Source organism: Anomaloglossus baeobatrachus, chromosome 11 (genome assembly GCF_048569485.1).
Source record: "Anomaloglossus baeobatrachus isolate aAnoBae1 chromosome 11, aAnoBae1.hap1, whole genome shotgun sequence".
Lineage (NCBI taxonomy): Eukaryota > Metazoa > Chordata > Amphibia > Anura > Aromobatidae > Anomaloglossus > Anomaloglossus baeobatrachus.
In genome coordinates this window covers 24,956,871-25,101,049 of record NC_134363.1, presented here as the reverse complement: position 1 = coordinate 25,101,049, position 144,179 = coordinate 24,956,871, and the positions used below count along the sequence as shown (strand labels likewise).

The 144,179-nt window shown below is 45.3% G+C and overlaps 1 protein-coding gene across 2 annotated transcripts; it reads left to right on the top strand.

Annotated features, from left to right (window-relative positions):
* Window positions 1–28,650: 28,650 nt before the first annotated feature.
* On the top strand, window positions 28,651–142,890 carry LOC142256011 (formyl peptide receptor 2-like). 2 transcript variants are annotated; one of them, XM_075327497.1, is made up of 4 exons: window positions 28,651–28,712; window positions 28,943–29,013; window positions 29,780–29,851; window positions 64,194–65,673. In XM_075327497.1, exons 3-4 carry the CDS (start codon window positions 29,793–29,795, stop codon window positions 65,170–65,172), a joined length of 1,038 nt encoding a protein of 345 aa, XP_075183612.1. In that variant the 5' UTR covers window positions 28,651–28,712; window positions 28,943–29,013; window positions 29,780–29,792; the 3' UTR covers window positions 65,173–65,673. The 2 variants fall into 2 exon arrangements, with proteins under 2 accessions (XP_075183612.1, XP_075183613.1); XM_075327498.1 differs by lacking the exons at window positions 28,651–28,712; window positions 28,943–29,013; window positions 64,194–65,673 and adding exons at window positions 106,415–106,456; window positions 141,241–142,890 and having other exon boundaries at window positions 29,779–29,851.
* The last annotated feature ends 1,289 nt before the right edge of the window (window positions 142,891–144,179 follow it).

Sequence of the window (144,179 nt, the reverse complement as noted above, 5' to 3'; positions counted from 1 at the left end):
ATAAAATGGAATTTACAAAATCAGTCACTATAAATATCATTTTTTTTAATTAGTAATAAAGCATTGTAATATTTTATTGAGTGGCATATCCCACACTATATGGTATAACACATAAACTGATTCTGGCCACAGACACTACTATACATTTTCTGTAATTGAGGGGTTTGATAACAGTATAATTCAGTGTTTATAAGAAGCTTTCAAACTCGGTGGGAAAAAGTACAGTGACTGGTGAGAACCCATAACTATCAAAAACTACTGCCTTCTTATCTTCACAGAGTATCACTAATATCCAATGGCGACCACTGTGACTGGCGGTGTCTGTATTCACGATGTGTGCAGCAGGTCTTTGAGTCCCTCTATATGATGATAGAACATCACAAAGAAATAGTTTTGTCACCACAGGAGTCGGCTCCAGCGACATCTACTCTGATAGCCAGGTGACGCCTTGTTCCTGCCGTGGATAGTGCTGGCGATGGGAGAGGATTCGACGCCAGCGGCACCGATGGGTGCAGGCTCCGCTCATCCACTGGGCTGGGTTTCCTTGGGATCTACAGTACCACTGGCTGACTGTAGGTGGCGTATGTCTTCCAGCTGAAGTTACCATCATTCAGCTACCACCAATGGGAAGACACCAAACCCTTCTGAATTCCCCTCCTGTCTGCTGACCACTGCCAGAGATAGTTCTGAAATTCTGGCTCCTGTCCCGCTCTGTTCTGTTTTGTGATTCTGGTGTTCTGACTTCTGCTTGTTTCCTGACTATGTCTCCTGCCTGATATTTTTGTACCTCATTGCCTGATCCGGATTTGACCTCTGCTTTGTTTTCTGATTACATCCTTGCCTGCTGATTCTGTCCCTGTTCTGCAATTCCTGGTTTGACCCTGCCTGACTACTACTCTCTCGTACTGCAGCCTTCCACAGGTAGTGATCACCTTAGGCCCTGTGTAATTCCAAATCCCTGTATAGGGGTTAAAGGGTTTCAGGGTTCTAGGGGTCTTGCTTGGTGAGTGGCTTCCCTCTACTCTGTCCATTACAGCCCATCTGAGTCTGTGGATCCAGGCAGGCGTTACAGAAATACACCAGCAAATATGTGTTCTGTATAGTGATTGAACTTAAACAGGTTTGTGAATTACAGGGTTTCCATAATAAGATTAAATCAAATAATACTTCTCTTCTGTGATTGATTTCATGTATAGTTGACTTCAGGGCATATACGATCATATTTACAGTGTGTGGCATAGGTTACGCAAGCTGCACTTCAACATGCAGGTTACCTGTTTTAACGAGCGAGAATTGGCTTCTAGGCTCTTGATTGGGGGATAAATCAAATGCAAATATTGTTACTTCATCCATAAATCATCAAACTTTTGCTTCCAAGATAATTAGGAACGAGCCATATACTCTCTGACAGCTAAATCAACATTGAAATTAGGTTGGTATGGCCGCACTGGTATCTGCTAACTAGAGATGAGTGAACCTTTGGAGGTTTGTTTGCCAGTAACCTTCAAATTTTAGATAAGGTTTGGTTTGTGACCCGGACTTGAACAGAACCTCAATGGAAGTCAGTAATTAGGCAGTTTGTGTTTCCACCAACATGGGAGCCATTAAAACACTGCAGGCAGCTTGCTGAGCATAACTCATACCCAAGCACAGCGCTGCTCGCTTCAGTGGATTGCACTCGTAACTCACTCGAACTTCATACCCAAACCTTGATTCTTTGGAAGTCGGTTTCCGAATCCGAACCTCTAACCATGAACCTCTGGTTCGCTCATCTCTACTGCTGACCATCCAGGTAAAGAACTGGGTGGTTTACATTATAATGATTAAAGCACAAAGGATTTTTATTATATAAAACATCAAATGATTCATTATCTACAAAGCCTAATAGAACTGTTGCTTGACTTTGGCATAAGAAGAGGTTCTCGTGGTTTGTAATTCGCGTAGCAGCCAATATGCTGTACACTTTCATGCAGGCCCTATCAATAGTGCATTTGGATGTTGCGGATAGTAGGGCCTGACTGTGACCTGTTCAGACTGCTGGAGAAACTTGCACTCTCTTTGCATAGCGAGATGCTTGTAAGATCTGTACTTTATATATATCTGCATCACTTGATAGCAAACAGAAAGTATCCCTATTTCTCGACAACTTGATCTTAAAGTCAAGTCCATTCAGTATGAGCTTTGGCTGATTAAAAATATATCTCCAAAAATTGGGCACAAAAGATCTACAGGCTTAGAGTGAGCAGTTATATGGGTTCTTTGGACAAACCCACCATTTTTGCCATCCAAGATCGGTTCATTATGATGACCCGCACTGTCTTTATAGAACAATCCAGCAGTAAATTATGTTAATAGTGTTTACAAACTGTAATTTGAAAGAGTTTTAATGTATGCTCTATAGCTGTAGAGTCTATTCGATTGTGAGATTAGACAATCTCCCAAAGTGATATTGACCTGGTTAAAATGAGTCGCTAGAGGTTAGTTTATAAGGGCCACACGCGCCCCATCAGTGATAGCTGCATTATCTTGTTTGAGGATACAGCAATATATGTACAGTCATCTGTTGTTCAGATAATAATAATATTCATCATTTCCCGATATGAAAAATTCCGGTGGTGCATTGTCTGACACATCTGCAATAGGTTGAACTTCTAGAAAAAGTGATTTCTCAATAATTGTTTGTGTTGAAGGGAGGTCAAAAATATCCAGTTCAGATTTTACCACATTACAGAAGCATCGTGTATGAAAGCCATGATAAATGATTAGAAGATGTTGTCCACAGAGAGTGTTACTATTTTCTGATGCGTTTATCTCTTGGTAGTAATTTTATTCATGAGCATACAGTCATATGTTAAACTTTTAGCACCCCTATTAATGTTAACCTTTTATCTTTATAACAATTTGGGATTTTGCAACAGCTATTTCAGTTTCATATATCTAATAAATGATGGACTCAGTAATATTTCTGGATTGAAATGAGGTTTTTTGTACTAAAAGAAAATGTGCACCTCAACATAAAAGTGACATTAATATTTTGTAGATCCTCCTTTTGCAAAAATCACAGCCTCTAGTCGCTTTCTGCATCATTTTTTAATAAACAATATGATGTAATCGTACATTAATAACACAAATATGGAGCTGTCCTACAAAGTATAACACCTTTAGGTGCATTGATATTTTACCTGACCTGGTGTATACAGTGCCTACAAGTATTATTCAACCCCCTGCAGATTTAGCAGGTTTACACATTCGGAATTAACTTGGCATTGTGACATTTGGACTGTAGATCAGCCCGGAAGTGTGAAATGCAGCAAAAAAGAATGTTATTTCTTTTTTATTTTTTTTTTTAAATTGAGAAAAGTTTATTCAGAGGATCATTTATTATTCAACCCCTCAAACCACCAGAATTCTTTTTGGTTCCCCTAAAGTATTAAGAAGTATTTCAGGCACAAAGAACAATGAGCTTCACATGTTTGGATTAATTATCTCTTTTTCCAGCCTTTTCTGACTAATTAAGACCCTCCCCAAACTTGTGAACAGCACTCATACATGGTCAACATGGGAAAGACAAAGGAGCATTCCAAGGCCATCAGAGACAAGATCATGGAGGGTCACAAGGCTGGTAAAGGGTACAAACTTCTTTCCAAGGAGTTGGGCCTACCTGTCTCCACTGTTTGGATCATCATCCGGAAGTGGAAGGCTTATGGAACTACTGTTAGCCTTCCACGACCTGCACAGCCTTTGAAAGTTTCCTCCCGTGTCGAGGCCAGGCTTGTCCAAAGAGTCAAGGCTAACCTAAGGACAACAAGGAAGGAGCTCCGGGAAGATCTCATGGCAGTGGGGACATTGGTTTCAGTCAATACCATAAGTAACGTACTCCACCGCAATGGTCTCCGTTCCAGACGAGCCCGTAAGGTACCTTTACTTTCAAAGCATCATGTCAAGGCTCGTCTACAGTTTGCTCATGATCCCTTGGAGGACTCTGAGACAGACTGGTTCAAGGTTCTCTGGTCTGATGAGACCAAGATCGAGATCTTTGGTGCCAACCACACACGTGACGTTTGGAGACTGGATGGCACTGCATACGACCCCAAGAATACCATCCCTACAGTCAAGCATGGTGGTGGCAGCATCATGCTGTGGAGCTGTTTCTCAGCCAAGGGGCCTGGCCATCTGGTCCGCATCCATGGGAAGATGGATAGCACGGCCTACCTGGAAATTTTTGGCCAAGAACCTCCACTCCTCCATCAAGGATCTTAAGATGGGTCATCATTTCATCTTCCAACAAGACAACGACCCAAAGCACACAGCCAAGAAAACCAAGGCCTGGTTCAAGAGGGAAAAAATCAAGGTGTTGCAGTGGCCTAGTCAGTCTCCTGACCTTAACCCAATTGAAAACTTGTGGAAGGAGCTCAAGATTAAAGTCCACATGAGACACCCAAATAACCTAGATAACTTGGAGAAGATCTGCATGGAGGAGTGGGCCAAGATAACTCCAGAGACCTGTGCCGGCCTGATCAGGTCTTATAAAAGACGATTATTAGCTGTAATTGCAAACAAGGGTTATTCCACAAAATATTAAACCTAGGGGTTGCATAATAATTGATCCACACTTTTATGTTGAAAATTTACTAAAATTTATTAAAATTTAACTAAGCAACATAACTTGTTGGTTTGTAAGATTTATGCATCTGTTAATAAATCCTGCTCTTGTTTGAAGTTTGCAGGCTCCAACTTATTTGCATCTTATCAAACCTGCTAAATCTGCAGGGGGTTGAAGACTACTTGTAGGCACTGTAGCTACAACTATACTTATCACATTACAATCCAGTGTAGACCCGTTAATGTGACAAAACATAACTCGCTACAAATCTGGAGAAATATTTTACCGTTCTGGTATCACTGCTAAGTCTATTAAACCTTCTTTAAAAATTGGTGATCATGTGAGAGTGCCACGATATAAACAAATTTTTGCTAAGGGGTATGAATAAACGTATACGAATCAGATATTTGTAATTACATCTATCAACACCAAAATTTCAAAAACCTGTATAAACTGCTGATTTGAGCAGAGAAGATGTACAGGGGTCGCTTTATAAAGAAGACCTTGAAAAAAAATTCTGTGGATGAGAATTGCATCTATAGAGTTGAAAAATATTTTAGACAAAAATGTGTCAGCGGTGAGACAGTGTGCTATGTCAAATGGCGCGAATACCCGTCAAAATTGAATAGGTAAATTAAAGAAAATCACTCAACAGACGTACAAATCAAGGAGGAGGGATCATTTTATATAACATTACCGTACAATGAATCTTCTAAAATATACCCTTTTGATGCATAAAAAAGGACTCTACCGATACTACAATCAATGTGGCTCAGTATGTAACTTCTCTAAATTATTATGCAATTTTTTTTATATTATTCTGTATTAATTGTAAATTAGTTTTAATGCTCTAAATTATTATGCAATCACTGAAATGTATATGTGTATATTATTACATTCAGTTTGTTGTATATAGTTGTAATACTTTTATATTGTTTTGTAATATTTGTTAATTAAAAAAATAATTCATTTTTTGTCTAAAATGTAATTGATTTTTGGTCTCAATAAACGTTTTAAAACTTATAATGAGGCTTTCATTTATACAAACAATATAAAACATAGACTTTATACTCGGGAGTTATAAAAGAGGATTAACAACAGGGCAGTGGGTAATAGTATATTTTGCCATATGTATAATATACCCAATCAAAATCAAATTATTGAAATCATTGGCCATATACATAATATGCCCAAACAAAATCAATCGTGCTGTGTGAATAATATTATATTTTAATCATATTTTTATATTACGATTAGGATTAAATGCAGATATCAAAAGGCAAAAAAAGATATCAAAACTTAATGAAAAAGAACACTCTTTTTACACTTTGATATATAGGTGGTGTGGCACATGACTGTTTGATACACTTTGATGGGGGCGTGACACCTGTTAGATTACATTTCATGGATCATGTTGCTCCCACACTTCTTATGGATATGATTATTGGTGATTCTACGCTATACCCAAAGGCTAATACTGGATTCATGTAAGGTAAAGAAGACTCGGTGGCATTTTTCACCAACTGCAGCTAGCAAGATGAATTACAAATCATTAGTACCATATCTTTGGAAGGAAAAATTACAAACTTGGTCGAAAAAGAGGACAGGTTATTCTGCACTACAAATGCATTAAAATCACACATAGAGAGCAATTGGTTTTACTGGTTTTAGATTTTTGAAAATATTTCTTAATTCCCTGATGACAAGAAATTATCTGCATCATGGGAAAAAAAATTCATCACGAATACGCAAATAATTTGGTTAAGATGATCTTAGAACGAAATGAAAAAGAACATATGAAAGTGAATTTAAACCTGTAAAAAGTTACAATTTCATTATTAACAAGCGTAACTGGGCCGACAAGAGACAGCATTTCTCAATAAACTGGACAAAAAAGTAATTTCTTTAAAAATTGAAAAATTCTTGAGAGACAAAAAAGATACTATGAAATGGGACAAGTGTTTAATTTGAATAATAATAATAATAATAATAATATAATCATGGAAATATTAAATGCAGAGGAATAGAAGAAATATTACAGACCACAGGCTCAGATTCGAGTGTCTCTGAGGAACGCACTAGACCTTCAGCATTGAGGATTATTAAGGATTTGTCTAGGGATCCCATCTTTTTAGAAGATGGATTAGGAAGGGCATAAGGAAGAATAAATACAATAAGAGGAAGAAAACAGAAGCAAATCACGTGGAGAAATTAACTTGGGAATCAGCAAATATAATTGATAAGTATTTTTACTGCACACAAGTTGGATGATGGCGTAATTCAGGTCTAAAAAATGGACTTAACTTTTGTATAGAAGAAGACTGTGACTTTGTCGATTTCAGGATCAACATTTTCAAAGCCACACACAAAATGTATTTATGTAGAATCGTTCAAAGTAAACTAATGAGAGTAAAACAGTTGATTTACAGGATGCGTTTGTAACATCTTGTAAGACGATAGAGTCCAATAATACTAATGAAAAGGTAAATGTTAATTTTATAGGAGATTAGGATTATTTTGAGTTTTCTGAAATTATTTTCATAAATGATGAGAATTATTTCAACATACCTAAAATTAGTTTAATTAAAGACTAGAACCATCTCAATATACTTCAAATTAGTCTGCAAAAGGAAACCATATTTTGAGACTAAGAACATTCGAAGCTACCCGGAATCAGTCTCAGGGAATCCATGGTGACCCCAAATAGCAAAGACATGTCATATAGTATAATGACTTCATGTACATCAATGGATATAGTGAGGGGTAAAATTAGCACAAAGGCCTTAAAAATCATTTATTTCCCAAAATATCTGTGACTAATTGTAGTGAATGAAAAACTCAGGACATGGAGGCTCTATAATAGAGAGACACAGGAACCCAAGGACGTAAGGCTCCGGAAACTGAGAGCAAGAAAACTGTTGTGAGATCAGCTATGGATATAAGTGTGAGGGAAGGATGGTGAGCATGACAATAAAAAGGTAGTGGCAGGGGAGAGAAAGGCAAGAGAAAGAGGAACTGGAGAAGGAAAGAAAAACACAAAAACTGCTGTTACTGAGAGGATGAGGACAAGGATAGGTGGAAAAGAATATAGGAAAGCCCAAAGAGAGACAAGTGTTCCTCTAGATTTCCATCTTTCCTAAGTCAGATGCACTCTCATTTTTGCCCAAGAATTTTACCTCAGTTTGTTTGTGACAGAGTAGTTTAGTGTTATCAACTGTTATTAATAAAGTCAGATAAATGACAAAACATGAAGCTAGAAGGAAAAATAAACTAACATGTACAAAAAATATACAATAATGTTATATTGTGGTTACCATGAAAATCAGAAACCGCTCCTGTCCTCATGTTAGGCACAAAATGAAGTCACTTACTGCTTCTGTACAATGGTGGAAGATCATACAGCAAATATCTGTACTGACTCCAGGTATGCTTTTGGAGGGGCACATGACCTTTCCGGAAGAGCAGGTATTTCATTGGATACTCAGATAAGTCCATATGCCAGTGGTCATTAACATTTCTTACATCAACAGCCACATTATAATATGAGACATGGTCACGTGCCATATAAAGACAAGGAACCTAAAGAAGTGACACTCATAGTAAAACATTATAGGTATGATGACAGCCAAATCATTCCCCACAGTAAGTACACTGAGATCTTGTGTCTATACTGTATAGGCAGGATAATGAAATCCAATTGTTCCAACTTTAATCTGATTTGGTATTCTTCAAGTGTCCCTCTAACAGTATCATTCTATTTTTATTCTTCTATTTTTTTTTCTCTCCCTCATACCTTCTGTAAGTATATGCACATCCATATTTTCTATTCTATGAGGGGCTACTCTTAAAAGTCACCATGTGGAGACCTTCTCTTCATATTTGGTTGCTAGACCAAGTGCTAATGCACCAAGCTTTCAGATTGTTGTGTCACATATATTGGGCTCACAAGTCCCATGTGGCTCCTGCTCTATGCAATGATGAAAGGGCTCAGACAATAGTTCAGAGCACTAAAGCTTCCCAAAAAAGTTACCTTCATTAATGTCCAAGCTCTAATGAAGGAAAAGGCAAGGGAATCCCAGATATGCCGATAAGGCAGCCACCATCCTACCACTACCAGAGAACTACATAACTAGTGAGCAACTGGAGACAACTGTGGACTGCAGACATAGAAAGGAAAGAACGTAAGTGGAATGGAGCAACATGAGAGTGATGTGCGGAGTTTGGGTGAGAGGTGTTGATTTTCCAGATTATGGTCTACAAAGGTGACCCATTTGTTACATGGTTTAACTTGTAAGGCTGAAGAAGAAATAGTAAATATGGGGAATCAATGACTAATGACTAACCGGCTCTCACCTGTATTAGACGTTCATATTTTTTTACATGGAGGATTGTGTCAATAGACCGAGCTTGCTGCCACTATATAGACTCATCTGGAGATATGTAGGTAAGGTATAATGTAGAGCAAGAAAGGAAACAGAAAAAGTAGTTTGATAATTAACGAAAAACATTCCCTCAAACTAGGATTTTTTGTTTGTTTTGATGCCATATTAGAAATTCTCATCAAGGCAGAGAAATACAAAATACATTTCCAAGTATTCACTCTGATACTCCAATATCTATAGATTTTACAACTGTCCAGTTGTAGTATTTGAGACGAGACGCTGCACAGACTGAATTCAGCACAATGTACTTCTCCATACCGGCAGAAATAAGGAAAAAATCCTGACAAGACAAATAAAAATGTATACAGTCAGAAAACATTTAAAACACTACCAAGTTCTCAGGTATATACACTGGAGGTCAAGATTAGAGATGAGCGAACCGGTCCCGGTTCGGCTCGAGGCCGGTTCGCCGAACGGAGGTCCCGTTCGAGTTCGGCTCGTCGAACGTTCGACGAACCGAACTCGAGCCAATAGGAAACAATGGCAGGCAATCACAAACACAGAAAAACACCTAGAAAACACCCTCAAAGGTGTCCAAAAGGTGACAAACAATTCACAACACATGGGAAAGTGACAAGGACATATACTAATGCAAAAACAAAAGAGCTGGACAAAGAAAAAGAGGAGGAGACACAGATATAGGCATGGCACGCCTTTCTAAAGTCATGTAAAACACCGCAAGGCCTCCCTTTTTTCCAAAAATTGGGCCCCACACACACCCACCCCTTCAGTGGCAGCAGTTGTGCCCCAGTTGTACACTTCACAGCTAGATTTGCATCAAGCACATTCAAAAATACGACATAATTAACCGTCCCCAGGATGACACCGGGGTAGGTAGTAAAGTCTTTCCTGATCCCAGCTCTGTTCATCTTGGCTTCTTTTAAAAACACAGCAAGCAAGGGTTACTCCAAGCGGAGTCTCCCTTTTTTTCCAAAAATTGTGCCCCACACACACCCACCCATTCAGTGGCAGCACTTGTGCCCTAGTTGTACACTTCACAGCTAGATTTGCATCAAGCACATTCAAAAATACGCCATAATTAACCGTCCCCAGGATGACACCGGGGTAGGTAGCAAAGTCTTTCCTGATCCCAGCTCTGTTCATCTTGGCTTCTTTTAAAAACACAGCAAGCAAGGGTTACTCCAAGCGGAGTCTCCCTTTTTTCCAAAAATTGGGCCCCACACACACCCACCCCTTCAGTGGCAGCAGTTGTGCCCCAGTTGTACAATTCACAGCTAGATTTGCATCAAGCACATTCAAAAATACTCCATAATTAACCATCCCCAGGATGACACCGGGGTAGGTAGCAAAGTCTTTCCTGATCCCAGCTCTGTTCATCTTGGCTTCTTTTAAAAACACAGCAAGCAAGGGTTACTCCAAGCGGAGTCTCCCTTTTTTCCAAAAATTGGGCCCCACACACACCCACCCCTTCAGTGGCAGCAGTTGTGCCCCAGTTGTACACTTCACAGCTAGATTTGCATCAAGCACATTCAAAAATACGCCATACTTAACCGTCCCCAGGATGACACCGGGGTAGGTAGCAAAGTCTTTGCTGAACCATGACTTGTTCATCTTGGCTCCTTTTAAAAAACACAGCAAGCAAGGGTTACTCCAAGCGGAGTCTCCCTTTTTTCCAAAAATTGGGCCCCACACACACCCACCCCTTCAGTGGCAGCAGTTGTGCCCCAGTTGTACACTTCACAGCTAGATTTGCATCAAGCACATTCAAAAATACGCCATAATTAACCGTCCCCAGGATGACACCGGGGTAGGTAGCAAATTCTTTCCTGATCCCAGCTCTGTTCATCTTGGCTTCTTTTAAAAACACAGCAAGCAAGGGTTACTCCAAGCGGAGTCTCCCTTTTTTCCAAAAATTGGGCCCCACACACACCCACCCCTTCAGTGGCAGCAGTTGTGCCCCAGTTGTACACTTCACAGCTAGATTTGCATCAAGCACATTCAAAAATACGCCATACTTAACCGTCCCCAGGATGACACCGGGGTAGGTAGCAAAGTCTTTGCTGAACCATGACTTGTTCATCTTGGCTCCTTTTAAAAAACACAGCAAGCAAGGGTTACTCCAAGCGGAGTCTCCCTTTTTTCCAAAAATTGGGCCCCACACACACACACCCCTTCAGTGGCAGCAGTTGTGCCCCAGTTGTACACTTCACAGCTAGATTTGCATCAAGCACATTCAAAAATACGCCATAATTAACCGTCCCCAGGATGACACCGGGGTAGGTAGCAAAGTCTTTCCTGATCCCAGCTCTGTTCATCTTGGCTTCTTTTAAAAACACAGCAAGCAAGGGTTACTCCAAGCGGAGTCTCCCTTTTTTCCAAAAATTGGGCCCCACACACACCCACCCCTTCAGTGGCAGCAGTTGTGCCCCAGTTGTACACTTCACAGCTAGATTTGCATCAAGCACATTCAAAAATACGCCATAATTAACCGTCCCCAGGATGACACCGGGGTAGGTAGCAAAGTTTTTCCTGATCCCAGCTCTGTTCATCTTGGCTTCTTTTAAAAACACAGCAAGCAAGGGTTACTCCAAGCGGAGTCTCCCTTTTTTTCCAAAAATTGGGCCCCACACACACCCACCCCTTCAGTGGCAGCAGTTGTGCCCCAGTTGTACACTTCACAGCTAGATTTGCATCAAGCACATTCAAAAATACGCCATACTTAACCGTCCCCAGGATGACACCGGGGTAGGTAGCAAAGTCTTTGCTGAACCATGACTTGTTCATCTTGGCTCCTTTTAAAAAACACAGCAAGCAAGGGTTACTCCAAGCGGAGTCTCCCTTTTTTTCCAAAAATTGTGCCCCACACACACCCACCCATTCAGTGGCAGCACTTGTGCCCTAGTTGTACACTTCACAGCTAGATTTGCATCAAGCACATTCAAAAATACGCCATAATTAACCGTCCCCAGGATGACACCGGGGTAGGTAGCAAAGTCTTTCCTGATCCCAGCTCTGTTCATCTTGGCTTCTTTTAAAAACACAGCAAGCAAGGGTTACTCCAAGCGGAGTCTCCCTTTTTTCCAAAAATTGGGCCCCACACACACCCACCCCTTCAGTGGCAGCAGTTGTGCCCCAGTTGTACAATTCACAGCTAGATTTGCATCAAGCACATTCAAAAATACGCCATAATTAACCGTCCCCAGGATGACACCGGGGTAGGTAGCAAAGTCTTTCCTGATTCCAGCTCTGTTCATCTTGGCTTCTTTTAAAAACACAGCAAGCAAGGGTTACTCCAAGCGGAGTCTCCCTTTTTTCCAAAAATTGGGCCCCACACACACCCACCCCTTCAGTGGCAGCAGTTGTGCCCCAGTTGTACAATTCACAGCTAGATTTGCATCAAGCACATTCAAAAATACTCCATAATTAACCATCCCCAGGATGACACCGGGGTAGGTAGCAAAGTCTTTCCTGATCCCAGCTCTGTTCATCTTGGCTTCTTTTAAAAACACAGCAAGCAAGGGTTACTCCAAGCGGAGTCTCCCTTTTTTCCAAAAATTGGGCCCCACACACACCCACCCCTTCAGTGGCAGCAGTTGTGCCCCAGTTGTACACTTCACAGCTAGATTTGCATCAAGCACATTCAAAAATACGCCATACTTAACCGTCCCCAGGATGACACCGGGGTAGGTAGCAAAGTCTTTGCTGAACCATGACTTGTTCATCTTGGCTCCTTTTAAAAAACACAGCAAGCAAGGGTTACTCCAAGCGGAGTCTCCCTTTTTTCCAAAAATTGGGCCCCACACACACCCACCCCTTCAGTGGCAGCAGTTGTGCCCCAGTTGTACACTTCACAGCTAGATTTGCATCAAGCACATTCAAAAATACGCCATAATTAACCGTCCCCAGGATGACACCGGGGTAGGTAGCAAATTCTTTCCTGATCCCAGCTCTGTTCATCTTGGCTTCTTTTAAAAACACAGCAAGCAAGGGTTACTCCAAGCGGAGTCTCCCTTTTTTCCAAAAATTGGGCCCCACACACACACACCCCTTCAGTGGCAGCAGTTGTGCCCCAGATGTACACTTCACAGCTAGATTTGCATCAAGCACATTCAAAAATACGCCATAATTAACCGTCCCCAGGATGACACCGGGGTAGGTAGCAAAGTCTTTCCTGATCCCAGCTCTGTTCATCTTGGCTTCTTTTAAAAACACAGCAAGCAAGGGTTACTCCAAGCGGAGTCTCCCTTTTTTCCAAAAATTGGGCCCCACACACACCCACCCCTTCAGTGGCAGCAGTTGTGCCCCAGTTGTACACTTCACAGCTAGATTTGCATCAAGCACATTCAAAAATACGCCATAATTAACCGTCCCCAGGATGACACCGGGGTAGGTAGCAAAGTTTTTCCTGATCCCAGCTCTGTTCATCTTGGCTTCTTTTAAAAACACAGCAAGCAAGGGTTACTCCAAGCGGAGTCTCCCTTTTTTTCCAAAAATTGGGCCCCACACACACCCACCCCTTCAGTGGCAGCAGTTGTGCCCCAGTTGTACACTTCACAGCTAGATTTGCATCAAGCACATTCAAAAATACGCCATACTTAACCGTCCCCAGGATGACACCGGGGTAGGTAGCAAAGTCTTTGCTGAACCATGACTTGTTCATCTTGGCTCCTTTTAAAAAACACAGCAAGCAAGGGTTACTCCAAGCGGAGTCTCCCTTTTTTTCCAAAAATTGTGCCCCACACAAACCCACCCATTCAGTGGCAGCACTTGTGCCCTAGTTGTACACTTCACAGCTAGATTTGCATCAAGCACATTCAAAAATACGCCATAATTAACCGTCCCCAGGATGACACCGGGGTAGGTAGCAAAGTCTTTCCTGATCCCAGCTCTGTTCATCTTGGCTTCTTTTAAAAACACAGCAAGCAAGGGTTACTCCAAGCGGAGTCTCCCTTTTTTCCAAAAATTGGGCCCCACACACACCCACCCCTTCAGTGGCAGCAGTTGTGCCCCAGTTGTACACTTCACAGCTAGATTTGCATCAAGCACATTCAAAAATACGCCATAATTAACCGTCCCCAGGATGACACCGGGGTAGGTAGCAAATTCTTTCCTGATCCCAGCTCTGTTCATCTTGGCTTCTTTTAAAAACACAGCAAGCAAGGGTTACTCCAAGCGGAGTCTCCCTTTTTTCCAAAAATTGGGCCCCACACACACACACCCCTTCAGTGGCAGCAGTTGTGCCCCAGATGTACACTTCACAGCTAGATTTGCATCAAGCACATTCAAAAATACGCCATAATTAACCGTCCCCAGGATGACACCGGGGTAGGTAGCAAAGTCTTTCCTGATCCCAGCTCTGTTCATCTTGGCTTCTTTTAAAAACACAGCAAGCAAGGGTTACTCCAAGCGGAGTCTCCCTTTTTTCCAAAAATTGGGCCCCACACACACCCACCCCTTCAGTGGCAGCAGTTGTGCCCCAGTTGTACACTTCACAGCTAGATTTGCATCAAGCACATTCAAAAATACGCCATAATTAACCGTCCCCAGGATGACACCGGGGTAGGTAGCAAAGTTTTTCCTGATCCCAGCTCTGTTCATCTTGGCTTCTTTTAAAAACACAGCAAGCAAGGGTTACTCCAAGCGGAGTCTCCCTTTTTTTCCAAAAATTGGGCCCCACACACACCCACCCCTTCAGTGGCAGCAGTTGTGCCCCAGTTGTACACTTCACAGCTAGATTTGCATCAAGCACATTCAAAAATACGCCATACTTAACCGTCCCCAGGATGACACCGGGGTAGGTAGCAAAGTCTTTGCTGAACCATGACTTGTTCATCTTGGCTCCTTTTAAAAAACACAGCAAGCAAGGGTTACTCCAAGCGGAGTCTCCCTTTTTTTCCAAAAATTGTGCCCCACACAAACCCACCCATTCAGTGGCAGCACTTGTGCCCTAGTTGTACACTTCACAGCTAGATTTGCATCAAGCACATTCAAAAATACGCCATAATTAACCGTCCCCAGGATGACACCGGGGTAGGTAGCAAAGTCTTTCCTGATCCCAGCTCTGTTCATCTTGGCTTCTTTTAAAAACACAGCAAGCAAGGGTTACTCCAAGCGGAGTCTCCCTTTTTTCCAAAAATTGGGCCCCACACACACCCACCCCTTCAGTGGCAGCAGTTGTGCCCCAGTTGTACAATTCACAGCTAGATTTTCATCAAGCACATTCAAAAATACGCCATAATTAACCGTCCCCAGGATGACACCGGGGTAGGTAGCAAAGTCTTTCCTGATCCCAGCTCTGTTCATCTTGGCTTCTTTTAAAAACACAGCAAGCAAGGGTTACTCCAAGCGGAGTCTCCCTTTTTTTCCAAAAATTGTGCCCCACACACACCCACCCATTCAGTGGCAGCACTTGTGCCCTAGTTGTACACTTCACAGCTAGATTTGCATCAAGCACATTCAAAAATACGCCATAATTAACCGTCCCCAGGATGACACCGGGGTAGGTAGCAAAGTCTTTCCTGATCCCTGCTCTGTTCATCTTGGCTTCTTTTAAAAACACAGCAAGCAAGGGTTACTCCAAGCGGAGTCTCCCTTTTTTCCAAAAATTGGGCCCCACACACACCCACCCCTTCAGTGGCAGCAGTTGTGCCCCAGTTGTACAATTCACAGCTAGATTTGCATCAAGCACATTCAAAAATACGCCATAATTAACCGTCCCCAGGATGACACCGGGGTAGGTAGCAAAGTCTTTCCTGATCCCAGCTCTGTTCTTCTTGGCTTCTTTTAAAAACACAGCAAGCAAGGGTTACTCCAAGCGGAGTCTCCCTTTTTTCCAAAAATTGGGCCCCATACACATCCACCCCTTCAGTGGCAGCAGTTGTGCCCCATTTGTACAATTCACAGCTAGATTTGCATCAAGCACATTCAAAAATATGCCATAATTAACCGTCCCCAGGATGACACCGGGGTAGGTAGCAAAGTCTTTCCTGATCCCAGCTCTGTTCATCTTGGCTTCTTTTAAAAACACAGCAAGCAAGGGTTACTCCAAGCGGAGTCTCCCTTTTTTTCCAAAAATTGTGCCCCACACACACCCACCCATTCAGTGGCAGCACTTGTGCCCTAGTTGTACACTTCACAGCTAGATTTGCATCAAGCACATTCAAAAATACGCCATAATTAACCGTCCCAAGGATGACACCGGGGTAGGTAGCAAAGTCTTTCCTGATCCCAGCTCTGTTCATCTTGGCTTCTTTTAAAAACACAGCAAGCAAGGGTTACTCCAAGCGGAGTCTCCCTTTTTTCCAAAAATTGGGCCCCACACACACCCACCTATTCAGTGGCACCACTTGTGCCCTAGTTGTACACTTCACAGCTACATTTGCATCAAGCACATTCAAAAATACGCCATAATTAACCGTCCCCAGGATGACACCGGGGTAGGTAGCAAAGTCTTTCCTGATCCCAGCTCTGTTCATCTTGGCTTCTTTTAAAAACACAGCAAGCAAGGGTTACTCCAAGCGGTGTCTCCCTTTTTTTCCAAAAATTGTGCCCCACACACACCCACCCATTCAGTGGCAGCACTTGTGCCCTAGTTGTACACTTCACAGCTAGATTTGCATCAAGCACATTCCAAATCCACAAGCATTTACTCTCCCCAGGATGACACAGGGGTTGTAAATTCCTTCTGGATCCATGACTTGTTCATTTTGATGAACGTCAGTCTGTCCACATTGTCACTGGACAGACGCGTGCGCTTATCTGTCAGCACACACCCAGCAGCACTGAAGACACGTTCAGAGACAACGCTGGCAGCTGGACACGACAAAATCTCCAAGGCGTAAGTTGCCAGCTCTGGCCATTTTTCTAGGTTTGAAGCCCAAAAGGAGCAAGGCTCCATTTGCACAGTCATGGCATCGATGTTCATTTGGAGATACTCCTGTATCATCCTCTCCAGCCGTTGACTACGTGTCAGACTTGTTGTCTCTGGTGGCCTTGCAAAGGAGGGTCTAAAAAAATTATGAAAAGATTCCATAAAATTGCTGTTACCAGCACCAGATACGGTTCTACTGGTACGTGTAGACTGTTGAAGATGACGAGACCGTCCCATGTTTGTCAAGTTACAACTGGGAGATTCACTCACTGCACCTGCACGGTTGTTTGGTGGAAAAGCGGATCTAAGATCGAGTAACAGCTTCTGCTGATACTCCTGCATACGTGCGTCCCTTTCTATGGCTGGAATTATGTCACAAAATTTGGACTTGTACCGGGGATCTAATATTGTGGCAAGCCAGTAGTCATCATCACTTCTAATTTTGACAATACGAGGGTCATGTTGGAGTTAGTGCAACAAGAAGGCACTCATGTGTCTTGCGCAGCCATGCGGACCAAGGCCACGCTGTGTTTGTGGCATAGAGGTGCTAACCGTTCTTTCTTCCTCTGACATCTCCCCCCAACCTCTTTCAACTGAAATTTGACCAAGGTCTCCCTCATCTGCTGAGTCTTCCATGTCCATGGACAGTTCGTCCCCCATTTCTTCATGTCCTCCTGCACCTTCCTTAACATTTCGCCTGCTACCATGCGCCCTTGTTGATCCCTGTCCCCCATGCTCCCATGCCTGGCGCCTTGGTGATGATGAACGTCTGGACCTTGGTGATGTTGTTGTGTCTTGCGCATATGAATCCTCCTGTAGTTCATCCACTTCCTGTTGTCCCACCCCCTGACTCCGAATAGTGTTTAGCGTGTGTTCCAGCATGTAAATGACTGGAATTGTCATGCTGATAATGGCATTGTCAGCGCTAAACATATTCGTCGCCATGTCGAAACTGTGCAGAAGGGTGCATAGGTCCTTGATCTGAGACCACTCCATCAGGGTGATCTGCCCCACCTCTGCATCTCGTTGGCCCAGGCTATACATCATGACGTATTGCACCAGGGCACGGCGGTGCTGCCACAGTCGCTGTAACATGTGGAGAGTTGAATTCCAGCGTGTCGCCACATCGCATTTCAGGCGATGAACCGGCAGGCCGAAAGACTTCTGGAGCGATGCAAGTCGCTCAGCTGCGGTGCTTGAACGGCGGAAGTGAGCAGACAGTTTTCGTGCCCTGTTCAGAAGGCCATCTAGGCCGGGATACTGTGTTAAAAATTGCTGCACGACAAGGTTCAACACGTGAGCCATACAAGGTACGTGTGTCACCTTGCCCAGGCGAAGGGCCGCACCCAGGTTTGCAGCATTGTCGCACACGGCCTTACCAGGCTGAAGGTTGAGTGGAGACAACCATTTATTAAACTCGGACCGCAGAGCTGACCACAACTCCTCAGCTGTGTGACTCTTATTCCCAAGACATGTCAAGCTAAAGACCGCCTGATGCCGTTGCGCTCTGCTGCCAGCATAGTAATGAGGGGTGCGTGATTCCTTCTGCGCAGTGAGAACGCTGGTGGCCTGACCAGGCAGGCTTGGGGCGGAGGTGGAGGACCCAGATGAGGTGGATGATGCAGAAGCAGTGGCGGAACTTGGACAGACAGAGGATTGACACACAAGTCGTGGGGACGACAAGACTTGTGCAGCAGATCCTTCACCATCTATCACCATAGTTACCCAGTGCCCAGTCAGCGACATGTAACGTCCCTGTCCATGCTTACTGGTCCAAGTATCGGTGGTGAAATGCACCCGTTCACACACAGAGTTTCTCAAGGAAGCGGTGATGTTGTGTGCGACATGCTGGTGTAGCGCGGGCACACCTTTCTTAGAGAAGTAGTGGCGTCTAGGCATCTGGTACTGGGGCACAGCGACAGACATAAGGTCTCTAAAATCCTGTGTGTCCACTAGGCAGAAAGGCAGCATTTCGGTAGCCAACAGCTTACAGAGGGATAGAGTCAACCTCTTAGCTTTGTCATGGGTCGCAGGAAATCACCTTTTATTTGTCCACATCTGAGGGACAGAGATCTGGCTGCTGTGTGTAGACGGTGTTGAGTAGGGTGTCCCTGGAAAAATGCAGGTTTGTGAGGAAAGTGCAGGCGGAGACATGATGTTGCCTTCATCCAACGTTGGTGCTATCGATGTCTGAGAGAGCTGTACACACTCACTTGTTTCCCCTTCCAAAACAACTGACGACCTACCAAGCAAACTGCCTGTTGCGGTTACAGTGGTGGAAGTTGTGGGTGGAAAAACAGGTGTGACAGCTGTCCCCACAGTCCTAGAAGATGACGAGCGCGCGGATGCACTGGAAGGGGCAGGCGGTGGATGGTTCGCTCCGCTAGGCCGCATTGCAGCACGGTGAGCTTCCCACCGGGCCATATGATATTTATTCATGTGACGATTCATGGAAGAAGTTGTCAAACTGCTGAGGTTTTGACCTCTACTAAGAGAACCATGACAAATTTTACAGATCACATAATTTGGGCGATCTTTTTGTATGTCAAAAAAGGACCAGGCTAGGCAAGGCTTAGAGGCCATGCGACCTGATGATCCACCCCGAATAATGCTCAGAGGCAGAGTGGTGGCTGAGGATGCAGTTGTAGACGTGCTACCAGTACTCCGACTGTGTCCAGGAAGGCGCAAGGTAACTTCGTCATCAGTTGCATCCTCCTCCACCACCTCTGTTGACCTCCTCGAGTGCCTGACTGTGGGTTGACAGTAGGTGGGATCTAGAACTTCATCATCAATTGTTGTGTTTGCACTCCCCTCCCCCTCTGACCGAGCCTCTTCTTGCCCTGACCGAATATTTAAGTTGTCATCCCAATCGGGTATCTGAGTCTCATCTTCATCAGTATGTTCCTCATTGTCTATAACCACAGGTGTTACAGTTTGTGACAAAGGGTCAACATTATGCTCAGAAACTTGGTCCTCACGGCCTGAATCAGAGTCACAAAGGTTCTGGGCATCACTGCAGACCATTTCCTGTTCTGTACTCACTGTAGCTTGGGAGCAGACCTCTGATTCCCAGGCTATAGTGTGACTGAACAGCTCTGCAGACTCAGCCATCTCAGTTCCACCATACTGTGCAGGGCTGATGGAGACTTCAGAGCTGGGAGAAATCAAGTTTGATTGGGATGACAACTCAGAGGACTGGTGTTTTTTGGATGCGGTACTTGAAATGGCTGAGAGGGCACTTGTTGGACCACTTGAGATCCATTCAAGCATTTTCCTTTTTTGCCCATCATCTACCTTTCTTCCTGTTGTTCGTGTCCGTAAAAAAGGGAGCACATCGGATTGTCCACGGTAAGTAGTAGACATCTTACTTTTGCTGGTAGATGGTCTATCTTCAGCAGATGATAATGGAGCTTTGCCACCTTCCCCACGGACAAACCCTTTTTTTCCTTTTCCACCACGCCTCTTCCCCTTTTCACCAGCATCTGTCATTTTGCCACTCATGTTAATTGCGACAAGATTGTGGACTGAAAATGTGGTAGTAAAAATTGAGAGGTGGTGTAGATTGCAGTGGTGGTCTAGCTTTATAAACAGCAGAATAATAAAGAATAAATATCCCTGACAATGCAACTACGGCCCTTAAACTGGCAGCAAAAATTGCTAGTATAATGGCTTAGTTATAATGAGTTGGAGTGTGCAATGCAGGCAGACGCGCTCTGCAAATGTCTTTGCACTAGTGGGACTATAGCAAAGTCCAATAGCCACGTATAGGATGCCACTAGGTACACTGAGTGTTTGCTAGTATAATGGCTTAGTTATAATGAGTTGGAGTGTGCAATGCAGGCAGACGCGCTCTGCAAATGTCTTTGCACTAGTGGGACTATAGCAAAGTCCAATAGCCACGTATAGGATGCCACTAGGTACACTGGGTGTTTGCTAGTATAATGGCTTAGTTATAATGAGTTGGAGTGTGCAATGCAGGCAGACGCGCTCTGCAAATGTCTTTGCACTAGTGGGACTATAGCAAAGTCCAATAGCCACGTATAGGATGCCACTAGGTACACTGAGTGTTTGCTAGTATAATGGCTTAGTTATAATGAGTTGGCGTGTGCAATGCAGGCAGATGCGCTCTGCAAATGTCTTTGCACTAGTGGGACTATAGCAAAGTCCAATAGCCACGTATAGGATGCCACTAGGTACACTGGGTGTTTGCTAGTATAATGGCTTAGTTATAATGAGTTGGAGTGTGCAATGCAGGCAGACGCGCTCTGCAAATGTCTTTGCACTAGTGGGACTATAGCAAAGTCCAATAGCCACGTATAGGATGCCACTAGGTACACTGGGTGTTTGCTAGTATAATTGCTTAGTTATAATGAGTTGGAGTGTGCAATGCAGGCAGACGCGCTCTGCAAATGTCTTTGCACTAGTGGGACTATAGCAAAGTCCAATAGCCACATATAGGATGCCACTAGGTACACTGAGTGTTTGCTAGTATAATGGCTTAGTTATAATGAGTTGGAGTGTGCAATGCAGGCAGACGCGCTCTGTAAATGCCTTTGCACTAGTAGGACTATAGCAAAGTCCAATAGCCACGTATAGGATGCCACTAGGTACACTGAGTGTTTGCTAGTATAATGGCTTAGTTATAATGAGTTGGCGTGTGCAATGCAGGCAGACGCGCTCTGCAAATGTCTTTGCACTAGTGGGACTATAGCAAAGGCCAATAGCCACGTATAGGATGCCACTAGGTACACTGGGCGTTTGCTAGTATAATGGCTTAGTTACAATGAGTTGGAGTGTGCAATGCAGGCAGACGCGCTCTGCAAATGTCTTTGCACTAGTGGGACTATAGCAAAGTCCAATAGCCACGTATAGGATGCCACTAGGTACACTGAGTGTTTGCTAGTATAATGGCTTAGTTATAATGAGTTGGAGTGTGCAATGCAGGCAGACGCACTCTGCAAATGTCTTTGCACTAGTGGGACTATAGCAAAGTCCAATAGCCACGTATAGGATGCCACTAGGTACACTGAGTGTTTGCTAGTATAATGGCTTAGTTATAATGAGTTGGCGTGTGCAATGCAGGCAGACGCGCTCTGCAAATGTCTTTGCACTAGTGGGCCTATAGCAAAGTCCAATAGCCATGTATAGGATGCCACTAGGTACACTGAGTGTTTGCTAGTATAATGGCTTAGTTATAATGAGTTGGAGTGTGCAATGCAGGCAGACGCGCTCTGCAAATGTCTTTGCACTAGTGGGACTATAGCAAAGTCCAATAGCCACGTATAGGATGCCACTAGGTACACTGAGTGTTTGCTAGTATAATGGCTTAGTTATAATGAGTTGGAGTGTGCAATGCAGGCAGACGCGCTCTGCAAATGTCTTTGCACTAGTGGGACTATAGCAAAGTCCAATAGCCACGTATAGGATGCCACTAGGTACACTGGGTGTTTGCTAATATAATGGCTTAGTTATAATGAGTTGGAGTGTGCAATGCAGGCAGACGCGCTCTGCAAATGTCTTTGCACTAGTGGGACTATAGCAAAGTCCAATAGCCACGTATAGGATGCCACTAGGTACACTGGGTGTTTGCTAGTATAATGGCTTAGTTATAATGAGTTGGAGTGTGCAATGCAGGCAGATGTGCTCTGCAAATGTCTTTGCACTAGTGGAACTATAGCAAAGTCCAATAGCCACGTATAGGATGCCACTAGGTACACTGGGTGTTTGCTAGTATAATGGCTTAGTTATAATGAGTTGGAGTGTGCAATGCAGGCAGACACGCTCTGCAAATGTCTTTGCACTAGTGGGACTATAGCAAAGTCCAATAGCCACGTATAGGATGCCACTAGGTACACTGAGTGTTTGCTAGTATAATGGCTTAGTTATAATGAGTTGGCGTGTGCAATGCAGGCAGACGCGCTCTGCAAATGTCTTTGCACTAGTGGGACTATAGCAAAGTCCAATAGCCACGTATAGGATGCCACTAGGTACACTGAGTGTTTGCTAGTATAATGGCTTAGTTATAATGAGTTGGAGTGTGCAATGCAGGCAGACGCGCTCTGCAAATGTCTTTGCACTAGTGGGACTATAGCAAAGTCCAATAGCCACGTATAGGATGCCACTATGTACACTGAGTGTTTGCTAGTATAATGGCTTAGTTATAATGAGTTGGAGTGTGCAATGCAGGCAGACGCGCTCTGCAAATGTCTTTGCACTAGTGGGACTATAGCAAAGTCCAATAGCCACGTATAGGATGCCACTAGGTACACTGGGTGTTTGCTAGTATAATGGCTTAGTTATAATGAGTTGGCGTGTGCAATGCAGGCAGACGCGCTCTGCAAATGTCTTTGCACTAGTGGGACTATAGCAAAGTCCAATTGCCACGTATAGGATGCCACTAGGCACAGTGAGTGTTTGCTAGTATAATGGCTTAGTTATAATGAGTTGGAGTGTGCAATGCAGGCAGACGCGCTCTGCAAATATCTTTGCACTAGTGGGACTATAGCAAAGTCCAATAGCCACGTATAGGATGCCACTAGGTACACTGAGTGTTTGCTAGTATAATGGCTTAGTTATAATGAGTTGGAGTGTGCAATGCAGGCAGACACGCTCTGCAAATGTCTTTGCACTAGTGGGACTATAGCAAAGTCCAATAGCCACGTATAGGATGCCACTAGGTACACTGGGTGTTTGCTAATATAATGGCTTAGTTATAATGAGTTGGAGTGTGCAATGCAGGCAGACGCGCTCTGCAAATGTCTTTGCACTAGTGGGACTATAGCAAAGTCCAATAGCCACGTATAGGATGCCACTAGGTACACTGGGTGTTTGCTAGTATAATGGCTTAGTTATAATGAGTTGGAGTGTGCAATGCAGGCAGATGTGCTCTGCAAATGTCTTTGCACTAGTGGAACTATAGCAAAGTCCAATAGCCACGTATAGGATGCCACTAGGTACACTGGGTGTTTGCTAGTATAATGGCTTAGTTATAATGAGTTGGAGTGTGCAATGCAGGCAGACGCGCTCTGCAAATGTCTTTGCACTAGTGGGACTATAGCAAAGTCCAATAGCCACGTATAGGATGCCACTAGGTACACTGAGTGTTTGCTAGTATAATGGCTTAGTTATAATGAGTTGGCGTGTGCAATGCAGGCAGACGCACTCTGCAAATGTCTTTGCACTAGTGGGACTATAGCAAAGTCCAATAGCCACGTATAGGATGCCACTAGGTACACTGAGTGTTTGCTAGTATAATGGCTTAGTTATAATGAGTTGGAGTGTGCAATGCAGGCAGACGCGCTCTGCAAATGTCTTTGCACTAGTGGGACTATAGCAAAGTCCAATAGCCACGTATAGGATGCCACTATGTACACTGAGTGTTTGCTAGTATAATGGCTTAGTTATAATGAGTTGGAGTGTGCAATGCAGGCAGACGCGCTCTGCAAATGTCTTTGCACTAGTGGGACTATAGCAAAGTCCAATAGCCACGTATAGGATGCCACTAGGTACACTGGGTGTTTGCTAGTATAATGGCTTAGTTATAATGAGTTGGCGTGTGCAATGCAGGCAGACGCGCTCTGCAAATGTCTTTGCACTAGTGGGACTATAGCAAAGTCCAATTGCCACGTATAGGATGCCACTAGGTACACTGAGTGTTTGCTAGTATAATGGCTTAGTTATAATGAGTTGGAGTGTGCAATGCAGGCAGACGCGCTCTGCAAATATCTTTGCACTAGTGGGCCTATAGCAAAGTCCAATAGCCACGTATAGGATGCCACTAGGTACACTGAGTGTTTGCTAGTATAATGGCTTAGTTATAATGAGTTGGAGTGTGCAATGCAGGCAGACACGCTCTGCAAATGTCTTTGCACTAGTGGGACTATAGCAAAGTCCAATTGCCACGTATAGGATGCCACTAGGTACACTGAGTGTTTGCTAGTATAATGGCTTAGTTATAATGAGTTGGAGTGTGCAATGCAGGCAGACGTGCTCTGCAAATGTCTTTGCACTAGTGGAACTATAGCAAAGTCCAATAGCCACGTATAGGATGCCACTAGGTACACTGAGTGTTTGCTAGTATAATGGCTTAGTTATAATGAGTTGGAGTGTGCAATGCAGGCAGACGCGCTCTGCAAATGTCTTTGCACTAGTGGGACTATAGCAAAGTCCAATATCCACGTATAGGATGCCACTAGGTACACTGAGTGTTTGCTAGTATAATGGCTTAGTTATAATGAGTTGGCGTGTGCAATGCAGGCAGACGCGCTCTGCAAATGTCTTTGCACTAGTGGGACTATAGCAAAGTCCAATAGCCACGTATAGGATGCCACTAGGTACACTGAGTGTTTGCTAGTATAATGGCTTAGTTATAATGAGTTGGAGTGTGCAATGCAGGCAGACGCGCTCTGCAAATGTCTTTGCACTAGTGGGACTATAGCAAAGTCCAATAGCCACGTATAGGATGCCACTAGGTACACTGAGTGTTTGCTAGTATAATGGCTTAGTTATAATGAGTTGGCGTGTGCAATGCAGGCAGACACGCTCTGCAAATGTCTTTGCACTAGTGGGACTACAGCAAAGTCCAATAGCCACGTATAGGATGCCACTAGGTACACTGAGTGTTTGCTAGTATAATGGCTTAGTTATAATGAGTTGGAGTGTGCAATGCAGGCAGACGCGCTCTGCAAATGTCTTTGCACTAGTGGGACTATAGCAAAGTCCAATAGCCACGTATAGGATGCCACTAGGTACACTGAGTGTTTGCTAGTATAATGGCTTAGTTATAATGAGTTGGAGTGTGCAATGCAGGCAGACGCGCTCTGCAAATGTCTTTGCACTAGTGTGACTATAGCAAAGTCCAATAGCCACGTATAGGATGCCACTAGGTACATTGAGTGTTTGCTAGTATAATGGCTTAGTTATAATGAGTTGGAGTGTGCAATGCAGGCAGACGCGCTCTGCAAATGTCTGTGCACTAGTGGGACTATAGCAAAGTCCAATAGCCACATTTAGGATGCCACTAGGTACACTGAGTGTTTGCTAGTATAATGGCTTAGTTATAATGAGTTGGAGTGTGTAGAGGACAGGAGGGTACAGTGCCAGGATTTTGGGGCTCTGGGTAGAGGAATGGAAGCCTGCCTTTCTATTCCCTCCTAATAGGGAAATGCAGTGAAGAAATCCCTGACCTTGGCTACACAGACGCTGTCACTGTTTTCAGGACCTGTCACCTTAACTCTGACCCTGCCGGTTTGAGCCATTAAAAGGACTGCTAGAAAGTGCTCTCCCTAAGCTGTCTAACGCTGTGTATGCAGCGCATACAGCTGTATCGGCGATAGGATTCAGGAGGACGGAGCTGCGACACTGATGTCTGACACCAAAGACGCAGAAGGCAGATAATGGCGTCCTGGAGGAAAATGTCCGGTTTTATAATGCAGGGACATGTGACATGGACATCCTATCACACATGCCGTTGCTTCTCTGGCTAAAAGTCCACTTAGCTGTGTGTGTGTCTGGGATTGGCTGACATGCTGGCCCGCCCCACTACACGCGCGCTTAAAGAAGGAAGACAAGGAAAAAAAAAAAAAAATGGCGATCGCCATTATAGAAACAGCAGTGATCTGAAGGCGCTGTTCACGCACACTATACACTGAAATGTCATAATAGTGTGATTCACAGAGTGACTTACACTATTACAGCAGAAACCAAGCTAGGATTTAGCTGGTTTTTTGCTGCTAGAACCGTTCTTGAACGTTTCTAGACCTATCGAGCTTTTGCAAAAAGCTCGAGTTCTAGTTCGATCTAGAACAGGCCCCAAAATCACTCGAGCCTAGAACTGGAGAACCTCGAACCACGAACCGCGCTCAACTCTAGTCAAGATTAGAGAACAATGTACTGTATGATCCCTTGATTTTTTTCAGAAATAATGTAATCTACATTGATCAACATTTGAAGATTTTTTTTTTTTGTAAGGGGTGCACTATGTTACTAGAACAGGGTTTTACAACAGATCTAAAGGTTTATCAACATAAAACCTGTATTTTGCCCAAAAGGTGCTGATGATAATTAGAGAACAACAATGACTGTAGCACAGAGGAAGAATATCAGTAAATATTCTGCAGGTGACAAGTCACCAATCAGTAGGACGTGCACCAGCCATCGCTGTGAATGACTTCAGCACATCTGCAGCCACAGGACATCACTAGTCTCTCACACTGCTCTGGTGGGATTTAGGTCCATTCTTCTTCCAGGCTCTTCCACACTTCTATGACTGTTGTGAGTTTCTTAGCCCTAACTTTGTCACCAAGGATGTTCCAGAGGTTTTCAATTGGGTTTAGATCAGGACTTTGGGCTGTGGCCATTTCATTGATTTAATCTTTTTTTGTTTCAAGTAAATGCTTTACCTGTTTTGCTGTGTGACAGGGGACATTGTCCTGCATGAAACTTGCTGCTGATTGAATGCAAGTGAGGAACCATGTGTTGTGAAGAAGGTTCTGATCCAAACTTGCATTCACTGTATGAGAGGTCTAACTCCTGCTGCAGAAAACATTCTCCAAACCATGACACTTCCTCCACTGCCTCTCACTGACTTGTTAACACATTTTGGGTCCAGTCTTTCCACAGTTTATTGACGAACATAATGTTTCCCATCAGACCCAAATAAGTTAAACTTCTTTCATCACTAAAATGAACTGTAGACACTTCTCCTCTTTCCACACAACATGCTCCTCACCATAGGTGAGACAAGCCTTTTGATTCTTTCTGCTAATGAGAAATTTGGTCACTGCAGAGAGGGCTTTTAGTCCCAATGCCCTTAAACATTGTGACACTGTATGACAAGACAGATCCTTACCCTGTTCAGTGCTGAACTGCTGAGCAATTCTAGCTACAGTGTTGAAATGATTACCCATGGAGATTCTCCACATTATCCTGTCCTCGCTTGCATTTGTCTTTCAAGGGAGACCAGACTTCTTGGGGGACTAGAAAGCATTTGTGATGTTATAACGATTAATATTCTCGAAATCACAGATTTTATCTTGCTATTGCTGATAGGGTCACCCCTTTGGTCTTCATCTAGACAACCTGCTGGCTGCTGAAGGGTTTCAGTCACTTTGGAATGGCACACTATTTTTGCAAAGTAAGTGTAAACTGGAAAGTTAGTAGCCAGTTACATAGGGTTTGTCAGATAACTAAAGAATTAGCACCAAGAGCCAGATTAACACCAATAACTTGGAGATATCTGAAAGTATTCTCTAATTTTGATAAGTGTCTTTTTCATTTATCTGATTTACATTTATATTATGGGCTTTATAATAAATTCAATTTATGAAATAAGCATAAAATCCTGCAAGTTTTCTCATCTTAAGATATAATCACATAGGACGACACAATGACCGCAACATTTAGGCTATAGTGTGTTGTTTTCTCATTTTCATCTTCAGTGTATGTCTAGTACCTAACTAAATGCATTAATATTTACATGATTTTATCACTAAATTCAACAGGAACAAACACTTTTGTATTGAAGTTTTCTCATAATGGACTCAAAGCGCAGATAATTATATGAGTCAAGAAAAACCATTAAAAATGATATATATATAAAATATGTATCAACCAAAACATCCAAATATTTCAATAACAACTAAATAAATAATATAATGAACAATTATTTTCTACTTTGATAATTATTTGCACTTAGTGGAAGTGTCTGATAGATTGGGGGGCCGAGGAGCGAATATATATATATATATATATATACAGGAGCAATGCTGGTTATAGACAAAGGATCCGCAGCTCTCACTGACCAAAGAGAAGGGAACCTGGAGGAGAAGGAAGGAAGGTAATGATATCTATCTATCTATCCCCCTATCTATCTATCTATCCCGCTATCTATCTATCTATCTATCTATCAATATATCTATCTATTTATCTATCTATCGATCCCTCTGTCTGTCTATTTATCTTTCGATTTATCATTGATTTTTCTTATTAGATCTCTATTTATTACAGAACAGCAAGATATTATATTGATATTATTACGGTCATGTTTTGTCTATTTATTATTTTCAGAGAGGGACAGGACCCTATAATCAGTGTGTGGAGAGGATTGTGCGGACAGATTCCCTTTCGGGCGTCTCCAGGTAGATATTGAGCTGATGGGTTTGGGTGTTATGTCTCGTGTGATGAGTGATAATGATATAACTGTAGTAAGTCATTCCACAGCAGAACATGACGTCTTTATCAGCGGTGGATCCAACTCTCCTTGGAGACATATTTGCATCTCATAATATAGGTAGATTTGTGGCCATTGTCCTTGCACTGCCATATAAAATAATAAAAAAATAATATAATTCTCTATATTTTCCTTATTGTGCTCAATGCTAATATTTCTAGATGCTGTCACCAAGAACTATACAGCGCGCCGCTCATCTTCTTCCAGCCGCCTTTATAATTTCCCCATAATACTGTGTAAGATGGAGATAAATGTGATTAATGTATTACAATGCTTACCAGTCGTCATCCTCTGCCGTTTCCAGCGCTGCTCCAGTCTACTCCACCATCATGTGACCGCAGTTCTGTCCTGCCGGATCACTCAGCGTCTTCTGTGTGGAGCAGAGGGCACTTTTCAGTGTCTGTCAATGAGACTCGGAACAGGGCAAGGAAAGTTGGAAACAGCAAAAGATAAAGACTGGAATGTAATGTAATATAATCTCTGCACACATTACTGATTGCTGACAGAGGGGACAGTAAAATTAAAAAAAATGGCAGCAATACGGCAGTGATCGTTAATAAAATTCCACAACTGCTGCTGCTCAGAGACGATGATCACATGACAGTCTGTATTATTATTATTATTATTATTATTATTATTACTACTGTTATTATTATCATTTACTTTTCTTGTAGGTGAATCCTCAGAATGGATCCTGATGATGATAATCTGACCGCATATAATACAACTCAGGAATACTATAACCGGTAAGTTTATTTTCCTAATTCTTCATTTCTGTGAGATATCAGTGCAGACTCCATTCACATCTATATCCGAGCTTCGGCCCCGATTACATCTATATTCATAGGGATAAATCAGCTCCACCTGCAGCACCATTATTCCTAGCATAACCCACCAAAGCCCTCTACACATTAGTGTCGTCCATCAGGCGTCAGTGGCGTCTGTGGAGCAGAGGATTCGGCTCTGTATTGTGGCTCCTGTATAATAACACAGATGGGACCGGAGCCGGACATCGACTTTCTCTCTGCATTCATTTATTGGGAAGAGACACAAGTACAGAGCAGGTTTTATTCAATTTTATTTTTTCGTTTAGCAAAAATAATGTATAGAAAGCAGCAGACACTCCCAGATCTGTTAAACCCACATCTAATCAAGTCTCTCTCATCTGAATATGTACTTACTAACATCAGTTAGATCTTCTCTTTATTGAGGGTTATCTGTTTAAAATAAAAATAGGGGAGACCTGTCAATCACCAGTAGCAGCTTTGGGAACAGCTGGTGGGAGGCAGCACTGGACTAATCTCGTCTCCATCTTTGATCTTGTATCTCTACTTTCTCTCAAATGCCGGAGAGTATCAGAGCAATATAGATATCTGTAATCACACAGCCGGCTGTTCCCTTCTGCTCATGGTTTATGCAGCATGAATCCTCAGACAGGTTCCCTTGATGACCATAGAATACTTACATTTTGGGGAAAGTTAAGGATGGAAATATCTATGAGTACGAGCCATTGTGTATCACCCTGATTTCTGGATATACGGCATCTCACTTAAGACATAAATTCAACAATCATCACAGATAAAGAATCACCATTACCAACTCAAGACCAGATTACCAATGCACTACAGCTCCCCATGATAAAGGCAGAGGCAGCAAAATACTGATGAGACACCTACTCACAACCATCAATTCTTGGAGGAGGGGCCTGCTGGTATCACCAACGCCGCAACTGCCATTGCCACCGCACATTACGCTTCCCCTTGGCATCCGCTGCAGGAGCTTCCTTCTACCTTGTTCCACTTTCACACCACCACTCTGACTATATTCTGCAAAATGTGAAGACCCTTGTCAAAACTTTCTGAGACGGTCGTCAATGTGACCCGCACAATCTGATATTTTTGCGTAACACAACTACCTTGAAAAAGGCGTAAAAGCCGAAACGTTGGTGTTGCTCTGCTAAAGGTCCGCTTTTTGCAGTCTGTTAATAAATTCACTTGCATCAAACCAATCTTTGCCCTTATTTACTCTGAGTGCTTGGAAATATCTGTGAATTCGAGCCATTGTGTATCACTCTGATTTCTGGATATATGGCATCTCACGTAAGACATAAATTCAAAAATCATCACAGACAAAGAAGCCGCCATTACCAACTCAAGACCAGATTACCAATTCACTACATGATGCAGATCCCCATGATAAAGGCGGGGCAGCAAAATACTGATGAGACACCTACTCACAGCCATCAATTCATGGAGGAGGTGGCTTCTGGTATTACACATGCACACAGATGAAGTTTGCATACAACACCAGTTACACAGGTATATGTGATGCATGGTGTCCAGATTACAGCCTATTGATGACACCTATACTATTAGGTCAGGCGAGTTGCCTAGCACTATATAAGTACACCCCACAAGGGCATACACCCCAATTCACCCAAACAATAATAGCATCCTGCACAAAGATGAAAGCTAAAGTGTTGTATGTCCTGTGTGGTGCAATTATATAGCGCAGGGCAGCTGCCCAATCTAATAGTATTGGCGTCATCAATAGGCTGTGGCCCAGACATTGTGCACCACACATACCTGTGTGACTGGTGTCCTACACAAACTTCCCCTGTGTGCATGACTAATAGCAGCAGCCACCTCCTCCATGAATTTACAGGTTGTGAGTTGTTGTTCCATCAGTATTTTGCTGTCCCCACCGTTATTATGGGTCAGCTGCATCTTGTAGTGCATTTCTAATCCGGTCTTGTGTTAGCAATGGCGGCTTCTATATCTGTGATGTTCTCTGGATATTAAGTTATAGGAATTGCAATTTCATCCATAAACATGGCTGTGGTCACACTAAGGGTATGTGCCATCAAGACTCGCTGTGTCCTAAATGCAGTGGGTCCTGACCTTCGGGGCCACGAGTCTCCTCCGCAGGAGACCGCAGCTGCTCGTACACATGATCAGAGTTCAGTACGCTGCAGTCTCTTGCTTGAGTTCTCCCTACGGGGGACGCATTAGAATCCGCAGCAAAGAATTGACATGCTGCAGTCTGGAAAAAAACAAGAAATCCTGTCCACTGTGCTTGTACTGTACATTGCAGCGTCTTGGAAGCAGCTGAAGCATGCTACATTCAAAACGCTGCAAACACTGATCGTGGGCACGCAGCCTAAAGCGGGCTTTACACGCTACGATATATCTAACGAGATGTCGGCGGGGTCACATTGTAAGTGACGCACATTCGGCATCGTAGGTTATATCGTAGCGTGTGACAGCTATGAACGAGCAGAAATACTCACCTTCTCGTTCATCACTGACACGTCGCTCATTTTCTAAAAATCGCACGCCCTGTTGTTCATCGTACCCGGGGCAGCACACATCGCTCCGTGTGACACCCCGGGAATGATGAACTGCAGCTTACCTGCAGCCGCCGGCAATGCTGAAGGAAGGAGGTGGGCGGGATGTTTACGTCCCGCTCATCTCCGCCCCTCCGCTTCCATTGGCCATCTGCTGTGTGACGTCGCTGTGACGCCGAACGTCCCTCCCCCTTCAGGAAGTGGATGTTCGCACCCACAGCGAGGTCGTTTGGAAGGTAAGTGCATGTGACGGGGGTTTACAACATTGTGCGACACGGGCAACAAATTGCCCGTGCCACACAAACGATGGGGGCGGGTGCGATCGCACGAGAAATTGTAAGGTGTAAAGCAGCCTTTATGCTGCCCTATTCACCAATAAAAAACACTTCAAAGATATATCATTTTTTAAGAAATGAGATGAGGTGAAAGTTTATTACGACTTGAGGTCCATAGAATACACAATTATTTTCTAAAGAAAGGGAATGTCATAAAATAAAATTGTACTGTGTATATTTATACCTGAATGGTGATTCCGCTGCTGCTCCGGTGCCGGCACTTTGTTGCTCTTCGTCGGCCTCATTCACACATCAGTATTTAAACTCGTACATGAAAAATGTTACCGGTGTCATCAGTGAGTCCATTTTTATCATCAATATGTCATAAATGTTTTTTGCAGATGATAAATAAGCAAATAAATAAATAAATAAATTACAAAGCTTCTTCAATACCTTGTAATGTTAAGCTGGAGAGCACACGAACCGTACACTGATGTCATCCGTGTCCTGTACGTGTTTTTTCAAAGACCTATCCATCCTGCCCGAAAAACACAGACATGTGAACAGCAGTATAGAATACCATGTATGTGTTGTATCTGTGAAAAAAACAGATATAACACATCCGGGTCACACGAAAGTGTGAATGAGGCCTTAGGCTGTGTGCACACAATGAGTTTTTGATAAGTTTTTAATACTGCATATTTCTCTGCATCAAAAGCAAAACATGGTACAGTTCTGGAGTTTGTTTTATATTCAGCATAAACTGACCTGCGTTGCGAGATTCCAAACCAAAACATGAGAATTTCTCTTGTGTGTTATGTGCTAAATTCACAATTAAAAAAACCCATATATTGAAACACACCAAAACACATGTAAACTGCACATGATAATATCAATAAAGTTTTGTCAAAGTGAAATGCCAGGAAGAATCAAAAACAAGGCAGCCTGACACCCCAAAAAGACAAAAAACACAGCATCAAAAACATGATAAAAACGCTCATAAACTAATTTAAATATTGGTTGGAGTTAAAAAATTTGCAAAATCAAAAACTTACCAAAAGCTCATTATGAGGAAGTAGCTTTAAGGTCTTATGAATTGAGACACTGATTGGTTGGAGAATTTATGTGAAGTGAGGCGCATCACCACTAGTGATGAGCGAGTGTAATCGTTACTATTTGTATTTGCACGGATAGTACGGTGTTCAAGTTACTCGTTACATTGCGAGTTTTTGTATATTGTATTAAAATGTCTTGCCCAGAAGGTTTGGCACCTGATTTGCAGCCACTAAACATGCTGAGCTTCTTAACCAATCACAGTAATGTTGCAGTCATCTTGGTGGTGGCATTACCGTGATTGGCTGGCCATGCAGCATCATAGGGTCACTCACATTGTTCCAGGATAAATTAATTCTCTCTCTCTGTCCTTCTGTCTCTGCCTCTCTCTCAGCGCTTCATACTCACCGATCACCGGCGTGGCACGGCTGTCACACTGCTTCTGCAGCCTCTCATTCTTCTTCCCTGCCCGATTTTTGGGGTGTTTGTGTTTATTTACTTTCACTGACAGATTAATGAAGGGCATGTCTCATAGATGCCTGCCATGAATAATCTAGGATTTAGTAGCTTCTCTGGGCTGCCATTAACTCCCTAATTACCCCGAATGCCACTGCACCAGGGCAATCGGGAAGAGCTGGGTAAAGTGTCGGGACTGTCACATCTAATGGATGCAGAAAATCCAGGCAGCTGCTGGCTGAGAATACCAGCCCGCAGCTGTGGGACTATATATTGGCTGGGTATCAAAATTGGGGGAGACCGCATGCTGTTTTTTCATTATTTATTTATTTTTTTTACTGTATGATATAGACCCTCCCACTGGTGTCTGTGATTGGTTCCAGTGAGACAGATGTTACTCAGCGTGGGGGCGGGTCTGACTGCAATCAACGACACCAGTGGTCAGGAGAAGCAGTGAACATGTATGAGAATAATGAGTGTGTGCAGTGAATATGTATGAGCCTATTGAGTGGGTAGGGAAGAAAAATGAGAGGCCGCAGGAGCAGTGTGACAGCCGCACCATGCAGGGGATCGATGAGTATGAACCACTGGGAGAGATTGAGGTAGAGAGAGAGAGAATAAGTAGCATAATACTGTGACATCCTTATTCCCAGAAATCATATATGAGTCAGAAATGCATGCATGCATATCCTCTAGACTCTCCCCATTCAGTTTTATCACTTTCCCATCCATTTCAGCCTTTTCCTCAAGCCCCAGACCTCTTTGTTGGGTCCAGCAGAAAATTACTCGCATTTCCCATTGACTTGCATTGCACTCGCTATTTGGAACGAATACACTAACTATGAGTGAAAAAAATGTTTTTGTGTTATCATTCATATTCTCTGAAAAAAGGCCAAGAAATAAAAAAAATGTATGTAAACTTTTGAGCACTTAGTCATTTAGCTTTCTCACTTTCCTGGCAAAGCTGAACCTATAAAAAATTTAGAAAAATTAAGTAATTCTTGAGTATATCACTCAATGGAACTCATAAGCATGAAATCAGCTGTATGTCATAGCATATTTATGGATGTCATAGCATGTTTATATAGATACAGTAGCACTTAATATATACAGGTGCATCTCAATATATTAGAATATCATCAAAAGTTGATTTATTTTGGTAATTCAATACAAAAAGGAAATGCATATAATATATAGTCATTACACACAGAGTGACATGTGTCAAGTGTTTATTTCTGTTAATATTGTGTATTATGGTTTACAGCCAATGAAAACTCAAAAGTCATTATTTCATAAAATTAGAATAATTACCACAAAACCCCTGTAAATGCTTCCTAAGCATTTAAAATGGTCCCTTAGTCTGGTTCAGTAGGCTACTCAATCATGGGGAAGACTGCTGACTTAACAGATGTCCAGAATGCAGTCACTGACACACTCCACAAGGAGGGTAAGCCACAAAAGGTCATTGCCAAAGAAGCTGGCTGTTCACAGAATGCTGTATCCAAGCATTAGAGATGAGCGAACCAGACGCGTTTCGGTTCGCCGAACGGAGGTCTGGTTTGAGTTCGGTTCGGTGAACCGGTTCGGCGAACCACTCGAACCCCATAGGAAACAATGGGAGGCAATCACAAACACATAAAAAAGCATTATAAATGTACACATACAGTTAATAAACATTGCCATAAAACTTACCTGTCCCCGGGATGCGTCCTGCACTCTGTCTCCTGCCGCTATTCCTCCCGATAATCGCTGCGTCCTCCTGTTAACCAGCAGTGATGCAGGACCTACGTGACATCATCAAAATAGCATGTGACCAGTCACGTGTCTGTTATCTCATTGGCTACAGACTGATCACATGACTATGGCGCCTCATGCTAGGACCTGTCATGGCATCTCTCTGTTACACGGTGCACGTTTGTGTATCGCCGTGTACCAGCGACATGCTCTAGCACACGGTCGACTCCCCGCTCTGCTTCCCCGTTCCCTTAAGGTACCGTCACACTAAGCGACGCTCCAGCGATCCCACCAGCAACCTGACCTGGCAGAGATCGCTGGAGCATCACTACTAGAGATGAGCGAACCGGTCGCGGTTCGGCTCGCCGAACGGACGTCTCGTTCGAGTTCGGTTCGGCGAACGTTCGACGAACCGAACTCGAACCGCATAGGAAACAATGGCAGGTAATCACAAACACATAAAAACACCTAGAAAACACCCTCAAAGGTGTCCAAAAGGTGACAAACAACTCACAACACAACACAAACACATGGGAAAGTGACAAGGACATATACTCATGCGAAAACAAAAGAGCAGGACAAGAAAAAAGAGGAAGAGACACAGATATGAGTATATGCAAGGGAACGTCGATGCCATTACTGTGCAACTTGAGCCCTGCTCATTTTAGGCTTCCAATCTGGATAAAATGCCTGAGCTCACCACGTACGCCTTGGGGATCTTGTTGTGTCACGCAGCAAGCGTTTTCTCGGAACGTGTCCTCAGTGCAGCTGGGGGTGTGCTGACAGCTAAGCACACGCATCTGTCCACTGACAATGTGGACAGACTAACGTTCACCAAGATGAACAAGTCATGGCTCTCAGAGGACTTTTCTTCCCCTGGCTCAGCCAGGGGAGGCGAAAGGCACGCGTATTTTTGAGAGTGCTTCATGCAAAGCATCTTTTTCATCTTGAAAATGGAGGTCAACTGATGCCAGTCAAGTGAGGTGTGTGTGGCCCAATTAGTGGAAACGAGGGAGACTGTGGTTGGAGTCCCCTCGCTTTTGAAAAAAGAACCAAGATGAACAAATCATGGCTCTCAGAGGACTTTTCTTCCCCTGGCTCAGCCAGGGGAGGCGAAAGGCACGCGTATTTTTGAGAGTGCTTCATGCAAAGCATCTTTTTCATCTTGAAAATGGGGGTCAACTGATTCCAGTCAAGTGGGGTGTGTGTGGCCCAATTAGTGGAAACGAGGGAGACTGTGGTTGGAGTCCCCTTGCTGTGTTTTACATGCTTTTAGAAGGGAATGACATGGCTTAGAGCTTGACTTTCAGCATCTGCAAACTGTTGGCTACCAAACTGCTTCCTTTCCAACCTTTTTAACTGATGATTTTCGAGACCTTATGCCCATCGCAGTGCCCCAAGAGCCGATGCCCAGGCGCCACTCCTTCTCCAACAAAGGCGTGCACGCGCTACACCAGCATGTCGCACCAAACATCACCGCTTCTTTGAGAAACTGTGTGACAGGGTGCATTTCACCACAGATACTTGGCCCAGTAAGCATGGACAGGGGCGTTACATGTCGCTGACTGGGCAATGGGTTACTATGGGGAGAGATGGAGGAGGGTCTGCTGTACAAGTCTTGCTGTCCCCAGGAGTTGTATCAATCCTTCCTCTGTATGTAGAAGTTAATACATTGCTTCTGCCTCCTCAACCTCGTGTGGGTCCTTCACCTCGGGCCAAACCCTGTGTGGTCAGGGCACCCTTCCTTGTAACTGCGCACAAGGAAAACCACACACCTCCTCCTTACTATGCTGGCAGCAGAGCTCAATGCCATCATGCGGTCAAATGTTTACTTTGAAATGTATGGGAAATGTGAGTCACACCGCTGAGAAGTTGTGGACGGTTAGCTCTGGAGACCAAGTTTCATCAATGGTTGTCTCCACTCAACCAGCAGACAGGGAAGGCCGGTGTGACAATGATGCAAATATGGGTGCGGCCCTTCGCCGTGACAGTGTGACACACGTGCCTTGTGTGGCTCACGTGTTGAATCTAATTCTCCAGCAATTTTTAAAACACCATCCCGGCCTACATGGCCTTGTGCAGCGGGTACGCTCGTTATGTGCTCACTTCCATTGTTCGCACACAGCAGCTCAATAACTTTCGTCGCTCCAGAAGTCTTTATGTCTGGTGGTTAAACGCCTTAAATGCGATGTGCCGACACGCAGGAATTTGAATTTGCACATGTTGCAACGTTTGTGGCAGCACCGCCGAACCCTGCTGCAATACGTTATGACATATAGCCTGGCCTAACTTGATCCAGAGGTGGTGCAGATCACGCTGCTGTAGTGGTGTCAGATCAAGGACCTATGCACCCTTCTACACAGTTTACAAATGTCAACGAAGATGTTTAGCACTGGCAATTAGAGTTGAGCGCGGTTCGCGGTTCTCCAGTTCCCGGTTCGAGTGATTTTGGGGACTGTTCTAGATCGAACTAGAACTCGAGCATTTTGCTAAAGTTCGATAGTTCTAGTTACGTTCGAGAACGGTTCTAGCAGCAAAAAGCAGGGCTTTTTACAGCTACAGTGTGCAGGAGCCATCGCTGGCAGCCTGCCAGAAGCTGGTAACCAAGATAAACATTGGGTATCAAAGCAAAGCACTTTGGTTAGTAACCCGATATTTATCCTAGTTACGTGTACAGGGAGCCGACACTTCCCCGCTCAGCTCGCTCCGCCCCCTCCTGCACGCGGCATGTACACATACATACACACACACACACACACACTCACACTCACCTGTCCCCAGCCATGCAGTCCACAACACTGATGTCCTCAGCGCCACATGACCCCGCTAGGCTCCAACCACTTTGCACTCCGCCGCCAGCACACATGGCTCCGCCCACCTGGCACTCTGCACACATGGTCCCGCTAGGCTCTGCCCACCTGACACTCTGCACTTATGGTCCTGCTAGGCTCCGCCCACCTGTCACTCTGCACACATTACCCCGCTAGGCTCCGCCCACCTGGCACTCTGCACACATGGTCCCGCTAGGCTCCACCCACCTGGCACTCTGCACACATTACACAGCTAGGCTCAGCCCACCTGGCCCTCTGCACACATGGTCCCGCTAGGATCCACCCACCTAGCACTCTGCACACATTACCTTGCTAGGCTCTGCCCACCTGGCACTCTGCACACATAGTCCCGCTAGGCTCCGCCCACCTGGCACTCTGCACACATTACCCCGCTAGGCTCCGCCCACCTGGCACTCTGCACACATTACCCCGCTAGGCTCCGCCCACCTGGCACTCTGCACACATAGTCCCGCTAGGCTCCGCCCACCTGGCACTCTGCACACATTACCCAGCTAGGCTCCGCCCACCTGGCACTCTGCACACATGGTCCCGCTAGGCTTCGCCCACCTGGCACTCTGCACACATGGTCCCGCTAGGCTCCGCCCACCTGGCACTCTGCACACCTGGCACTCAGCACACATTACCCCACTAGGCTCCGCCCACCTGGCACTCTGCACACATTACCCCGCTAGGCTCCGCCCACCTGGCACTCTGCACACATTACCCCGCTAGGCTCCGCCCACCTGGCACTCTGCACACATGATCTCGCTCGGCTTACCTGCGGTGATGAAGTCCCGACCTCAGCGCTGTCACTGTCCTCCATGGCCGCCGCTTGTCACATCACCTTCTCTCGCTTCCGACCTGAGACTGACTAGCGGTGACGTCACGGGCCTGTCGCGATACTTGACTGTGAAGGTGATTGAACTCAGTGACAGGTGCTGTCAGCAGTGCAGAAGAGCAGCGCAGGTAATGTACCTCGCTGACAGCAGCACTTGTCATCCCCTGCAGTGACCTGGGCTGACCTATTGATGTTAGCTCAGGTCACTGCATTGCTCTCCCAGCCAAATGGGGAACATCCTGCTCTTCATTAACTGGGACAGTGTGGATCGTCATGGGAACCCCTTGGATTACACCAGACCTAGATTTGTTTTTCTTTCTAATAAATTGGTTAAAGAGGGAATGTATTGGGGAGTGTTTTTTCAAATAAAAATGTGTTTGTCGTCTATTTTTTTTATTACTGACTGGGTTGGTGATGTCGGGTATCTGATAGACGCCTGACCTCACCAACCCCAGGGCTTGATGACAGGTGACATTACACATCTGGTATTAACCCCATATATTACCCCGTTTGCCACCGCACCAGGGCATGAAATGAGCTGGGGCGAAGCACCAGGATTGGCGCATCTAATGGATGCACCACTTCTGGGGCGGCTGCGGCCTGCTATTTTTAGGCTGGGGGGAGTCCAATAACCATGGACCTCCCTAGTCTGAGAATATCAGACCCCAGCTGTCTGCTTTAGCTTGGCTGGTGATCCAATTTTGGGGGGACCCCTACGTGTTTTTTTTTTATTATTATTTATTTAATTTAAAATAACAGCGTGGGGTGCCCTCAGTTTTGGATTAAAAGCCAAGGTGAAGCTGCCAGCTGTGGTCTGCAGGCTGCAGCCGTCTGCTTTATCCCTAGCTGACTACAAAATAGGGGGAACCCTACGTCATTTTTTTTTTCATTTTTTTTGGCTAAATACAAAGCTAAGCACCCCTTAGTGCCACATGAAAGGCACCAAAGGGTGCAAAATTACAAAATGCAGGAGAGTGGGACATTATGTGTCTTTCTGCCATTATAATGACAGAAAAGACTGATATGAAGTGTACAAGCATAGGACAATCACCAGAGCGCTCTACGCTGTGAAAAGCAGTAGAAAATGGCACTGGAGTGAACATGTGACCGCCTCATGTAGGTTGAAGCTATGGATCCTGGGTAAATTTATGTATTTTCCCTCCTTCAGTTTTTTTGCTGTACACAAAAATAACGGAAGGCACACGGATGACAAACAGATGACATACGGACCGTCTACGGAACGGAAACGGATGCCACACGGATGCACCCGTGAAAAAAACGGACTGTTTATTGCAGACCGCAGAAACGGATCGCTCGTGTGAATGTAGCCTTATTCTGATCTGCTATTTATAAACAGCAGGCAGAAATAAGTGAATAACGCCCCCCGGCGTCAGAAAATCTCCGGGGTTTCAGGGCTAGCTGAGACCCTGGAGATCATGATTCAGGACGGTTTTTCCGGTCCCCGCTCACGTGATCACAGGTATACACCGTACACCGATGATCACGTTACAGTAAATGACAGCACCGGTAAAAAATTATTTATCTCCCATCTGGCATGAACAAACATGATAACTCTCCTCCCCGCTCCCCTCCGGTCCCCCGGTGTCGCCAAAGTGCCCCCCCTGATGCCCTCCCAGAAATCCAAGATGGCCGCGCGCACAGCAGCGCGCTGGCCGCATTCACCCTACTCCTCTGAAGTCTGTCGCATGTGCCATGACACATGCGACAGAAAACTCCTCCCCAGGCCCTGCCAGGTCACCCCCTATAACCCCACCGGTGTTCCCCCGTGTTCCACGGTACCTGTGCAGCGTTGATCCCCCCACGGCCCTCTCCTTCACAATAAACGATGCCGCATGCACAGAGCGGCTGTCAGCTCAAGTTCCTGTGTTCAGACACAGTGAGTGGTGGTTATGCATCTGTAAGCTAAATGGGCGGCACGGTGGCTCAGTGGTTAGCACTGCAGTCTTGCAGCGCTGAGGTCCTGGGTTCAATTCCCACCAAGGACACCATCTGCAAGGAGTTTGTATGTTCTCCCCGTGTTTGCGTGGGTTTCCTCCGGGTACTCTGGTTTCCTCCCACACTCCAAAGACATACAGCGCTATGGAATTAATAACGCTATATAATCGAATAAAATATTATTATTACTGCAATGCCCTGCTCATGAGGTAAGGAACATAATTGATCAGGAGAGCTATATACTACATTTCCAAATGGAGGGATTTGCTTTTATAGTTTCCCTGCTGAACGACTACCAAACATGAGAGTCCGTTATACGCCACAAGAAAACACATCTAAATAGCGAGCTCTGTTGTTAAGTATTCATTCAGCTGGATAACTGGACTTAAAGGGGTATTCCATCTCCAAGATCCTATCCCCAATATATAGTAGGTGGAATAGCAATAATATCAGCAAATACCAATATTTGGAAATGTAGAATAGTTCTCCTGATTAGGCATGCCCTTACCTCATGAGCAGGGCACTGCAGCTTTGGTAGCAACCATTACGACATGGACTCTGCTGCTGTGGACCCGGGGAGAGTGAGTGCAGATTCATTGCACCCACACTCCTCACATGAAGGGTCTGCTCTCCTAGAAAATGGGGGATACGTTCCCTGAGTGTCTCCCCCCATATTCTAGACAGTCCAGAGTCGTCGTGGGACCCTTTTATTTTTTTTCTTACAATAAATTGGTGAAAGAAGGAGTGTTTGGGGACTGTTTTTTCAAATAAATTTCTTTTGTCGATTTTTTTTGTTAGTACTGACAGTTTATGATGTTGGGTATCTAATAGACGCCATGACATCACAAACTGCTGGGCTTGATCTCAGGTGACTTTACAGCTAGTATCAACCCGATTTATTACCCCGTTTGCCACTGCAACAGGGCACGGGATGAGCTGGGGTGAAGTGCCAGGATTGGCGCATCTAGTGGATGCGCCACGTCTGGGGTGCCTGCGGCCTGCTATTTTTAGGCTGTGAAGGCCTAATAACTATGGACCTTCCCACCCTGAGAATACCAGACCACCACTGTCTGCTTTACCTTGGCTGGTGATCCAATTTGGGGGGGACCCTACTTTTTTTGTGTAATTATTAATATTTATAAAATAATTATAAAAAAAGAGCCTGGGGGGACCTCCACATCGGATCCCCAACCACGGTAAAGCTGCCAGCTGTAGTTTTCAGGCTACAGCCATCTGCTTTACCCTAGCTGGCTATCAAAAATGGGGGGGACCCAACGTCATTTTTTTTAACTATTTTTTAAATAGAAAAAATTAATGGGCTTCCCTGTATTTTGATTGCCAACCAAGGTAACGGCAGGCAGATGTGGGTGGCAACCCATAGCTGTCTGCTTTATCTGCGCTGAGAATCAAAAATACCGCGGAGCGCTACGTCATTTTTTTTAAAGATTTATTTTTACAGCACTGTGATGTCCAGCAATCAAAATACAGGGAAGCCCATTTTGTTTTTAGTTATTTAAATAAATAATTAAAAAAAATATATATGGGCTCTCGCTGCATTTTTTGTATTGCTAGCTAAGGGTAATCCAAGCAGCTACTGGCTGCTAACCCCCACTGCTTGGTGTTACCTTCACTGGCAATGGAAAATCCAGGGAAGCATTTTTTATTTTTTTTGCCAAAAAACTACAAAAAAAGGACGTGAGCTTCGCCATATTTTTGTATGCTAGCCAGGTATAGCAGCCAGGTGCTGGAAGAGTTGGATACAGCGCCAGAAGATGGCGCTTCTATGGAAGTGCCATTTTCTGAGGCGGCTGCAGACTGCAATTCGCAGCAGTGGGGCCCAGAAAGCTCAGGCCAACCTGTGCTGCGGATTCCAATCCCCAGCTGCCTAGTTGTACCTGGCTGGACACAAAAATGGGGCGAAGCCTACGTCATTTGTTTTCTAATTATTTCATGAAATTCATGAAACTTGTTCCCAGCCGGGTACAAATAGGCAACTGGGGGTTGGGGGCAGCCGTACCTGCCTGCTGTACCTGGCTAGCATACAAAAATATGGCGAAGCCCACATAATTTTTTCAGGGGGCAAAAAACTTCTGCATACAGTCCTGGATGGAGTATGCTGAGCCTTGTAGTTCTGCAGCTGCTGTCTGTCTGTATGGAGAAGAGCAGGACTGTATGCAGAAGTTTTTTGCCCACCAAAAAAATGACGTGGGCTTCGCCATATTTTTGTGTGCTAGCCAGGTACAGCAGGCAGCCACGGGCTGCCTCCAACCCCCAGTTGCCTATTTGTACCCGGCTGGGAACCAAAAATATAGGGAAGCCCGTTTTTTTTAATTATTTCACTTATTTCATGAAATAATTAAAAAACAAATGACGTGGGCTTCACCCCATATTTGTGTCCAGCCAGGTACAACTAGGCAGCTGGGGATTGGAATCCGCAGCACAGGTTAGCCCCAGGTTTCTTGCCGCCTCTGCTGCGAATTGCAGTCTGCAGCCGCCCCAGAAAATGGCGCTTTCATAGAAGCGCCATCATCTGGCGCTGTATCCAACTCTTCCAACAGCCCACAAGCCGGGTGGCTTGCTGGGTAATAATGAATTAATACTAGCTTTGTTTTACTAGCTAGTATTAAGCCAGAGATTCTTAATGTCAGGCACGTTTGACCCAGCCATTAAGAATCTCCAATAAAGGGTTAAAAAAAAGACACCACACAGAGAAAAAATACTTTCATAGAAATAAATACACAGACACATTAGAGACTCCATCTTTATTACCCCCTGTCAGCCCTCCACGATCCATGGTCTTCTGTCTTTCTCGTTCAACAAATGCAGCTCTGCTCCATCACTGCTGCATGGGGGAAGACGCTGCTTCCCGTGCAGCCTTCACTCCGTGAAGGCTGCACGGGAAGAAGCGTGCAGCCTTCACTCCGTGAGAGATCAGTGCTGCTGGCTGTTAGCGGTAACAGCGGTAACGCTGACAGACGCGTTACCATAGCAACGGTGCTCCGATCATGTGATTCCCGGAGCCGCGGTTAGCGGTGACGTCACCGCTAACTACGTTGCTATGGTAACGGTGATCTCCAATAATGACCGGCTGTGTCAGTCTGTCCCTTACGGAACGGGGAGTCGACCGTGTGCTAGAGCATGTCGCCGGTACACGGCGATACACAAATGTGCACCGTGTACCGGAGAGTGCAATGACAGGACCTAGGACAGGACATGACGTCAAAGCCATGTGACCAGTCTGTAGCCAATGAGCCAATAGCCACGTGACTGGTCACATGGCTATTTTGACGACGTCACGGAAGGTCCTGTCAGTTCTGGTTATCGGGAGGACGCAGCGATCATCGGAAGGAATAGTGACAGGAGACAGAGTGCAGAACGCATCGCGGGAACCGGTAAGTGTTATGGCAATGTTTATTAACTGTATGTGTACATTTATAATGCGTTTTTATGTGTTTGTGATTGCCTCCCATTCTTTCCTATTGGTTCGAGTTCGGTTCGTCGAACGTTCGCCGAACCGAACTTGAACGGGACCTCGGTTTGGTGAACCGAGCTCGAGCTGAACCGCGGCTGGTTCGCTCATCTCTACTGGCAATGCATTTCTCAGCGTGACAATTTTGGTCATCTACATGATGGAACGCACTGTAAGCGTTATTCGGAGTCAGGTATTGGGACAAGAGGAAGGGGAGGAAGTACAGGAGGAGTCATATGCGGAAGGGATAACCCGATCTACGAGGTCCAGATGGTCAGCGGCACCTAGGCGGCAGTCATGGTGGGGGAGAGGGATTAACAAGGGCACATAGTATCAGCAAAAAGTGTTGAGGAAGGTGCAGGAGCCCATGAAGAAATGGAGGACGAACTGGCGATGGGCATGGAAGACTCAGCAGATGAGTGAGAGCTTGCTCACATTTCGGTTGTGCGAGGTTGTGGGGAGAGGGCAGAGGAAGGAGGCACGATTCTCACCTCTCTGCCACCAACACACCAAGGACTTGGTCCTCCTGAATGCTCAAGACACATGAGCACCTTCTTGCTGCACTACCTACAACATGACCCTCGGATTGTACGAATTCGAAGTAATGCTAACTACTGGGTTGCCACACTGTTAGATCCCCGGTACAAGACAAAATTTGGCGAAATAATTCCTGCCATAGAAAGGGACGCACGTATACAGGAGTATCTGCAGAAGGTGGTACGCAATCTTAGATCTGCTTTTACACTAAACACCAGTGCTGCACAGAGTGAATCTCAACGCTTTGTCATGGATAGGATTTAATGGTCTTTTACTTGTCCACATCTGAGGGACCGAGGGCTGGCTCCTGTGCTGAGATGGCATTGAGTACGGTGTCCCTGCAGAGTTGCACTTTTGGTCATATACAAAATGAGTTGAAAAAGGACAGATGCTGGTGGAAAGGGGAACAGGTGTGTTGGAAAGGGGAAAAAAGTTTTTGTCCGTGGGTTTGGTGGTTAAGCAAAAGTAACATTTGCTGAAGAAACACCATCTGTTACGGTGGGACTGGCAGATTTGAATAAGGTGGTATATACTATGTTACCGCTATATAACGAAAATTAATAAGAAAAGAAAGAGAAAGGTATATATCCCCATCAGCAGTCAGTGTCCACCGTGCTCCCAGTTGGAAAAGGAGAGGTTGGCAACTGGAAGGTTAGGTGGAGAAAACAGAGCTGTGTGGCTATGAAACTAATAGTAGCCTGAACTGAGTTAGACGCCACTCGGATCTGGAGACTGGGAGCCCTGTTAGCGTCACAGGGTCCACACGCCCACCCAGCCCAGGAACTCCCTGTTAACATCACAGAGGCCATTGAGTATGCTGACCGTGTGCATTGGGGCCACACCTGTGGACAGCAGGCGCATCAGCAGTAGCAGGCCTGTTAATGCCACTGGGCTGCACAAGCAGGACTGGTAGGACAGGAGCTGGTCTTAACCGTTCTGCGTTACCAACTGTGGTGGCGGCCTGCATCGACGCCCTATCCCTGCCTACATCTGGCCTAAAGCCGCTATGGGTTCAACACATGGAGGTGTGCTCTTTCGGAGCATAATAGAAGACTGTGCACCTCCTTGTTGGCTCCAGCCCGTTTTATAACCTGGGTCCGCCCCAAACCAGGGTGGACCACATTGCACCTCCTGGAGACAAAAGCAGAGTGACACGTCATGAGTGGCATAACTAGCGTCCTATTTGGAACCGCAACTTCAATAATGACCTCATGGCTGCCACGACACAAACACCTCACCAGTCATCGTCTGACCATTAATAATGGGGTGACAAGTCATAGGGGTAGGCCTCTGCAAGCCATTTGGGAGTGGCCTGGCCACATCGTCAGGACACCTGATGCCCTGTGGTCTATATGGGGCCCCCCACATCAGGGGCAGGGCCAAAGAGTTCATTACCGGACCTAGTCTCTGATGTAGAAAGTGCCTGAGCATGCTCAGTAGCATGAAATACAGTCTCTGAAAAAAGACTATCAGCTTTAGCATGGTGTCTAGGCACAAAACAGGACTTAGACCCGGCACGGAATGCAAGTACCTGTGCAAAGAGGCTTTTCGCACTAAGTGTGGGAGCATGCACTGTATCCTGAAATGAAGACTTAGCCTCAGGAATGGCACAGTCAGGCTGAGCATACTCACTAGGCGAAACACTGTAGTTAGGCTGCGGCTGGGGTAAATCGGCACACGCATGCGCACTAGCTGCCTCTCCACACTTAGACGTGGAGGAGAAATTGCTCTTCGGGTGTGGACTTGGAGATGCTGTCTATGAACAGAAGGAAAAGCTAAAGGTGTGTGATACAGCAAGGAGCCACCACGGAAACACTTCGTTCAATTGTGAGGGGAGACATTTTGTAGTTTGTTGAGGAGTACCGTAACGCCAGTGAGCAGCATCCTGTGCCACAGACCAACATTCTTACGGTGCTGTCTATACTGCTTACCGTGAGAGGAGCGTATAGTCTGTATTTCTGGCAACTGGACATCACAGTACCCGGGTACGGTAGGCTGTGCCCAGACAAGACAGGGCACGCAACACTTTGTTTTATTAGCAAAACACATATCTGTTCTGGGTAGGCCGACTATTTATAGACAATAAGACTTGCTGCCTCTGCACTGTCAAATTGTCACGTACAGTTTAAATTATAGAGGGACAGCGACACATGTTTGCATTGACTGTTGATTTTCAAGATTTCCATGACTGTGTTGCAGAGCTGTGTGGTTTGCATTCACACTGTTATCATCTGCCTTATCTGTGAGGCTTCAGCTAACAAGGGTATTCAGGGGGGGTAATGTGTTTTTTTTATGTTTACGTAGATAACTGGGAAGCTCTTGTGATGCGCCACTGGTAAGTCGTGTTCGCACACACACACACACACACACACACACACACACACACACACACACACACATACACGCACAAACACACAATTACTGCTATGCAGAGGGATTAGCAGGTAGTAGGCAACAGAATAGATTGTTCAATTATTTAAATTGTATCCATGGTTCTTATTTTTGCTTTGGTAAAGTTAAACAATCATTTATCAACCCAATTGACTAGAGTCCTTTTCCTGTTGCCTGGTTTTGCTGCATACTGGGGTGCCCACCCTGTACACAACTTAAAATGAAGCATAAGTCGCAATGTGAATTTCACTGTGCTACAATGCCGCCTAGCATGCCTGTGCAACCACTGCCTGCCCCATCAAGTGCATCTGTGTGCTCTTCATCCTCTGTGACTGTGGGAACAGCAGTCTCACATGGTTTTTCACACTGAACTTCCACCCCTTTACACGCAACAGGGAGTGTGATTGGCAGGTCATCACTTGTTTTGGAAGTGGAAACAGAAGGTATTGTTGAGCTGTCAGACATCGAGAAAACTAACATTGGATGCAGGCTACATTATATCCACACCTGCACCTTCGTCACAGATTGCCTGGACTACCTGCAGTTAATAATTGCAATCCAGAAATGGAAAGGAGTGTAGAATGCACATGTGTTGTACCTTGCTTGGCAGCAAAGGAACACTAACTTAGTATTCCAGACAATTTTAGGAAGGCAGAAAAAGAGTCAGCTCTTTGGGCAAATTAAATAGCGTGGCAAAAGTGGACAGGTGGGTACAGTGGCCGTGTTCTGTGGGTACCAGGACAGTAAAGGAAGCCTCACTTTCTATCCCTCCGAATGATCAAATGCAGCAAGGAAATCCCTGAGTTTGCTATAAAATTAGCGTAGCAAAATGTGCATGAGGGTGTCATGCAGAGGTGCTGCAAATAGATTTGTACCAGTGGGACACTAATGGAAGTCCAACAGTCACTTCTTGTATGCCACTAAATGGCAGCATTTTTTGCTATTATTATAGCTTATTAAAAACAGAGCAGGAGGGTGTCATGCAAAGGTGTTAGAAATAGCTTGGCACCAGTGGGACAATAATGGAGTACAACAGCCACTTCTTGTATGCCACTAAATGGCAGTATTTTTTGCTGTTATTATAGCTTATTAAAAACAGAGCAGGCGGGTGTCATGCAGAGGTGCTAGAAAAAGCTTTGCACCAGTGGGACACTAATGGAGTACAACAGCCACTTCTTGTATGCCACTAAATGGCAGCATTTTTTGCTATCGTTATAGCTTATTAAAAAAAGAGCAGGAGGGTGTCATGCAGAGGTGCTAGAAATAGCTTTGCACCAGTGGGACAATAATGGAGTACAACAGCCAGTTCTTGTATGCCACTAAATGGCAGCATTTTTTGCTATTATTATGGCTTATTAAAAACAGAGCAGGAGGGTGTCATGCAGAGGAGCTAGAAATAGCTTTGCACCAGTGGGACACTAATGGAAGTCCAACAGCCACTTCTTGTATGCCACTAAATGGCAGCATTTTTTGCTATCATTATAGCTTATTAAAAACAGAGCAGGAGGGTGTCATGCAGAGGAGCTAGAAATAGCTTGGCACCAGTGGGACAATAATGGAGTACAACAGCCAGTTCTTGTATGCCACTAAATGGCAGCATTTTTTGCTATTATTATGGCTTATTAAAAACAGAGCAGGAGGGTGTCATGCAGAGGTGCTAGAAATAGCTTTGCACCAGTGGGACACTAATGGAAGTCCAACAGCCACTTCTTGTATGCCACTAAATGGCAGCATTTTTTGCTATCATTATAGCTTATTAAAAACAGAGCAGGAGGGTGTCATGCAGAGGAGCTAGAAATAGCTTGGCACCAGTGGGACAATAATGGAGTACAACAGCCAGTTCTTGTATGCCACTAAATGGCAGCATTTTTTGCTATTATTATGGCTTATTAAAAACAGAGCAGGAGGGTGTCATGCAGAGGTGCTAGAAATAGCTTTGCACCAGTGGGACACTAATGGAAGTCCAACAGCCACTTCTTGTATGCCACTAAATGGCAGCATTTTTTGCTATCATTATAGCTTATTAAAAACAGAGCAGGAGGGTGTCATGCAGAGGAGCTAGAAATAGCTTGGCACCAGTGGGACAATAATGGAGTACAACAGCCAGTTCTGGTATGCCACTAAATGGCAGCATTTTTTGCTATCATTATAGCTTATTAAAAACAGAGCAGGAGGGTGTCATACAGAGGTGCTAGAAATAGCTTGGCACCAGTGGGACAATAAGGAAGTCCAACAGTCACTTCTTGTATGCCACTAAATGGCAGCATTCTTTGCTATTATTATAGCTTATTAAAAACAGAGCAGGAGGGTGTCATGCAGAGGTGCTAGAAATAGCTTGGCACCAGTGGGACAATAATGGAGTACAACAGCCAGTTCTTGTATGCCACTAAATGGCAGCATTTTTTGCTATTATTATAGCTTATTAAAAACAGAGCAGGAGGGTGTCATGCAGAGGTGCTAGAAATAGCTTGGCACCAGTGGGACACTAATGGAGTACAACAGCTACTTCTTGTATGCCACTAAATGGCAGCATTTTTTGCTATTATTATAACTTATTAAAAACAGAGCAGAAGGGTGTCATGCAGAGGTGCTAGAAATAGCTTTGCATCGGTGGGACAATAATGAAGTCCAACAGTCACTTCTTGTATGCCACTAAATGGCAGCATTTTTTGCTATCATTATAGCTTATTAAAAACAGAGCAGGAGGGTGTCATGCAGAGGTGCTAGAAATAGCTTGGCACCAGTGGGACAATAATGGAGTACAACAGCCAGTTCTTGTATGCCACTAAATGGCAGCAATTTTTGCTATTATTATAGCTTATTAAAAACAGAGCAGGAGGGTGTCATGCAGAGGTGCTAGAAATAGCTTGGCACCAGTGGGACAATAAGGAAGTCCAACAGTCACTTCTTGTATGCCACTAAATGGCAGCATTCTTTGCTATTATTATAGCTTATTAAAAACAGAGCAGGAGGGTGTCATGCAGAGGTGCTAGAAATAGCTTGGCACCAGTGGGACAATAATGGAGTACAACAGCCAGTTCTTGTATGCCACTAAATGGCAGCATTTTTTGCTATTATTATAGCTTATTAAAAACAGAGCAGGAGGGTGTCATGCAGAGGTGCTAGAAATAGCTTGGCACAAGTGGGACACTAATGGAGTACAACAGCTACTTCTTGTATGCCACTAAATGGCAGCATTTTTTGCTATTATTATAACTTATTAAAAGCAGAGCAGGAGGGTGTCATGCAGAGGTGCTAGAAAGAGCTTGGCACCAATGGGACAATAATGGAGTACAACAGCCACTTCTTGTATGCCACTAAATGGCAGCATTTTTTGCTATTATTATAGCTTATTAAAAACAGAGCAGGAGGGTGTCATGCAGAGGTGCTAGAAATAGCTTGGCACCAGTGGGACAATAAGGAACTCCAACAGCCACATTTAGGATGCCACTAAATGGCAGCATTTTTTGCTATCATTATAGCTTATTAAAAACAGAGCAGGAGGGTGTCATGCAGAGGTGCTAGAAATAGCTTGGCACCAGTGGGACAATAATGGAGTACAACAGCCAGTTCTTGTATGCCACTAAATGGCAGCATTTTTTGCTATTATTATAGCTTATTAAAAACAGAGCAGGAGGGTGTCATGCAGAGGTGCTAGAAATTGCTTTGCACCAGTGGGACAATAATGAAGTCCAACAGTCACTTCTTGCATGCCACTAAATGGCAGCATTTTTTGCTATTATTATAGCTTATTAAAAACAGAGCAGGAGGGTGTCATGCAGAGGTGCTAGAAAGAGCTTGGCACCAATGGGACAATAATGGAGTACAATAGCCACTTCTTGTATGCCACTAAATGGCAGCATTTTTTGCTAATATTATAGCTTATTAAAAACAGAGCAGGAGGGTGTCATGCAGAGGTGCAAGAAATAGCTTTGCACCGGTGGGACAATAATGAAGTCCAACAGTCACTTCTTGTATGCCACTAAATGGCAGCATTTTCTGCTATCATTATAGCTTATTAAAAACAGAGCAGGAGGGTGTCATGCAAAGGTGTTAGTAATAGCTTGGCACCAGTGGGACAATAATGGAGTACAACAGCCACTTCTTGTATGCCACTAAATGGCAGTATTTTTTGCTATTATTATAGCTTATTAAAAACAGAGCAGGAGGGTGTCATGCAGAGGTGCTAGAAATAGCTTTGCACCAGTGGGACACTAATGGAGTACAACAGCCACTTCTTGTATGCCACTAAATGGCAGCATTTTTTGCTATCATTATAGCTTATTAAAAACAGAGCAGGAGGGTGTCATGCAGAAGTGCTAGAAATAGCTTGGCACCAGTGGGACAATAATGGAGTACAACAGCCAGTTCTTGTATGCCACTAAATGGCAGCATTTTTTGCTATTATTATAGCTTATTAAAAACAGAGCAGGAGGGTGTCATGCAGAGGTGCTAGAAATAGCTTTGCACCAGTGGGACACTAATGGAAGTCCAACAGCCACGTCTTGTATGCCACTAAATGGCAGCATTTTTTGCTATCATTATAGCTTATTAAAAACAGAGCAGGAGGGTGTCATGCAGAGGTGCTAGAAATAGCTTGGCACCAGTGGGACAATAATGGAGTACAACAGCCAGTTCTTGTATGCCACTAAATGCAGCATTTTTTGCTATTATTATAGCTTATTAAAAACAGAGCAGGAGGGTGTCATGCAGAGGTGCTAGAAATAGCTTGGCACCAGTGGGACACTAATGGAGTACAACAGCTACTTCTTGTATGTCACTAAATGGCAGCATTTTTTGCTATTATTATAGCTTATTAAAAACAGAGCAGGAGGGTGTCATGCAGAGGTGCTAGAAATAGCTTGGCACCAGTGGGACAATAATGGAGTACAACAGCCAGTTCTTGTATGCCACTAAATGGCAGCATTTTTTGCTATTATCATAGCTTATTAAAAACAGAGCAGGAAGGTGTCTTGCAGAGGTGCTAAAAATAGCTTGGCACCAGTAAGACACTAATGGAGTACAACATCCAGTTCCATGATGCCATTAAATGGCAGCATTTTTTGCTATCATTATAGCTTATTAAAAACAGAGCAGGAGGGTGTCATGCAGAGGTGCTAGAAATAGCTTTGCACCAGTGGGACACTAATGGAAGTCCAACAGCCACTTCTTGTATGCCACTAAATGGCAGAATTTTTTGCTATCATTATAGCTTATTAAAAACAAAGCAGGAGGGTGTCATGCAGAGGTGCTAGAAATAGCTTGGCACCAGTGGGACAATAATGGAGTACAACAGCCAGTTCTTGTATGCCACTAAATGGCAGCATTTTTTGCTAATATTATAGCTTATTAAAAACAGAGCAGGAGGGTGTCATGCAGAGGTGCTAGAAATAGCTTGACACCAGTGGGACAATATTGAAGTCCAACAGCCACATTTAGGATGCCACTAAATGGCAGCATTTTTTGCTATCATTATACCTTATTAAAAACAGAGCAGGAGGGTGTCATGCAATGGAGCTAGAATTAGCTTGGCACCAGTGGGACAATAATGGAGTACAACAGCCAGTTCTTGTATGCCACTAAATGGCAGCATTTTTTGCTATTATTATAGCTTATTAAAAACAGAGCAGGAGGGTGTCATGCAGAGGTGCTAGAAATAGCTTGGCACCAGTGGGACACTAATGGAGTACAACAGCTACTTCTTGTATGCCACTAAATGGCAGCATTTTTTGCTATTATTATAACTTATTAAAAACAGAGCAGGAGGGTGTCATGCAGAGGTGCTAGAAATAGCTTTGCACCAGTGGGACAATAATGAAGTCCAACAGTCACATTTAGGATGCCACTAAATGGCAGCATTTTTTGCTATCATTATACCTTATTAAAAACAGAGCAGGAGGGTGTCATGCAATGGAGCTAGAATTAGCTTGGCACCAGTGGGACAATAATGGAGTACTACAGCCAGTTCTTGTATGCCACTAAATTGCAGCATTTTTTGCTATTATTATAGCTTATTAAAAACAGAGCAGGAGGGTGTCATGCAGAGGTGCAAGAAATAGCTTGACACCAGTGGGACACTAATGGAGTACAACAGCTACTTCTTGTATGCCACTAAATGGCAGCATTTTTTGCTATTATTATAACTTATTAAAAACAGAGCAGGAGGGTGTCATGCAGAGGTGCTAGAAATAGCTTGGCACCAGTGGGACACTAATGGAGTACAACAGCTACTTCTTGTATGCCACTAAATGGCAGCATTTTTTGCTATTATTATAACTTATTAAAAACAGAGCAGGAGGGTGTCATGCAGAGGTGCTAGAAATAGCTTTGCACCGGTGGGACAATAATGAAGTCCAACAGCTACTTCTTGTATGCCACTAAATGGCAGCATTTTTTGCTATTATTATAGCTTATTAAAAACAGAGCAGGAGGGTGTCATGCAGAGGTGCTAGAAATAGCTTGGCACCAGTGGGACAATAATGGAGTACAACAGCCAGTTCTTGTATGCCACTAAATGGCAGCAATTTTTGCTATTATTATAGCTTATTAAAAACAGAGCAGGAGGGTGTCATGCAGAGGTGCTAGAAATAGCTTGGCACCAGTGGGACAATAAGGAAGTCCAACAGTCACTTCTTGTATGCCACTAAATGGCAGCATTCTTTGCTATTATTATAGCTTATTAAAAACAGAGCAGGAGGGTGTCATGCAGAGGTGCTAGAAATAGCTTGGCACCAGTGGGACAATAATGGAGTACAACAGCCAGTTCTTGTATTGCACTAAATGGCAGGATTTTTTGCTATTATTATAGCTTATTAAAAACAGAGCAGGAGGGTGTCATGCAGAGGTGCTAGAAATAGCTTGGCACCAGTGGGACACTAATGGAGTACAACAGCTACTTCTTGTATGCCACTAAATGGCAGCATTTGTTGCTATTATTATAACTTATTAAAAACAGAGCAGGAGGGTGTCATGCAGAGGTGCTAGAAATAGCTTTGCACCGGTGGGACAATAATGAAGTCCAACAGTCACTTCTTGTATGCCACTAAATGGCAGCATTTTTTGCTATCATTATAGCTTATTAAAAACAGAGCAGGAGGGTGTCATGCAGAGGTGCTAGAAATAGCTTGGCACCAGTGGGACAATAATGAAATTCAACAGCCAGTTCTTGTATGCCACTAAATGGCAGCAATTTTTGCTATTATTATAGCTTATTAAAAACAGAGCAGGAGGGTGTCATGCAGAGGTGCTAGAAATAGCTTGGCACCAGTGTGACAATAAGGAAGTCCAACAGTCACTTCTTGTATGCCACTAAATGGCAGCATTCTTTGCTATTATTATAGCTTATTAAAAACAGAGCAGGAGGGTGTCATGCAGAGGTGCTAGAAATAGCTTGGCACCAGTGGGACAATAATGGAGTACAACAGCCAGTTCTTGTATGCCACTAAATGGCAGCATTTTTTGCTATTATTATAGCTTATTAAAAACAGAGCAGGAGGGTGTCATGCAGAGGTGCTAGAAATAGCTTGGCACCAGTGGGACACTAATGGAGTACAACAGCTACTTCTTGTATGCCACTAAATGGCAGCATTTTTTGCTATTATTATAACTTATTAAAAGCAGAGCAGGAGGGTGTCATGCAGAGGTGCTAGAAAGAGCTTGACACCAATGGGACAATAATGGAGTACAACAGCCACTTCTTGTATGCCACTAAATGGCAGCATTTTTTGCTATTATTATAGCTTATTAAAAACAGAGCAGGAGGGTGTCATGCAGAGGTGCTAGAAATAGCTTGGCACCAGTGGGACAATAAGGAACTCCAAGAGCCACATTTAGGATGCCACTAAATGGCAGCATTTTTTGCTATCATTATAGCTTATTAAAAACAGAGCAGGAGGGTGTCATGCAGAGGTGCTAGAAATAGCTTGGCACCAGTGGGACAATAATGGAGTACAACAGCCAGTTCTTGTATGCCACTAAATGGCAGCATTTTTTGCTATTATTATAGCTTATTAAAAACAGAGCAGGAGGATGTCATGCAGAGGTGCTAGAAATAGCTTTGCACCAGTGGGACAATAATGAAGTCCAACAGTCACTTCTTGCATGCCACTAAATGGCAGCATTTTTTGCTATTATTATAGCTTATTAAAAACAGAGCAGGAGGGTGTCATGCAGAGGTGCTAGAAAGAGCTTGGCACCAATGGGACAATAATGGAGTACAATAGCCACTTCTTGTATGCCACTAAATGCAGCATTTTTTGCTATTATTATAGCTTATTAAAAACAGAGCAGGAGGGTGTCATGCAAAGGTGTTAGTAATAGCTTGGCACCAGTGGGACAATAATGGAGTACAACAGCCACTTCTTGTATGCCACTAAATGGCAGTATTTTTTGCTATTATTATAGCTTATTAAAAACAGAGCAGGAGGGTGTCATGCAGAGGTGCTAGAAATAGCTTTGCACCAGTGGGACACTAATGGAGTACAACAGCCACTTCTTGTATGCCACTAAATGGCAGCATTTTTTGCTATCATTATAGCTTATTAAAAACAGAGCAGGAGGGTGTCATGCAGAAGTGCTAGAAATAGCTTGGCACCAGTGGGACAATAATGGAGTACAACAGCCAGTTCTTGTATGCCACTAAATGGCAGCATTTTTTGCTATTATTATAGCTTATTAAAAACAGAGCAGGAGGGTGTCATGCAGAGGTGCTAGAAATAGCTTTGCACCAGTGGGACACTAATTGAAGTCCAACAGCCACGTCTTGTATGCCACTAAATGGCAGCATTTTTTGCTATCATTATAGCTTATTAAAAACAGAGCAGGAGGGTGTCATGCAGAGGTGCTAGAAATAGCTTGGCACCAGTGGGACAATAATGGAGTACAACAGCCAGTTCTTGTATGCCACTAAATGGCAGCATTTTTTGCTATTATTATAGCTTATTAAAAACAGAGCAGGAGGGTGTCATGCAGAGGTGCTAGAAATAGCTTGGCACCAGTGGGACACTAATGGAGTTCAACAGCTACTTCTTGTATGTCACTAAATGGCAGCATTTTTTGCTATTATTATAGCTTATTAAAAACAGAGCAGGAGGGTGTCATGCAGAGGTGCTAGAAATAGCTTGGCACCAGTGGGACAATAATGGAGTACAACAGCCAGTTCTTGTATGCCACTAAATGGCAGCATTTTTTGCTATTATCATAGCTTATTAAAAACAGAGCAGGAGGGTGTCTTGCAGAGGTGCTAAAAATAGCTTGGCACCAGTGAGACACTAATGGAGTACAACATCCAGTTCCATGATGCCATTAAATGGCAGCATTTTTTGCTATCATTATAGCTTATTAAAAACAGAGCAGGAGGGTGTCATGCAGAGGTGCTAGAAATAGCTTTGCACCAGTGGGACACTAATGGAAGTCCAACAGCCACTTCTTGTATGCCACTAAATGGCAGCATTTTTTGCTATCATTATACCTTATTAAAAACAGAGCAGGAGGGTGTCATGCAATGGAGCTAGAATTAGCTTGGCACCAGTGGGACAATAATGGAGTACAACAGCCAGTTCTTGTATGCCACTAAATGGCAGCATTTTTTGCTATTATTATAGCTTATTAAAAACAGAGCAGGAGGGTGTCATGCAGAGGTGCTAGAAATAGCTTTGCACCAGTGGGACAATAATGAAGTCCAACAGTCACTTCTTCTATGCCACTAAATGGCAGCATTTTTTGCTATTATTATAGCTTATTAAAAACAGAGCAGGAGGGTGTCATGCAGAGGTGCTAGAAATAGCTTTGCACCAGTGGGACAATAATGAAGTCCAACAGTCACTTCTTGTATGCCACTAAATGGCAGCATTTTTTGCTATTATTATAGCTTATTAAAAACAGAGCAGGAGGGTGTCATGCAGAGGTGCTAGAAATAGCTTGGCACCAGTGGGACAATAATGGAGTACAACAGCCAGTTCTTGTATGCCACTAAATGGCAGCATTTTTTGCTATTATTATGGCTTATTAAAAACAGAGCAGGAGGGTGTCATGCAGAGGTGCTAGAAATAGCTTGGCACCAGTGGGACACTAATGGAGTACAACAGCTACTTCTTGTATGTCAATAAATGGCAGCATTTTTTGCTATTATTATAGCTTATTAAAAACAGAGCAGGAGGGTGTCATGCAGAGGTGCTAGAAATAGCTTCGCACTAGTGGGACAATAATGGAGTACTACAGCCAGTTCTTGTATGCCACTAAATGGCAGCATTTTTTGCTATTATTATAGCTTATTAAAAACAGAGCAGGAGGGTGTCATGCAGAGGTGCTAGAAATAGCTTTGCACCGGTGGGACAATAATGAAGTCCAACAGTCACTTCTTGTATGCCACTAAATGGCAGCATTTTTTGCTATTATTATAGCTTATTAAAAACAGAGCAGGAGGGTGTCATGCAGAGGTGCTAGAAATAGCTTGGCACCAGTGAGACAATAATGGAGTACAACAGCCAGTTCTTGTATGCCACAAAATGGCAGCATTTTTTGCTATTATTATGGCTTATTAAAAACAGAGCAGGAGGGTGTCATGCAGAGGTGCTAGAAATAGCTTGGCACCAGTGGGACACTAATGGAGTACAACAGCTACTTCTTGTATGTCACTAAATGGCAGCATTTTTTGCTATTATTATAGCTTATTAAAAACAGAGCAGGAGGGTGTCATGCAGAGGTGCTAGAAATAGCTTGGCACCAGTGGGACAATAATGGAGTACAACAGCCAGTTCTTGTATGCCACTAAATGGCAGCATTTTTTGCTATTATTATAGCCTATTAAAAACAGAGCAGGAGGGTGTCATGCAGAGGTGCTAGAAATAGCTTCGCACTAGTGGGACAATAATGGAGTACTACAGCCAGTTCTTGTATGCCACTAAATGGCAGCATTTTTTGCTATTATTATAGCTTATTAAAAACAGAGCAGGAGTGTGTCATGCAGAGGTGCAAGAAATAGCTTGGCACCAGTGGGACACTAATGTAGTACAACAGCTACTTCTTGTATGCCACTAAATGGCAGCATTTTTTGCTAGTATTATAACCTATTAAAAACAGAGCAGGAGGGTGTCATGCAGAGGTGCTAGAAATAGCTTTGCACCAGTGGGACAATAATGAAGTCCAACAGTCACTTCTTGTATGCCACTAAATGGCAGCATTTTTTGCTATTATTATGGCTTATTAAAAACAGAGCAGGAGGGTGTCATGCAGAGGTGCTAGAAATAGCTTGGCACCAGTGGGACACTAATGGAGTACAACAGCTCCTTCTTGTATGTCACTAAATGGCAGCATTTTTTGCTATTATTATAGCTTATTAAAAACAGAGCAGGAGGGTGTCATGTAGAGGTGCAAGAAATAGCTTGGCACCAGTGGGACAATAATGGAGTACAACAGCCAGTTCTTGTATGCCACTAAATGGCAGCATTTTTTGCTATTATTATAGCCTATTAAAAACAAAGCAGGAGGGTGTCATGCAGAGGTGCTAGAAATAGCTTTGCACCAGTGGGACAATAATGAAGTCCAACAGTCACTTCTTGTATGCCACTAAATGGCAGCATTTTTTGCTATTATTATGGCTTATTAAAAACAGAGCATGAGGGTGTCATGCAGAGGTGCTAGAAATAGCTTGGCACCAGTGGGACACTAATGGAGTACAACAGCTACTTCTTGTATGTCACTAAATGGCAGCATTTTTTGCTATTATTATAGCTTATTAAAAACAGAGCAGGAGGGTGTCATGCAGAGGTGCTAGAAATAGCTTGGCACCAGTGGGACAATAATGGAGTACAACAGCCAGTTCTTATATGCCACTAAATGGCAGCATTTTTTGCTATTATTATAGCCTATTAAAAACAAAGCAGGAGGGTGTCATGCAGAGGTGCTAGAAATAGCTTCGCACTAGTGGGACAATAATGGAGTACTACAGCCAGTTCTTGTATGCCACTAAATGGCAGCATTTTTTGCTATTATTATAGCTTATTAAAAACAGAGCAGGAGGGTGTCATGCAGAGGTGCTAGAAATAGCTTTGCACCGGTGGGACAATAATGAAGTCCAACAGTCACTTCTTGTATGCCACTAAATGGCAGCATTTTTTGCTATTATTATAGCTTATTAAAAACAGAGCAGGAGGGTGTCATGCAGAGGTGCTAGAAATAGCTTGGCACCAGTGAGACAATAATGGAGTACAACAGCCAGTTCTTGTATGCCACAAAATGGCAGCATTTTTTGCTATTATTATGGCTTATTAAAAACAGAGCAGGAGGGTGTCATGCAGAGGTGCTAGAAATAGCTTGGCACCAGTGGGACACTAATGGAGTACAACAGCTACTTCTTGTATGTCACTAAATGGCAGCATTTTTTGCTATTATTATAGCTTATTAAAAACAGAGCAGGAGGGTGTCATGCAGAGGTGCTAGAAATAGCTTGGAACCAGTGGGACAATAATGGAGTACAACAGCCAGTTCTTGTATGCCACTAAATGGCAGCATTTTTTGCTATTATTATAGCCTATTAAAAACAGAGCAGGAGGGTGTCATGCAGAGGTGCTAGAAATAGCTTCGCACTAGTGGGACAATAATGGAGTACTACAGCCAGTTCTTGTATGCCACTAAATGGCAGCATTTTTTGCTATTATTATAGCTTATTAAAAACAGAGCAGGAGTGTGTCATGCAGAGGTGCAAGAAATAGCTTGGCACCAGTGGGACACTAATGTAGTACAACAGCTACTTCTTGTATGCCACTAAATGGCAGCATTTTTTGCTAGTATTATAACCTATTAAAAACAGAGCAGGAGGGTGTCATGCAGAGGTGCTAGAAATAGCTTTGCACCAGTGGGACAATAATGAAGTCCAACAGTCACTTCTTGTATGCCACTAAATGGCAGCATTTTTTGCTATTATTATGGCTTATTAAAAACAGAGCAGGAGGGTGTCATGCAGAGGTGCTAGAAATAGCTTGGCACCAGTGGGACACTAATGGAGTACAACAGCTCCTTCTTGTATGTCACTAAATGGCAGCATTTTTTGCTATTATTATAGCTTATTAAAAACAGAGCAGGAGGGTGTCATGTAGAGGTGCAAGAAATAGCTTGGCACCAGTGGGACAATAATGGAGTACAACAGCCAGTTCTTGTATGCCACTAAATGGCAGCATTTTTTGCTATTATTATAGCCTATTAAAAACAAAGCAGGAGGGTGTCATGCAGAGGTGCTAGAAATAGCTTTGCACCAGTGGGACAATAATGAAGTCCAACAGTCACTTCTTGTATGCCACTAAATGGCAGCATTTTTTGCTATTATTATGGCTTATTAAAAACAGAGCATGAGGGTGTCATGCAGAGGTGCTAGAAATAGCTTGGCACCAGTGGGACACTAATGGAGTACAACAGCTACTTCTTGTATGTCACTAAATGGCAGCATTTTTTGCTATTATTATAGCTTATTAAAAACAGAGCAGGAGGGTGTCATGCAGAGGTGCTAGAAATAGCTTGGCACCAGTGGGACAATAATGGAGTACAACAGCCAGTTCTTGTATGCCACTAAATGGCAGCATTTTTTGCTATTATTATAGCCTATTAAAAACAAAGCAGGAGGGTGTCATGCAGAGGTGCTAGAAATAGCTTTGCACCAGTGGGACAATAATGAAGTCCAACAGTCACTTCTTGTATGCCACTAAATGGCAGCATTTTTTGCTATTATTATAGCTTATTAAAAACAAAGCAGGAGGGTGTCATGCAGAGGTGCTAGAAATAGCTTGACACCAGTGGGACAATAATGGAGTACAACAGCCAGTTCTTGTATGCCACTAAATGGCACCATTTTTTGCTATTATCATAGCTTATTAAAAACAGAGCAGGAGGGTGTCTTGCAGAGGTGCTAAAAATAGCTTGGCACCAGTGGGACACTAATGGAGTACAACATCCAGTTCTATGATGCCATTAAATGGCAGCATTTTTTGCTATCATTATAGCTTATTAAAAACAGAGCAGGAGGGTGTCATGCAAAGGTGCTAAAAATAGCTTTGCACCAGTGGGGCACTAATGGAAGTCCAACAGCCACTTTTAGGATGCCACTAAGTTTCCTCAGTGTTTGCTAGTATAATGGCTTAGTAACAATGAGTTTGAGTGTGCAAAGTGCAGGAGAGTACAGTGGCAGGGTTTTGGGTCTCTGGGTAGAGGAAAGGAAGCCTCCCTTTCTATCCCTCCTAATGGGGAAATGCAGCGAGGAAATCCCTGACCTTAGCTACACAGACGCTGTCATCTTGTGTAGCTGTTAAAATCTGTTTTCACGGCCCTGACTGTCACCTATGGCTCTGACCCTGCCGGTATGAGCCCTTACAAGGGCTGAAAGAAACTTCTATCCCTATTCTGTATAGCGCTGTGTATAGAGCGTACACAGCAGTATCGGAGATAGGAGCTGCGCCAGTGATGACTTCCACCAAGGACGCCGAAGAGATAATGGCGTCCGGATGGGCAGATACTCGTTTTTATAATGCATGGACATGTGACATGGACATCCCATCACACATGCCGTTGCTTCTCTGGCTAAAAGTCCACTTAGCTGTGTGTGTGTCTGGGATTGGCTGACATGCTGGCCCACCCCACTACACGCGCGCGCTTAATGAAGGAAGACAAGGAAAGAAAAAAAAATATGGCGATCGCCATTATCCAAACAGCAGTGATCTGAATGCGCTGTTCCCGCACACTATACACTGAAATTTCATAATAGTGTGAGTCACAGAGTGACTTACACTATTACAGCGGAAAGCCAGCTAGGAATTAGCTGTTTTTTTTGCTGATAGAACCGTTCTCGAACGTATCTAGAACTATCGAGCTTTAGCAAAAAGCTCGAGTTCTAGTTCGATCTAGAACAGCCCACAAAATCACTCAAGCCGCGAACTGGAGAACCTCGAACCGCGCTCAACTCTAATCATGACGCAACCTCCATATCACACACTCACACGTCTGAGCTAACTGCTTTGTATATCTGAGCATGGGCGCCTGTATTTCACACTTGGTAGAGTTTATGTCTATGGTATTTGTACATATAGAAAGCGTTCTCTGACCACAGCCTTCTTCTTACTCTTCATAAAGCCGCACTGCAGGTGGCGACCTATGTGGGATGATTCTCCTCCCCATTATTTCCTCCAGGTTCTGGCTCACACTTTTTCTGCCTTTGGTTTGGTGTGTTGCCACCCACGTGTCTTTCTTCCATAGTGCGGCCAAACTCTTCTAGACTTTATTCATTTATTGCTTTACATTTTGTTGCACTTGTTCTTCTATCTCTTCTATTTATTGCTCCACTATTTCTATGAAAATTTTGTTGCTGCCTCATCCATATCTGCAATTCCAGTAGATGGAAGCTGATACCATTTTGCTACTTGTGCATTTTTTCATCCAAATATTTAGTGATTCTCTCCTAATCCATGTGTTACCACACTTTATACCTATCACCTTTATGGCTGCTTGTACATACTGATGATAATATTCTGATCTGTGAGGTTATACTGTATTCAGACACTTTATTATTACAGTAACTTCTTTCCATACAAGTGTTTTACATTCCCTCCTTTATTATAACATCTCAGTAGATTGTGGCTGAATTGTATCTTATTGTCGTTTTCATACTGAATCGCCATTGCAATTAGCATTCTCTACATCTAATATTTTATATGTAAGTCTTTACTGGTTCATTGAGGATTCGGGTTATTATGGGCGTCCCTTCAATGGGTTTTTTGTAGCCTATGTGCATTTCTTTAATCATTTATAATTCCTTGTCAGTTTTTTTCTTCATGTTGATAAAGTATATATATATATATATTAGTTGCTCCTGGTCCTCTGTCCATAATTACTGCGTAGCTGTAATATAAAGGTGTAGCTCCGCTGGGGCAGGGTCAGGGCCGCCGGCTGCTTCAGCGTCGTGGTACCTTGTATCACGTTTGCGGTCACAGCACAGCCGCACATTACAGATTGTGATCAGACCATAAGGGATTGTGATGACGGTAAAGTGCGGCTGAGGCACCTGGAGGACGTGCAGCACTGAGCAGTTACTAGAGACCGGCCCGGGGGCATCTCCTCTTCTACCACTCCTCTTCCCGGATGAGGCCACCCCGACAAGCCAGACATTTATGAAAACATAAATTGTTATCTTTCCTAATGTCTACCCTATCCTGTCTCCTCAGGTCATCTGACGGTTACTACTTTTATTATTACAAAAACATTTTACCCAAGACGTCAATTACATTATACAGCATTGTTTTTGCTCTCGGGATTATCGGTAATGGATTAGTCATCTGGATTGCCGGATTCAGGATGAAGGACACAGTCAGTGCCGTGTGGTTCCTCCACCTGGCCATCGCGGACTTCCTGTGCTGTGCGTCTCTGCCTCTGAGAATTTATGAGTGGGCTGTATATTACTCTTTCTTCTCATACGGCCATTTCTCAATAATTGCAAATTGCAGAGCAAACATGTTCCTGTTTAATATAAACATGACCTCCAGTGTTCTCCTCCTGACGGCCATGAGTATTGACCGCTGGGTGTCCGTCATGTGGCCATTCTGGGCCAAAGCTCATAGAACCTGTAATGTGGTGAGAATCTCTGCAGCAATCATCTGGGGGCTGAGCCTCATTGTAGCCGGTGTACTGTATTACGTGTATATATACCATGTAGGTGAGGAATATGAATGGTGTGTATATGATATTAAATTAACTCTTTTTAACCCAGAGTTATATCACACCATGCAGCTGATCAGATTCGTTACAATGTGTGTGATCCCTTTTCTCATCATCGTCACCTCTTATGTCACCATTTTCTACAAGATTAGAAAAAGTAAGAGATCCCAGAGATCTCAGAGATCCTCCAGGATCATCACCGCTGTTATATCGTGTTTCTTCATCTGCTGGTTTCCATATTACATCTGGCCACTAATATCCTGGGATTATTATATACCTTCCCCTCTACTCCATATTCTATACATTATTATTGTCGCCCTGGCTTGTGTTAACAGCTGCATGAATCCGATCATTTATGTATTTATGGGACCGGGTTTCCGACAAGGTTTCTTCAGATCCATCCCCGCCAGGGTAGAAAGAGCCTTAAGAGAACATCCTAATGACCTGTGCAGAGAAGATACAGGAAATTCTTGCACTACTGATGTGTAATATATATCCCTGTTATCTTCTATATGTGACACCTATTAACCCCTTGGAGTCTTGGCTATTTTTTATTTTTTCACTTTCCTTCCTCCTCTCATTCATGAACCAGAACATTTTATTTTACATCCTCACAACCTAATGCGGGATTGTTTTTTGCAGGATACTTTCTCATTTTTAAAGTCGTTCTTCATTTTACCACATAATGTGCTGAAAAACAGGTGAAAAAAAATCTTAAGTGAAGTGAAATGGTTAAAAAAAAATCTGTAATTCCTCCATATTTCTTTGGGTTTAGTTTTTACTGTATTATTACCCGGCAGTGCGATTCCCCCTGACATTACATCTATGGTGATTAGAGATGAGTGGATCAATCTGCCGTGGATGGGGTTAGTGTCACATTTCCTGTAATTTACTTTAATTTAACCCCTTCACGGTCCTGCCTTTTCCCTCTTTTACACTTGTTTTTTCTCTCCCCTTCTTCATAGAGCCATCACTTTTTTATTTTTCCATCAATATGGCCATTTGAGAGCTTGTTTTTTGAGAGATGAGTTGTACTTTTGAATGACATCCTTCATTTTACCATATAGTGTACTGGAAAATGAGGGAAAAAATTCTTGTGAAAAAAAGTGCAATTCCACAAATGTTTTCTTTATTAATATTTACCATGTTTACTATATAATAAAACTAATCAGGTTATGATTCCCCAAGTTAGTACAAGATCAGAGATACCAAACATGTATAAATTATTATTTAATTGGTGAAGTAAATATAGAATTTTATGCCCCCCCCAAAAAAAAAAAAAAAAAAATCCAAGAACAGTATCATTTTCACTTTTCAGAATTTGGGGCTGGGATGCCTTTATTTTTACCCCTGATCTGATACCATTTTTGAGCCTGCATCAAAGTCAAGGATGCAACATTAGACGTACCAGTAAATGCAAAGTTGTAAAGTGGTTAATGAAAACAATGAAATGGTAGGAGGATAGAAGTATTAAGGCCCAGTCACACACAACGACTTACCAGCGATCCCGAAAACGATGTGACCTGATAAGGATCGCTGGTAAGTCGCTGGGAGGTCGCAGGTGAGATGTCACACAGTCAGATCTTACCAGCGATGCAGGAACAATACAGGTCACAGTAGCGACTTTATAACGATCTCAGCAGTCACTGGGACCCTGTCACACAGTGTCAAACACAGCGATGTGTCCTGCCCAGCAGGACATCACCTTTGAAGAAAATGGCCTGGACCATTCTGCAACGACTAGCGATCTCACAGCAGGGGCCTGATCGCTGCTAGATGTCACACATAATGAGATCGCTAACGGGATCGCTACTGCGTCACCAAACGATGACTCAGCAGCGATCTCGCTAGCGATCTCGTTATGTGTGACGGTACCTTTAGTCTGCTCTGCAGGTAATAGAATCAAGAAATCCAGAGACTGTATTCAGAATTGGACAACGCAGTTTATTTTCTACGTGTTTCGATGCTTAAACATCTTCTTCATCAGGTTCTCTTGATCCGATCCTGAATACAGTCTCTGGATTTCTTGATTCTATTTCCAGCAGTGGAAACTACTACTCCTATCCTTCTACTATGTGGTTTCCATGGTGGATTTCCCTACCAGAGCAATCTGCAGCAGATGTCATACTTTGCCTGCTCAGTTGTAGGTTAGACAACCCCAATAGATAAGCAATTCTCTTACTCCTCCCCTGGATTATTCTCCGGCGGATAATACCCTATTGCTCTTGGTGTTCCCTTCTCTTAATGAGAACAATTTTACATTTTATCCGATCTCTAAATAAAGTATTAAATAATCGCAGAGAAACGTTTCCCCCTCAGTCCTTGAGAAGTAGTGGGCAGCCGGAGGTCACTGACGTCGCTCCAGATATGGTATTATTTCTTATTATGGATCCATGTGTTTTATAAATTCTTCCTCTGCCTTCAGTTCAGCTTTTAAGTCCAGCGTTGCCCGGTGTTTCCTCTGTGACCCTTTATAGATCCTCGTGAAATTGTTCCTCTTATTTTTCTAAAAATGCAATAAGTGATCGAAATGTCCAATTTACGCCAAAATGGTCAATCAAATTTTCAGCCTAAAGCACAAAATACAAGGTTCACACTAAATTTTCTACCGATGTAATTGATCTGATCTGCAGTATCCTGATTTCAGGTCATTTTTTACTATTTATCGATCACTGCAAAAAAAAAAAATAAAAATACCATAAAAAATATTGAATATTATTTATTTTACACCACTTACATTTTTTTCCTTTACATTAAATGCTACAATTAATGTTGTCGGCCAAAAGTAAAACTCCTTCAACAAAATATGAAAACCCTTAGGCGGGCTTTGCACACTACGACATTGCAGGCCGATGCTGCGATGCCGAGTGCGATAGTGCCCGCCCCCGTCGCAGCAGCGATATGTGGTGATAGCTGGCGTAGCGAAAGTTATCGCTACGCCAGCTTCACACACACACTCACCTGCCGTGCGACGTCCCTGTGGCCGGCGACCCGCCTCCTTGTTAAGGGGGCGGGTCGTGCGGCGTCACTGCGACGTCACACGGCAGGCGGCCAATCAGAGCGGAGGGGCGGAGATGAGCAGGATGTAAACATCCTGCCCACCTCCTTCCTTCCGCATATCCTACGGAAGCCGCAGTGAGGCCGGTAGGAGACGTTCCTCGCTCCTGCGACTTCACACACAGCGATGTGTGCTGCCGCAGGAGCGAGGAACAACATCGGACCATTGCGTCAGCGTAATTATGGATTACGCCGACGCTGTACCGATGATACGATTACGACGCTTTTGCGCTCGTTAATCGTATCATCCAGCCTTTACACACTGCGATGTCGCATGCGATGCCGGAAGTGCGTCATTTTCAATTTGACCCCACCGACATCGCACCTGCGATGTCGCAGTGTGCAAAGTGCCCCTTAATCCACAAAAATAAGTTAAATTGATGGAAAAATAAAAAGTTCTGGGTTTTTGAAGAAGAAGAGGAAAAAACAAAAAACTCAAAAAATGAAAACCTAATGTTCTTGACGGAGATAACAGATGTGACAATGTCTGTTATGATTAGTTTTTAACGTCACAATTTTTAAAAAGGAAAAAAGGGAAATTTTAATTTATTATTTAAAATTTTAATTATTTATTGTATTCCTTTATTTTAGATTTCGCTAGATAATGTGATCCTGTGATGACTTATTCTTTGCACTGCGGTCACATAGTATTACAGGATATTGGATAAATCCCGGCCTCTTCTGAAGATCAAACAGTGACTGATCCTCTCAGGAGAAGCAATATGGCCGCGATGGCGAGTGACATCCCATAATCATGTCACCTGGGAAGATTCACTGCACTAAATGCCAAAGTCACACACCCCATATTTGTGTGTATATATATATATATATATATATATATATATACTAGAAGGTGGCCCGATTCTACGCATCGGGTATTCTAGAATTTACGTATTGTGTAGTTCATGTATGATTTTTGTTATATATATATATATATATATATATATATATATATATAGATGTTGTTGTGTGTAGTTACCAAGTGTTTGTGTAGGCGCTGTACATGTTCTGGGTGTTGTCTGGGTGTGACGGGGGGTGAGAGCGGTGTTGTATGTGTGTTGCGTGTGTTGCGTTGTTTGTGGAGCGCTGTGTGTCTGTAGCGTTGTGTGTGTGTTGCGCGGTTTGTGTGTGTGTGGTGTGTTTTGGGGGGAGGTATGTTTTGTGCAATGTGTGTGTTGTGCGGTATGTGCGTATATTTGTGTGTGCCGCGGTGTTTGTGTGTTGGGTGTTGTGTGTGTGCAGCGTTGTCTGTGTGTGTGGGTGTCTGTGTAGGGCAGTTGTTTGTGGTTCCCAGTGTGTGTGTGTGTGTGGTGTGTGGTGTGTTGTGCAGTGCGCGCGTGTGTGTGTGTGTGTGTGCATCAGCCTCTCTTCTCTCAGCCTACCTCTCCCAGCCTCCCTCCTCCCAGCCTCCCTCAGCATCAGCCTCCCTCTCCCAGCCTCCCCAAGCATCAGCCTCCACCAGCATCAGCCTCTCTCCTTCCAGCCTCCCCCAGCATCAGCCTCCGCCAGCATCAGCCTCTCTCCTTCCAGCCTCCTCCAGCATCAGCCTCCCTCTCCCAGCCTTCCCCAGGATCAGCCTCTCTCCTCCCAGCCTCCGTCCTCCCAGCCTTCCCCAGCATCAGCTTTCCCCTCCCAGCCTCCCTCAGCATCAGCCTTCCCCAGCATCAGCCTCTCTCCTCCCAGCCTCAGCCTCTCTCCTTCCAGCCTCCCCCAGCATCAGCCTCTCTCCTTCCAGCCTCCCTCAGCATCAGCCTCCCCTTCCCAGCCTTCCCCAGGATCAGCCTCTCTCCTCCCAGCCTCCTTCCTCCCAGCCTCCCCCTCCCAGCCTCCCTCAGCATCAACCTTCCGCTCCAAGTCTCCCCCAGCATCAGCCTCCCCAAGCATCAGCCTCCACCAGCATCAGCCTCTCTCCTTCCAGCCTCCCCCAGCATCAGCCTCTCTCCTTCCAGCCTCCCTCAGCATCAGCCTCCCGTTCCCAGCCTTCTCCAGGATCAGCCTCTCTCCTCCCAGCCTCCTTCCTCCCAGCCTCCCCCTCCCAGCCTCCCTCAGCATCAGCCTTCCCCTCCCAGTCTCCCCCAGCATCAGCCTCCCCAAGCATCAGCCTCCACCAGCATTAGCCTCTCTCCTTCCAGCCTCCCCCAGCATCAGCCTCCCCAAGCATCAGCCTCCACCAGCATCAGCCTCCCTCCTCCCAGCCTCCCCCAGCATCAGCTTCCCCCTCCCAGCCTCCCCCAGCATCAGCCTCTCTCCTCCCAGCATCAGCCTCTCTCATCCCAGCATCAGCCTCTCTCCTCCCAGCATCAGCCTCTCCTCTCTGTCCCCAGCATCAGCCTCTCTCCTCCCAGCCTTCCCCAGCATCAGCCTCTCTCTTCCCAGCCTCCCCCAGCATCAGCCTCCCCCAGCATCAGCCTCTCTTCTTCCAGCCTCCCCCAGCATCAGCCTCTCTCCTTCCAGCCTCCCCCAGCATCAGCCTCCCTCTCCCAGCCTTCCCCAGGATCAGCCTCTCTCCTCCCAGCCTCCGTCCTCCCAGCCTTCCCCAGCATCAGCTTTCCCCTCCCAGCCTCCCTCAGCATCAGCCTTCCCCAGCATCAGCCTCTCTCCTCCCAGCCTCAGCCTCTCTCCTTCCAGCCTCCCCCAGCATCAGCCTCTCTCCTTCCAGCCTCCCTCAGCATCAGCCTCCCCTTCCCAGCCTTCCCCAGGATCAGCCTCTCTCCTCCCAGCCTCCTTCCTCCCAGCCTCCCCCTCCCAGCCTCCTTCAGCATCAGCCTTCCCCTCCCAGTCTCCCCCAGCATCAGCCTCCCCCTCCCAGCCTTCCCCATGATCAGCCTCTCTGCTCCCAGCCTCCTCCAGCACGCCGTGCTCCTCTGCCGACACTCACACACCCGATCGCATCCACTCACACACACCCGATCGCATCCACTCACACACACCCGATCGCATCCACTCACACACACCCGATCGCATCCACTCACACACACCCGATCGCATCCACTCACACACCCCCGATCGCATCCACTCACACACCCCCGATCGCATCCACTCACACACCCCCGATCGCATCCACTCACACACCCCCGATCGCATCCACTCACACACACCCGATCGCATCCACTCACACACCCCCGATCGCATCCACTCACACATCCCCGATCGCATCCACTCACACACACCCGATCGCATCCACTCACACACCCCCGATCGCATCCACTCACACACACCCGATCGCATCCACTCACACACCCCCGATCGCATCCACTCACACACCCCCGATCGCATCCACTCACACACACCCGATCGCATCCACTCACACACACCCGATCGCATCCACTCACACACACAGACACTGACGATATCGCACATACGCGCTCACACTCACAACATCCGGAGATACCACATGCCTCTGGCCATGTGATCCTCCGTCAGGTCCTGGAAGGTCACAACAGCACAGTATCGAGGCCGAGAAGCAAGCGATATCGCCGGATGCTGTAAGTATGTGAATGCGATGTGAGGTGTGTGTGAGGTGTGTGTGAGGTGTGTGTGAGAGTGAGTGTGATCTGATGTGTGTGTATGTTTTCTTCCGCTGCAGCAGCAGGACCTTGATGCGCTTGTAACCATGCGAGCATGGTTACCAACGTATCCACACCACTCCCGTGCGAGCGGAGGCCGGGGGGGGGGGGTGAGGGTGGGGGGGGAGTACAGTACTCACCTCGGTGACAGCCGTGTCAGTTCGGGGAATGTGCGGGGGGGGGGGAAGTACAGTACTCACCTCGGTGACAGCCGTGTCAGTTCGGGGAATGCGCGGGGGGAGGGAGGGGCCAGAGCTAGCGTGCATTGCGTGAGGGGGGCGGGGCGGGGCGTGGCCGAATTGCCAATGCCTGCAGGGTGCCGGGGCGAGAGGCCAATCTGTGGGGGGGGCGGAGCCTGGGCGAGCGGCTGGCCAATCCGTGTGGGGGCGCAGCCTGGGCGAGCGGCCAATCGGTGTGGGGGGGCGGGACCATGGCGAGCCCAGCGGCCAATCAGCTTTGTGTCACCGTAAGGACACAATTTTGGAGCATGACAGACAGACAGATAGACAGACGGATAGACAGACAGACAGACAGACAGACAGACAGAATAAGGCAATTATATATATAGATATATATATATGTATATATATATATATATATATATATATATATATATATCTATACTGGTATATAAATATATGATAACTAATATAATTATGGATATAACATTCTGTTTATAGTTGTGTTTCTTCTAGAGCTAATATCATCTCAGACATTTATACATTATTTACAGGACGGGGGACCCCAAATTCCAGTGCAGATGTTGGTCCCGAGGTCAGACGTATCCTGCACCATGAGAATATGACATTAACCATATATGTTACATGCTTTTTTGCTCTCGTGTTATAATGTTCTACCAGATATAATCTTATATCTCTGTAACCGGAAATGTATTTCATAAATGTCAAAAATAATATCTTGAGCAAATGTATCAAATATATAAATAAGTTGCAATTATAAAAATATTATAATATATACAAGTCAACAATAAAAAGTCATAATAAATGTTAAAGTCGACTTTGTAACCTGACAATGTAAAAATTCCAAATATGTTTTAATGTAATATCCATTCTACATTATGTTCTGAATGATGTGATAATTAATAAAAATAAATGAGTTAAGCTAATTTTCAATTCTTCTATTCACATGAACTTTACCTGGAAATTTAATTAATTGAGAGTTTATTCTCCGAGAGTGTAATGTCCTTTATTACCCTATAAACAAAGACAATTCAAGTGGTGCTCATCAATCTTAGAAAATATTCTTTATTTCTTAAATGATAAAATCCATCAGATGACAGCTGTTTCGCTACACAATGAGCTTCGTCAGGTCCCCACCAGAGCAACTTCCTTAACCTACAAATACATCAGTACAACAAGCCATTCCCATAATACAGTGATAAACATTTCAATTTATGATGAATTCTCTTTCCCTGATGAAGCAACTTTATTACAATCACAAGATGTATGCTGGGAATGACTGTGGATTGGGGAAGCAGTGAATACGCATGAGAGCTAATGATCGGACCAAGAAGAAGTTATTTTCTTTTTTTGCAGCCCCCTACTTCTTATTAACACCAGCCCCCCTAAACTTAATAGCACATACGTTTTTTCTCCCATTGAATTCAATGGTGTTTGGATATGTTTGTCACCCTGTTCAGCAAACATTGGTAAAATTGACGAACACGAACTGAACTCAACCATCTCTATTTGTGACTGAGTAGTTAATTGTTATCAACTGTTATTAATAAAGTCAGTTAGATGACAAAACCTGAAGCTAGAAGGAAAAATTATCCAACATGTACAGGGTTACATTATGACTATGGAAAAGATGCCATAAAGTGATATGGTGGTTACCTTGGAAGATTAAAACTTCTCCTGTCCTCATGTTCAGCACAGTATGCAGAGAAGTCACTTGCTGCTTCTGTACAATGGTGGAAGATCATACAGCAGATATCTGTACTGACTCCAGATATGCTTTCGGAGTGGCACATGACTTTCCTGGAAGAGCAGGTATTTCATTGGACACTTAGATAAGTCCATACACCAGCTGTCATCAACTTTTCTTACATCGAGAGCCACATTTTCATTTGAGACATGGTAGTGTGCCATATTCAGACAAGTAACCCCAGAGAAGTGACACTCATAGTAAACCATTATAGGTATGATGACAGCAAAAACATTCCCCACAGAAAGTGCACTGAGATCTAGTGCCTATATAGGTAGAGTAATGACATCCAATTGTTCCAACTTTAATCTGATTTGGTATTCTTCAAGTTTCCCTCTAACAGTATCATTCTATCTTTATTCTTCTATTTTTATTTCTCTCCCTCATAATCCAGTAAGTATATGCTCATCCATATTTTCTATTCTGTGAGGGGCTACTCTTATAAGTCACCACGTGGAGATCTTCTCTTCATTTTTGTTCATACATCTTGGGCTCACAAGTCCCATGTGGCTCCTGAGCTACAAGTTGGGGAGTCCTGCTCTATGCAATGATGAAAGGGCTCAGATAATAGTTCAGAGCACTAAAGCTGCCCAAAAAAGTTACCGTCATCAACGTCCAAGCTCTAATGAAGGAAAAGGCAAGGGAAGTCCAGATATTGACGATAAAGCAGCCCCCATCCTACCACTACCAAAGAACTACATAACTAGGGAGCAACTGGAGACAACTGTGTACTGCAGACAAAGAAAGGAAAGAATGTAAGAGGAATGGAGCAACATGAGAGTGATGTGCGAAGGTTGGGTGAGAGGTGTTGTTTTTCCAGATTATTGTCTACAAAGATGACCTATTTGTTACATGATTTAACTTGTAAGACTCAAGAAGAAATAGTAAATATGGTGAATCAACAACTGATGACTAACCGGCTCTCACCTGTATTAGATTATAATGTTGTATTTATAAAGTACCAACATATTTCGCAGCACTTTACAATTCAGAGGGGACATGTACAGACAATTTGAAACAATACAAAAAAAACAAAATTAAGATACCAGGAGGAGTGAGGGCCCTGCTCTCAAGCTTACAGTCTATGAGGAAATAGGGGAGGCACAAAAGGTGAATGGGGGGGAGAAAAGCTTGTTATAAATGGTCCAGGCATCGATTTAATAGGGTATTCAAAACCAGCTGCATGAACCCATAATTGGCCAGAATTTATACAGGTACAGGGGACAAGAATTGGAAGTAGATTTTTTGTTATGAAGGGCAGAAAGGGTCTAGATTAGATCAGGGCAGTGAAGTGATAGGCTAGTCTACAGAATTGCATTTTTAGGGCCCACTTAAAGGTGTGGATGTTGGGAATTAATCGGATTGCTCTTGTAATTTGTTCCAGAGCATAGGCGCAGCTCGTGAGAAATCTTGAAGACGGGAGTGAGAGGTTCGAATTGTTGAGGATGTCAGTCTTAGGTCATTAGCAGAGTGGAGGGCATGGGTGGGGTGATAGACAGAGATGAGGGTGGAGATGTAGGGGGGTGCGGAACCGTGGAGAGCTTTGTGAGTGAGAGTGATAAGTTTATGTTGGATTCTGTAGCGGATAGGCAACCAGTGCAATGACTGGCAAAGAGCAGAGGTATAAGTGAAGCGGTTGCAGAGGAAAATGATCCTGGCTGCGGCATTCAGAATGGATTGGAGAATGGATTGGAGAGGGGAGAGTTTAGTAGCAGGGAGACTAATTAATAAAGAATTACAATAATCCAGGCGAGAATGAATGAGAGCGACTGTAAAAGTTTTTGCAGAGTCAAGGGTAAGAAAAGGTCAAAATCTCGAATGTTTTTGAGGTGGAATTGACAAGAACAAGCAAGTGAACGAATGTGGGGAGTGAAGGAAAGATCAGAGTCAAATATAACCCCAAGACAACGGGCGTGCTGCTGGGGCGTAATGGTAGAGCCACATACAGAAATAGTAATATTGGGTTTCGGAAGGTTGCTTTATATTGCTTTACAAGGAGGTTGTGTGAATAGCCCGAGCCTGCTGCCACTATATAGACCCATGTGGAGATATGTAGGTAAGTTATAAAGTAGAGCAAGAAAGGAAATGTAAAAAATAGTTTGATAATTAAACAGAACACGTCCCTCACACTAGGATATTTTTGTTTGTTTCGATGCCATATTAGAAATTCTTTTCAAGGCAGACAAATACAAAATACATTTCCAAGTGTTGTCTGTAATATTCCAATAAGTATGGATATTACCAACAAATACTGTCCATTTGTAGTATATGAGATGAGACACTGCACAGACTGAATTCAGCACAATGTATTTCTCCATACTGGCAGAAATAAGGAAAAAAATCCTGACAAGACAAAAAAAAATATTAATTAATAGAGTCAGAAAATCTTTAAAAGACTAGAAAGTTCTCACGTACATATGGACTTACAAAACCCAACTCCTTTACCCTCAATATCTTGAATTTTTTACATCATTTTTCTCTCTTTCACAGATATGATCTTGAGCTTTATACCACACAGAATTTACTCACATTTTATTCTCTTCTTAATTGTGTGTATTTCATATTAATAACTTTTATTTAACCTTTTTTTTCCATTCTGAAATTGTAGTTAACTCTATGTCAAACATTTGCTTTCCATTATAAAATAAACCAAGGTTGGTGGATATTTCTCCTTGGATGGTCTGTAGAGGACGCAGAAGGTGGTGTTGATTGGTAGATGCCCATGTGTTTCTAGTAGTGTGACGGGGTCCTTCTCTGATATTACACAATCAAAAGAGCGGGAGAAGGGTGAAAAATACAAGAATATTTATTACAAGCAAATCAAACGGTCTATAACATAATCCACCCTACAGAGGGTAAAAATAGTCCAGAAACACAAATATAGTCCAGTAAGTGCATAAATGTCCCAGGGATCAGTCACACTCGTCCAGCAGTCCTAATCCAGGGAAATTGGGGTTTGTCACAGTCTCTCTGGGGTGCTGGTCACAGCCTCAGCTTCACCCTCAGAGGTTCAATCTTGCTTCTTCTCTCTTGTAAGTCTCACCCAGAATGACAATCCCCAAGGTGAGCACAGAGTTTAGGTGGATCCCAGGCCTACCTCTCCCAGACCTAGGGACAGAAACATCACAGGGGATGATTACCTACAGACAATACAATGTACACACAAGGAATTCAAATAATGGACAGTGAACCATGCCTAAAATACAAACCGACACAACATGATACACAACCCCCCATATTCCACCATCACAGCCAGTATTTGGCTCCTTCTGTACAATGAATTATGTTGGTTTTGCCATTGGAAAAAAATGTGCATAATGGACCATTATTCTCATTAATAGATGTTTCCGCTGTGCATTTTTATTATTACAACAAATCAATAAAATTGATCCACTATATCGGCCTTCTATAGCAGATAATGGTCCTTGTACCCCAGACACAAATTCTTACTTATGATACAATAAAGGTAATTGAAGACTGAGGATCTATATGCTGAGCAGGATACAAGCCAGATCTGCACACCACAGAAGGAACCTTACCTTACCGGTCATAATGAGACATATAACTATGATTAAATGCCAAGTAACATCAGATATGTCATTCATTGTAATATCTCTTCCCGACCGCATGTGACTGCACAGAAAGACAACTGCGAACATTTCTCTGACTAATCAGATACAATCTCAACATCCGGTCACTTGATTTTGTATATTAAGCTGATCTATATAAAGTCACATTCTTTAGTTCTTCTTTGGTTATTTCTTTGGATAACATGATACATTGTATCTTCTGCAGAAGGGAATAATCTGAGAAATGACGAGGTAAGTGACTGAAAATCTCTTGCTGCCTCTAAATAAAAGCTTGACTGACAAGGTACCTCCAGAATTTACATTATTAGTAAATTGAGTCCCCCTGTGTGTAATTTAGTCTGAGGTTTTTCTGAGAATATGAAGGATCCGGCATCATCAGAAGAATCATGAGGTCACAATTTTCCCAATTTATTGAGGTCACAATTCTCAATTTTTAAAAAAAAAATAATAAAAAATTAGAAAACTATGTATCAATTACACTTCACAAATACTTGATGCTCAGTGTTTGTATATTACATAAAATCCAAATGAAATACATTTAAATTTCAGGGTATAGCATGAAAAATGCGGAAACGTTAAAATGGTATGAATACTTTTTCAAGGCAGTGCAAATGGATCTCAGTTGATGTTAGTTAATTCTATACAATAATACTATTCTGCATGATTTGGCTCTAGTTTCTTTTAATAGTTTTGTTGCACACATGCAGTGACTATATATTTGATCTCCATGATTTTCCTTTGCTGTCTATCAACTTTTTATTGAAATATAATATTTTCTATTTTGGCTCTAAATTTTATCTTTAACTATCTGGAACCTTCATAGAAGCTACATTCCTCTCTTTGATCACCCATATCTGCATGGCTTAGTGGGAATGTAGAGAATTGCACAGCATGGACAATTCCATGATGTCAGATATTGTTTTGTATGGTCAATATATCGATGATTTGCTCATCATCTGGAATGCAGATGTGGCGTCCATTACAGACATTAATTATTGTTTACATTTTAATTGTGTTAATTTATCATTTATATTTCTCACCAACCCTTTGAGATAAGTTAACTTGAGATTAGGAGGTGATGTTCACTTCTAATTAGAGATAAGAGGATCTTTTGAAACTCAAATTCACTTACTACAAAGAATTTATCAAAAAAAGTTGTGATGAATAAATTTGAATAAATTTCAATACTGGAAAGCTTGTAATTGTTCGTAAACTACATATGGGGGAAAAGAGAGAGGTAAAGAGAGAGAAAAATAGAGTGGATACCACTGCTCATAAGAGCTTTCATGCTACAGGAGAGAGAACATTGCTAACCAAAAGAGCTTACACTCTACATTAGAGTGGGTTGCTGATCATAAGTGCTTGCACTTTACATGCGAGAGAGAAAACCACACAGGCCATAACATTTTATTTTATTAATTTTTATTATTAATATTTTTTTATAGAGCCCCATTGATTCCATGGTGCTGTACATGAGAAGGGGTTACATGCCGAATACATATACAACTTAAAATAGACAGACTAGTGTAGGCTTACATTCTATAGGATTTTTGGGGATGAGACAGTAGGTGGGGTGTAGGTTGGGTGGCAGCTCTGCACGATGGTAAGGAGGAAGCTCCGTACAGTGGTGAGGCGGCAGCTCTGCACGGTGGTGAGGCGGCAACTTCACATGATGGTGAGGTGGCAGCTCTGCGTGGTCGTGAGGCAGGAGCTTGCGCGGTGGTGAGGCGGCAGCTCAGCACGGTACAACATACAAGTGATATAGAGAGAGAGAAACTAAGAAAGAAAGAAAGAAAGAAAGAACAAGAAAGAAAGAGATGCAGGATCCAGCTGACTTAAGAGCTTACATCCTACAGTAGAGATGTATTTACTGATGGTGAAGATGAAAATTTAATCTGTCATACAAAATATGGTCCACTGTGAGCCACTGATCAGTGATGGTGAAGTTACTGACCACCGCTGTAAAACAATTGTTAAGGCTGGTTTCACATCTCCAGTAATTTGCCAGAAGCCTGATCCGGCACAATTGCAGTACAGTTACATTCATTTACAATGGAAGTGCGACACCATGCTGACACATGTGGTTGTGTATGAAGCCTGTGTCCGCATGTTGTCGCACTTCCATTGTAAATTAATGTAACTATACTACATTTGTGACCGATCCGGCTTCCGGCAAAATACCAGAAATGTGAAACCAGCCTAATCCTCTTGATGTCATGGCTGCAGGACATTATCTGGAGGCCCAGGTGGTAATTTAAAATTATGCTTGCTTGCTCTCTGATGCTTCCACAACATAGGAAATGGTGATGTAGATTTTGTTTCTTCACTACTTCCAATCTGTTACAACTTCATCATTTTGCAAGTCTACATCTGCTTTCTGCTGTCCAAAGCATGTCATGAAGAACATTTCAGTGAGAGTAAATACCCAAATTAAGTAGAAAAATTCAAATGAGGTATGATGGGTTGAAAATCAACATTTGGACCAAAAACAAAGACATTAATGATCCAGCATGGTCCATAAACTGAGCTAAAATGATTGTAGCTAATAAGTAGAGCTGAGAGTTGCTTGAGTCAAAAGGTTCGCCAATTTCAAATTCAAGTGATTTTGGTCGGTGTTCGAGTCGTTCGACGAACTCGAACGATTTGCTTAAAGCTCGTCAGTTTGAGTTACCATTCGAGAACGGTTCGATCATCAAAAGTATGGCTTTTCACAGTAAGGGTGTGCGCACGTTGTGTATTTGCATGCGTCCTGCATCCCCAACACAATCCCTATCTTGTCCCTACTCACCGATCACGAGGCTGCACGGCTGTCACAAAGCTCCTGCGGCTTTTCCTCTTTTGAAAATGGCTGCCACTCATTATTCAATCGGTTATTCCCTGCCTTCCTCGCCCACCAGCGCCCATGATTGGTTGCAGTCAGACATGCCCCAAGCTGAGTGACAGCTGTCTCACTGCAACCAATCACAGCCGCCGGCGGGCGGGTCTATGTCATGCATTAAAATAAATAAATAATAAAAAAAAAAATGCGGTTCCCCCCAATTTTGATACCAGGCAGGATAAAGCCACATGGCTGGAGGCTGGTATTGTCACAATGGGGAGCGCCACGTTATGGGGAGCCCACCACCCTAACAATATCACCCATCAGCCACCCAGAATTGCCGCATCCATTAGATGTGACAGTCCCGGGACTCTACCCAGCTCATCTCGAATTGCCCTGGTGCAGTGGCAATCGGGGTAATAAGGGGTTAATCATGACAGGCGTCTCCCCGAGATACCTTCCATGATTAACCTGTAAGTGAAAGTAAATAAACACACACAGCAAAAAATCCTTTATTTTGAATAAAAAGAAAAAAAACACCCTCTTTTACCATTTTATCAAAATCCCCAAATACCCCTCCAGGTCCGACGTAATTCACAGAGGTCCCACGACGCATCCAGCTCTGCTACATGAAGCTGACAGGGAGAGCTGTAGAACAGGAGCGCTCTGTGTCAGATCCACGGAGCAATGAAGTGAGCCACGCTGTCAGCGGCGACTTCACCCAGCTAGTGCCTGCATGTGCGGTGATGATGGGGGTTGTAGTGCCTGCATGTGTGTGATGATGAGTGCTGTAGTGCCTGCATGTGCGGTGTTGATGGGTATTGTAGTGCCTGTGTGTGCGGTGATGATGGGGGTTGTAGTGCCTGCGTGTGTGCGGTGATGAGTGCGGTACTGCCGGTGTTTGCCCGCCCATCAGTCCGCCCATCCGTCCGCCCATCTGTCCGTCCGTCCATCCATCCGTCCATCCATCCATCCTTGCAGCTGAACAATCTGCTTCTAGATTACTGCAGTATAGAGGTCGAAATTACCAAATTTTCCTATGCTTTTCATGAGAGGCAGTGGCTCAATGGATAGAGCTCCCGCCTAAGGAGAGTTAGTTCACGAGTTCGAGTCCTTGCCATCCCTGTAAAGAATTTAATTTTTTTTATTTAAATTATAATTATTATTTGTTTATAATTATAATTTAATTTAATTATGCACTGAGGGGAGGAGCTGGACATCAGTTGAGAGCGTCGGGACACACCTCTAAAATTGGAGCAGTTCACGGAATGAGGCTGCATTGCTCTCTCCTCTCTCTCTTCTCTCTCTTCTCTCTCTCTCTCTTTTTCTCTCTCTCTTTTCTCTCTCTCTTTTTCTCTCTTTCTCTCTTTCTTTTTCTCTCTTTTCGCTCTCTTTTTCTCTCTCTCTTTTTCACTCTTTTTTCTCTCTCTTTTTCTCAGTCTAACTTTTTATTTTTTCCCCTCTCTCTCTTCTCTCCTCTCTCTCAATTCTCTCTCTCTTCTCTCTCTCCTCTCTCCTCTCTATCTTCTCTCTCTCTTCTCTCTCTCTCTTCTCTCTCCTCTCTCTCTTCTCTCTCTTCTCTCCTATTCTTGCTCTCTTCTCTCTCCTCTCTCTTCTCTCTCTTCTCTCTCCTTCTCTCTTCTCTCTCCTCTCTCTTCTCTCTCTCTTCTCTCTCTTTTCTCTCTCTCTCTTTTTTCTCCCTCTTCTTTCTCTCTCGTCTCTCTCTTCTCTCCTCTTCTCTCTCTCTCCTTCTTTCTCTTCTATTTTCTCTCTTTTCTTTCTCTTTTCTCTCTCTTTTCTCACTTTTTTCTCTGTATTCTCTCTCTTCTCTCTCTCTCTCGCTCTCTCTCTCTCAGACCTGGCGATGATCAGCTGATGCAGTCACCTGACGGAATCAGCTGACACTATAAGTCGAGCGGTGAGGCCGGCATTTTACCTTTTTTTTTGCACTGATGCATCAGCTGATTGTATAAAAGCTGTTTTTACAATCAGCTGATGTGTCATGTGATTAAGGCCGCTGAACCTGACACATCATCTGATCGCTTTACCTTCCAGCAAACCGATGAGATGATATTGGATCCGGATTGGACGGCGCAGGACCCTTGACCACGGATTACTGTGGAGGGAGGTTCTTTATTTCAATAAAGATGGAGTCACTAATTGTGTTGTGTTTTATTTCTAATAAAAATATTTTTGTGTGTTGTGCTTTTTTTTATATGTACTAGAAATTCATGGTGACCATATCTAATATTGGTGTGACACCATGAATTCGGGCTTGGGGCCAGTTGATAATATACAGCTTGCCCTAACCCCATGATTACCCAGCAAGCCACCTGTCACCACCAAAAAAATGACGTGTGCTTCGCCATATTTTTGTATGCTAGCCAGGTACAGCAGGCAGAAACGGCTGCTCCCAACTCCCAGTTGCCTATTTGTACCCGTCTGGGAACTAAAAATATAGGGAAGACCTTTTTTAATTATTTCATGAAATTCATTAAATAATTAAAAAAAAATATGGCTTCGCCCCATTTTTGTGTCTAGCCAGGTACAACTAGGCAGCTTTGGATTGGAATCCGCAGCACAGGTTGGCCCGAGCTTTCTGGGCCCCTCTGCTGCGAATTGCAGTCTGCAGCCGCCCCAGAAAATGGCGCTTTCATAGAAGCGCCATCATCTGGCGCTGTATCCAACTCTTCTAGCTGCCCTGAAGCTGGGTGGCTCGCTGGGTAATAATTTGTTTTACTAGCTAGTATTAAGCCAGAGATTCTTAATGTCAGGCAAGTTTGACCCGGCCATTAAGAATCTCCAATAAAAAGGGTTAAAAAAAAAGACACCACACAGAGAAAAAATACTTTAATAGAAATAAATACACAGACACATTAGAGACTCCATGTTTATTACTCCCTCTCAACCCTCCACGATCCTGGTCTTCTGTCTTCTTTCTCCTTCAACCCATGCAGCTCTGCTACATCAGACAGCACTGCATGGGAGAAAGACGCTGCTTCTCTCGTGCAGTCTAATCACTCAGTGAGTGAGCAGAGGCTGCGGGCTGTAAGCGGTGACGTCACCACTGACAGGCGGGTTGCTATAGCAATGGTGATCTCCGTTATTCACCAGCTGTGGCATCCAGTCCTTGCATGTGGGCTGACTCTCTAAAAAGAGCCGACATGCATGGCGGGGAGTCGACCATGTGCCAGAGAATCTCGCTGGTACACGGAGAGGCTCAAATGAGAAATACGTACCAGAGAGATTCACTGACAGTACCTAGCATGACGTCTAGCCATGTGCCCAGTCTGTAGCCAATGAGATAATAGACACTTGACTAGTCACATGCTATTTTGACGTCACGGAAGGTCCTATAAACAGTGCTGGTTACTGGGAGGGTGCAGTGATAATCGGAAGAGAAAGCAGCGGGAGACAGAGTGCAGGACGCGTCGCGGGGACCTGTAAGTGCAATGGCAATGTTTATTAACTGTATGTGTATATGTATAATGTGTTTTTATGTGTTTGTGTTTGCCTCCCATTGTTTTCAATGGGATTCGAAGGGGTTCGTCAAACGTTCAAAGAGCATTCACCTAACGGTGCGGCCGTTCGATGAACTGAACCGAACTCGAACACTGGGGAGGTGGCTCAACAAACACTACTAATAAGGACTGGCAATCCCTTCTAAAACATCAAAATAAATGTGGAGAAATGACCAGTTGTATTCTGTACTATGTTTTGTGATGATTTTTCCAGTGTTTGTAACATTATGTGAAAATTTTTGCTCATTTTATATCAGGATTAGATATGAGCGAACCCGAGGTTGGTGTTTGGTGTCAGTGATACACACAAACTTTACAAAAAAACAGAGCTTTGGTTCGGAGTTTGTCGGCTTTATGTATGCAAACCACTTGTGCGTGCATGGCTTTTCTCAGATACACTCAGTGCTCAGCCCAGTGTGAGCTACTTGCAGTGTATGATTGGCTCGCACCAGGAGAAACAACAAGAGTGATTGCATGTAGTGTGCAACAAAAAATTGACAAAAGCCTGACCACCCTTCCCATGGACTGTTGTCTTTATGGCTGGCTGCATATGGGCACAGACTCAATTTGCCAATCAGTCACTTCAAATAAAGTTTAAGTCAAGTCCGTGTCCCAAACCAAACTTTATAAAATGTTCGGCTGAACCAGCCCAAACCGAACTTCCCTGGGTTCTCTCATTTCTAATCAGGATCCCACATTGGAAAGAATCTTAAAACAAGGTCTGAGGTGTCTATCACATATGGTTATACTGTAACACTGAGGAAGATTCTTTCCTTTAGTCTTTTTCTTAATACTGAAAACAATTGATCTACATGGCTTCAACAAATAAGGTCACAAACAACACACTTGTTGTTCAGTTATGAATACCTCAAATTTTTTCCCATAATTTTCTAACAACAGCAAGTACCTCATCCAGCAATAAATAATTGTAGCACCACATTTATAATTTACATTGTCACTTGTACTACCTTCAAAATGCAATACATAGGACGTACAACCGGTTATTTAAAAATTTGAACAAGGAGACACCAATTCGACAATAACAACAATGCTCTTTATATATACCAGCAGTAGAGATGAACGGTGTTCGAAGCGAACCGTTCGCCAGTTTCAAATTCGAGTTGTTTTGGGCGATGTTCGAGTCGTTCGATGAACTCGAATGATTTGCTTCCCGTTCGACAGTTTGAGTTAACGTTTCGATAACGGTTCGATCACAAAAAGGCTTTTCACAGTAAGGCTATGTGCGCACGTTGTGTATTTGCATGCGTCCTGCATCCCCAGCACAATCCCTATCTCTTCCTACTCACCGATCAGCTGCACGGTTGTCACAAAGCTCCTCTTTTGAAAATGGCTGCCGCTTATTATTCAGTCTCGTATTCCCTGCTTCCCCACCCACCAGCATCCATGATTGGTTGCAGTCAAACATGTCCCCACACTTAGTGACAGCTGTTTCATTGCAACCAATCACAGCCACCGGCAGGCAGGTCTATATTGTGCAGTAAAATAAATAACTAAATAATTAAAAAAAACAAAACCTGCGGTCCACCTCAATTTTGAAACCAGCCAAGATAAAGCCACACAAATGGAGGCTGGTATTGTCAGGATGCGGAGCGCCATGTTATGGGGAGCCCACCTCCCTAACAATATCAGCCAGCAGCCGCCCGGAATTGCCGCATCCATTAGATGCTACAGTCCCGGGACTCTACCTGGCTCATCCCGAATTGCCCTGGTGCGGTGGCAATCGGGGTAATAAGGAGTTAAAAGGCAGCTTACAGCCTGGACGGCTAAACTATCAGCTGATTCCGTCGGACAGGAGTCTGCACAGAAATGTGTAGTTTTTTTTTGTTTTTTTGCACTGATACATCAGCTGATTGTATAAAAGCCGTTTATACAATCAGCTGATGTGTCATTTGATTTAGGCCCTTTAACCTGACACATCGTCTGATCGCCTTGCCTTCCAGCAAACCGATCAGATGATATTGGATCTGGATTGGACGGCGCGGGACCCTTGACCCATGATTACTGCAGAGGGGGGTTCTTTATTTCAATAAAGATAAAGTCACTAATTGTGTTGTGTTTTATTTCTATTAAAGATATTTTTCTATGTGTTGTGTTTTTTTATATCTGTAATAGAAATTCATGGTGGACATGTCTAATATTGGCGTGACACCATGAATTTTGGGCCTAGGGCCAGTTGATAATATACAGCTAGCCCTAACCCAATTATTACCCAGCGAGCCACCCGTCACCAGGGCAGCTGGAAGAGTTGGATACAGCGCCAGAAGATGGCGCGTTTATGGAAGTGCCATTTTCTAGGGCGACTGCGGACTGCAATTTGCAGCGGGGGTACCTGGAAAGCTTGGGCATCCTGCGGTGAGGATTCCAATTCCCAGCTGTCTAGTTGTACCTGGCTGGACACAAAAATTGGGCAAAGCCCACATCATTTTTTTTTAAATTATTTCATGAAATTCGTGAAATAATTAAAAAAAAAAAGGGGCTTCCCTATATTTTTGATTCCCAGCCGAGTACAAATAGGCAGCTGGGGGTTGGGGGCAGCCCGGAGCTGCCTGCTGTACCTGGCTAGCGTGGAAAAATATGGCAAAGCCCACGTCATTTTTTTGGGGGGGGGCAAAAAACTCCTGCATACAGTCGTGGATGGAATATGCTGAGCCTTGTAGTTCTGCAGCTGCTGTCTGCTCTCCTGCATACACTGGTGAATGGAGCATTCTGGGTCTTGTAGTTCTGCTCCCCCTTTCTCTCCCTCCAGCATACAGTCCTGTATGTAGCATGCTGAGCCTTGTAGTTCTGTAGCTGCTGTCTTCTCTCCTGCATACACTAGTGGATGAATTATGCTGAGCCTTGTAGTTCTGCAGCTGTTGTCTGATCTTCTGCATACACTAGTGAATGGAGCATGCTGAGCCTTGTAGTTCTGCTCTCCATGTCTCTCCCTCCAGTATACAGTCCTGGATGCAGCATGCTGAGCCTTGTAGTTCTGCAGCTGCTGTCTGCTCTCCTGCATACACTAGTGGATGAAGTATGCCGAGCCTTGCAGTTCTGCTCTCCCTGCCTCTCCCTCCAGCATACAGTCCTGGATTGAGGATGCTGAGCCTTGTAGTTCTGCAAGTCCTGTCTGCTCTCCTCCATACACCAGTGTATGATGTATGCTGAGCCTTGTAGTTCTGCTCCCCCTGCCTCTCCCTCCAGCATACAGTCCTTGATGCATGCTGAGCCTTGTAGTTTTGCAGCTGTCTGCTCTCCTGCATACACTAGTGGAGAATGAAGAACATATTGAAGAAGGAAATGACAGCAGACCTTTTTCTTTTTTTTTCTTCAACAATCTTTAAAAACGCATAAAAACGCACTGAGCAAAAACGCAGCAATACGCAGCGAAAAATGCAAAAAAACACATTTATTGATCCGTTTTTTAAGATGCTGCGTTTTTGTGCATTTTTTGTGGGAAAAAACGCACAAAAACACAGCGTCAAAAAAACACAGTGTGTGAACTTACCATAAGCATTTCTTTGACTATAAATGCAGCTATAAATGCAAGCGATGGGTAGTACAATCACGTGTACAGGAAGAGGATTCCTTGTGTTGTTAAACACAGAAGAGTGGATCCTCCTGGTACCGCCAACCCTGCTTCCACCTCCCGTCCGGCGCCATGTCAAGACAGGAGGTGGAAGCAGCTGCAAAATCAGAAGTGAACAGTAGAAAAAAAATATCATATTCACCTGTCTGCAGATTCCCGGGACACGTCCGATAGCTGCAGGACCTGGCGGTGATCAGCTGATGTGGTCACCTGACGGCATCAGCTGATCGTATAAGTCCAGCGGTGAGGCCGGCTTTTTACCGCCCGGCCGGCTTAAACTATCAGCTGATGCTGTCAGGTGACCGCATCAGCTGATTACCGCCGGGTCCTGCAGCGATCGGATGGGAGTCTGCACAGAAGTGTGTAGGTTTTTTTTTCTACTGATGCATCAGCTGATTGTATAAACGGCTTTTATACAATAAGCTGATGTGTCATGTGATTCAGGTCCTTGAATACCTGCCATATCATGAGATTGATTTGCCTTTCAGCAAACCAATCAAATGATATTGGAACCAGATTGGACATTGCGGGACCCTCGACCAAGGACTACAGCGGAGTGGGGGGGTTAGTTCAATAAAGATGGAGTCACTAATTGTGTTGTGTTTTATTTCTAATTAAAATATTTCTCTGTGTGTTGTTTTTCTTTATCTTTACTAGAAATTTATAGTGGCCATGTCTATTTTGGTATGACACCATGAATATCTGGCTTAGTACCATCTGAGAATACAAAGCTGGTATTGACCCCTTTATTACCCAGCAAGCCACCGCCATCACGGCCGCTGGACGAGCCGGATAAAGTGCCTGGAAATGGCGCTAAGAAACAATGCATCATTTCCAGGGGTGGCTGTGGGCTGCCGAGAATCCCAGCCCCCAGCTGCCTGGCTTTACCTGACTGGCGATCAAAATACGGTGGGAGCCCATGCATTTTTTTTTTTTAAATAAAAAAAATTAATGGGCTTCCCTGTATTTTGATTGCCAGCCAAGGTAACGCCAGGCAGATGGGGGTGGCAACTTGTAGCTGTCTGCTTTATCTGCGCTGAGAATAAAAAATACCGCGGAGCGCTACTTCATTTTTTTAATGATTTATTTTTATAGTACTGTGACGTCAAGCAATCAAAATACAGGGAAGCCCATTTTTTTTTAGTTATTTAAAGAAATAATTAAAAAAAATACGCTGGCTAAAGCTGCATTTTTTGTATTGGTAGCTAAGGGTAATCCAAACAGCTACTGGCTGCTAACCCCCACTGCTTGGTCTTACCTTCACTGGCAATGGAAAATCCAGGGAAGCATTTTTTATTTATTTATTTTTTTTTATTTTTTTTGCCAAAAAACTAAAAAAAAAAAAAAAAAAAGACGTGGGCTTCGCCATATTTTTGTGTGCTAGCCAGGTAGAGCAGGCAGGTACGGTTGCCCACAACCCCCAGCTGCCTATTTGTACCCGGCTGGGAACTAAAAATATAGTGAAGCCCTTTTTTAATTATTTCATGAATTTCATCAAATAATTAAAAAAAAACAACACATGGGCTTCGCCCCATTTTTGTGGCCAGCCAGGTACAACTAGGCAGCTGGGGATTGGAATCCCCAGCACAGGTTGGCCCGAGCTTTCTGGGCCCCTCCGCTGAGAATTGCAGTCCGCAGCCACCCCAGAAAATGGTGCTTTCATAGAAGCGTCACCTTTTGGCGCTGTATCCAACTCTTCCAGAAGCCCTGAAGCCAGGTGGCTCGCTGGGTAATAAGGGGTTATACTAGCTTTGTTTTAGTAGCTAGTATTAAACCAGATATTCTTAATGTCAGGCAAGTTTGACCCGGCCATTAAGAATCTCCAATAAAGGGTTAAAAAAAGACACCACACAGAGAAAAAAAACCTTTCATAGAAATAAATACACAGACACACTTAGAGATGCCATGTTTATTACTCCCTCTCACCCCTCCACGATCCTGGTCTTCTGTCTTCTTTCTCCTTCAACCCATGCAGCTTTGCTACGTTAGATAGCACTTCATGGGAGGAAGAACGCTGCTGCTCCCGTACAGTCTAATCACTCAATGAGTGAGCAGAGGCTGCGGGTTGGTAACTGGTGACGTCACCGCTGCCACCTTTGCAATAGTAACATGACAGGCGGGTTACTATAGCAACCGTGATCTCCGATCACCTGATTCCCGGCACCGCTAGTCACCAGCTGTGGCATCCAGTCCCTGCATGTGGGTTGACTATGTAAAGAGCGCTGACATGCAGGAATGGGGAGCCAAGCATGAGCCTGAGTATCTCGCCAGTACTCGCCGAGTATACTGAGTACGGAGATGCTCGAGCCAGCACTGCATACTGGTGAGATGCACTGACAGGACCTAGCATGACGTCATAGCCATGAGACCAGTGTGTAGCCAACGAGAAAATACACACGTAACTAGTTACATGCTATGACGACGTCACAGAATGTCCTATCATCAGTGCAGGTTATCGGGAGGACACAGTGATGATCAGAAAATGAAGCAGCGGGAGGCAGAGTCTGCAGGACACGTTGCGGGACCTGTAAGTATAATGGCAATGTGTATTAACTGTATGTGTATATGTATAATGTGTTTGTATGTGTTTGTGTTTGCCTGCCATTGTTTTCAATGGGGTTTGAAGAACCGAACAGAACTCGAACACTAGGGGGATGGCTCATCTCTAAATAGCTGTTTCATTGCACTTCATTATAGTTCATAAGGGAAATAGATAACACTTTTGTCTCCAATGCATTGTAAGAGTTAACATACCCACAACAGAAGGAGGTCATCACAAAACGTTGTTCTGTAGAGAGGCTTTGTGGATTTTTAAAGTGGGTACATGGGGTTAATTTGGAACTGCATGCATTACGGCATCCCTAGATATGATTGTTGAATATATTTTCTTCTTTTCAATTATATTTTATGCTCCCAACATATTTTTTATAACGTTTTAGATTGAAAGTTTTAGGAGTGGGTGACAACTCACTACTAGAGATGAGCAAACCCGAGGTTTGATGTTCAATTTTACAAAAAAAAAACAGAGTTCAAATTTGGAGATCGGGTGCTTTACATATGCAAACCACTCACTGCCTGCAAATGGGCGAAAGACTGACTGGAACACTTATATGTGTGAATTAGGTGCTAGCCTAAAAATACATGACTATAATATGTATAATAAGCTGCACACTAACCACTATCAAAATATAAACATGAAAAATGGTAAAGCATTACTGCTATAGGGATGCTATGAACAATGAAAAATACATTTAACTATCTGGAAAAAAATAATATATGAAAATGGCAATGCAAAACTGCTATGAATATATGAAAGTAATAGAGTTGTTTAGCAAATGTATTGATCAATGCAAATGAGCCCAAACACCAACGACAAGGTAATCTCTAATTTTTCAGGAACCTAACCTTAATGCCTCTCTATGTGCTATTAAAAATATACAAATATGGGCAGACAGGCTCCTGGCTATATAGGATCATGACTAGAGTCTGGTAATAGTGCGGGGTTCTTGGTTCTCAGTCAGAAGACACTGTATGCTATTCAGAAAAAAGACTCACTGGAACATCTGTATGTGTGAATTATGCGCTAGCCTAAAAATACATGACTATAATAAGGATAATGAGCTGCATTTTGATAGTGGTTAGTGTGCAGCTTATTATCCTATCCTAAATATAGTCCTGTATTTTTAGGCTATAAAATTTGTTGTGGTAGTGATCAGGTCATTGTCATGAAAAATATCTGAATCCAAAAGTTCAATATACTCTGTAGCCAATGTAGAAATGAAAAAAAAAATACTTACTTTTATTGTATTATTAAGAAAGGGGATACACAATGTAAAGAGGGTTTTATCTGGCAGATATCTGTAGGGTGAGAATAGGAATTGTTCAACTTTTTGGGTTGGAAGTAAGGTAGGACAGATGCTGCAGAAATCTGCGGACAGGAAGACCCATCATGAACACAATGTAGTAAAGGACAGGAATTGTGAACTGCACTGCTGGTGATCACAAAACATTCACGACAGTTGGCAGTATGAGATAAGTGGTTCATTCTCTACGTTTCGAAGCTTAGAAAGCTTCTTCAGGAGTCCAACAATATTAGATAAAGCATAAATCCAAAAATGCCTTCAATATTTTCCAATTTGAAATTAGACTGCTAAAATGAAATAGAAAATGACCCTGAACAATGATAACAATGAAAGATGAAAAAGGGGAACAACAAGGAAAAAAGAAACAAAATTATAACGATAAAAAGCAGAAGAATTGTTTCAAACAAATGCATCTAAGAAAGATTCTATAAAAAAAGGGTATATAGAGAAGCAATAAATAGACATTAGAAAATACATAGAAATTGTCTAACAATGAAATTGATTAGACAGCAATGAATAAAAATAGTAATAATAATTAGAGTTGAGCGATGTTCGAGGTTCGCCAATTTCATGTTCGAGTGATTTTGGGGGGTGCTCGAGATCGAACTCGAACATCAGCTTTTGGCTAAAAGCTCGATAGCTCGAGTTACGTTTGAGAACGGTTCGATCAGCAAAAAGCCTAGCTAGTTACTAGATGGCTTTTTACTGTAATAGTGTGAGTCACTGTGATTCACGCTATAATTAAATTTCAGCGCATAGTGTGCGGGAGGACGTGGTTTAGATCTGTGGTGCGGAGAGAATGCTGATCGCCATTTTTTTTTCCCCTACGCGCGCTTGCAATGGGGCGGGCAAGGATGTCAGCCAATCACAGACACACAGACACACAGCTAAGTGGAATTTTTCCAGACAAGCAAGGGCATGTGTCATAGGCTGTGAATGTCACATGACCTTGCCTTATAAAATATGGCCATTTTCCCTGTTGCCTGCATTATCTGTCTGCTGCATGTGGGTGACAGTCACCGCTCGCGCTGCTGCTGCCGATCCTGCTGTGTGCACTATAGACATAGTGCAAGCTACACAGCGCTGTAGGGATTAGGGACTGCTTGTTATTTCAGCCCTTTTCAGGGCTGATTTCCAGGCGTTCATAGCCATAGCTGCTAGGCAGGTCCGTGCAAACGCTGTGTACAGCTTTACATAACAGCATCTGTGTACCTCAGCTCAGGGAATTCCTTGCTGCATTTCATCATTAGGAGGGATAGAAAGTGAGGCTTCCTTTCCTGCCCTGGTACCCACAGAACCCGGGCACTGTACCCACCTGCCCACTTTTGCAACGCTATTTTGTATGTCCAAGAGCTGACACTTTTTCTGCCATCCTAAAAGTGTCTGGAATACTAACTTAGTGTTTCTTTCCTGTCCACTGACCCACAGAACACGGGCACTGTACCCACCTGCACACTTTTGCCATGCTATTATATTTGCCCAAAGAGCTGACACTTTTTCTGCCAACCTAAAAGTGTCTGGATAACTACCTTAGTGTTCCTTTTCTGTCCACTGACCCACAGAACCCGGGCACCGTACCCACCTGCACACTTTTGCCACGCTATTTTATTTGCCCAAAGAGCTGACACTTTTTCTGCCATCCTAAAAGTGTCTGGAATACTGCATTAGTATTCCTTTCCTGTCCACTGACCCACAGAACCCGAGCACTCTACCCACCTGCACACTTTTGCCACGCTATTTTATTTGCCCAAAGAGCTGACACTTTTTCTGCCATCCTGAAAGTGTCTGGAATACTAAGTTAGTGTTCCTTTCCTGTCCACTGACTCACAGAACCCGGGCACTGTACCCACCTGCCCAGTTTTGCCACGCTATTTTATTTGCCCAAACAGCTGACACTTTTTCTGCCATCCTAAAAGTGTCTGGAATACTAAGTTAGTATTCCTTTTCTGTCCACTGACCCACAGAATCCGGGCACTCTACCCACTTGCCCAGTTTTACCATGGTAATTTATTTGCCCAAAGAGCTGACACTTTTTCTGCCATCCTAAAAGTGTCTGGAATACTAAGTTAGTGTTCCTTTCCTGCCCACTGACCCACAGAACCCGGGCACTGTACCCACCTGCACACTTTTGCCACGCTATTTTATTTGCCCATAGAGCTGACACTTTTTCTGACATCCCAAAAGTGTCTGGAATACTACATTAGTGTTCCTTTCCTGTCCACTGACCCACAGAACCCGGGCACTATACCCATCTGCACACTTTTGCCATGCTATTTTATTTGCAAACTGTGTTATTATTTGCCCACTGTTAGGGGTATACAAAAAGGGCTATTTTATTTGCAAACCGTGTTTTATTTGCTCACTGTTAGGGGCATACAAAAATTGTCTGTGATAGTGTTTTTTCTTCAGCTGTCAATAAAGCTAGACCACCTCTGCAATCTACACCACCTCTCAATTTTTGCGTCCACAGTTTAAGTGGCCAATCTTGTCGCTAACAAAATGAATGGCAAAATGGCAGATGCTGGTGGAAAGGGGACCAGGCGTGCTGGAAAAGGAAAAAAAAGTTTGTGTCCGTGAGGAAGGTGGGAAACCTACATTAACATCTTCTGAAGATAGGCCATCGTCCAGCAACAGTAAGATGTTTACTACTTTCCGTTGACAATCCGATGTTCTCCCTTTTTTTACGGACCCGAACAACTGTAACAAAGGTAGATGATGCACAAAAAAAGCACATGCTTGAATGGATCTCAACTGCTCCAACAAGTGCCCTCTCCTCCTCCTCAACTTCAACATCCAAAAAACAACAGTCCTCTGAGTTGTCATCCCAATCACACTTGCTTTCTCCCAGCTCTCAAGTCTCCACCCGCCCTGCACAGTATGGTGTAAAAGAGATGGCTGAGTCTGCAGAGCTGTTCAGTCCCACTATAGCCTAAGGCGGGCTTTGCACACTACGACATCGCAGGTGCGATGTCGGTGGGGTCAAATTGAAAGTGACGCACATCCGGCATCGCATGCGACATCGTACTGTGTAAATCCTAGATGATACGATTAACGAGCGCAAAATCGTCATAATCGTATCATCGGTGCAGCGTCGGCGTAATCCATAATTACGCTGACGCGACGGTCCGATGTTATTCCTCGCTCCTGCGGCAGCACACATCGCTGTGTGTGAAGCTGCAGGAGCGAGGAACATCTCCTACCGGCGTCACCGCGGCTTCTGAAGGATATGCGGAAGGAAGGAGGTGGGCGGGATGTTTACATCCTGCCTATCTCCGCCCCTCCGCCGCTATTGGTTGCCTGCTGTGTGACGTCGCTATGATGCCGCACGACCCACCCCCTTAGGAAGGAGGTGGGTCGCTGGCCACAGCGATGGTCGCAGGGCAGATGAGTGCGTGTGAAGCTGGTGTAGCGATAATTTTCGCTACGCCAGCTATCACACGATATCGTACCTGCGATGGGGCGGGGACTATTGCGTGTGACATCGCAGCATCGGCTTGCGATGTCGCAACGTGCAAAGCCCGTCTAAGAATCAGAGGTCTGCTCCCAAGCTACAGTGAGTACAGACCAGGAAATGGTCTGCAGTGATGCACAGAAGCTTTGTGACTCAGATTCTGGCCCTGATGACCAAGTTTCTGAGCATAATGTACACCCTCATTTCCAAACTGTAACACCTGTTGGTGGAGACAATGAGGAACATACTGATGATGATGAGATGCAGATACCTGATTGGGATGACAACTTAACTATTCAGTCAGGGCAGGACAAGGTTAGGTCTGAGGGTGAGGGAAGTGCAAACACAACGCTTGATGATGAAGTTCTAGATCCCACTTACTGTCAACCCACAATCAGGCAATCAAGGAGGTCACCAGAGGCGGTGGAGGAGGATGCAACAGACGACAAAGTTACTTTGCGCCTTCCTGGACAGAGTCAAAGTACTGAAAGCATGTCTACAACTGCATCCTCAGCCACAACTCTGCCTCTGGGCACCAGTCGGGGTGGCTCTGCAGGTCGCATGGCCTCTAAGCCTTGCCTAGCCTAGTCCTTTTTTGACCTTGCAAAGGATCTCCCAAATCATGTGATCTGTAAAATTTGTCGGGAATCTACAAGTAGAGGCCAAAAACTCTCCAGTTTGACAACTTCTTCCATGAATCGTCACATGAATAACAAGCATAAGTCCCAGTGGGAAGCTCACCGTGCTGCAATGCAGCCTAGCGGAGCAGGCCAAACACCGTCTGCACCTTCAAGTTCCTCCGTGCGCTATTCATCCTCATTGACTGTGGAAACAGCTGTCACACCTGGTTTTCCATGCAGACCTTCCACCACTTTAACCGCAACATGCAGTTTGCTTGGTAGGTCATCAGTTGGTTTGGAAGCTGGTGTACAGCTCTCTGACATCGAGAGCACCAACTTTGGATGAAGGCAACATCATGTCTCCGCCTGCACTTTCCTCACAGACCTGCATTTTCTGGGGACACCCTACTCACCACCGTCTCCACACAGCAGCCAGATCTCTGTCCCTCAGATGTGGACAAATAAAAGGTCGTTTCCTCCGAGCCATGACAAAGCTAAGAGGTTAACTTTATCCCTCTGTAAGCTCTTGGCTACCAAAATGCTGCCTTTCCGCCTGGTGGACACAGGATTTTCGAGACTGTATGTCCGTCGCAGTTCCCCAGTACCAGATGCCCAGTCGCCACTACTTCTCCAAGAAAGGTGTTCCTGCGCTACACCAGCATGTCGCACACAACATCACCGCTTCCTTAAGTAACTCGGTGTGTGACCGGGTGCATTTCACCACCGATACTTGGACCAGTAAGCATGAACAGGGGCATTACATGTTGCTGACTGGGCACTGGGTAACTATGGTGAGAGGTGGAGAAGGGTCTGCTGAACAAGTCTTGCCGTCCCCACGACTTGTGCGTCAATCCTCTTTATGTAGAAGTTCCTCCACTGCTTCTGCCTCTTCAACCTCGTCTGGGTCCTCCACCTCCACCCCAAGCCTGCCTGGTCAGGTCACCCGTGTTGTAACTGCGCACAAGGAATCCTGCACACCTCCTTACCTTGCTGGCAGCAGAGCTCAACGGCATCAGGCGGTCTTTACCTTGAAATGTCTTGGAAATGAGTCAAACTGCTGATGAGCTGTGGTCAGCTCTTGCGAGCGAGTTTCGTAAATGGTTGTCTCCACTCAACCTGCAGCCAGGGAAGGCCGTGTGCGACAATGCTGCAAACCTGGGTGCGGCCCTTCGCCAGGGCAAGGTGACACATGTGTCTTGTATTGCTCACGTGTTGAACCTTGTTGTCCAGTAATTTTTGACCCAGTATCCCGGCCTACATGGGCTTCTGTACAGGACATGGTCACTCTCTGCTCACTTCCGCCGTTCAAACGGCGCAGCTGACCGACTTGCATCACTACAGAAGTCTTTCAGCCTGCCAGTTAAGCGCTTGAAATGCGATGTGTCGACACGCTGGAATTCAATTCTCCACATATTGCAGCGACTGTGGCAGCACTGCAGAGCCCTGGTGTAATACATTATGACGTATCGCCTGGGCCAACGAGATGCAGAGGTGGGGAAGATCACGCTGATGGAGTGGTCTCAGATCAAGCACTTATGCACCCTTCTGCACAGTTTCGACATGGCGACGGATATGTTTAGCGCTGACAATGCCATTATCAGCATGATAATACCAGTCATTTACATGCTGGAGAACACTCTAAACACTATTCGGAGTCAGGTGATGGGACAAGAAGAAGGGGAGGAAGTACAGGAGGATTCATATGCGAAGGGATACCAAGATCTCCCAGGTCCAGATATTCAGCATCACCAAGGCGGCCGGCATGGGACGGGGGGGAGGGATTAACAAGGGCGCATGGTAGCAGCCAAACTGTTGAGGAAGGTGCAGGAGCCCAGGAAGAAATGGAGGACGAACTGTCGATGGGCATGGAAGACAAAGCAGATGAGGGAGATCTTGGTCAAATTTCAGTTGTTCGAGGTTGGGGGGAGATGTCAGAGGAAGGAAGCATGGTTATCACCTCGCCGACACAGACACAGCAAGGACTTGGTCTGCATGGATGCGCAAGAAAAATGAGCGCCTTTTTGCTTCACTACCTACAACATGACCCTTGGATTGTCCGAATTAGAAGTAATGCTGAATACCGGGTTGCCACACTCTTAAGGGGGCTTTACACGAGACGATCTATCGTGCGATAGATCGTCGGGGTCACGGTTTTTGTGACGCACATCCGGCATCGCTGGCGATGCTGGCCTGTGTGACACCATCTAGCGACGCAGTATCGCTCACAAATCGTGAGTCGTGTACTCGTCGCTAGGTTTTATAAAATTGTTTATGAAACTTGGCGCTGGTTGTTCATCGTTTCTGTGGCAGCACACGTCGCTCCGTGTGACACCACAGGAACGATGAACATCACTTACCTGCGTCCCGCGGTACCCGCCGGTTCTATGTGGAAGGAAGGAGGTAGGCGGGATGTTTACATCCCGCTCATCTACGCCCCTCCGCTTCTATTGGCCGGCGGCCGTGTGACGTCACTGTGACGCCGAACATCCCTCCCACTCCAGGAAGTGGATGTTCGCCGCCGTCAGCGTGACGTGTACGTGTGACGGGGGTTTAACGTCTTAGTGCGCCACGGGCAATCAACTGCCCATGACGCACAAATGACGTGGGCGGGTACGATCGATCGTGAAATTGCACGATCGGTTGTCCCCTGTAAAGCACCCTTTAGATTCCCGGTACAAGTCAAAATTTGCCTAAATAATTCCAGCCATAGAAAGGGACGCACGTATGCAGGAGTATCAACAGCTGTTATGCAATCTTAGCTCGGCTTTTCCACCAAACACCAGTGGTGCACACATCCCGCCCACCTCCTTCCTTCCGCATTGCTGGCCGGGAGTCGCAGGACGCAGGTAAGATCTGTTCATCGTTCCCGGGGTGTCACATGCTGCGATGTGTGCTACCCCGGGTACGATGAACAATCTAACGTTCAATTCTAGAGAAATGAACGATGTCTGAACGTTTTAACATTCAATCGCAATCGCACGTACCTGTCACACACTGCAATGTACCTTACGATGCCGGATGTGCGTCACTTACGATGTTACCCCGCCGACACATCTTAAGATACATTGCAGCGTGTAAAGCGGGCTTTAATCTCAACTAAAACTAGCACCTTAAGCAGCGCCTGTGCTTCATTCTATATAGGTGCACATTTCCCCCTTACCCCCCTGTAGCCCTCAAAATTACCTTCATAAAATCTCCCGCCCGGTATGTAAATTGCCAGGTCCAGTCATATGGGTGTCCTAATCTGCGCCTCCTGTCCCTCCTTTCCCCATAATTCTGTGCTGAATGACGTCTATGATGCCTAAGACGCCATCCATGTAGGTGGACAAAATCTCCATATTCTCATCTTGCGCAGGTGCACTTAATTCTGCCCTATTGCGGGCATACCCGATAACATAGGTGCGCCTACGTGAATTGTCGAGTTCTCTGCGCAGGCGCGAGATTTTCCCTGGCGATATGGATGACATCACCCGCTTGATTCACAATGCGAGTGAAAATCTTGGGCCTATCTTTTTGGCTCTGCTCACAATAGAGCAGAACGAAGTGCGCCTGCGCGAGTCGGGAATATGGAGATTTTGCCCACCTAAATGGATGATGTCCTAGGCGTCATCCATGTCAATGAGCACAGAAGGATGGTGAAGAAGGGACCGGAGACGCAGATTAGCACGCCCATAGGACCGGACAATTTGCATACAGGGTTTTTTGGTGGCTACAGAGAAGTCAGAGGGTAACATACTTTTAGGCCTGAAACACACATCCGTGAAAACCACGTCCATGTAAAACGGGCCGTTTTTTGGGTCTGTTTTCCGCTTTTAGGTCCGTTTTTATGGTATGTGTGGCCTGCGTATGTATCCCGTATGCTAGCCGTATGTGCGTGTGAAATGTCCGTGTGCGCGTGTGAAACTTAACTGACATGTGTTTGTGTTGTCCGTGTGGAATATCCGTGTGTGATGCAAAATGTCGTTACTACTAGTGATGAGCGAGTACTAAAAAGCTCGGGTGCTCGAAGCTCGGGCCGAGCATCCCAAGATACTCGTGTACTCAGGCCGAGCAACGAGCCCAATGTTATCCTGTGGGAGACCCGAGTATTTTTGTGAAATGACCCCCCGGCAGCATGGAGAAACCCTAAAAATGTCACAAAAGTCTCAGAAGAGTGCTCAAATGACATGGCAACAGCATGGGGAAGACCCCTTGAAGCATTTATCACTCAAAAGTCACAGCTGTGAACAATTTTGTCCGCGTTTCACGCCATTTTTACGGACTCACCAGAAAACCTTCCAAAATGACCCCAAAATGATTTTTCATGGCAGAAATGTTAAGGGCACATACCCAATAGTGAGATAGAGCTGGTGTATGTTACTTTTTGAGATTAATACATGAAAGATTTTACGTGAAAACATTGTGTGGCACGTCCGATGTCCCTGAGAAGAGACGTACATGAAGGCCTCTTGAGTCTAATGTGCCCATTTTGAGGAAGTGAGTCTTTGTAGTATTTTCCTTTGCCAGGGCAGTCCAAAATTGTGAGGTTCACCAATGCCCCTGCATAGAGACGTGCATGAGGGCCTGTAAACCTGAAGTGCCCATTGGAAGGAAGTGGGTGTATTATAGTATAGCCCTTTGGCAGGGCAGCCAAAAATTGGGAGGCTCCACGTTGTCCCTGGGTAGAGACGTGCATGAGGGCCTGTAAACTTGAAGTGCCCATTGTAAGGAAGTGGGTCTATTGTAGTATAGCCCTTTGGCAGGGCAGTCCAAAATTGTGAGGTTCACCAATGCCCCTGCATAGAGACGTGCATGAGGGCCTGTAAACCTGAAGTGCCCATTGTAAGGAAGTGGGTGTATTATAGTATAGCCCTTAGGCAGGGCAGCCAAAAATTGGGAGGCTCCACGTTGTCCCTGGGTAGAGACGTGCATGAGGGCCTCAAAACATTAAGTGTCCATTGTCAGGAAGTGGGTGTATTATAGTATAGCCCTTAGGCAGGGCAGCCAAAAATTGGGAGGCTCCACGTTGTCCCTGGGTAGAGACGTGCATGAGGGCCTCAAAACATTAAGTGTCCATTGTCAGGAAGTGGGTGTATTATAGTATAGCCCTTAGGCAGGGCAGCCAAAAATTGGGAGGCTCCACGTTGTCCCTGGGTAGAGACGTGCATGAGGGCCTCAAAACATTAAGTGTCCATTGTCAGGAAGTGGGTGTATTATAGTATAGCCCTTAGGCAGGGTAGCCAAAAATTGGGAGGCTCCACATTGTCCCTGGGTAGAGACGTGCATGAGGGCCTCAAAACATTGTTCCCATTGCAAAGGAGCGGGTCTCCTGTCGTTGTAATGTCCATTCTGCAAAGAATGGGCGAAAAAATTGACCACTGGGGGTATACCTGAAACAAAGGCCTAAGTATTGCAATTTGTAACGGTCATCATGGTGGCGCATGAGGAGAAGGAGGAGCAGTCCAGCGATTATCCAAAGTCCAGAAGTGTGTACCCATGGGTGAGTGGAGGTACATGGCAAACTTTAAATTCCGCTCTCATTTGCTGGTGGTGTGGTGAAGTCTGGCCCAATCCAACCCTTGTTCATCTTGATCAGAGTCAGCCTGTCAGCATTTTCAGTTGACAGGCGGGTGCGTTTATCTGTAATGATTCCACCTGCGGCACTAAAAACACGCTCTGACAAAACGCTAGCGGCAGGGCAGGCCAGGACTTCCAAGGCGTAGAGAGCCAATTCATGCCACGTGTCCAGCTTGGATACCCAATAATTGTAAGGCACAGAGGAATGTCGGAGTACAGTTGTTCGATCTGCAAGGTACTCCTTCAGCATCTGGGCAAACTTAGGATTTCTTGTGGCACTACCCCGCACCTCAGGGGCTGTGGTACGTGAGGGGCTGAGAAAACTGTCCCACATCTTAAAGACTGTTCCCCTACCTCTGGTGGATTGGACTTGTGCCTCTCTCGGCTGTACGCCTCGGTTGTCCACTGATTCCTGACCTATGCCGCTAGCGTTTTGTGAGGGGAATGCTTTGTCTACTTCCGTGACTATGGCCTTCCGGAACTGCTGCATTTTGGTTGACCTCTCCTCCACGGGAATAAGAGACAAAAAGTTCTCCTTGTAGCGTGGGTCTAACAGTGTTACCAACCAGTAATGATTGTCGGCCAAGATGTTCTTAACGCGAGGGTCACGAGACAGGCAGCTTACCATAAAGTCAGCCATGTGCGCCAGACTCTTAACAGCCAGGACTTCAGTAGCCTGACCAACAAGATGACTGAACATGCTGTCCTCCTCCTCCTCCTCCTCCTCCTCATCTACCCTGTCCTCTGGCCAGCCACGCTGAACCGAGGATATGACTGGTGTGCATGTCATATCCTCAATTTGGCCAGAGAGTTGCTCCATGTCTTCATCCTCCTCCTCGTCATAGTCCTCCACTGCACGTTGTGATGAGACGAGGCTGGGCTGTGTGTTATCACCCACACCCACTACTGTTTTTTGCTGCAACTCATCGCGCTCCGCCTGCAATGCATCATGTTTGTTTTTCAGCAGAGACCGTTTTAGAAGGCAGAGTAGCGGTATGGTGACGCTAATAATGGCGTCATCACCACTCACCATCTTGGTGGAGTCCTCAAAGTTTTGGAGGATGGTACATAGGTCTGACATCCATCTCCACTCCTCAGGTGTTATGTGTGGAATTTGAACCATTTCCCGACGGCTTAGGTGATGCAGGTACTCAACAACTGCCCTCTTCTGCTCACATATCCTGACCAACATGTGCAGAGTTGAATTCCAACGCGTGGGGACATCACACACCAGTCTGTGAGCCGGAAGATGCAAACTGCGCTGAAAGCCGGCAAGGCCGGCTGAAGCAGTAGGTGACTTTCGAAAATGTGCAGACAGGCGGCGAACTTTTACCAGCAGATCAGACAGCTCTGGGTATGACTTTAGAAACCGCTGAACCACGAGGTTGAGCACATGGGCCACGCATGGAACATGTGTCAGCTGGCCTCGCCTCAAAGCCGCCACCAGGTTCCGGCCATTGTCACACACGACCTTTCCTGGCTTTAGGTTCAGAGGTGTGAGCCAGTGATCTGCCTGCTGTTTCAGAGCTGTCCACAGCTCTTCTGCATTGTGGGGTTTGTCACCTATGCAGATTAGCTTCAGCACAGCCTGTTGCCGCTTCGCCGAGGCAGTGCTGCAGTGCTTCCAGCTTGGGACTGGTGTGGAGGGTACAGTGGATGAGGATGCGCAGGAGGAGGAGGAGGCTGAAGAGCATGACATTCCGGAGCTGTAGAGTGTGGGTGAAACACTGACTGAGGTAGGGCCTGCAAACCTTGGTGTGGGAAGGACGTGTTCCGTCCCTCGCTCAGACTGGGTCCCAGCTTCCACAATATTAACCCAGTGTGCCGTCAACGAGATGTAGCGGCCTTGCCCACAAGCACTTGTCCACGTGTCTGTGGTTAGGTGGACCTTGGGTGAAACAGCGTTGTTCAGGGCACGTGTGATGTTTTGTGACACGTGGTTATGCAACGCGGGGACGGCACACCGGGAGAAATAGTGGCGGCTGGGGACCGAGTAACGTGGGACAGCTGCCGCCATCAGGTCGCGGAATGCTTCTGTCTCCACCAGCCTAAAAGGCAACATTTCCAGCGCAAGCAGTCGCGAAATGTTAGCATTTAGAACTGTGGCATGTGGGGTGTTGGCAGTGTATTTGCGCCTGCGTTCAAAGGTTTGCTGAATGGATAACTGAACGCTGCGCTGGGACAAGGACGTGCTTGATGATGGTGTTCTTTCTGCGTAGGCAACTGCAGGTGCAGGAGTGGAGGAGGCTTGTTCGCAGGCAGCATGGACAGGGGATTGGCTCGCATGCACAACCAGCGAAGACATAGCAGTGACATCAGCAAGCACTGCTCCTCGACTCTGTTGTACTTCCCACAAAGTCGGGTGCTTGGCTGACATGTGCCTGATCATGCTGGTGGTGGTCAGGCTGCTAGTTTTGGTACCCCTGCTGATGCTGGCACGGCAGGTGTTACAAATGGCCTTTTTAGAATCATCTGGAGCCAACTTAAAAAACTGCCAGACTTGGGAAGACCTAACATTTGTACAGGCACCTTGTGTCGTCGTGTTGTTCCGGGGAACGGTTGCCTGACTTCTGCCTGGGGCCACCACCCTGCTTCTTACTGCCTGTTGTGATGCTACGCCTCCCTCCCCCTGTGCACTGCTGTCCTCGCTCTGCATATCCTCCTGCCAGGTTGGGTCAGTTACTGGATCATCCACCACGTCGTCTTCCTCTTCCGCACCCTGCTCCTCCTCCTGACTTCCTGACAATTGTGTCTCATCATCGTCCACCACTTGTTGAGACACGTTGCCAACTTCGTGAGAACGTGGCTGCTCAAATATTTGGCCATCTGTACAGACGATCTCCTCATGACCCACTTCAATATGAGCTGGCGAGAGGCCAGAATGTGTGAATGGAAACGTGAACAGCTCTTCCGAGTGTCCAAGTGTGGGATCATTAATGTCCGAGGAGGACATGTACTCAGCCTGGTGGTAGGAAGGAGGATCAGGTTCAGAAATGTGCGGTGCAGTATCACGGCTACTGACACTTGACCGTGTGTAAGACAGAGTGTTTGTGGTGGTGCCAATCTGACTGGAAGCATTATCTGCTATCCAACTAACAACCTGTTGACACTGGTCTTGGTTCAAGAGCGGTGTACTGCTGCGGTCCCCAAGAATTTGGGACAGGATGTGCGAGCGACTAGATGTGGCCCTTTGTTGTGGCGAAATTAGAGCTTGCCCACGACCTCGGCCTCTGCCTGCACCACCATCACGTCCACTTCCTTGTTCCTTGCCAATGCCCTTGCGCATTTTGCAATGCTGTGCTGACGTGTATTCACTACTTGTGCGTTATATCAAAGTTTGTGGAAATTGCACACAAGTGCACCTGTACGCTGCCACCGACAGGCACACACGTGCGGTTTTAAAAACCAAGCACGGACGCACTAAGAACCTAACAGGTTTTTTTGGGGAGCGACAATTACAGACAAGTCAGACACTATCTGGACTGTTTTAGACTGTGTACACCAGCCCCAGATATGATGAAGGCTGGTATACGGTCACCACTAGGAATGGCTATATATACCCTGCCTGCCTGCCTGCCTGCCTGTATACTGGTACAATAGTCCTGACAAGGACTCTTCTGGTCACTAGCCTGTATTCAGACCTGGCTATACCCTGCCTGTATATAGCAACAATAGTCCTGAGAAGGACTCTGCTACTGTACTCCGACCTGGCTATACCCTGCCTGCCTGTATACAACTAGAATAGTCCTGAGAAGGACTTTTGGTCACACTGTTTGCAGCCCTGCAACTGAAAAAGCTATAAAGGGCCGCAAAGCTTTCCCTGAATCAGCGACACTCTCCCTGCACTCACTGTCTGGATAGCTGTGAGCAGAGCACAGCGCGCCGGCCGGTATAAAGGCTCGGTCACGCTGTGCAGGCCGGCCAATCACTGCAATTCCACAACTAACAGGGCTGTGGCATTGCAGTGGTCTGCCAGCCAATCCCTGCATGAGGGCTGGCTCTCAAAAGAGCGCCAACATGCAGGGATGAAGACCACGAGTACAGCACGAGTATCGCGAGATTACTCGGTCCCCGCCGAGCAGCCCGAGTACAGCGATACTCGTGCGAGTACCGAGTAGTTACAAGCATGCTCGCTCATCACTAGTTACTACATGTCGGAAGACAGAGTAGCGGGATGAGAATGAACTCGGGTGAACTTCACCCGACTTCATTGTCATGCCGCGGCTCTGTCTGTGCCGTGTACTGATTAGCGGTAACCTGTGAAGGATTCACCAGTGACCGCTAATCCCCCGAGTGACTGAAGTGTCCCCCCCTCTCTCATACTCACCGATCCCCGATCACCGGCGCTGCATGGCGTTCACACTGCTCCCGCGGCTTTTTCTAATTTGAAAAAGCCGGCCGCTCATTAGACAATCTTGTATTCCCTGCTTTCCCCGCCCACCGGCGCCTATGATTGGTTGCAGTGAGACACGCCCCCACGCTGAGTGACAGGTGTCTCACTGCACCCAATCACAGTAGCCGGGGGGCGTGTCACTATGGAGTATAGAAATAAATAAATAAATAATTTAAAAAAACCGGCGTGCGGTTCCCCCCATTTTAATACCAGCCAGATAAAGCCATATGGCTGAAGGCTGGTATTCTCAGGATGGGGAGCCCCACATTATGGGGAGCCCCCCTAGCCTAACAATATCAGTCAGCAGCCGCCCAGAATGGCCGCATACATTATATGCGACAGTTCTGGGACTGTACCCGGCTCTGCGTGGAGGTGACAGGAGCGGCGGTGTATTCTGCTGCTCCTGTCACCTGCATGTAGCAGGGCTGGAAGCGACGCTGGAGGACTGTGGATTACGCCGGACATGGAGGGTTTGTCGGGGTTAATAAATTGGTGATGAGGGACTTTGCTACTGTTTTTTATTTCTAATAAAGGATTTTTTCGGGTGTGTGTGTGTTTTTTAAATGTCACTTACAGATTAATCATGGAAGGTATCTCGTGGAGAATCCTGACATGATAAATCTAGGACTTATTGGCAGCTATGGGCTGCCAATAACTCCTTATTACCCTGATTTGCCAACGCACCAGGGCAAATCGGGAAGAGCCGGGTACAGTCCCAGAACTGTCGCATATAATGTATGCGGCAATTCTGGGCGGCTGCTGACTGATATTGTTAGGCTGGGGGACTCCCCATAACGTGGGGCTCCCTATCCTGAGAATACCAGCCTTCAGCCGTATGGCTTTATCTGGCTGCTATTAAAATGGGGGGAACCGCACACCGTTTTTTTTTAATTATTTATTTATTTATTTTACTGCACAGTATAGACACGCCCACCGGCTGCTGTGATTGGGTGCAATGAGACAGCTGTCACTCAGCGTGGTGGGCATGTGTGACTGCAACCAATCACAGGCGCCGGTGGGCGGGTAAAGCAGTGAATATGAGATTGATTAATGGGCGGCCGGCTTTTTCAAAATAGTAAAAGCCGCCGAAGTTTTTATAACAGCAGTGCAGCGCCGCGCCGGAGATCGGGGAACGTTAAGTATGAGAGAAGGGGGGGAACTGACCGACAGACAGCTAGAGGGACAGATAAGACAGAGAGACTGACCGACAGACATAGAGACCGACCGACGGACTGAGGGAGAGAACGAAACAGAAAAAGAAAAAAGACCGACATCACATGAAAAAAAGCACAAAACGTACAAGGAGCAAACAGAGATGCGTCCGTGTCACTCAGACGTGCGCACAGACCCATTGACTTTCATTGGGTCCGTGCTGCGTGTTGCGTGCAGAAAACGGACATGCTGCCGTGCAAAACGCACACAGGTACGGATCACGGACACGGACAAATGGACATGCATCAAAAACGCACGTGGAGCTTTTATCATACAATAACATTGGTGCACATTTGGCCGTGTCTCCAGTATACACGGAAATGGACCAAACACGCACGTGTTTCACGGATGTGTGTTTCAGGCCTTATAGAAAGCACCATAGGCGCTGCATAGGTGCTAGCTTTAGTTTAGAAGGCCCAAATCTGGTGACAGGTTCCCTTTAATAAAATGACAGAACTTCTACTGCACAGACCAGATGATTACATGATAGTCTGTATTATTATTATTATTATTATTATTATTATTTTTTTTTTTTCTTTTTCTGGTAGGTAAATCCTCAGAATGGCCTCTGGTGATGATGACTACTACTGGTAAGTTTATATTCCTATTTCTTCATTTCTGTGAGATATCAGTGCAGACTCCATTCACATCGGTATCCGAGCCTCCGCCCCGATTACATCAGTATTCATAGAAATAAATCAGCTCCACTTGCACAATGATGGAGACTCTGGGTAACCCATCATACCCCTCTACACGTCAGTGTCATCCATCAGGCGTCAGTGGTGTCTGTGGAGCAGAGGATTCGGCTCTGTATTGTGGCTCCTGTATAATAACACAGATGTGACCAGAACCGGACATAGACTTTCTCACTGGATACAGTTATTGGAAGTCACAGGGGTACAGCACAATTTTTTTTTTAATCAAAAGATCCTATAGAAATCAGCAGACATGTCCAGATCTGCTATATCCACAGCCAAACAAGTCCATCACATCTGAATATGTCCTTCTAAGGGCTTTAGATTTCCTCTTTTTTAGGAGTGGTCTGGTTAAAAAAAAAATAAGGCTGACCTGTCAATCATCTGCAGCTGCTCTGCCGGCCAGGGGGCAGCTCTGGACTAAACTCATCCCAATCTATGGTCTTGTAACTAGACTTTATCTGAAATGTTGGAGAGGCTCAGAAAAAAGATATTCCTGTCTGTATTATACAGCCGGCTGTGCTCTACTGCCCGTGGGTTGTGCAGCATGAATCCTCTGACAGGTTCCCAGTATGACCACAGAATACTTACATTTTAGGGAAAGTTAAGGAGGGAAATATCTGTGAGTACGAACCATTGTGTATCACTCTGATCTCTGGATATAAGGTCATAGGAATTCCAGCTTCACCCCGTAAACATACTGAATAGCCATTGTAAATTAAATTCTCTACCTGGCTTCTTTTATATGTGAGGGTTTCCTCGGTTCATAGAGGATTATGGTTATTATGGGAATCCTGTTAATGGGTTTCTTGTAGCCTATGTGCATTTTCTTTAATTGTTTATTATTAGGGATGAGCGAATGTATCCGCCACTATTCAGTATCCGACAGATATTGGGGTATTCGAGGTTTTCGCTATCCGACGGCTAATATGGTATTCGCTCCGATACTTTAATTTTCATTTCTGCCTTCCTGGCGCCTTCTTCCAGCCAATGAACACATCTAACGTTGCTTGCCCTCACAGTAACGCCGCAGCCATTTTTGTTGTGGTGTTACTGTGATTGGCTTCTTCGCACGACGTCATAGGGGCTATATAAGGCTGCTGCCATTTTGGTCACTCAGTCAGTCTCTCCCTCTCTCTTTCTTACTCACCGATCATGGGCGCGGCGCTGCACGGCTCTCACACTGTTCCGGCAGGTTCTTCAGCTTTTGAAATTGCCGGCCGCACATTATTCCATCTCGTATTCCCTGCTTCCCCCACCCACCGGCGCCTATGATTGGTTGCAATCATACACGCCCCCACGCTGAGTGACAGCTGTCTTACTGCAACCAATCACAGCCACCGGTGGGCGGGTCTATATTGTAAAATTAATAAATAAATAATGTTAAACAACGACGTGCGGTCCCCCCAAATGATACCCAGCCTAGGTAAGCACACAGCAGCGGCCGGTATTCTCAGGCTGGGGAAGGCGAGGGCCATGGTTACGGCCCCTCCTCCCGCAGCCAACAATATCAGCCCACTGCTGCTCCGAGAATGTCACATCCATTAGTTGCAACAGTCCAGGCATGTTGGGCGACTTTCACACATCAGTTTTTTGGCATCAGGCACAATCCGGCTTCGGATCCGTCACAGATTGTGTAAAAACTGATGCGACGGATCCAGCAAAAAATTGATTTGTTTTTTTTGTTATTTTTTTCATGCCAAGAGAGAGAGAAAGAGATCCCATCATCATCGGCCACACTGGTACTACCGCCCCAATCATCACCGCACACACTGAGACCACCGCCCCCATCATCATCGGCCACACTGGAACTACCACTCCCATCATCACCGCACACACCGATACTACCGCCCCCATCATCATCGGCCACACTGGTACTACCGCCCCCATCATCAACGCACACACCGGTACTACCGCCCTCATCATCCCCGCACACACCAGTACTTCCGCCCCCATCATCCCTGCACCCCCCCGCACTACTGCCCCATCATCACCGCACACACCCCAGCACTACCGCCCCCATCATCACCACACACACCGGAACTACCGCCCCGAATATCACCGCACACACCACGGCACTATCTCCCCTATCTTCACCGCACACACCCAGGCACTACTGCCCCCATCATCCCTGCGCACACCCTGGTACTACCGCCCCCATCATCACTACATACACACCCTGGCACTACCACCCCCATCATCACTACATACACACCCTGGCACTACCGCCCCCATCATCACCGCACACACCCCGGCACTACTGCCCCCATCATCACCGCACACACCCTGGCACTATCACCCCCATCATCACCGCACACACATCGACAATACCGCCCCCATCATCACCGCACACACCGATACTACCGCCCACATCATCCCCGCACACACCCCAGCACTGCCGCCCCCATCATCACTACACACACACCTTGGCACTACCGCTCCCATCATCACCACACACACCTGCACTATGCCCCCATCATCACCGCACACACCCCGGCACTACTGCACCCATCATCACCGCACACACCCTGGCACTACCGCCCCCATCATCACTGCCCACACCCTGGCACTACCGCCCCCATCAACACAGCACACACCACGGAACTACCGCCCCCATCATCACCGCACATACACCGGAACTACTGCCCCCATCATCACCGCACAAAGCCAGGCACTTCCGCCCCCATCATCACCACACACACCTGCACTATGCCCCCATTATCACCGCACACACCCCGGCACTACCGCCCCCATCATCACTACACACACACCCGGGCACTACCGCCCCATCATCACCGCACAAACCGGTACTACTGCCCCCATCATCACCGCACACACCCCGGCACTACTGCACCCATCATCACCGCACACACCCTGGCATTACCGCCCCCATCATCACTGCCCACACCATGGCACTACCGCCCCCATCAACACAGCACACACCACGGAACTACCGCCTCCATCATCACCGCACATACACCGGAACTACTGCCCCCAACATCACCGCACAAAGCCAGGCACTTCCGCCCCCATCATCACCACACACACCGGTACTGCCGCCCCCATCATCCCCGCAAACTCTGGCACTACCGCCCCCATCATCACTACACACACAACCTGGTACTACCACCCCCATCATCACCACACACACTGGTACTACATCCCCATCATCCCCACACACACCCCGGCATTACAGCCCTCATCATGACCACACGCAGTGGCAGTACCGCCCCCATAATCCTCGCACACACCTTGGCACCACCGCCCCCATCATCACTGCACACACTCCGGCACTACCGCCCCCATCATCACCTCACACACCCCGGCACTACCGCCCCCATCATCACCACTGCATACACCCAGGCACTACTGCCCCCATCATCACCGCACACACCCTGGCACTACCGCCCCCATCATTCCCGCACACACCCAGGCACTATCGCCCCTATCACCGCACAGGAATAGTAAACAATCAATATGGAGCGCACCACAATTGGAACGATAATAGCATAAGGGGTGCTGCAAGTGCAACAAATAAACAACGTGTGGCAGGAGAAAAGACGTTGCACATAAATGAGCACAGCCCAAAATAGAGAAAATAGAAAACCTTTATTGAACAATGGTTAAAAACAATTAAAAAGCAAAGCTGCACAGCCAGTGCCCAAAGATGAACAAGGACCCCATGTTTTAATAAACGCAAAGAAACAGAAATACAGCCAAGAACTGCAGCACCTAAGCCCCCAGAAAGGGTTCACACATAGGACAGTGCATACAATAATACATTCCAGTGAAAATAGGAAGCAATAAAGACACTCACCAGAAAATATCCAGTCTGCTCTATAAGGAGTATATTATAGCAATCAAAGATGTGATCATGGCAATAATGGTATATTCACAATAACAAGCAAGCACACACTAGTGATCACTAGTGAGGCTAGAGAAAGAGGGGTGTAAATACCGAACCCTACCAGATGGCTACATCAAGGGAGAGCTGATGTCAAGGGACTCAACACCATGTGGAGCAGAGTGAGGCCAGAATGGATGCTCAATGCCAGGGGTGGGATGCCCCCATCATCACTACACACACACCCGGGCACTACCGCACCCATCATCACCGCACAAACCGGTACTACTGCCCCCATCATCACCGCACACACGCAGGCACTACCACCCCTATCATCACCGCACACACACGAGCATTACCTGAGTGATGTCCCCACTGACAGCGCGACTCACTTCAGTTGCTGCGTGGAGCTCACAGGAGCGGCGGTGTTCTGCTGCCACTCCTGTCAGCTTCATGTAGCAGAGCTGAAAGCGTCGCGGAACCTTGTGTGGATTAAGTCGGACATGGAGGTGTATTTGGGGGGTTAATAAAGAGGTGAATGAGGGTGTTTTTGTCTTTTATTTCAAATAAAGGGTTTTTCGAGTGTTTGTGTTTATTTACTTTCTCTTACAGGTTAATCATTGGGGGTGTCTCATAGATTTGCCATGATTAACCTAGGACTTAATGGCAGCTATGGGCTGCAATTAACTCCTTATTACCTCGATTGCCACCGCACCAGGGCAAGTCAAGATAAGCCGGGTAGAGTCCCGGGACTGTTGCATCTAATGAATGCGGCAATTCCGAGTGGCTGCAGGCTAATATTTTTAGGCAGGGGGGCTCCCCATAACGTGGAGCTCCCCATCCTGAGAATACCAGCCATCAGCCATATGGCTTTACCTTGGCTATATAAAAATTTGGGGGGACCGCACGTGATTTTTTTAAAATTATTTATTTATTTTTCTGCACTATATAGACCCGCCCACCGGCGGCTGTGATTGGTTGCAGTGAGAAAACTGTCACTCAGCGAGGGGGCGTGTCTGACTGCAAGCAATCATAGACGCCGGTGGGCAGGAGAAGCAAGGAATACAAGATGGAATAATGAGCATTCGGCATTTTCAAAAGAGAAGCCGCCAGAGCAGTGTGACAGCTGTGCAGCACTGCGCCCGTGATCAGTGAGTATAAAGGAGGGAGGGAGAGACCGACCGACAGAAAGAGACCGACTGACAGAGAGAGACCGATGGACCAACCGACATATCGACAGGGAGAGAGAAACTATTTACACAACGTCTGGGCATGCCCAGAAACAAAAAATGGAAACCGGCGCCAGTTTACGGCATGTGATGGATGATGATGAATCCGGCGCCCACAGGCTTCCATTAGAAAAAAAGCCATACGGCGCCGGATCGTTTTATCCGTTTTTTTTCCGGATAGTGCCTGATGGAAAAAAACTGTTGTATGAAAGTGGCCTAAGTAAAGTAAATAAGCATACACGAAAAATCCTTTATTTGAACTAAAACACCAAAAAGCCCCTCTTTCACCACTTTATTAACCCCCCAAACACCCAGGTCCAGCGTAATCCACACTGATTGAGCGATGTCTGTTAGAGAGTGCTCAATGCAGCCTCATTCCGTGAACGATGCTGCAGAGGTAACTCCAGGTCATTTCTCACGGTCGGTGATGTCAAAACATTACTGATCGCGAGATCTTCAGTGGTGCCGTAAAGCACAACTCAGAGTGACATCACTGACCGGCAGTGACCCTGCGGGAACTCAGATCCAAGCTCCCGCAGAATCTCTGCTCCATCACACATACTGTTGGGGGAACACAAATCACACATCACAAATAAAAGCTGTAACATCATCTATCTATCCATCTATCTATTTGTCTATCTAGCTATCCATCCATTATCTATCTATCCATCTATCTATCCAACCATTATCTTTCTATCTATCCTTCATCTATCTATCTATCTATCAATCTCTCCAACTATCTATCCATCTATATATCCCTCTTTCTATCTATCATCTATCTATCTATGTATCTATCTGTCTATCCATTATCTATGCATCTATCTATCTATCTATCTATCCATTATCTATCTATCCATCCACTATCTATCTATCTATTTATCTATCTATCTATCCATCTATCTATACATCTATCCCTCTATCTATGTATATATCTATCTATCTAGCCATCCATTATCTATCTATCTATCCATCTATCCCTCTATCTATATATCCATCAATTTATCCATCTATCCCTCTATCTATCTATCCAACCATTATCTGTCTATCCATCTATCTATCTATCTCTATCTATCTATCTATCTATCTATCTATCCCTCTATCTAATCAAATCAAATCAAATAAGCTTTATTGGCAGGACCAAATACAAATTAGTTTAGCCAAAGAAAGTGTACATTAGGGACTGGGACAGTGGGGATGATGGGTGGGGACCATAGTAAGGATGGATGGGGCACATCCAAGGTGGGGACTGTAGGAAGGATGAATGGGGCACATCCAGGGTGGGGACTGTGGGGGCACATCTAGGATGGGAGATATGGAAGTCCATGGCTTATGATGGGGCATATCCAGGGTGGGGACTGTAGTAAGGGTGGATGGGGCACATCCATGGTGGGGACTGTGGGGCCACATCTGGGATGGGAGGCTATGGAAGTCCATGGTTTGTCATAGTTCTTTTTCTTGAAGTCTATGACATTCGCTCACATACCGCGCTACTATCTCCACTGCGCTCTCTTCTTCCCACAGCAGGATATATGTTTTCTCTTACTCCTTTATGGAGCTGAAATCCGGGAAAAGATGGGAGAGTCTCCTGAAGTGAGTGTCCCTCACTGCTGAGTACTTGGTGCAGTGTAGCAGGAAGTGGGTTTCATCCTCCAGGGCCTCCAGGTCATAGTGTTGGCACAGTCTGTCCTCCCTGGGCTTGTAGCTCTGCTTGTGTCGGCCAGATTCAATGGCTAGACTGTGGGCACTGAGTCTATATCGGCTCAGGGTTTTGCGGTCTCTGGGGTCTGGAAGTTTTTCTAGATATGGGGCCAGTCTGAAGTCTCTCTGCAGTCTCTGGTACGTGGTCAGTTTCTGTGAGGTGTTGATGTCGGTCCTCCAGTCATTGACATACCTCTCCTGGCCCTCGTCTACCATCTTCCTGATTCTGGTTCTTGTCAGGCTGCTGTGATTGGTTATTTTGTCCAGTTGGGTTTGGGAGAGCTGTGCCAGAGGTTCTGGTTCATCTGGACGACGTATATATATCAGAGCTTTGTGGTGATGGGAGCTTGGATTGCTACTCTGTAGATGAGCCTGAAATGAAAGTGACCTCTTCAGAGCTGCTAGGTGTAGAGGAAATCTGCCCAGCTCGGCTCGACAGCCACTGTTGGAAGTGCTTCGATGGACCTGGAGAAGGTGCTTGCAGAATTCCAGGTGAAATATTTCTGTTGGGCTGGAATCCCACCTTGACCAATCTGGGTAAATGTAAGGGCCCCAGACTTCGCTGCCATACAGGAGGATTGGGGGCATGATGGAATCAAATATTTTTAGCCAGACCCTCACTGGTGGCTTCAGATGTTACAATTTCCTTCGGATGGCATAAAAGGTTTTGCAGACCTTGTTTTTCAGGGTCTCTATGGCTTGTTTGAAGCTCCCTGACTGGTGAATTTCCAGGCCCAAGTAGGTTTATTTGTCCGTTACTGTTAGAGTGCAGCCGTTTAAGACAAATGATGGATGCTGGTCAAATCTTCTTTTTCTCTTCTGGATACCATGATGTTGGTTTTCTTTAGATTTATCGGTAGTGCCCATGTGGAGCTGAATTTCTCCAAGATTTGTAGGTTGTCTTGGAGACTTTTCTCGGTTGGTGACACTAGCAGTAGGTCATCTGCATAGAGCAAGAATTTCACCTGGGCGTCATGGAGTGTGAGACCTGGAGCAGTTGAAGATTCTAGAGCAGTAGCCAGCTCATTGATGTAAATATTGAAGAGCGTTGGACTTAGGCTGCAGCCCTGTCTCACTCCTCGGCTCTTCTGGAAATAAGCCGTTCTTCTACCGTTCACAGTCACGCTGCAGAGGTTCTTGGTGTAGGAGCTTTTGATGACATCATAGGTCTTTCCTCCTATTATGCTCTCCAGCAGTTTCAAGAACAAGCCCAGGTGCCACACTGAGTCAAAGGCCTTTTTAAAGTCTACAAAACAGTCGTATATCTTCCCATGTTTGTTATTTTGGATGTGGCTCTGAATGAGACTGTGCAGGGTGTAGATCTGGTCTGTGGTGCGGTGGTTTGGCACAAACCCTGCTTGGCTTTTGCTGAGGACATTGTGCTCGGTAAGGAAATTGAAGATCCTCTTGTTCAGGATGCTGTTGAATAGTTTTCCCAAGTTACTGCTGACACATATGCCTCTGTAGTTGGCAAGGTCATACCTGTCCCCACTCTTGTGGATGGGTGTGATATGTCCTTGGTTCCAGGTACGAGGGAAGTAGCCAGCACTCAGCACAATATTGAGCAGTTTAACCATTGCAGCTTGAATCTCTGGTGGGTGGTGCTTCAGCATCTCTGGGGAGATTCCATCCAGACCACTAGATTTTTTACACTTTATGGAAGTGATTTTCTCTGCAACTTCCTGTAAAGTAATTGTTGTGTCCAGAGGGTTTGGGAAGTTTTTGATTTTCTCCTCCATTGCCTTTAGTTTTGATGTTATGTTTTCCTGTTCTTGGCTTAGCTTTTTTTTTGGGATGTCTTTATAGAGGTCTCAGAAGTACTGGAGCCAGATGTTGCCATTTTCGATATGCATGTAATTTTTCTTCTTGCTCTATGTGTCCATGTGGTTCCATATTTCCCAGAAGGAGTTATCTTGGAGGGTGTCTTGGAGTTGGCTAAGTTTGGTAGAGATGTAGCTCTGCTTCTTCCTCCTGAGGATTTTTTTGTACTGCCTTTGTAAGGGGTCATAGGCTTCCCTCAGGTCTGGGTTGTTGGGGTCTCTGTGTTTATTGTTTGAGGCGGTTCTCAGGGTCTTTCAAATGGCTTTACATTCTTTGTCAAACCAACCATTGATCTGCTTTTCTTTTGGCTTCTTGTAGTTGACTTGTTTGAGGTCGGACAATGTGGCCATGGTGTAGAATATTTTGTTGAGGTCTTTTGCAGCTTGGTTCACTCCTCCTGGGTTTGACTTGTACTTGTAGCTGTAGAAGTTATGGAGCATCTCCTGTATTTCGGGTCTGTTGGGAGCCTCTTTATATTTTATTTCTGACGTCTTGGACCATTTATAGGATGGAGGTCGGTTGTAGAGTCTGCTCTGCTGTGGCTTTTGTGTGGATGGTTTCTCTGTAGATTTCAGGTACAGGAGGAGTTGGCTGTGGTCTGACAGGTGCATTTGTAAGGTGACTATGAAGGCGCTAATGTTTGCCAGGTCCATACCTGTAATGGCATAGTCTACTACACTTCTTCCTACATGGGAGTTTAGTGTATATCTTCCCAGAGAGCCTCCCTTGGTACATCCAATAAGAATATGAGTTCCTAAACTTCTGGATAAGTTCAGGAGCTTTTTGCCACTTTTGTTGACTGTACTATCATAGCTATTTCTCTCTGAGTGTTCTGAGTCGTGACTGTGATTCTCTGCCCCAAATATGTAGATGTTTCCATCTGTGGTCAAAAAGTCTTTTTCTCTCCCTGTTCTTGCATTGAGGTCTCCAAAGATGAGAACTTTGCCCAGGACCTGATAATGGGTGGCTTCTTCTTGTAAGGCCCCCTTCACACATCAGTGAAAAACACTGACGTTCTTCCCTGACGTGTAAAACACGCACATGTCCCTCCGTGTTCCATGATTCATGGCACACATGGGTTGTCCATGTGTAATCCGTGATCCATGATCCGTGATTGCAAATAGACATTTCCCCCTTTCCTTCGCTCCTGCTGTCCATGGTGCTGAACTCCTCAGCTCTGCAGCATCCGCCCACCGCTCTCTGCAGCTACTTTCTGGTCGGCTGTTCCTGCTTTCATGAATATTCATGAGCCGGGCAGGAGCTGCAGAGAGCGGGGGCTGCAGAGCGAATAGCTGGAAAGATTAGTTGAAAATGTTTATTATTTTATATGTCAGTGTTTTTCTGGTACGTGTTTCAAGGATCACACACGGATCACACCATAGTGTGGTCCGTGGGTCATCAGTGATGCCAGAAAAAAACGGATTTGTCTCCGTGCAGAATCACAGACACACGTGTACGCTGCACGGAGACACGTTCAGTGAAAAATCACTGATGTGTGAGCAGACCCATTGATTATAATGTGTCTGCGTATGTCAGTAATTGTGGTACGTACAAAATAAAGCACATATGTACCAGAATCACTGACGTGTGAAATGGGTCTAAGATCTCAAAGCTTTCTGCATTGAAGTAGGGGGACTCTGGTAGTGGTAAATAGGTGGCACAGATGTAGACAACAGACTGAGAGGTAAGGATGGAGCTGCTGATTCTGTTCCATATGTGGCTGCCTCCTCTCTTCACTGGTTTGATGTACTGGTGGAGCGCTTCTTTATACCAGATCAATATTCCTCCTGAGCAGCGGCCCTGTTTGATGTTTTTATTTTTTATGGCAGGGACAGAGATTTCTCTGTATCCAATTGGCACCAGAGATTCATTATCAGCTCTGGTCCATGTTTCCAGGAGGATCTGAATGTCTATATTTTTCAGTCTTTGAATAAAGTCGGGGTAATTTGTTTTACATCCAAAGGCCGAGGTGCTCAGGCCTTAGATGTTCCAGCTGCTGATTGTGAATGAGGTCATTTTTTTTCTATATTCCTCATGTGTATATACCTTGTAATGAGTGTGGCTGTGTAAGAAACTCTGGATTTATGACTGGTTATAGATGTGTTAGGTTTGATCCAGTCACATTAGTTTCCTGCACAGCGTCCTAAGCAGGGTTCTAATCTCTTCAATGTCTCTGCTTTGCATGTCTCTGTGAGGGGCTGAGGGTCCTCTCCATGGTGGTCTCCTCCTCTGATGGCCCAATTTTCTGTGAAGGGCTTTGTTTCTGTCTTCATGTGATGAAATTGGGGTTTCCTGCATTTTCATTGTTGGGGGTCTTTCCATGGGATTTTGGTTGCTGTTGAGTCCATGCCTGGGGTCTCTGTTGGGTATTATGTCCTTCAGCTCTTTGGCCAGAAGGCTGACCCCTTGTTTGTTTAGGTGCTTGTCGTCATAGAGGTGATGGTGATTTATGGAGTGGTGTTGTGCCAGGATCACGTCTGGCTTAGCCTTGATTCTTGTGGTCAGGTCCGTGTTAATGCTCTGGATGGTTAGCCTGGGCATATCCTTTCTTCGGAGCAGAGATGACAGAATGATTTTGCTGTCCGGGAATTTTAGATTTGCCTTCTTTACTAGTTGGATCAGTTGTCCTGCGATCTGCTGGTGTTGGTCTGGCACATTGTTTGTTCCTGTGTGTATAATAATATGATTTGGGCTTGTAAACCGTGGGTTATTGATGACTGCTGTCACCTGCTCAATAGTTGCACAGTGGATTTTATTGACCTTTTTTCCAGGTATAGTCGCCGTGTATTCAGGTATTTCCCATTTGAGTCCATTATTAGGATGGTATCAAAACTTTGTTTGGTCACATTTTGGGTACGTGGGTGAAGCTGGGGGTCTGTGCTGGAGATTTTGCTGGTGGCTGGTTCTCTTCTCTTTTCTATCTCTCTGGTTTGTGGTTCACTTATATTATTTTTAGGGTCATTCATACTGTTGGAGTTATTTGGTATCGCAGTGTCCTGGCCAGAGGAGGCCATGTTGTCTGTACTGTTGATAGATTCCATATTTCCCTCCTGGCCAGTGAACGCCATGTTTTCTGTACTGCTGCTAGTTAACATAGTTTCCTCTTGGCCAGTGGAGGCCATGTTGTCTGCATTTCTCCCTGTTTCCATGATGTCCTCCTGCTTTAGGTGTCCAGCAGTCTTCAACTCTGTTATCTCCTGTCTCAGTCGGGCATTTTCTTGATGTAGTTCACACATTTTGTTTCTTATTTCCTTCAGAGCCGACTTGTACTCACATTTTAGTTTGTTTATCTCATTCATTACTTGGTCATTTGCATTTCTGTCACCAAGGTTTCTTTGAAGTTCTTCTTTAAATTGTACAAAGTCTCTTTCTAATTGAGGTAGACAGTCTCTGAGGGTCTCTGCTGAGGGGTGTAAGGTGTTGGGGTCTGCAGTTCTGTCTCTGGAGGTCTCTGTGAAGGTGGGGACATAAGGGGTGGCTGCTGGGATTTGTTGTTCTTTGTGATTTTGGGCCTGGAGTTTATTTGAGAAAAACTGTCTTCAAATTTCAGTAAATTTTCCTCAGTCCCTTATACCATGATTTTTAATGTATGCTTATATTTTTTGAGTGGTGTGCCAGGCTAAGGGTTGGTCTGTGAAGAATAATAAATTGTTTTCTTCTTTTATCTTCCTCTTTAGAGGTAAAATTAGCAAAGAGGATCTCTGGATGTTCTCTAATTCTGGCATGTTTTATGGCTTTCTGTGCTGGAATGCTTTTCTGCTCTTCAGAGTATCTGAACTATAGGATGTCTGACCCCCTGGTGTCCTGTGTCTCCAGCTCTGTGATCTCCAGGATGTCTGACCCCCTGCTGTTCTGTGTGTCCAGCTCTGTGATCTCCAGGATGTCTGACCCCCTGCTGTCCTGTGTCTCCAGCTCTGTGATCTCCAGGATGTCTGACCCCCTGCTGTCCTGTGTCTCCAGCTCTGTGATCTCCAGGATGTCTGACCCAATGCTGTCCTGTGTCTCCAGCTCTGTGATCTCCAGGATGTCTGACCCCCTGCTGTCCTGTGTCTCCATCTCTGTGATCTCCAGGATGTCTGACCCCCTGCTGTCTTGTGTCTCCAGCTCTGTGATCTCAAGGATGTCTGACCCCCTGCTGTCCTGTGTCTCCAGCTCTGTGATCTCCAGGATGTCTGACACCCTTCTGTCCTGTGTCTCCAGCTCTGTGATCTCCAGGATGTCTGACCCCCTGCTGTCCTGTGTCTCCAGCTCTGTGATCTCCAGGATGTCTGACCCCCTGCTGTCCTGTGTCTCCAGCTCTGTGATCTCCAGGATGTCTGACCCCCTGCTGTCCTGTGTCTCCAGCTCTGTGATCTCCAGGATGTCTTACCCCCTGCTGTCCTGTGTCTCCAGCTCTGTGATCTCCAGGATGTCTGACCCCCTGCTGTCCTGTGTCTCCAGCTCTGTGATCTCCAGGATGTCTGACCCCCTGCTGTCCTGTGTCTCCATCTCTGTGATCTCCAGGATGTCTGACCCCCTGCTGTCCTGTGTCTCCAGCTCTGTGATCTCCAGGATGTCTGACCCCCTGCTGTCCTGTGTCTCCAGCTCTGTGATCTCCAGGATGTCTGACCCCCTGCTGTCCTGTGTCTCCATCTCTGTGATCTCCAGGATGTCTGACCCCCTGCTGTCCTGTGTCTCCAGCTCTGTGATCTCCAGGATGTCTGACCCCCTGCTTATAACTGAATAGGATAACTGAAGTGAGCACTAATATATATATTATGAGTGCAAGCCAAAAAATTACATACTATATACGAATAAGGCTGCACATCAAACCTAGATAATAGTATAATGCCTCAAGCATATGGACAAATATTGGAATATACAATGAAAAATGCTACTTGCTAATTTGAACATGTGAATAATGAATTGCATACCTGCCATGAATATTAGGAAAAAGGAGATATTTAGCAATCGCATTGATCAATGTAACTGAGCCCCAAGGCCTCGTCAAGGCATATCTCTATATTGGGGTCCCTAGCTCTGTGACCCTAACTGTGTGTCATCTCATTGCAATTAAAAACTGCTATGGGTGGAGAGGGGTAACTAAGGACTTTCTTATATAGGAGATGGAAAAAACATGGCCGAAAGGGGCGGAGCTGTGTTCACATTCAGAAAAAAAACTACATATAACTGAATAGGATAACTGAAGTGAGCACTAATATATATATTATGAGTGCAAGCCAAAAAATTACATACTATATACGAATAAGGCTGCACATCAAACCTAGATAATAGTATAATGCCTCAAGCATATGGACAAATATTGGAATATACAATGAAAAATGCTACTTGCTAATTTGAACATGTGAATAATGAATTGCATACCTGCCATGAATATTAGGAAAAAGGAGATATTTAGCAATCGCATTGATCAATGTAACTGAGCCCCAAGGCCTCGTCAAGGCATATCTCTATATTGGGGTCCCTAGCTCTGTGACCCTAACTGTGTGTCATCTCATTGCAATTAAAAACTGCTATGGGTGGAGAGGGGTAACTAAGGACTTTCTTATATAGGAGATGGAAAAAACATGGCCGAAAGGGGCGGAGCTGTGTTCACATTCAGAAAAAAAACTACATATAACTGAATAGGATAACTGAAGTGAGCACTAAGTGATCTCCAGGATGTCTGACCCCCTGCTGTCCTGTGTCTCCAGCTCTGTGATCTCCAGGATGTCTGACCCCCTGCTGTCCTGTGTCTCCAGCTCTGTGATCTCCAGGATGGCTGACCCCCTGCTGTCCTGTGTCTCCAGCTCTGGTCCCTGATCATTTACTTGTTCTACCTTTATATTTTCCATTTTTATAAAAATCCTTATTTCTCAGAGATGTAATTTCAGCACTGTCTGTAGGTTGTGGTATGGATGGAGAATAGTCCTACCTTTGGATGCTATGATCTCTGGATGCCAATCTAGAGTCCTCCTGTTGTATGTAATCTGTCCTTCAACAGTTTTTTTTATGTCCTTTAAATCCTCTATTTCTTCGTTTTTCATAAAAATCTTTAGTCCAGATCAATCCAGCTCGCTTTTCTCTTCCGTGGAGTTGAATTTTTCCAGGTTTGGCCTTACTGTGTGCTCATTACAAGGTATAAAATGATGGAAAACTCAGGCACTCATGTTCAATGCTGCTTACTCCTAGGAATGGTGGGCGGATCTCTATCTATCTATCTATCTATCTATCCATTATCTAACTATCTATCTATACATCCATCTTTCTATCTATCTATCTATCCATTATCTATCTGTCTATCTATCTATCTATTCCTCTGTCTATCCATCCATTATCTATCCATCTATCTATCTATCTATCTATCCCTCTATCTATCTATTCCTCTATCTATCCATCCATTATCTATCTATCCTATTTATCTATCTATCTATCTATTCCTCTATCTATTTATTCCTCTATCTATCCATCCATTATCTATTTATCTATCCACCTATCTATCTCTCTATAACTCTATCTATCGATCTATCTATCTATCTCTCTATCCCTCTATCTATCTATTCCTCTATCTATCCATCCATTATCTATCCATCTATCTATTTATTTATCTATCCATCAATTATCTATCTATCTATCTATCTATCCATTATCTATTTATCTATCTGTATATCTATCCCTCGATCTATCTATTCCTCAATCTATCCATCCATTATCTATCTATCCATCTATTTATTCCTCTGTCTATCCATCCATTATCTATCCATCTATCTATCTATCTATCTATCTATCCCTCTATCTATCTATCCATCCATTATCTATCTAGCTATCCATTTATCTATCTCTCCATCCCATTATCTATCTATCTACAGTATCTATCTATCTATTCCTCTATCTATCCATCTGTTTTCTATCCATCTATCTATCTATTTTTTTATCTATCCATCAATTATCTATCTATCCCTCTATCTATCTATCTATCTATCTATCCCTCTATCTATCTATCTATCAAATCAAATCAAATTAAATAAGCTTCATTGGCACGACCAAATACAAATTAGTTTTGCCAAAGCAAGTGTACATTAAGGACTGGGACTGTGGGGATGGTGGGTGGGGACTGTAGGAAGGATGGATGGGGCACATCCAGGGTGGGGACTCTGGGGGCACATCTAGGGTGGGAGCTATGGAAGTCCATGGCTTATGATGGGGCATATCCAGGGTGGGGACTGTAGTAAGGGTAGATGGGGCACATCCATGGTGGGGACTGTGGGGCCACATCTGGGATGGGAGGCTATGAAAGTCCATGACTTATCATAATTCTCTTTCTCGAAGTCTATGACATTCGCTCACATACCACACTGCTATCTCCACTGTGCTATCTTCTTCCCCCAGCAGGATATATGTTTTCTCTTCCTGCTTTATGGAGCTGAAATCCGTGAAGAGATGGGAGAGTCTTCTGAAGTGAGTGTCCCTCCCGCCTCAGGCTATCCGAACTCCTCAGTGGGCGTGGCCAACCACCTGGCTCCGCCCTACCGGGTGTGAACGTCAAGACCTGGGAGGGGTGATTCAGGGTTTTGATGGGTGACTGATGGTACCTTATTAGGGTGGGGTGTGGTGCATGGAACTACCTGTGACTCCTGGCTAGTCCAGGGCGTCACATTCCCCCTTGGTTTAATGCAGACTGTCCGCGGGCTGCCCGACCATCACCGGTTTATTTTTGTGAAAAGATAAGAAAATAGCAAATACAAGTATACTAAACTTTTTACAATGCTTTTAAGCAGACTTTAAATCATCCCTTACGGGAGGCATTCACTTAAACGTTACATAACACTTTTATTAACATGGGAACGGGTCCATGTCCTTCCGATTTCCCACCCTAGCAACCTGAACCCTGATGCTGCCCCTAAGAAATGGGCAGCACCCCTTTTCCCCAGTCCAGAAATAGGAACTTGTCCAGGTCACCCAAGCGGGAACGGGTACGTTGCGTCGCACCCGGAAGTCTTTCAGGGGGCCCCACGACCTGGGGGACCCCTGGCCCCAGAGGATGGTCACCTGTTTACTTAGTGACCGGACCCCTGCCTGCTCTGCTGCGGGTCCTCCCTCCAACCAGCCTCTCCGAAGACTGGCAACACGGGAAGGGTGGTCCAACTTAAACCACTTGGCTCTGGTGCAGCTTCCTCCTGCAGCTTTCCCACAGTCCACCACCGGGCAGCACGAGCCCCCAATGCCTCCTTCACTCATGGGTGACACTGTCCCACAGGACTCCATTTTCAGCTGCCGGCGGTGCGGGTACGACTGCTCCTCCGATCAGATCCTTTAACTTTGGGGGTTAACTGGAATGGGAATCAGCAAAGTCCCAACGGGGACTGGGAACATGGTAGCCGGGATCCGCTACCACATCAACATTCTTCTCCTTTAAGCAGCAATCTCATGGCGCAGCTGCCACTGCTGCGGCTCCCATTACGGAACGTCGGATGCTTGCTCCGGGTCAGCCTGTGTGGGGGACGGACCCAGCCAGAGTCCCTCCGTGCCGGCCACGACTGGCACCTTCGGTAATGAGGGACTCCGCTGTGACGTGGCCTGCTCTGCCGCTTGGCAGCTACATCCCCGTCATGCCTCAGCTTCTAGTCGACGATCGCTTCTGCTGCGGCCGGGATGGAAGCCGAGACGGGAGCCAGGTTGGTGACAAAGGTAAGGCCTGGGGGCCCCAGGTCTGGGCCCTCTACCACAGATGCTGCGGGCTCCACTACCGGTAGCAGGGGTAACGGGTCAGTCGCTGCGTTGGCCGTGGGCATGGGCAGTGAGGGAGGTGGCGTGGTGGACGGCAGCAGGCCGGGCCCCTTAGCCGTATCAACCAATCCCTCGGGGACATAGGGGCATGGGTCGCTTACCCGCTCCTCTGAGACCACCTCCACTTCGTATGCCCAAACGGTTGTGGCCAGGCCCTTCATCTCCGACGTCCACTCCATCATCATGGAGTGGACCTTGGCCTGGAGCTTCTGGTACATTTTGCTGAGTTGCTGTCCAGGAACGTACTCCAGAGAACAATAGAGGAAAATAGTGTTTTTTTTATCAATTGAGATTTGATGTGTTCTTATGCCTGATGGTCCTGAGGACGGGAGCTGAGACTCCAGAAACGCGTAGACCTGTGCAAAATAAAGATCCATTAATCTGAATACCTGAGAAATGATCATTGGCACGGCTTAAAAAAACCCTATTTTCCTCTATTGTTCTCTGTTATCTGCAGTCTGGGTTGCTGCTGCCTTGATCAAAACTTTCCATGCCTGCATAGTAGTTGTGACTTTCACAACTTCACTTGGTGAGTATTACTGCTCCCTGTCTCTACCCCGTGTGTTATTGGGGTAAAACCCTATTGCGCTTCTTCTCCACAGCTTTTTACTCCTCAGGAACGTACTCCGGCAGAGTCCTGGCGTCCCTGCACTTCACAGCGCTAGTTACATGCTGCCATTCTTCACCCGCTCCCCCTTGGTCTTTTCGGGGCACTTCTCTTCCCTTTTGCAGCGCCGCTCTGTTCCCAGGGGGCGGGTCTTCACATTTGCACCCTTTCTCTCGGGGAAGATGACTATGGCGGGAATTTTTCACACCCAAGATGGCGTATTCTCTGATTTTTCAGCGGGACACCACTGACGACAGCTTCGAGGCGCACTTTCTCTTTTCACGTAGTGACTTGCATTGTTTGTCAAACCATTTTTGGTCTTGTTTATTTGTAGGTTTCTTGGGGTTGGTCTTTCTGATGCCTGCTAGCTCTGCCATGATATACAGGATGTTATTAAAGTCATTCACTTCCTGGTTAACTCCTTGTTGGTTTGATGTATAGCGTCTTGAGTTGAAATTTACAAGTAGCTCTTGGATCTTGGTTCTGTTGCTCATGTTGGTGTATTCAGTTGATAACTGTTTAGGCCATTTGTAGGATGGTGGCATAATGTGGAGACTGGTCAGGTGGGGCTTATCTGTGTGTTGCTTGTCCGTGGATCTCATATACAGCAGTATCTGGTTGTAGTCTGACAGGTGAGTTTCGGGGGTGACTTTGAAGGCATTTATTTTTGCTGGGTCCATGTCGGTTATTGTATAATCCACCACACTGCTGCCCATCTGGGAGTTTAGTGGAAATCTCCCTAATGAGTCCCCCCTGATGCGCCCATTCACTATATATAACCCCAAGCTCCGACACAGATTCAACAGGGTTCTGCCGCTTTTATTCACCACTCAGTCAAAGCTGTTTCTTGCTGTCTGTACTTAGTCACTGTAGAAGGGCCCCTCTCCCATTACATATGTATTTCTATCAGGTGACAGGTAGTCCTTCTCTGTACCCATCCTGGCATTGAGGTCTCCGCAGATGAGAACCCTGCCCATGGACTGGAATTGGGCTACCTCCCTCTGTAGGTCTTCTTAGATGTCCGGCTTATAGTATTGGGATGCTGATGGAGGAATGTAGGCTGTGCAGAGGTAGATGTCCTGCTGAGAGGTGATGATGGAGCTGCCTATCCTCATCCAGATATGGCTTTCTCCTCTTTTTATTACCTTAAAGTGATCTTTGATCTCCTCCTTGTTTCATATTAGTTTGCCCCCTGAGCAGCGGCCCTGTTTGGTGTTCTTGTTTTTCTGGGCGGAGACAGAAAATTCCCTATATCCCATGGGTGCCAGGGATTCCTCCTCTGTTCATGCCCATGTCTCCAGCAGGATCTGAATGTCAAAGTTCTTTAGTCTTTGTTTGAAGTCTGGGTCATTTGTCTTGGACCCAAAAGCTGAGGCATTCAATCCTTGAATGTTCCAGCTGCTGATAACTAAGGATGTCATATTTGGTCGATATACCCTATAATGAAGAAAGATTTTCATAGGACATAACAGGTTCTTGTGGTAGAGGATTTGGGTGGCATGTTTTAAGGATTGTGGATTGTCGTGTGTTTCCATTGTGTGGCATGTGGCCTCCTGTGCCCTTTCTGTGGACTCTCACTATGGATTGCTGTGTGTTGCCATTGTGTGGCATGTGGTCTCCTGTGCCCTATCTATCTATCTATCTATCTGCCTATCTATCTATCCATCCATTATCTATCTATCTATCTATCTATCTATCTATCTATCTATCTATCTATCTATCCCTCTATCTATCCCCCTATCTATCCCTCTATCTATCTATCTATCTATCTATCCATCCATTATCTATCTATCTATCTATCTATCCCTTTATCTATCCATTATCTATCTATCCATCTATCGATCTATCTATCCATTCATTATCTATCTATCTATCTATCCATCCATTATTTATCTACCGATCTATCTATCCATCCATTATTTATCTATCTTTCTATCTACCCATATATCTATCTATTCATCCATTATCTATCCATCTTTCTACTACCTATCCATCCATTAACTATCTATCTATACATCTATCTATCTATCTATCTATCCATTATCTATCTCTCTATCCATCTATCTATCTATCTATCCATCCATTATCTATCTATGTGTCACAGGCGGGGGGTGCGCTGCTCAACAGTGCTCGCGGCTCGGGTCCGGCGCTGCGACTGCTCGGTGGCTCGAGCGGTGGGCCGGATACAGGAACTCGAGCGGCGCTCCTCGACCGTGGGTGAAAGGGGGATTGATTGTTGAGCTGTAGTCTGTGACACGACCCACGGTTTGTGGTGATAATGGGACACCACCGCTGCTCTGGACGGGGATCCCGGGAGCGATGACAGGGAGCAGCTGAGATGTTTCTCTCCCCTCCGTGGGTAGGGGGATTTGGTGGTCCCGGGGCCCGGTGATGTGGGCTGGAAGGTGGATGCTGGGAGTTGGGGAGGTGCAGGGTCGCGGGGCAGCGCGGTGCCAGGCGGCACAGTGGTACTCACTCAGCCAGTAATGTACACGGAGTCTCTGGTCAAACAAACATTAAGGAATAACGTTTGGAACTCCATTCTATGTCTGAACTGGGTGCAAAAAACCTTTTTCACATTTCATTCTTACAAATAGCTATTGAATTTTTCATGTCAGTATTCACACAGCAGTTTCTGCTATTACATGTATTCCCCTTCCATAGTCACTGGTGTGCATACCTTATCTCCCCATAGTGATGTTTTTTAGGTTTTTTGTACCCAGTTCAGACATGGAATGGAGTTCCAAACGTTATTCCTTAATGTTAGTAGTTTTTCGTTTGTGAACCCTCCCCATACACACCTATTGCCAATCCACATCGTATATATAGCCTGGGTCTCCGCTTCCCATACACGGTAAGTTTTTTAACTGCATGAGAGGACACATACAAGCTAGGGACCCCAACGTAGAGAAATACTTTGGCGTAGTGTTGGGGCTCTATTGTATTGATCAATTCAGTAGCTAAATTTCTCTTTATTCATATATTCATGGCAGTAATGCAGGTTCCATTTTTCACATTTCATTCTTACAAATAGCTATTGAATTTTTCATGTCAGTATTCACACAGCAGTTTCTGCTATTACATGTATTCCCCTTCCATAGTCACTGGTGTGCATACCTTATCTCCCCATAGTGATGTTTTTTAGGTTTTTTGCACCCAGTTCAGACATAGAATGGAGTTCCAAACGTTATTCCTTAATGTTAGTAGTTTTTCGTTTGTGAACCCTCCCCATACACACCTATTGCCAATCCACATCGTATATATAGCCTGGGTCTCCGCTTCCCATACACGGTAAGTTTTTTAACTGCATGAGAGGACACATACAAGCTAGGGACCCCAACGTAGAGAAATACTTTGGCGTAGTGTTGGGGCTCTATTGTATTGATCAATTCAGTAGCTAAATTTCTCGTTATTCATATATTCATGGCAGTAATGCAGGTTCCATTTTTCACATTTCATTCTTACAAATAGCTATTGAATTTTTCATGTCAGTATTCACACAGCAGTTTCTGCTATTACATGTGTTCCCCTTCCATAGTCACTGGTGTGCATACCTTATCTCCCCTCTGGTCAAAGAAACGGCTGGATGGATGGGTCCCATAGATGGCTGCGGTGGTCACTCCCGGTAGGTTGGCGGTGACTGTCTCTCCCTGCACCTTGGATGTGTTGTCGGCTCCGATGGCTTCCCACCGGTAGCCCGCTCCCCAGCCGAGTGGTTGCTAGAGGAGCTCCCTTTTGCCCGCAGGCTCTGGCCCTGGGAACTCTAGCTGTGGCGGTAGCTGTATTTCCCTTTACGGTTGAGCGGTTGCCTTCAGTCTGGTCTTTGTGGCTGAAGAACCCCGGAGGTTCCCGTCGCTGACGGATTTGACTGGTTTAACGGCAACTCCAAGCCTGGTTGGAGTCCGTAGACCCTGCCGAGTGGTGCTGGCTTTTCTTCTTTTCTTCGCTCCCCGATCCGGTACCAACAGACCACTGCCCGACCCCGGTCCTTACGGTTGTGCGTCAATCGGCCTCGCCTGCAGACGGTCATCACCGTCTGCCAAACTTGCTGTATGTGCTCGGGCCACGTACCCGGACACGGTCAGTCTGAAGCTCCACTACCACTTCCCTCAACTGTCAAACTCCACTTCCAAACTCAACTGAACTCCTTTTCCCGCCTCCAGGGCTTTGAACTCCTCGATGAGCGGGGCCAACCGCCTGGCTCCGCCCCACCTGGTGTGGACATCAGCCCCTGGAGAGAGGCAACAAGGATTTTTGTGTGACTGGTGTGCCTAACCGGGGTGTGGGGTGTGTTTTTGTAGTTCCTGTGACGTCCTGGCTTGTCCAGGGCGCCACAGATAGATAGATAGATAGATAGTGGATGGATAGGTAGATAGATAGATAGATAGATAGATAGATAGATAATGGATAGATAGATTTCACATGGGCACTACCGATTAATCTAAAGAAAACCAACATTATGGTGTTCCAAAAGAAAAAAAGGAGATTTGACCAGCATCCTCCATTTATCCTAAACAGCTGCACTCTTACAGGAACGGACAAATACACCTACTTGGGCCTGGAAATTCACCAGTCAAGGAGCTTCAAACAAGCCATAGGGACCCTGAAAAACAAGGCCTGCAAAACCTTTTATGCCATCTGAAGGAAATTGTTTCATCTTAAGCCACCAGTGAGGGTCTGGCTAAAAATCTTTGATTCCATCATCGCCCCAATCCTCCTGTATGGCAGCGAAGTGTGGGGCTCTCAAACTCACCCAGATAGGTCAAGGTGGGATTCCAGCCCAACAGAAATATTTAACCTGGAATTCTGTAAGCACCTTCTCCAGGTCCATCGAAGCACTTCCAACAGTGCCTGTCGAGCCGAGCTGGGCAGATTCCCTCTACACCTAGCAGCTCTGAAAAAGTCACTATCATTTCAGGCTCATCTACAGAGTAGCAATCCAAGCTCCCATCACCACAAAGCTCTGATATACATACGTGGGCCAGATGAACCAGGACCCCTAGCACAGCTCTCCCAAACCCAAGTGGACAAAATGACCAATCACAGCAGCCTGACAAGAACCAGAATCAGGAAGATGGTAGATGAGGGCCAGGAGAGGTATGTCAATGACTGGAGGACCGACATCAACATCTCACAGAAACTGACCACGTACCAGAGACTACAGAGAGACTACAGACTGGCCCCATATCTGGAAAAACTCCCGGATCCCAGAGACCGCAGAACCCTGAGCCGATATAGACTCAGTGCCCACAGTCTAGCTATCGAATCCGGCCAACACAAGCAGAGCTACAAGCCCAGGGAGGACAGACTGTGCCAACACTGTGACCTGGAGGCCCTGGAGGATGAAACCCACTTCTTGCTACACTGCACCAAGTACTCAGCAGTGAGGGACACTCACTTCAGGAGACTCTCCCATCTCTTCCCGTATTTTAGCTCCATAAAGCAGGAAGAGAAAACATATATCCTGCTGGGGGAAGAGAGCACAGTGGAGATAGCAGCGCGGTATGTGAGCGAATGTCATAGACTTCCAGAAAGAGAACTATGATAAGCCATGGACTTCCATAGCCTCTCATCCCAGATGTGGCCCCCCAGATCCCACCCTGGATATGCCCCATCCATCCTTACTACAGTCCCCACCCTGGATATGCCCCATCCACCGTTACTACAGTCTCTACCCTGGATATGCCCCACCATAAGCCATGGACTTCCATACCTCCCACCCTAGATGTGCCCCCAGAGTCCCCACCCTGGATGTGCCCCATCCATACTCCCTACAGTCCCCACCCTGGATGTGCCCCATTCATTCTTCCTACAATCCCCACCCACCATCCCCACTGTCCCAGTCCCTAATGTACACTTGCTTTGGCAAAACTAATTTGTATGTGGTCGTGCCAATAAAGCTTATTTGATTTGATTTGATAGATAGATAGATAATGGATGGATAGATAGATAAATAGATAGATAGATAGATAGATGGATAGATAATGGATGGATAAATTGAGGAATAGATAGATAGATGTATAGATAGATGTGGTCTATTTCTCTAGATAGATACTGTAGATGGATAGCTAGATAGATAGATAGATAATGGATAGATAGATAAAAAAGGATAGATAGATAGATAGACAGGCAGACCGATGTCAAACACATATATAATGTCCCACCTCCCTGGAAATTCTAAGCTGCCACTCTTTAGTGACTTTCATGTGGCACTAAAGGGTGCCTAGCCTTGTATTTTGCACAAAAAAAATAAAAATAAATAATTAAAAAAAAGTGACGTGGAGTTCCCCCCATTTTTGATAGCCAGCTAGGGTAAAGCAGATGGCTGCAGCCTGTAGACCACAGCTGGCAGCTTTACCTTGGTTGGGGATCCAATTTGAAGGGGCTCCAGGTTCTCTTTTATAATTATTAGTGATGAGCGAGTACTAAAAAGCTCGGGTGCTCGAAGCTCGGGCCGAGCCTCCCAAGATACTCGTGTACTCGGCCCGAGCAACGAGCCCAATGTTATCCTATGGGAGACCCGAGTATTTTTGTGAAATGACCTCCCGGCAGCATGGAGAAACCCTAAAAATGTCACAAAAGTCTCAGAAGAGTGCTCAAATGACATGGCAACAGCATGGGGAAGACCACTTGAAGCATTTATCACTCAAAAGTCACAGCTGTGAACAATTTTGTCCGCGTTTTACGCCATTTTTACGGACTCACCAGAAAACCTTCCAAAATGACCCCAAAATGATTTTTCATGGCGGAAATGTTAAGGGCACATACCCAATAGTGAGATAGAGCTGGTGTATGTTACTTTTTGAGATCAATACATGAAAGATTTTACGTGAAAACATTGTGTGGCACTCCGATGTCCCTGAGAAGAGACGTACATGAAGGCCTCTTGAGTCTAATGTGCCCATTTTGAGGAAGTGAGTCTTTGTAGTATTTTCCTTTGCCAGGGCAGTCCTAAATTGTGAGGTTCACCAATGCCCCTGCATACAGACGTGCATGAGGGCCTCAAAACATTAAGTGTCCATTGTCAGGAAGTGGGTGTATTATAGTATAGCCCTTAGGCAGGGCAGCCAAAAATTGGGAGGCTCCACATTGTCCCTGGGTAGAGACGTGCATGATGGCCTTTAAACCTGAAGTGCCCATTGTAAGGAAGTGGGTCTATTTCAGTATAGCCCTTTGCCAGGGCAGCCAAAAATTGGGAGGCTCCACATTGTCCCTGGGTAGAGACGTGCATGAGGGCCTCAAAACATTAAGTGTCCATTTTAAGGAAGTGGGTGTATTTCAGTATAGCCCTTAGGCAGGGCAGCCAAAAATTGGGAGGCTCCACATTGTCCCTGGATAGAGACGTGCATGATGGCCTTTAAACCTGAAGTGCCCATTGTAAGGAAGTGGGTCTATTTCAGTATAGCCCTTTGCCAGGGCAGCCAAAAATTGGGAGGCTCCACATTGTCCCTGGGTAGAGACGTGCATGAGGGCCTCAAAACATTAAGTGTCCATTGTCAGGAAGTGGGTGTATTATAGTATAGCCCTTAGGCAGGGCAGCCAAAAATTGGGAGGCTCCACATTGTCCCTGGGTAGAGACGTGCATGATGGCCTTTAAACCTGAAGTGCCCATTGTAAGGAAGTGGGTCTATTTCAGTATAGCCCTTTGCCAGGGCAGCCAAAAATTGGGAGGCTCCACATTGTCCCTGGGTAGAGACGTGCATGAGGGCCTCAAAACATTAAGTGTCCATTTTAAGGAAGTGGGTGTATTTCAGTATAGCCCTTAGGCAGGGCAGCCAAAAATTGGGAGGCTCCACATTGTCCCTGGATAGAGACGTGCATGATGGCCTTTAAACCTGAAGTGCCCATTGTAAGGAAGTGGGTCTATTTCAGTATAGCCCTTTGCCAGGGCAGCCAAAAATTGGGAGGCTCCACATTGTCCCTGGGTAGAGACGTGCATGAGGGCCTTTAAACCTGAAGTGCCCATTGTAAGGAAGTGGGTCTATTTCAGTATAGCCCTTTGCCAGGGCAGCCAAAAATTGGGAGGCTCCACATTGTCCCTGGGTAGAGACGTGCATGAGGGCCTTTAAACCTGAAGTGCCCATTGTAAGGAAGTGGGTCTATTTCAGTATAGCCCTTTGCCAGGGCAGCCAAAAATTGGGAGGCTCCACATTGTCCCTGGGTAGAGACGTGCATGAGGGCCTCAAAACATTAAGTGTCCATTTTAAGGAAGTGGGTGTATTATAGTATAGCCCTTAGGCAGGGCAGCCAAAAATTGGGAGGCTCCACATTGTCCCTGGGTAGAGACGTGCATGATGGCCTTTAAACCTGAAGTGCCCATTGTAAGGAAGTGGGTCTATTTCAGTATAGCCCTTTGCCAGGGCAGCCAAAAATTGGGAGGCTCCACATTGTCCCTGGGTAGAGACGTGCATGAGGGCCTCAAAACATTAAGTGTCCATTTTAAGGAAGTGGGTGTATTTCAGTATAGCCCTTAGGCAGGGCAGCCAAAAATTGGGAGGCTCCACATTGTCCCTGGATAGAGACGTGCATGATGGCCTTTAAACCTGAAGTGCCCATTGTAAGGAAGTGGGTCTATTTCAGTATAGCCCTTTGCCAGGGCAGCCAAAAATTGGGAGGCTCCACATTGTCCCTGGGTAGAGACGTGCATGAGGGCCTTTAAACCTGAAGTGCCCATTGTAAGGAAGTGGGTCTATTTCAGTATAGCCCTTTGCCAGGGCAGCCAAAAATTGGGAGGCTCCACATTGTCCCTGGGTAGAGACGTGCATGACGGCCTTTAAACCTGAAGTGCCCATTGTAAGGAAGTGGGTCTATTTCAGTATAGCCCTTTGCCAGGGCAGCCAAAAATTGGGAGGCTCCACATTGTCCCTGGGTAGAGACGTGCATGAGGGCCTCAAAACATTAAGTGTCCATTTTAAGGAAGTGGGTGTATTATAGTATAGCCCTTAGGCAGGGCAGCCAAAAATTGGGAGGCTACACGTTGTCCCTGGGTAGAGACGTGCATGAGGGCCTCAAAACATTGTTCCCATTGCAAAGGAGCGGGTCTCCTGTCGTTGTAATGTCCATTCTGCAAAGAATGGGCGAAAAAATTTACCACTGGGGGTATACCTGAAACAAAGACCTAACTATTGTAACGGTCATCATGATGGCGCATGAGGAGAAGGAGGAGCAGTCCAGCGATTATCCAAAGTCGAGAAGTGTACCCATGGGTGAGTGGAGGTACATGGCAAACTTTAAATTCCGCTCTCATTTGCTGGTGGTGTGGTGAAGTCTGGCCCAATCCAACCCTTGTTCATCTTTATCAGAGTCAGCCTGTCAGCATTTTCAGTTGACAGGCGGGTGCGTTTATCTGTAATGATTCCACCTGCGGCACTAAAAACACGCTCTGACAAAACGCTAGCAGCAGGGCAGGCCAGGACTTCCAAGGCGTAGAGAGCCAATTCATGCCACGTGTCCAGCTTGGATACCCAATAATTGTAAGGCACAGAGGAATGTCGGAGTACAGTTGTTCGATCTGCAAGGTACTCCTTCAGCATCTGGGCAAACTTAGGATTTCTTGTGGCACTACCCCGCACCTCAGGGGCTGTGGTACGTGAGGGGCTGAGAAAACTGTCCCACATCTTAAAGACTGTTCCCCTACCTCTGGCGGATTGGACTTGTGCCTCTCTCGGCTGTACGCCTCGGTTGTCCACTGATTCCTGACCTATGCCGCTAGCGTTTTGTGAGGGGAATGCTTTGCCTACTTCCGTGAGTATGGCCTTCCGAAACTGCTGCATTTTGGTTGACCTCTCATCCACGGGAATAAGAGACAAAAAGTTCTCCTTGTAGCGTGGGTCTAACAGTGTTACCAACCAGTAATGATTGTCGGCCAAGATGTTCTTAACGCGAGGGTCACGAGACAGGCAGCTTACCATAAAGTCAGCCATGTGCGCCAGACTCTTAACAGCCAGGACTTCAGTAGCCTGACCAACAAGATGACTGAACATGCTGTCCTCCTCCTCCTCCTCCTCCTCCTCCTCCTCATCTACCCTGTCCTCTGGCCAGCCACGCTGAATCGAGGATATGACTGGTGTGCATGTCATATCCTCAATTTGGCCGGAGAGTTGCTCCATGTCTTCATCCTCCTCCTCGTCATAGTCCTCCACTGCACGTTGTGATGAGACGAGGCTGGGCTGTGTGTTATCACCCACACCCACTACTGTTTCTTGCTGCAACTCATCGCGCTCCGCCTGCAATGCATCATGTTTGTTTTTCAGCAGGGACCGTTTTAGAAGGCAGAGTAGCGGTATGGTGACGCTAATAATGGCGTCATCACCACTCACCATCTTGGTGGAGTCCTCAAAGTTTTGGAGGATGGTACATAGGTCTGACATCCATCTCCACTCCTCAGGTGTTATGTGTGGAGTTTGACCCATTTCCCGACGGCTTAGGTGATGCAGGTACTCAACAACTGCCCTCTTCTGCTCACATATCCTGACCAACATGTGCAGAGTTGAATTCCAACGCGTGGGGACATCACACACCAGTCTGTGAGCCGGAAGATGCAAACGGCGCTGAAAGCCGGCAAGGCCGGCTGAAGCAGTAGGTGACTTTCGAAAATGTGCAGACAGGCGGCGAACTTTTACCAGCAGATCAGACAGCTCTGGGTATGACTTTATAAACCGCTGAACCACGAGGTTGAGCACATGGGCCACGCATGGAACATGTGTCAGCTGGCCTCGCCTCAAAGCCGCCACCAGGTTCCGGCCATTGTCACAAACGACCTTTCCTGGCTTTAGGTTCAGAGGTGTGAGCCAGTGATCTGCCTGCTGTTTCAGAGCTGTCCACAGCTCTTCTGCATTGTGGGGTTTGTCACCTATGCAGATTAGCTTCAGCACAGCCTGTTGCCGCTTCGCCGAGGCAGTGCTGCAGTGCTTCCAGCTTGTGACTGGTGTGGAGGGCACAGTGGATGAGGATGCGCAGGAGGAGGAGGAGGCTGAAGAGCATGACATTCCGGAGCTGTAGAGTGTGGGTGAAACACTGACTGAGGTAGGGCCTGCAAACCTTGGTGTGGGAAGGACGTGTTCCGTCCCTCGCTCAGACTGGGTCCCAGCTTCCACAATATTAACCCAGTGTGCCGTCAACGAGATGTAGCGGCCTTGCCCACAAGCACTTGTCCACGTGTCTGTGGTTAGGTGGACTTTGGGTGAAACAGCGTTGTTCAGGGCACGTGTGATGTTTTGTGACACGTGGTTATGCAACGCGGGGACGGCACACCGGGAGAAATAGTGGCGGCTGGGGACCGAGTAACGTGGGACAGCTGCCGCCATCAGGTCACGGAATGCTTCTGTCTCCACCAGCCTAAAAGGCAACATTTCCAGCGCAAGCAGTCGCGAAATGTTAGCATTTAGAACTGTGGCATGTGGGGTGTTGGCAGTGTATTTGCGCCTGCGTTCAAAGGTTTGCTCAATGGATAACTGAACGCTGCGCTGGGACAAGGACGTGCTTGATGATGGTGTTCTTTCTGCGTAGGCAACTGCAGGTGCAGGAGTGGAGGAGGCTTGTTCGCAGGCAGCATGGACAGAGGATTGGCTCGCATGCACAACCAGCGAAGACGTAGCAGTGACATCAGCAAGCACTGCTCCTCGACTCTGTTGTACTTCCCACAAAGTCGGGTGCTTGGCTGACATGTGCCTGATCATGCTGGTGGTGGTCAGGCTGCTAGTTTTGGTACCCCTGCTGATGCTGGCACGGCAGGTGTTGCAAATGGCCTTTTTTGAATCATCTGGATCCAACTTAAAAAACTGCCAGACTCGTGAAGACCTAACATTTGTACAGGCACCTTGTGTCGTCGTGTTGTTACGGGGAACGGTTGCCTGACTTCTGCCTGGGGCCACCACCCTGCTTCTTACTGCCTGTTGTGATGCTACGCCTCCCTCCCCCTGTGCACTGCTGTCCTCGCTCTGCATATCCTCCTGCCAGGTTGGGTCAGTTACTGGATCATCCACCACGTCGTCTTCCTCTTCCGCACCCTGCTCCTCCTCCTGACTTGCTGACAATTGTGTCTCATCATCGTCCACCACTTGTTGAGACACGTTGCCAACTTCGTGAGAACGTGGCTGCTCAAATATTTGGCTATCTGTACAGACGATCTCCTCATGACCCACTTCAATATGAGCTGGCGAGAGGCCAGAATGTGTGAATGGAAACGTGAACAGCTCTTCCGAGTGTCCAAGTGTGGGATCATTAATGTCCGAGGAGGACGTGTACTCAGCCTGGTGGTAGGAAGGAGGATCAGGTTCAGAAATGTGCGGTGCAGTATCACGGCTACTGACACTTGACCGTGTGGAAGACAGAGTGTTTGTGGTGGTGCCAATCTGACTGGAAGCATTATCCGCTATCCAACTAACAACCTGTTGACACTGGTCTTGGTTCAAGAGCGGTGTACTGCTGCGGTCCCCAAGAATTTGGGACAGGACGTGCGAGCGACTAGATGTGGCCCTTTGTTGTGGCGAAATTAGAGCTTGCCCACGACCTCGGCCTCTGCCTGCACCACCATCACGTCCACTTCCTTGTTCCTTGCCAATGCCCTTGCGCATTTTGCAATGCTGTGCACTGCTGACGTGTATATTCACTACTTGTGCGTTATATCAAAGTTTCTGGAAATTGCACACAAGTGCACCTGTACGCTGCCACCAACAGGCACACACGTGCGGTTTTAAAAACCAAGCACGGACGCAATAATAACCTAACACAGGTTTTAGGAGCAAAAATTAAGAACTCTGACACTATCAGCCACTGCTGACTGACGTGTATTATACACTACACTTGTGCGTTATATAATAGTTTGGTAAACGCACACCAGTGCACCTGTACGCTGCCACCAACAGGCACACACGTGCGGTTTTAAAAACCAAGCACGGACGCAATAATAACCTAACACAGGTTTTAGGAGCAAAAATTAAGAACTCTGACACTATCAGCCACTGCTGACTGACGTGTATTATACACTACACTTGTGCGTTATATAATAGTTTGGTAAACGCACACCAGTGCACCTGTACGCTGCCACCAACAGGCACACACGTGCGGTTTTAAAAACCAAGCACGGACGCAATAATAACCTAACACAGGTTTTAGGAGCAAAAATTAAGAACTCTGACACTATCAGCCACTGCTGACTGACGTGTATTATACACTACACTTGTGCGTTATATAATAGTTTGGTAAACGCACACCAGTGCACCTGTACGCTGCCACCAACAGGCACACACGTGCGGTTTTAAAAACCAAGCACGGACGCAATAATAACCTAACACAGGTTTTAGGAGCAAAAATTAAGAACTCTGACACTATCAGCCACTGCTGACTGACGTGTATTATACACTACACTTGTGCGTTATATAATAGTTTGGTAAACGCACACCAGTGCACCTGTACGCTGCCACCAACAGGCACACACGTGCGGTTTTAAAAACCAAGCACGGACGCAATAATAACCTAACACAGGTTTTAGGAGCAAAAATTAAGAACTCTGACACTATCAGCCACTGCTGACTGACGTGTATTATACACTACACTTGTGCGTTATATAATAGTTTGGTAAACGCACACCAGTGCACCTGTACGCTGCCACCAACAGGCACACACGTGCGGTTTTAAAAACCAAGCACGGACGCAATAATAACCTAACACAGGTTTTAGGAGCAAAAATTAAGAACTCTGACACTATCAGCCACTGCTGACTGACGTGTATTATACACTACACTTGTGCGTTATATAATAGTTTGGTAAACGCACACCAGTGCACCTGTACGCTGCCACCAACAGGCACACACGTGCGGTTTTAAAAACCAAGCACGGACGCAATAATAACCTAACACAGGTTTTAGGAGCAAAAATTAAGAACTCTGACACTATCAGCCACTGCTGACTGACGTGTATTATACACTACACTTGTGCGTTATATAATAGTTTGGTAAACGCACACCAGTGCACCTGTACGCTGCCACCAACAGGCACACACGTGCGGTTTTAAAAACCAAGCACGGACGCAATAATAACCTAACACAGGTTTTAGGAGCAAAAATTAAGAACTCTGACACTATCAGCCACTGCTGACTGACGTGTATTATACACTACACTTGTGCGTTATATAATAGTTTGGTAAACGCACACCAGTGCACCTGTACGCTGCCACCAACAGGCACACACGTGCGGTTTTAAAAACCAAGCACGGACGCAATAATAACCTAACACAGGTTTTAGGAGCAAAAATTAAGAACTCTGACACTATCAGCCACTGCTGACTGACGTGTATTATACACTACACTTGTGCGTTATATAATAGTTTGGTAAACGCACACCAGTGCACCTGTACGCTGCCACCAACAGGCACACACGTGCGGTTTTAAAAACCAAGCACGGACGCAATAATAACCTTCTAACAGGTTTTTTTGGGGAGCGACAATTACAGTACAGACAAGTCAGACACTATCTGGACTGTTTTACACTGTGTACACCAGCCCCAGATATGAAGGCTGGTATACGGTCACCACTACCCTGCCTGCCTGCCTGCCTGTATACTGCTACAATAGTCCTGACAAGGACTCTTTTGGTCACTAGCCTGTATTCAGACCTGGCTATACCCTGCCTGTATATAGCAACAATAGTCCTGAGAAGGACTCTGCTACTGTACTCCGACCTGGCTATACCCTGCCTGCCTGTATACAACTAGAATAGTCCTGAGAAGGACTTTTGGTCACACTGTTTGCAGCCCTGCAACTGAAAAAGCTATAAAGGGCCGCAAAGCTTTCCCTGAATCAGCGACACTCTCCCTACACTCACTGTCAGAATAGCTGTGAGCAGAGCACAGCGCGCCGGCCGATATAAAGGCTCGGTGACGCTGTGCAGGCCGGCCAATCACTGCAATTCCACAACTAACAGGGCTGTGGCATTGCAGTGGTCTGCCAGCCAATCCCTGCATGAGGGCTGGCTCTCAAAAGAGCGCCAACATGCAGAAATGAAGACCACGAGTAAAGCACGAGTATCGCGAGATTACTCGGTCCCCGCCGAGCAGCCCGAGTACAGTGATACTCGTGCGAGTACCGAGTAGTGACAAGCATGCTCGCTCATCACTAATAATTATTTAAAAATAAATAATAAAAAAAATGGGGTTCCCCCAAATTGGTTCATCAGCCAAGGTAAAGCGGACAGCTGTGGTCTGGTATTCTCAGGGTGGGAAGGGCCATAGTTTTTGGCCCTTTCCAGCCTAAAAATAGCAGGCCACAGTCGCCCCAGAAGTGGCGCATCCGTTAGATGCACTAATCCTGGTGCTTCGCCCCAGCTTATCCCGTTGCCCTGATGCGGTGGCAAACGGGGTAATAAATGGGGTTAATACCATATGTGTAATATCACCTTACATCAAGCCCAGCAGTTTGTGATGTCATGGCGTCTATCAGATATCCGACATCACCAACTGTTAGTAATGAAAGTAGAAAAAAAAATAGACGACAAAAGAAAAAAAAAAGTTGAAAAAACACTCTCCAAAACATTCCCTCTTTCACCAATTTATTGTAAAGAATAAAAAAAATCCTGTAATACATTTTGGAAGTCCCACGATGACTCTGGGCCTTCTAGAATAGGGGGGGCATGCTCAGGGAACGTGTCCCCCCTTTTCTAGAAGTACAGACCCTCCATGTGAGGAGTGTGGGTGCAAAGAATCTGCACCTACCCTCCCTGGGTCACAGCAGCAAAGTGCGTGCAGCCAGCGCAGCTCTACATTCGCTCTCACTGAAAACAAGAAGCTGAGTTGAGTCTGACAGATGCGCTCTGCACATGCGCATAGCATTCATTGTGAAGAAAGAGGGAAGTGAGGGATCAGTGCTGCAAAAAGGTAAAAACAGCGGGGGAACGCCGGGAGACACCGCGAGGGTATGGGGGGTGGCTTAGCTGGACCCAGGGAGAAGTTTTCTGTCGCATGTGTCATGGCACATGCGACAGAAATCAGAGGAAGAGGGTGAATGCGGGCGACGCATTAGTGTGCGTCCATTCACCTTGGATGAATCAGGAGGGAGCAGAAATGCAGTGAGGCACCTTCTACAGGCTGTTCCCATACTGTTTCTGCCTTTTGCCATCCATTTCAGCCTCTTCCCCAGTCACCACAGCTCACCAACGGGTCCAACATGATATTATTCTGCTTTCCCATAGACTTGCATTGGGGGCCGAATATTCGCGAATACTGGAATAGCGGCGATGTCTTCGACGGACATTCGGCAAAGCAAATAATAGGGTATTCAATCATCCCTATTTATTATTCCTTGTCAGTCTTTTTATTTCATGTTGATAAAGTATCATTTATTGTGTTGCTCCTGATCCTCTGTGAATACTTTCTTTTCTCTGCTTAGCGGTAATGTAAAGTGTCAGCTCCGCTGGGGCAGGGGCAGGGCCGCCAGCTGCTTCAGCATCACTGTACCTTGTATCACATCCCCTGTGGACACAGCACAGATGCACATTACAGATTGTGATGAGACCACAAGAGATTGTATTCATGGTACAGTGCAGCTGAGGCAACTGGAGGACGTGCAGCCCTAAACAGTTACTAGAAGACCGGCATGGAGGACGTCTCAACTTCTACCCCCAACCCACCCACCCGGCAAAGGTGACCCCTCTAAGGTAGACATATATGGCAACATAAATTATTAGCTTTCCTAACATCTACCCTATCCTTTCTTTTCAGGTCTTCTGACGATGACGACGATCCTTATTATTATCCTAGGATTATAAAGAAGACGTCAATTACATTATTCAGCATTGTTTTTGCTCTCGGGATTATCGGTAATGGATTAGTCATCTGGATTGCCGGACTCAGGATGAAGAAGACGATCAGTGCCGTGTGGTTCCTCCACCTGGCCATCGCGGACTTCCTGTGCTGTGCGTCTCTGCCTCTGAGAATTGTTGAGTGGGCAGCACCTTTCTCTTTCCCCCCGGATCCTGCATATTGCGTAGTGAACATTTTTCTGTTTAATCTAAACATGACCACCAGTGTTCTCCTCCTGACGACCATGAGTATTGACCGCTGGGTGTCCGTCATGTGGCCATTCTGGGCCAAAATTCATAGAACCTGTAATGTGGTGAGAATCTCTGCAGCGATCATCTGGGGGCTGAGCCTCATTGTAGCGGGTGTACTGTATTACGTGTATAGATACCGAGTAGGTGAGGTAAGTGAATGGTGTGTATTTCATGATTATATAGTTCCTTTAAACAAAAAGTTACATCACACTATGCAGCTGCTCAGATTAATCATAATGTGTGTGATCCCTTTTCTCATCATCGTCACCTCTTATGTCACAATTTTCTACAAGATTAGAAAAAGTAAGAGATCCCAGAGATCTCAGAGATCCTCCAGGATCATCACCGCTGTTATATTGTGTTTCTTCATCTGCTGGTTTCCATATTACATATTCCCACTGATACCAGAATATTATTATATAGATAACTTTCTATTCTTTATAATACAGACCTTTATGTCCACCCTGGCTTGTCTTAACAGCTGCATGAATCCAATCATTTATGTATTTATGGGACCGGGTTTCCGACAAGGTTTCTTCAGATCTGTCCCCGCCAGGGTAGAAAGAGCCTTAAGTGAACATCCTAATGACCTGTGCAGAGAAGGAGAAGATGCGGGAAATACTCGCTCTACTGATGTGTAATGTATATTCCTGTAATCTCCTGTATGTGACACCTATTAACCCCTTGAAGATTTGGACATTTATTTTTCCACTTTCTTTCCTTCCTCCTCTCATTCATGAACCACAACATGTTATTTTCCATCCTCATAACCTAATGGGGGATTGTTTTTTACAGTATACTTTCACATTTTTAAATTCGTTCTTCCTTTAACCACATAATGTGCTGTAAAAAAAGGTGAAAATAAATCTTAAGTGAAGTGAAATGGTTAAAAAAAATCTGTAATTCCTCCGTATTTCTTTGGGCTTAATTTTTACTGTATTGTTACCCGGCAGTGCGATTCTCCCGGACATGACCTCTATGGTAATTACAGATGAACGGATCGATCTGCGGTGATTGAGTTAGTGTCAAATTTCCTGTAATTCATATGAATTTAACCCCTTCATAATACTGCCATTTCCCTCGTTTTCACTTTTGTTTTTTACTCCCCTTCTTCATAGAGCCATAACTTTTTTATTTTTTCCAAGAATATGGCCATAAGAGGGCTTGTTTTATGTGGAACAAGTTGTACTTTTGAATGACTCCACTCATTTTACCATAAAGTGTACTGGAAAATGGGGAAAAATTGTGCTAAAAAAAGTGCAGTTCACAAGTGCTTCTTTTTATTATTATTTATCATGTTCACTATATGGTAAATCTAACAGGTTATGCTTCTCCAAGACAGTACAAGCTCGGAGATAGCAAACATTCTCCTGAGCACCTGTGATTCAGTGATGCAGAGCTTTATCCCAGATATATAATATAGGAGATATCAAACAAGTATAGATTTTTTTTTATAGAATTGGTGAAATAATCATAGATATTTGTCCCTCCCCCAAAAAATGGGGAATTTGTTGTTATTTTCTGAGAACAGAAACGTTCTCACTTTTCGGGATCTGAGGCTTTGATGACTTATTTTTTGAGCCCTGATCTGTTGCCATTTTTGAGCCTGCATCAAAAGCAGGGATGTGACCTTGGACATACCAGTAAATAGAAAGTCGTAAAGGGGTTAATGAGAGCAATAAAGTAGTAGGAGGATAGGAGTAGTAGTCTGCTCTGCTGGTAATGGAATCAAGAAATCCAGAAGCTGTATTCAGGATAGAACAATGTGATTCATTCTTTTCAGGTTTCGATGCTTAAACAGCTTCTTCATCAGGTTCTCCTGATCCGATAATGAATACGGGCTCTGTATTTCTTGATTCTATTACCAGCAGTGGAAACTACTACTCCTATCCTCCTACTATTTGGTTTCCATGGTGGGATTTCCCTACCAGAGCGTTCTTCAGCAGATGTCATACTTTGTCTCCTCAGTTGTGGATTAGACAACCCCAATAAGTGAGCAATTCCCTTACTCCTCCCCTGGATTAATCTCTGCCGGATAAGACCCTATTGCTCTTGGTGTTCCCTTCTCTTAATAAGAACGATTTAATTTACATTTTATCCGATCTCTGAATAAAGTATTAAAAAACGTCCCCTCAGTCCTGGAGAAGTAGTGGACAGCCGGAGGTCTCTGACGTCGCTCCAGATACGGTATTATTTCTTATGATGGATCCATATGTTTTAAAAATTCTTCCTCTGCCTTCAGTTCAGCTTTAAGTACCGCGTCGCCCGATATTTCCTCTGTGACCCTTTATAGATCCTCATGAAATTGTACCTCTTATTTTCACAAAAAGGCAATAAGTGATGAAAATGATGAATTTACTGCAAAATGGCATCAATAAAATTGTCAACGCAGAACACAAAAAACAAGGTTCACATCAAATTTTCTACCGATGTAATTGTTCTGATCTAGAGAATCCTGTTTTCTGGTGATTCTTTGTTATATATCGATCACCGCAAAAAAAAAAAAAAAATATTGAATATTTTTTCTTTTACACCACTTATATTTTTTCCTTTACATTAAATGCTACAATTAATGTTGTCGGCTAAAACTAGAAGTCTTTCAACAAA

Coding starts and splice junctions, on each gene's coding strand:
- LOC142256011 (XM_075327497.1), top strand. CDS start 29,793: ATGGATCCTGATGATGATAATCTGACCGCATATAATACAACTCAGGAA. Junction 29,852..64,193: donor ACTCAGGAATACTATAACCG/GTAAGTTTATTT, acceptor CTGTCTCCTCAG/GTCATCTGACGGTTACTACT.